General features: G+C 43.4%; 4 protein-coding genes across 8 annotated transcripts; 1 reads left to right on the top strand and 3 right to left on the bottom strand.

Annotated features, from left to right (window-relative positions):
* The first annotated feature begins 24,729 nt into the window (after nucleotides 1–24,729).
* zswim5 (zinc finger, SWIM-type containing 5) lies at nucleotides 24,730–80,539 on the top strand. The gene is made up of 16 exons (XM_030115863.1): nucleotides 24,730–25,270; nucleotides 66,396–66,583; nucleotides 66,742–66,910; nucleotides 68,200–68,348; nucleotides 68,953–69,103; nucleotides 70,301–70,477; nucleotides 70,571–70,747; nucleotides 71,417–71,563; nucleotides 71,718–71,855; nucleotides 73,811–73,962; nucleotides 74,759–74,861; nucleotides 75,212–75,347; nucleotides 75,566–75,723; nucleotides 75,799–75,962; nucleotides 76,540–76,621; nucleotides 76,886–80,539. Exons 1-16 carry the CDS (start codon nucleotides 24,730–24,732, stop codon nucleotides 77,746–77,748), a joined length of 3,495 nt encoding a protein of 1,164 aa, XP_029971723.1. The 3' UTR covers nucleotides 77,749–80,539.
* A 2,479-nt stretch (nucleotides 80,540–83,018) lies between these two features.
* On the bottom strand, nucleotides 83,019–109,803 carry lyn (LYN proto-oncogene, Src family tyrosine kinase). 4 transcript variants are annotated; one of them, XR_003933486.1, is made up of 15 exons: nucleotides 109,623–109,803; nucleotides 107,015–107,088; nucleotides 106,055–106,179; nucleotides 105,601–105,643; nucleotides 104,769–104,874; nucleotides 103,986–104,084; nucleotides 103,776–103,879; nucleotides 103,522–103,671; nucleotides 103,247–103,399; nucleotides 101,912–102,094; nucleotides 101,465–101,541; nucleotides 100,578–100,731; nucleotides 99,691–99,822; nucleotides 98,081–99,400; nucleotides 83,019–83,031 (listed from the first exon to the last, which is right to left on the bottom strand). XR_003933486.1 is itself a non-coding variant. In XM_030115865.1 (14 exons), the coding sequence occupies exons 3-14, from the start codon at nucleotides 106,172–106,174 to the stop codon at nucleotides 99,201–99,203; spliced, it is 1,521 nt and encodes a 506-aa protein (XP_029971725.1). In that variant the 5' UTR covers nucleotides 106,175–106,179; nucleotides 106,878–107,088; nucleotides 109,623–109,803; the 3' UTR covers nucleotides 97,829–99,200. The 4 variants fall into 4 exon arrangements, 3 of the variants coding, with proteins under 3 accessions (XP_029971725.1, XP_029971724.1, XP_029971726.1); XM_030115865.1 differs by lacking the exon at nucleotides 83,019–83,031 and having other exon boundaries at nucleotides 97,829–99,400; nucleotides 106,878–107,088; XM_030115864.1 differs by lacking the exon at nucleotides 83,019–83,031 and having other exon boundaries at nucleotides 97,829–99,400.
* On the bottom strand, nucleotides 90,456–97,092 carry urod (uroporphyrinogen decarboxylase). 2 transcript variants are annotated; one of them, XM_030115867.1, is made up of 10 exons: nucleotides 96,910–97,092; nucleotides 94,641–94,753; nucleotides 94,398–94,477; nucleotides 94,178–94,240; nucleotides 93,501–93,698; nucleotides 93,246–93,407; nucleotides 92,987–93,121; nucleotides 92,689–92,789; nucleotides 92,217–92,283; nucleotides 90,456–91,325 (listed from the first exon to the last, which is right to left on the bottom strand). In XM_030115867.1, the coding sequence occupies exons 1-10, from the start codon at nucleotides 96,930–96,932 to the stop codon at nucleotides 91,161–91,163; spliced, it is 1,107 nt and encodes a 368-aa protein (XP_029971727.1). In that variant the 5' UTR covers nucleotides 96,933–97,092; the 3' UTR covers nucleotides 90,456–91,160. The 2 variants fall into 2 exon arrangements, with proteins under 2 accessions (XP_029971727.1, XP_029971728.1); XM_030115868.1 differs by having other exon boundaries at nucleotides 92,987–93,125; nucleotides 93,250–93,407.
* A 2,119-nt stretch (nucleotides 109,804–111,922) lies between the features above and the next one.
* On the bottom strand, nucleotides 111,923–113,966 carry LOC115405480 (cAMP-dependent protein kinase inhibitor alpha). The gene is made up of 3 exons (XM_030115067.1): nucleotides 113,656–113,966; nucleotides 113,060–113,250; nucleotides 111,923–112,456 (listed from the first exon to the last, which is right to left on the bottom strand). Exons 2-3 carry the CDS (start codon nucleotides 113,220–113,222, stop codon nucleotides 112,386–112,388), a joined length of 234 nt encoding a protein of 77 aa, XP_029970927.1. The 5' UTR covers nucleotides 113,223–113,250; nucleotides 113,656–113,966; the 3' UTR covers nucleotides 111,923–112,385.
* Nucleotides 113,967–125,581: the final 11,615 nt, after the last annotated feature.

Genomic DNA, 125,581 nt, shown 5'->3' with positions numbered 1-125,581 from the left:
CATCGTCCGACAGTCACACTCGCATTAGCAGAAGTGCCTCTGTAATTGAAACGTGAAATAAAATGTCACAGCTCAAAGGCATTTTTTATATTTTTCAGCTTTTAGCGATCCATAAATGGCTTTTACGCCCTACAATATCTTGTTCTCCCTCGTGTGCACCCTTGAACTTGTCTTGGGAGCGTGCACATCGCTTTGAATATGCTTTAGAAATTAAGTGACAGAACTCGACTTGACTTCCAGTCACGTTACGGAAGACGGATGATCGCAGAGAGCGAGCCACCTCTCACACGGACGGAAAAGGCCCTTTTTCCCAGAATGTGTCTTTTCTCCACTCAAAGAAACCCATTTAGGAGTACAGCTGCACTATTTAAGATATATGTAGTCAAAACACTCTTAAAAGACGAGTGTTTGATTCCCGGTGTCAAAGTTCCTGCGCTGTTTATTACCGCTGTGCTCACACCGCTTTCTCTTCTCTGTGTGACGGATTGAATGAAGAAACTTAAAGCCTGAAGATGAATGTGAGGCGCATTGTATGAAAGAGTGAATGCAGGACCAGAGCCATCTTGACAGTACGGCCCTTTATTCTGAAGACAACTCCCACCTTTCACTCCTGATCCGTGCCGCTCGCAATGGCTGAAAAAGCCATTTGTTTTAAATACTCGATTCAAAATATTAAGATATTATGCAGCAGCAAAGAGGAAATATCCACGCAGAGTTAAAATAAAAGGAAATTGTCGGAGGGAATGTTTTAAAGAAACAAAGTCGGGGATGGAAAAAGCTGAAATGTCTGTAGTCACCATTCAAGCTTGTAAGAGCTGGTAAGGTCAGAATTTATGAATAGTGTAGTGTAATGCAACATGAATAAAGAATCTGAGATGAAATAGTGGATGGCATTAAAAAAAAAAAAAAAAGGAAAAGAAAAATATCCATCAGCAATGTTTTAGTCAGGAGAATCCAAAATGTGCCATTAATACTTTTTTAAATCCAATTATGCATCATCTGTTGAGAAAAACTGCTGCTAAGTAATTAATGGATTTAAAATTCGACTTATCAGTAGAGTTGTTGGTGTGTTTTGCATTTGATAATGCTGAAACAAAGTGCCATTCTTCTACAGACATAGATTCATCAGTGATTAATACTCGTTCCATATTTTCTTTGGAGTTTCAAAATGTTAAAGAGTTGTGGATGCAGTGTAGAAGCAGCAACGCAGCAGCATTTTATCACTTCAGGCAATCTTGGCAGCTTGTGTTTGATTTTAAGAACATCCAACCCTCTGCTAATTAAACTTTGATTGAAGATACTCATCCCGTTAAGAAGCAGATTATCATAAATCTCTGCAGTCACTCAGAAACACATGAGGGTGTTCATGGTATTAATGTCAGGCAGCGAATCGGGCGTCTATTCATCCGTTCCTCCAGCCGAGGCTGACTCCTTGTGCCCCGTAGCCCGGGACAGGGCCTCTCTCCGGGGGGACAGTGGCCGCCTTTGTTCCCGTATCGTGCTTCGCATTCCCCGGACCTGCCCTGGTTCCCTCGACATGCCGGCTCTGTGGGCAAGCGGGCCGGCCGGCCTGCCAGCCAGCATCCATCCATTCAGACGGCCGTCCCTCCATCCCTCTATTCATGCACTGAGTGGTTGACTTCTTGTACCCCCCCTGGCCCAGAACAAGGCCTCTCTCTGGGGGACAGTAGTCAGCTTTGTTCCCCTCCCTCCTCATGCCTCACATTCCCCAGACCTGCCCCGAGTCCCCCCTCAAGGCACAGGGCACTGGGAGGGGTCGGGGTCTCCGCACGCCCCCATTTCCCTTTCTCTTTCTGATATTATCGCTCTTCTGGACCCTGATGCCACATCACCACCACCATCATCACATCTTTTCCTTTTCCTGGAGGCTCTTCTCTCCGGCCCCAAGCTTTCACCGATGCCCTTTCTCTCTTCCGGCTGGTCATAAAACCGACACTTAACAACCTTCTCTGTCCTCTCGCAATCTCCAGCATCCATTTTCCGTATTCCTCTCCACTCCCACGCACACAAACTCGTAGTTTTTTCGCTCTGAAATACAGCTGGGTACATTTGCCAAAAGGAAAAAAAAAAAGTACATATGTGCACATAATACCTGCGTAATTATACATTCTCTCAACTATTCTTAATCCTTTGTCTTGCTTTAAAGTGCTCTGAAATCCAAGTTTCCAACCTGACATTAGTTATTCAAACCCTCAATGAGACCACTGCTGGTCCAGGATCAGCAGCATCCACCAGTTCACCTCTTTTTAGCTGCTCTGTCAACACAAAACGCTAAGACCTGATCCGGTGCCAGCGCCTGGCTGTACCTACAACCCACTCCTATTCAGCAAGGAGAAGGGTGGGGGCGTAGGCCATAATTAAAGATGGCTGCCTTGCTGTTGCACAATGGCTCTGCACAGAGCAGGCTTTTATTGCATGTATTTTTCTCAACAGGAGAGTGGGCAGTCTACCCTCTGTGAGCATTTAATTGGTTTAACAGCTGGAGAGGAGGGGGAGGAGGAGAAGGAGAGACGAGGCTGGGGGGGGGGGGGGGGGGGTATCCGACAGTGGAGCAGAAACAAAGGCATTGGAGAAAAAGTGTGAGTCACGGGGATTTTAAATTTGCTGTGTCTGATGTTGATAGATTTATCAGGGGCAGATTGACTTTAGATATTGGGCATCACACTAGAAATTGTTCATCTGTGAGCCTGTCACTTCACATCGGCGCACCGTGTGTTCATTAGGCTGCGTCCAAATCCTCATTAGGAGTGTGTGACTTCTGCTTTAGAATAGCGTGTCGTGTGTGGGCTTGTTGGCAGGTAACTATCTTCCCCGCAGCCTCGTGGATATTACTGTTATTTAAAATTAAAAGAATAAATGGAGATTAAAACGTGTGTGTGAGTGTGTGTGTGTGTGTGTGTCACATTGGGTGATGCGGATGCTGACAAGTGTCTTTGTCTGGCCTGTGCCAATAAATGAAAAGTGGAGCAGAGCCTTGGGGCGAGGTGAGGCCATGACGCTCCTCTGGAGGCCTCAGCTAATGGAGATCCACTGTTGGGTCCCTGGACCGGCCCTCGGGGGCGCAGTTGGGGATTAAAAATGTAATCCACTGCTCACATTATCACACAGTGGATGGAAATCGAGGTCTGCTGTGCAAATAGGGCACAGTTTTTGAAATATCTTCATGACCAATCCATATGTGGGTATTTGTAATTATAAATGTGAACAAAACACACATTCACACTCTTCTACATCCTGTTATTTGACACTTGGATCACAGGGGGCTGAAGCCAATTCCAAACAACACTATGTGGACGAAGTTAGATCCTGGAGAGGTCTGCGGCCTTCCAAGAGATCTAAGTTGGGGTTTTTTTTAAGAAAATTTATGATGAGAAATTGTTGGATCATTTCAAAACACTTCACTGACTAGAATGGTCATAATGAATGAGTGAAAACACATAAAATCCAACTTTGGTCAATGTTGCGTTTCTCACGTTCAGATTTTTTTGTTGTTTGTTTTTTGAGAACTGACTTTCAAAATGAACCAACCATCTATTCATGCATGTTTCTTATGACCTTTATTATTATTATTTTTTTCCTTTTTGGAGCCCGTCCCAAAGCATTGTTTCATCATGTTACTGTGTTTTTCTGCCTACTTCAGAAAGTTGTGGAGTTTGAGGGTCTTCATTCAAACTTCTCTCACTCATTTTTTTTCCATGATAATTTTCTCTTAATTGCTTTGAAAGCTTCTGAATAATGAAAAAAATATAAGTTTTTCATTTAAAAGCACAAGAAAATGAAACGCTGAAATGTTATGGATGGACAGATGGAACATTTCAGTGTGCAGGAGAGAACCACAGACTACGGCGCTCATGAGTTCTGCAGAACCCCACTCTCTTATCGGTGCACCTACGTGCGCTACATAAGTACTGTATCCATCATGCAATGCCCACTTTGTCACTATCAAACGCTAGCTTTAGTGGAGGCCTAATGGGTGAGGTGGGAGGGTGCATAGATGGAGAGATGGATGGTAAACATGTGTTATGAGCTGTGGAGGGGGATTTCCCACAGCTACACTCCAGAGACAAAGAAGCTTATTTCACACTTCATTTCATTCTAATATCTCCAACAACAGCAAGGGAAAACACACTTAGACGCCCGTACACACTACTGCTCGTACAAACAAACATATCCTTAATGTATTCTGAAACGTACACACGAGCACACGAGGCTGTACGCTCCATAAATTTCCACACGCAAACCTGGATCCTGGATATACACACATTTGTGAGTCGCCCACACGCATAACGGCGTCAGGGGATTTGAGAAGAAGGAATGATCGCATAAAGAAACATATGACCAGGCTCAAGCCAGCAGTGTGTGTGTGCGTTTTAGAGATTTACTGTTCAGCTAATCTCTAAATAAAAACACAAGGTGTGGGCAAACAAAAAATCAATACAGCTCAGCTCATAACCTGTAAATGGATTCTTTTGATATTCGATTAGAGTTCCTCTGAGGTATTGCAACTGTGTTAACCGACACAGTGAAATGACATTTTGATTTTACTAACTGGATGTGTCAGGGAACAGAAAACAATGTTTTATACATCATCTGTACTGGGGTACTGTTTGTACTGCTTTCAAGGTGAAGACAGGATGGCCGAAAATAACACCGATTTCAAAATATTTGCTTTTGATCATGTACTGTACCTACAATTGGAGCTGGTCAGGTTACAAATTGAAGATATTTGATATGATTGCTGTCAGTCAGTGCTTGATGAAGTGATTGTAAAGTGTTGAATGAGACAATAAACTTTGGAAGATTGTATATTATCATTCTTGCTATTGTGATTTGTTATGTTTTACTACATAACGTAATCTATGCCTGTGAAAATAACTGACAGAGGTGCATTCATGAAATGTAAAAAGACCAGTTATTGTCTGATCAGGGCCAGGAATGGACCGATGACTTGTCCAGTACATTTCCTGAGTTTTCAATCAAGACCCTCAGTGATTGCGGGAAAAGGCTCCGGTCCTTCTCACCCTGACTACATGGACAAAACCAACAATGGATAATCAAAAACCGCAATTTATTTGCTTTGACCCTTACTTACTTGCATTTGATTTTCTTGAGTTTGCTTATCAGTGTATTGTTTATGTAATGTAACTCTGCATTAATCTGTTACTGCTGGTATTGTTCCTATTATTGATGATGCTTTGACTCACCTTTGATCTGTACTATTCATGTCTACAGTTCGTCTTCTGTCCATGGTGCTGAAAACTCACAATGTTTTGTTAGATTACATACAGAAGTGTGGTATTCAGGGTTATCTATTGACATATATAAAATACTGGTGTTTCCTCCAGAGCACTGTGAAATCCTTCCATAATTTAAAGACATACAAGTGAGGCTGCAGGTGTGAACTTATGTGTAACAGTACTTATTGAAAGTGGTTCTGATGGGATTCGGTGCTGCTGAATCCACTGAGCTCAGTGTTTGGTGTTCGGCCCATCACAGCACCTCCTTCGGTTTATTTAGGGTCACGCGGATCGCGCGTCTTATGCAGTGCAAACCATCTGGTGCGACATCCAACACGGAGCGGGCTCACATGGCGTGTGAAGCATGTGGCCCCACCCGTGATACCTTCATGGCATGCAGTGATCTGTTATTTCTGGATCATTTCAACCACATAACTCTCCCACAGTCATGCACCCAATCACTGTTGTCCACACACACACACACACAAGCACATGCACATGCACATGCACATGCACATGCACATGCACATGCACATGCACATGCACATGCACACACATGGAAGTTAGTTGCATTAACGGGATGATGAGGGATGTGGGTGGTTGAGAGGACGATCGGTGATGATGGAGTGCAGCGGTGAGATGGATCAGGGAAAAGAGGGTAACTGAGGGTAAAATGATGGCTCAGGGCAATGAAGATGGAAGCAGGGGCTGAGCTGAGGACGGAGAAGCAGCCGGCCAATGAGGCTGAGTTTAAGGTTAGAGTTTCTCCTGTGCACATTTACGATGTGCGCCATAACATTTGAAACGTGCGCTGCATTTTACGAGGTAATGTCATTTTATTTTGCCGTGCTCGTACTGATTGGCTTGGTGAAAATAATCCCAGATGTGGGTCAGCAGGAAAAAAAAAAAACATATAGGAGTTCAGAATGCAGATATACATTTTCACTTTCTCATTTTATGCTGTAATATAGATTTAAACAGCAGAAAGTATTAAAGTAACTCATACAGCATTGATTTGATCTCTCTTAAAGTGTTTATGGCCACATTTTACAGAGTTATTTGGCTATTTCCTCAAAAAAAATTCAACACTAGAGTGCTTTTTTAATTACTACATGTCCGCACTTACACACACACACCATCACTGTCATGTTTTTTACAGGAGGAAGTTAAACGTCCTTCTGCTCATGTGGCGCAAGCAACGCGTGAGAGACTGATGGCAGAAGAATGGTAAAGTATTTATGGTTTGCTATGAATCGTGGAATTAAGGTTAAGCACACATCACGGAGCAACATTAACCTTCTGAAATGCCACTGAGCAGGCTGAATGAAAACAAGATAAGACAGTAGATGATTCGTGCAAATCCATTAAAACTGGCGATGTGGCGATGTGAATACATTTGGTGAGATGAGTGCGATCATGAATTTAGTACCGATGGCAGGGCTCATTGTCGATAAATCACCCTGCAAGGTGGACTGAAATAATAATAAAAAAGAAATCTCACTAATGTAAACACACAAACAGCAAGGCATTTGCATATGTGCACACGTCCTCTCATGCAAGCAGAGGTAACTACCCGTGTATATACAGTACACACACACACACACACATACACACACACGCACAATTTTACTGCCTGTCAGATTTCATTTACCAGATGACCAAACAGGGAAAATAAATTTCACAGCTCTGATTGGTAAATTAGTCTTTGTCTATATGTGTTCATTTATCCATCTTTAGAAACCCACATTGCCTTGTGGCTGTGTTTTTTTCCTTCTTCTTCTTCCTCTTTTTGCAGAGACTGGCCATGAAGTTTTCTTGCCAGTTCCGGCTGAAAGCAAATTAAAACTAAATGAGGGCGCTAAAGCGATTGTACACACAGGGCTGAGTTCACACGTGTCAATGAGTGCCTGTTAGCCTGTGAAAACTCTGGAGGAGCTCTGGGGCAGTTTAATACCCCCTCCACAACACCGTGAGGGCCTTTTTCACTCAGGGGACACTGGAAAGGGTGTAAACAACTACACATTTTCACTGTATGACCTCCAACACGCCAACAACACACAGAGAAGCTCCCAAGACCAAGAAACTCCAAATGATTCTGAGACACGGTCATAAAGCCAGAAGGAAGCGTTAACATGTAAAGTAGAGCTAATTTAGAATCACACACCCTAAAAAATGAATGGTAAAAAAAAAACAACCCAAATGGGTTTATTTTTTAACCCAACAGTTAATCAATATTGGACCAGCCCAACAGTAGTTATTTTTACCCAACAAAATGGGTTTGGTATTTTTAACCCAACAGATGGGTTCACAGATTTAATCCAATCATTGGGTCAAATCAGTGTTAGTCCGGGCCGATTCTACCATATGATTGGGTTGAATATTGTGCTCATTTTTAACCCAAATGTTGCATCAAATTAATTTCAGCCCCCCAGGGTCAATTTTACCATATATACTGGTTAAATGTGCCCAAATTCTGGGTCAAATGAGCTACAATTCTGTTAATTCAACTAAACACATTGGTTTAATCTTCCAATAAAATTTAGATTCATAGATAAATTAAATTAACATGCATATCTTGTAAACAGCTAATTTTCAAACCCTTTTTAAATTCAATCTATACTTGGCAAAGCATTTTTTTTAGCAGTCCATCGATATTTCAATGAGGATGAGCTCAGTCAATCTGGTGAGATCATGGACAAGCCCGGGGCGAAGTTTTTAATGGAGGAACTGATATGCCCAGTCAACAGATCCCAGGTGCCGCAGCTCCACTCCGGATATTTATGTGGGGGTGGGGGGGTCCCCCTTAGCTTTTGTCACTCCCACGACGACCACAAGGCATTGGGGCTACTTTACCCATAGCTCAGGGTTTCAACATGCAGACATTAGTCGAACCAACAACCTCCGGATTGTAAGGCGACTGCGCTCCCCACTAAACCACAGCCGCCCCGACAGCTAACAATCGTTATACTAGTGTAGCTAGCGAGCTATACGCGTTAGCTAGCTGTTTGGTTAACGCTAACTGCATGGAGGGCGCTCGCTCAAACAAAATTTTTCTGTAGACGACACTACATGATGACATGCTTATTTACATTACATCTCTAGTTCACATGACGTGACGCCGCACAGTCATGTGAACTAGATACGTAAAGTAACATAAGCACAAACCTGTACTGCATCAGAGAGCCAGAGGAACACTGCTATTCTTCTGTGTTGCAGAGAGAAAAGACGGAAGTGACACACGGACCCGCTGACAACCCAACAGTGGACAAAACAACCCATGTGCTGAGTTTAAAAATCTATGTTGGACTATGATGGACTCTAACCCAACACATGAGTTGCAACGAATAACTCCAAACAGATTATAATAGCCCAGATTGGGTTACCAACTTCATAACCCAGCGACTGGGTTAATAAAATAACCCAACATTTTTCAGTAAGCAGTGTTATAATTCTGAATGTGGAAATATTGCTATGAGTTTTAAAAGAACCTTGCGTGTAGGTGAGGCTTATTTCCTGCCCTCGCCATACACACATTTGACTTTATCCATCAGATCAAAGTACCTTGTGAATGTTAATGCTCATAAGTGATCTTGCACATGGTCATGCTTGTGGTAAGGATAAGCTATGACTGAAGTTAAGGTTTGATAGTGGAGTTGGATTGGTTATCAGTGCAGGCACAAAAAAGGAGAAGAAGAAGAAGAAGAAGAAGAAGAAGAAGAAGAAGAAGAAGAAGCAAGTTGCCAAATGATGCTGCACTGTAAAAAAAGTTTGTAAAAAATACAGTAAAAAACTATCAAACAGCAGCAGCAAAGCACCGTCAATTCCAAAATTGTGTATCACCGTAGTAAATACACTGAATTTCTGCAAATCAAGATACAGTGCATAACTGTAATTTTCCAATATATAAAAGACAGACAATTTTACTGTGATCTTTTCAAAGAATTGTAAAATTTATGAGGAAATATCATGAAGACAAAAGTGGATAATAAGTCTATAATCTGCAGTATTATTCAGGATAAATCATGGATTCCACAGATGTGTACTTTTAAATTTACAGGATAAAACCGTTAATCATTCAGCATGTTATGCACCACTGATAGTCAAATGGCAGCCCGTGGGCCGAACCGCCCAATCCGGCCCACGACTGGATTGCAACAGACACACACAAGAAGGCACGCCCGCACCCCCCGGGCCCGCGACCGTACACACACCCCGCACCCAGTCCAGTCCGCGTGCGTGCATAACCCCCCCCCCAGCCCACATTCCAAGTGCCCAAAAAACAGTGGCCCGAAGCCAAATCTCATTGACGACCACTGATATACACTGTCATTTCTACAGAAAAAACATGTTCAAAATGTGGCCCATATATTACTGATTCAAAGAAAAACAATATTTCACAATCACAAAATATCAGCTGTTGTTATTTAATGTTATCGATTGACTTGGAGCGCAAGTTGAGTGCATACAATTCATAAGCATATCCTAGTAAAGATTGCAGGTATGGGCTGCACGGTGGCGCTTGCTACTTAGCGCTCTTGCCTCACAGCCGGAAGATCACAGGTTCAAATACCAGTAGGGACTTGAGTCCTCTGTGGAGTTTGCATGTTCTCCCCGTGTGTGTGGGTTCCCTCTGGGTATTCTGGTTTCCTCCCGCAGTCCAAAATCATGCATGCCAGGTTAATTGTACTCCAGTGAATGTATGTCAGCCCTGTGACAAACTGGTGAACTGCCCAGTGACCCTGTCCTTGCCTGAAGTAGCTGGGATTGGCTCCAGCCCTCTGTGACCCTGAAAAGGACAAAGTGGCTTGGGAAATGAACAAATATTAATTTAATTATTTTTTTCTTGTGTTTATTACTGAGATAGACTGTAATTTTGACAGGAGATTATTGTAAACAAATAACAGTTTTATACTGCAAAATTTACAGTCACTATACCGTTAAGTCATCTACATGGTTACAGTAATTTTTACGGGGAATTTCTGGCAACTACAGCTGCCAGTATTTTACCGTAAATTCTGTGGAATTTTTTTACAGTGTGCAGCAGTTCATGCATTATGTGTAACTTTATAATGTAAGGTCCTTGAAGAAAGTCAATGCTGTCATGTTGATCCCGGCCGGCTTTTTTTAAAGACTGTAGACTGCCTTGTCCAGCCTGCAGAAATATTGAGCTAAAAAAGGAGAACTAATAGGCTTAATAACTCTTTAATTCCTGCTGCTGTTGGCCCTTTGAACAATGCAATGTGACCCTCTCTGTTTTTATTGTTTGTAATTCTTCTTTTTCTGATCATGCCTTTCTTGCTGTTGCTTATTTGTTGCTATAAAACATGTTGTCTTCTGGGTTTATGGCGGTATCCTTGATCCTGAAACAAAACATTAAATGATGAGAGTCCATTCGAATGCCACATTTTACAGGGTCACCACTGTAAATACTTGTTTAATGACCTTTCTGCTGTAACTATCAAACCTCAGGTCCTAACACTCAAGGTCAATATTTAACTCAGTGCGCCACTAGGTTGTGCCAAGACACATATAATTTTAATTGTCAAGCTGCAGGACGGTGTAGTGGTTTGCACTCCTGCCTCACAGTGATAACATTACCTGGTGTGTGTGGTTACACACACCTCTTTTAGACAGCTTTTTTTTTTGTATAATTTTGATTTTTTTTGCACACACACACACACACACACACACACACACACACACACACACACACACATACAAACACACACACACACACTTCAGCTTCTTTGAGTGTTGTCTGCCCTGCAATGCCAGTCTTCTTTACTTGTCTTCTGTCAAAGAACTGTTTGTTGTTGATTCTCTCAATACACTTAGTCCTGTTTGATCATCCAAATGAGGACACACACACGACACACTAAAAATCATTCACACGCAAACAGAAGGATGCATTCAAGCAAGCGTCATAACTACCAATGTGACTTTTTTGCACACACACACACACACACACACACAAAAAGGCACAGCACACTAGATGAACAATGTGCAACTCACATAAACCATTTGGGCAATATGGTGGCTGATGAGACCATAAGTCTGCTGGGTGTGAAATAATGTCCTCACACACACACACACACACACACACACACACACACACACACACACACACACACACACACACACACTTCAAGTCTTCAAGTCATCCCATATCACCATTAGAGACATCACAGAAACAGCCCCCCTCCCACACACACACACACACACACACACACACACACACACACACACACACACACACTCCAATCAGGGCCCAATGAGCCCGTACAGAGAGAGAAATGGGCAGAAAAGAGACTGTTGGGGGGTTGGAAGGAAAAAAAGGAGATGATAGGAGACAGACTGATTTCTGCAGCTTTGAAGTAATGTCTGCAATTTCAAATATATCTCTCTCATTTGGTGGGAGTCCATTTTGTTGGAGTGAAAGGAGCCGAGCGCACGGCTGAAACCGCACGTTTAAAAAAAAAAATAACACGCTTGGTGTTTTATGTTCTTATTTCAGCTTTTACCTTTCGCTTCCGTTCTCCCTTTTTCATCGCCACAAAGTGTTTCCCTCAATCAATTGACTTCCCATGACAATTTATTCAGTGTCGTAATTACAAGTTGTTTTCTTCCATCTCAGCCACTTCGGTCAATGACGGCATTCGTTAAAGTGCCGCCGTAAATGAATGAAACTACAGTTCTAAAACCAGCTTCCTGAGCACATTTTGAAAAGTTCAGAGTTTAGAGAAAAATAGAACACAGGGAACAAGACGGTCTGGCACAGATAAACGGGGGAAGGGGTTTACAGTTTTTCACAATTGCTAAAACACTAAACCCCATTGCCTGAACCAAACTCTCAGGGGCCTAAACTCATTTTTCGAATCAAACACTCTTTTGGCAAAAACTTAAACACTGTTCAGGTCCTATGCTCAATTTGCAAAACCCATCTGCTCTTTTTTGCAAAACCTTAGACACATTCTCAGTCACTAAACACATTTCACAACATTTTTGCAAAATTGTACTCACTGGCAGCAAAATGTGAACACAACTCCAACACAGCTGTCATCTTTTACACACAACAACTCAAAACTGAACACACATATTTCTAATGATGTGATCAGACCAAGTGTGCACAAAGACAAGATGCTGGAGACTGAATCTCCAGGACCGTGACCATGCAGTAGTGTGCTTTTGTTTTGTTTATTTTGTATTTATTTTTTGTTATGACGGTCAATTTAGATATCACTTTGACTTAGATGGGTTTTTTTTTGTAAATGCATTTCAAATACGTAAAATAAACATGTTCTGTGCACTACACACTCTGAAAACTGCTGGGTTACTGTAAAAATAACCCACATTGAGTGGAATTGCTGACCCAGCGCTGGGCCCAAAAGGGACCGAGCCATGCTGGGTTATTTCACCCAGCTGTTTGGGCTGAAGATTTGACCCTGATGCTGGGTCAAGATTTATCAGCAGGTCTGGGAAAGTTACTTTACAGTAAAAATGTAAACCCTCAGAATTCAGAAACACGTGCCCTCTGCCATGCAAGGCTGTCAAACCCTCCACTGGAAGCCAGCTGGGGCTCAGTGCAGTTCATTGACAGGGAGAGGAAAAGATTTGAACTGACAACCTCACAACTGCTAGACAACCACTCTACCAACTGAGCCACAGCCACACATGAGTATAAGGAGGGGGATGTCATATGTCTTTTCCTTCTTAGCCATTGCAGTCATCTTCTGTGAGAACACAGGACTCCAGTTTTCTGTTGCGTTTGTTGCCAGAAGTCTCCAGATGCAAGAAGGAGAAGGAGCTGCAGGAGTGTTCAAAATGGTGATTTTGTTCAAATCATCAACTCACTCTGCTGGGTCGACACAATTCATCTAATTTGGGGTAAAAGCGAACCAATCTGCACAAAATCTAGGGCTACCCAGGAAATGGGTTGGGAAAATAACCCAGCAGGTTTAAAAGTGTGGACTGCTTGCTGTGTCCTCAGTTATTTCATGTAGTGTCTAATGAATGAGCTGAGGTGAACATGTTTTTACTTGCTGTGTGTAAGATCTGAACGCATAGTGTGGTTTTAATCACAAGAGAACTGATTTTGAGGCGATAATTCAATTTTGACAGAAATGTCTGAGGTTTTTGTGAATGTAGTGTGGATTTTTGGATTTGTGTTTAAGGTTTTGAGAAAATGGATGGAGGTTTCAAGAAATGTGTTTTAGCAATTGTGAAAAACTGTAATATACACCGAGAAGGGGAGGACACAGGTGAAACCAATCATCTCAATCAACAGCAGAAAGACAGGAAGAACATGTGCACAGAGACCGGGGAGTCAAAATAAAACAGGAAGCAACAAAAGAGGTAAGAGACACGGACTTGAATGACTTGGACAAACGGGGATCCCTGACATTAGGATGGCAAAGAGGATTGTGAATTTAAGTTAAGAGTTTATTCTTCAGACGGCTGTCTGAATGAGCTTTATGGTCACTAAAGCGGGATGTGGTCTGCATGTTTGACATGGCACATTTGTTCGATTGGACGCTCTCCCTGATGCTACCCTTGGTGGAATTCAAACCCCAAACTTCAACCTTACTGTTTACCCACATTCCCATTTTTAAAACGTGTAATGGCATTGCTCTGTCAAATAAAACTCAGATTTGAGCTATTTTTGCACCCATTAACATTTGTAAATGTTCATTTTAATGTTTTATTTGTTTGTACTTTATACTTGAATCAGAGAGAAATTTGTAATAAATTGGGGGTCAAACGGAACAAACAGGAAAATGAAACTGTGATTAAAGCATAGTTACCGGTATGTATTCAACTCAATATTGATATAATACTTTATAATTGCCATTAAAATGTAAAGTATTTCAATGCACATTAATTTAGGGTTCAGTTCTTCTGCAAATATTAGGTTCAATATTTGTGTTTTCTCACCCCTATGTCAGTCCACACTCTTCAGAGATTTGACTTTCTTTCTACTGAACATTGTTCATGAGGGGATACTTTAGGACAGGTTGGCACATCACCAGATAAATGTGCTCATTTTTTTAAATTCTGGTTCATTGCATGCCTTCTGACTCTGCTTTTGACTACTCTGTAGTGCCATGAAATCATTCAGTATAATCCCAGGTGTTGCGATACAATTTAACAATTACAACAATTATTAATGTCCTTTTATTCACAAATGACTTAAATAGACCCTGCAGGTTGATCCGTGACTATTTATTGTTTATTTATTTAATTTTGGAAATGAGTTGTGTGTATATTTTCCAATGGTAAAATTACTTACAAGCTGTCAGCACTTGGCACAGTCACAGCTAAGAAGCTTTACATTTTGAGACGCACATAAGATCTGAAAATGAGGCGAAATTAAAGTGACTGTCTTTGGTTAAAGTCTTTTAAATCACAAATCATGAATTTGTTATTGAGGTGAACCAAAAATCTGAGACTCTTGTGGGTTTTTATGAGCACACAACAGAAAAAAAAAAAAAAAAAAATCAGTGATAGCATAATCTGTGGTTTAAAGGAACCTTTAGACGTACTAAATAACCAGAACCATCGATGAAGCGAAGCTGCAATCCCTTTCCCTGGATAATGCACAGAGGAACCGCGGCCACCATGTCTGCACGGACACGTGAGCTGTCTCCCATCCCCAGCCCATCCTTCTTTCTATCCTTTCCCCTCTATTCATTCCTCTGCCACTTCTGCCCCTCCCTCGCTGGTCCCACAGTTTGTTTTTGAGTTCTTTCTCCCCATGGATGTCCCACTGGGGCCGAGCCTCCACAAAGACCCAACACCCAGAGTGAAGGAGAAAAGGGCTGCGAAAAGAGAAAAGGGGAGAGAGAAGAGCAAGGAGAAAATAGAGGGTGAGAGGTCAAAGAGGAGAAGAGAAGAAGGAGAAGAGAGCAAGCGAGGAGGAGAGCTGTAAAGATGGCAGAGAATAGGGGGACAGAGAAAGAGCGAGGGGAAGACTTAAGAAGACTGGGGATATTGAGAAAAGGAGGCAAAAATAGGGGGGGGGAGAGAGAGAGATAGTTGGTGGTGAAAGAGATAGAACAAGAGGAGGAGAAAAGAGGCAGGAGAGAGGATAATGGAAAGGAGACAAAGATGCGAAGAAGAGCAGATAGAGAGAGGTAGAAGCTGGGAGAAAAGGAGGGATTGGATTTGACACAAAGGAGTTTCCAGCAGAGTAGAAAGGTGGAGATGAGAAAAGGAGAAGAGACAGACTTGATGAAAAGAAATCAAGCTTTGAATAAAACGGGAGGGAGAAGGCTTGGTTGCCTGGAGGCTGTGTGTGAGTGTGTATTGTAGGGGATGGAGGGTCATAAGTAGCTGCTAAAAGGCTTGTGCCACCTCTGCTGGAGGAGGAGCCCTTCAGAAAGCATCTCATCAGCGGTGTGTGTGTGCCGTTTGTAGAGGAAGTGTTTTGGGGCACAAACGGAGCGCTCGGGACTTCGCCATAGATTAGGCGATCACACACTTCCCTCTCCCCAGTGACGCACAAACCCACACGGTGTCTGGCCGGTTCGCAGTCTGTTAACACCTCGGTCGTAATCAGCACCTCCGTGTCGGGCTGACAGGATGCCCCGCTCTGATCCGGCTCGGGCTCCATCTCGCTGCGTTTACACACACTTAAGGAATGAGATTATTTTCGACTTTCAGCGGTAACTTAATTTCAAACGCGTTGCAAGAATGGGAAACACGGAGTCTTGATAACGTTAAATGGATAAAGAAAACCTTGATCAACAGGAGCTGATTTTGTCGTGAGAAATCTTATTTTCCAGGCTGTATTTTATATTGTTTTTTTTGTTTTCGTCACAGTTTGATAGTTCTCACATGTCTTTTTCATGCTTTTGAGGAGAAAGAGAGAAATTGCCTAAACTAGTGAAAACTTGCAACATGCGACTCCACTTGCTGCAGACGTGATTGGCGGTTGGAGGGAACTTCCACTGCCTGGCCTTCATGTCGACACTTCAATGTATCAAAAATGAGAAAGAACTGAAGCTCAGAGCAATAAATAACCTATAGCAGTTCAACAGAAAGAGTTTTTCTGACATTCTGTGACTGTGCATGCGCGCTACGGCCGTGGTCGATAGTTGTTCTGCACATGTGAGAGAAGGTGGACAAAAACAACAATGGCGGCATCTACAGAGTGGCATGATTCCCAGGAGAATATCGACTGGGACTTGGCAGTTTGATAATTGAGAATCTCCTGTAACAACAATACGACTTTCAGTCTGTCCATTTGAATGTGAGTACGACTGTCCGTGTTCTCGTCATTGTTAGTATCTGTATTGCTCTCTGCACTCGCGCATGTCTATGTTTGTGGTTTCACTACAAATGATAAAAAAACTGCACCCACTCCATTAGTGTTTGTTATGTTTCACTTTAAACAGATGTGGTTTTCAAAGCGTTGCTGTATGAAAGCTTAACATTTCTGAAACGAAAACCCAGCCTGGGGCTTTAACTGAAACTGGAAGCTGCTTCTGGAAACGCTTTGAGAAACTCTCCAGCAAACCAGAACTCTGAGAATGAAGCGTTCCTCTGGTACTAGTAGCTCTGTTAGATTTGATGAAGCCTGCCTAAAAAAAATTAAATAAGAATTTTGAATTCGACTGAAGATTTCACATGCCTTTTTCATTTCCTATAACTTTTGGACCAATCTAGTCTTCAACATATTAACACCATATGTATGGAATTTAAAATATTCATACGAACATGTGACGTGGCATATCTGTGACATCTATCCTGTGTTTAGCTGCTACCCCCTAACCCCCTAACAATGTGTGCTTTGGCAGTGAAGGCTGAAAATATCCCGTTTTTCCCAACATTGTCTTAAGACAATGCGTTTTTATCTGCAGCTTTGTTGTTTAAATTTTTTCCCACTAATCTTTATACAGGCTTTTATTCTCCAAATATATGATTTGTATTTGAACAAAATTAAATGTGCGACGGCTGCTCAAATGTACAAAAACACATCAAGTTTCCTGCAGCAAAAGCAACAGAAGCATTGAATACTATGGTTGCCAAGGACAGAGGCATGAAGGAGGAGAAATAGTTTTTGTAGCAACACTTAAAGGAAATGAACAAAGGTAATATTGACTTCAACGAGGATTGTAATACAGAAAAAAAAAAATCAATGCCAATATCACCAAAGGATGTACCAAACAATGTTGGCATAAAGAAAGACCTTGACGATAACAGTGATAAAGGCTCCCTGCAACGGTTTTCTGACCAGAGGAGATCCTCCGTGCTGATATTATGGATTACATCCCTCCCAAAACCACGTGGCATCAAAATGAACTGAAGAAACATCATTCCCATCAAACCATGACAACTTTTGTCAAGCTCCACAGAAGTTTGATATGAATTCATTCATTTGAAAGAGGTGTGTTGTAGTATGAAGCCTTTGCGAGCAGTAGCAAATCACAAACACTGGAGTCATTCAAACCCTCATTTTGAACTATATTGGATAATTTTTGCAATTGTTGAAAGTCCTTGGTGTTTGTTTTGAAGCATGTCTAAACCTCATGGAGCTTCACTTTGGAAACGGGCTCAGTGGTTCATGAGACCTTACATGATGTGACCGAAAACAAAACTCGCAAACACTGATCTGCGTGTCACTGCGTTCACATCTCATGTGCCTCCTGCCTCTTAATTTACAGCTTTTATATCAGTGTACGAGGAAGCGGTGAAGCTCAGAAGGACAAAACTGCTGTAGAAAATAAATTGAAATTATTACGGCCGTTGGTGCAGGGAGAGAGAGAAGGGGAGATAAGAGGGAAAGATGGAGAGGTGGGTATTTTTGCCCTATTGTCCCCCAGTGATGAACAGCTCAAGTGGAGTGTTTATGGTGAGGAAACATGTTCCCGAGCTGTCAGCCCTTTGGTAAGCAAGATTCAGGGAGACAAAAGGCGCGTGAGCATGTGTCAAGGCCAACGAAACACACACACATACACACACACACACACACAAACAATGTCAGTCTGTTGACTGTCTTCACACTGTGGTGAACCAACATTTTTCACACATCTATTTCTATGTTACCCCCCCACTCCCTTCAGATTCCCCCACTACCCTGGAGAGGATGCCTGTGCGGATAGAGCTCCAATGGCACTGCATGTCTGCTCTGTGTGTGTCGGTGTACGTGTGTGTGTGTGTGTGTGTGTGTGTGTGTGTGGGCGAGGCACATGTGTTTATGAATATTTAAAGATAAACATGCATTTTTAGGGACGTAGAGACTCTTTGGATGCTGTTGCTGTAGAGGTCACGTTTGGGAAAGGTGAGGAGCTCAGGAATTCACTACATGTGGAATATGTGCAAAATTGTGCCTCAATTTACAATAAATATTATCACAAACTTAAAAAAAAAATTTTTTTTCATCAAGTCCACCACTTTGAAAACTTTCTGTGTTCCAATCTGCGGAGTAAAACTTATGAAACAAACTGTGAGTGGCAAAAAACAAACAAATATTAAGAATAATTCAGTTTATAAAGCAATACAAACATTTGATTCTGGGTTTAATGATGACTGAGTGTTTGTCTGTTGTGGACAGTTTTGCATTGATTGATGGATGTGTTGCATCTATCGTAGAAAATTGTAGCTGTTGATGTTTGGCGTGTATGAATGCACTGACACTAATGTTCAATAATAATAAAGAAACAGGATCAGTACAGTGCGGCTGCTATTTAAATCAACACCCACAAAATTAGAAAAAACTTAAAAATTGACTTCAGAATTAAGTTAAGTTATTGTCCAAGATCATTCAGTCAAGTAATCACCTGTAATGCTTTACTTGACTCAGGAAGAATATTGGAAGGTAACGAGGAAGAAACTTACCTAGATTGGAAGAGAATGTCAAACAGAAAATACGTGACCATGTTGTCCCCATTTCTAATATGTTTCATGGATAATAAGAACCATTTTCAATGAGATGACTGAAAATTAGCTATATATTTCTTTATTTTAGAATGTTGTTCTTGAACTGTCTGCCTGCAGTGTTTGTTACATGTGCAACATTTTATCTGAACAGGTGGAATTTGTTTAAATGTCACATGGTTGCACAAGTCGTCAGAATTGAAGTGTCTTCCAGGCTCACATTTATCTGTTCGCTCCACAATACCTATTTGTTTGCCACAAACACAAACACAGTCTGTACTTTTCGGCCGCCGAATGAATCACTGCATCAAGTGGGAGTCCACTGCCTTGCTCAGGGGCAAGCTGGATGGCATATTTTCATCCTCCGCGCCTGTAATTTCTTATCTGGTTTCTGAATCCTCATCTGTGACCTTCTGTTCATGAACCAGCCGGCGTAACCTCAAGGCTCCGCCACAATAACTGAGGACACGTCATTACAGACGCTCGGCGTCTTCACGCTCCCCGGACGCCGCCTCCGTGGATGCGTCTGTACGTGCGCTCTGCACCGGGATGCCTCAAACCCTTTTATAGCTCTTCCCTGCACTGAGTGATATTGGAAGAGGAATTATACACAATGGATCCACTTTTCTCTTTGGAGTCTGGGGGGAGAAATAGCGAGGAGCGGAGACAGAGGGAAAAACAGGATATTGGGGGAGAAAAGAAGGGCTGATACAGGGAGGAAAAAGAGAGGAGAGGGAGTGACTGCAGAGCCAAGAAAGAGTGATTGCCTATTGACTTGATGAGAGAGGATGCATCATTATATAATTGTAAATCCCTGAAAGATAGGGTGTAATAGGACTTTCTCTCCTCCCACTGCTGCTTTGGTAATTTATCCCTCTCTCTTTCCATCCCTTTCTACCTCTCTCTTTCACCCTGTCACCCATCAATCTTTTTCCAATTACCTGCTCTGTCTATCCACAAATCCATCATAATCATTTCCATGGTAACGGGTTGCATCCTCCATTGGCTTTGGCCTATTGTTCAATATAATTGCACGCCAAAAAGCAGTCTTTAAAAGAGGGAAGGGGATACACAGAGAGGCACAGATCTGGATATTGTCTCCGTTCGCAGCGACTAATGTCTCTCTCACGTCTCCAAAGAGTCAACTTCAGAGCAAATAGTCTGCTTAATTTCAACCATGGCGTCCATTCATCACACATTTTATTAGCCATTATGCCTGGATTGGCTTTATCCCGGGCTGATGAAACATCTTCTTAGCCCGCGCAATTGTCAATTATTGTGCAAATGAGAAAGCATAACTACCCATACAAGGTCAGTGGAGAACAAAAATAATACATATTTGTTGGCAATGAATGAGAACCAAGGCTGTCTAAAATTCTATTAACTTGTTTTATTTTATTTAGGAAGTCATAATTCTAAGTTAATGGACACTGATATTTGAAGTGCCTCAGGTCGAGATGAATAAACCTCACCCAATCTTTGCAGTTATGACAGATCAACGGACAAAGTCTGTTCCAACTATGTGGGACGGCCGTGGCTCCATGGGTACAGCGTGTCGTCCCTCAATTGGAAAGTTGCATGTTTGATTCCCTACCAGTTGACAGGTTGAAGTGTCCCTGAAGCTGCGCTTGATCCTGACGGAGCCACTTCCATCGGTGTGCGTGAATGGGTGAATGTGATAAACAATGTAAAGCACTGTAAGGACTGTTTAAGCGGAGGAAAAGTGCCATATGATTAAAATCCATTTACAATTTCTCCATGAGTTTAGTGTAGCATTTATGTCACCCTGAGCGCCTCAAATTCCACCCATTCCATCCGGTGAATATATAATGAAGACCTATTCCTGCAAAAGTTAATGTCAAACCTCTGGTCAAACTTCTGTACCTTCACCTGAACTTTGATTAACTGATTATTTTCTAAAATACTTACATATTATTCTGGACCATTGTGCTTCTATTTCATCAAACTCAGCTACTCTGAAGAATCCATTTAATGCACATCAAAAAGCAATGTTTTTCTTTTTTGGACAACAGAACCCCTGCGTGTTTCAAACACACAGGAACACATGACACTGGAAAAACGTTTTCATCTTCTGAATTCTTGATTTCACTGTGTCTGGGGAAAGCCACTCCTGGGGAGGCGCTGAGCTACTGTCAAGACAAGAACCCCCTCCTCATGCTTGAGATGGAAGGAGAGAGTCAGAAAGCATCTCCTTCTGAGGATATACTGTATCCTGTGATCCAGTAATGACAGGTCGGCTAGAAACCTTCTGCTCACAGCGATTATTGATCTCTGACTCTGTTTCTCATGATTGCATTGAAATACTTTCATTTGTTGTTGTCAGAGCGAAAAGCAAGTTTTCCTTTGTTGGTTCTTTTGCTTTGTAACTTAAAATTAACAAGAGTGTAAAAATGTGTGAACGTAAATCCAAAAATCGATTTTCATCCTGTCTTTTACTCATTTTTCTTTTCTATTCTTTCGCTTCTTCATCCGATCCTCGGCACATTTTAGAGTTAGCAACCAATTAACCTCAAATGCATGTTGTTTTTATTTTGATTGCTGAAGGAAATCAGACTACCCAGAGAAAGTACATGAACACACAGTGGAACATGCAAACTCTGGAGAAAGGCTGCAAGCAAGGACTTGAACTTGTGATAAATCAGTGTGAGGTGAATGTACTAACCATAGAATAAACACTGATGCCTCGAAATTATGCGATTGATTGTAAAAATGTTGTTTCATAGCAAATATTACCAGCATATTATTTAAATATGGTCATGGACTCCTTGATGTTTTCATAATTTTGCCCGAAAAGAGCATGTTAGCTTTTCCCCCAGTTTTTTCAGGTAAAAATTACACGAGCCACGTGTTTCTTGAAAGAAATAGATTTTTTTTATCCTACCTCATGAATTGATTAAACTAATTTTGAAGTCTTTCACATGCATGTAAAATCACATAAATTAACAGGAACCTCCCTTGTGGAAACAGCTATAATATGAAATTAAACCATTTGTTTCTTGTCGTGGGAAACAGACTCATGTTGCACCCACATCAAGTGAAAGCGTATTTGCTGACCAGGGTTAATTGATATTTATAGGAAACAAAAGCGTGTGAATTTAATTAGCAAAACAAAAACTTTGTAATTCATGGAAAGAAGCTGGGATCATGATCTACTCGTGTTTTGAGATGCACACGTCAAGGACCTCGCCGTCTTTTCAAGAGTGAGAGAAATGTGAGTGTTGTTGATTTTTTTGTTCTGACTGGTGTGTGTTGTGATTGTGTTGACTCTGTGCAGCATGTTCCACCTCCCATCAATCTACTGACCTCCTCCTCCTCCTCCCTCTCTCTCTCTCTCTCTCTCTCTCTCTCTCTCTCTCTCTCTCTCTCTCTCTCTCTCTCTCTCTCTCTCTCTCCCTCTCTCTCATGTGTGCCTGCTCAGATTAATCAAGTCACAAAGACAGTCAAGAAGACAGGAAATCAAGGAATGTGACTTTTAAAATAAGAGACAAAAATATCAGTCAACATATGAAATATCCAGTTTACAGTCAAGTCTTTAGGAGGAAATGTTTGAAAACCTTTATCCATTGTTGGATGAACCTCAGTCGTGGGACAAACAGTAGGAGTGCTGTAGACGGGCTGACAGAACAGCATCCACCCAGCAGCACTGAATCGAGGTGAAAAGCAAAGTGAAAGAAACATGAGTGTGATGAAATTTAAATGACAAGAAATTACTGAAAGAGTGACAAATGTAAATTTTCTTCAGTGTCTTTTCAGTACCTTAAATTTTTGTTTTATCAATTTTGTATTCTGTTACAAACAAATACATAACCAATAAACCATTCAAAAGGGTTTTGTGTATTTTATAACGATTCAAGCAAAGAAAGGCTACAATTTCTCTTAACCAATAGTATCAAATGTATGACCCATGGTCTAAAACCGACCCTAAAGAAGCTCCAATCCGGGCTGCCAAAACAAGCAAATTGTGAAAATTTCAAAGAAAACAATGATTTTTTTGAGAGGGGGGCACATTTCTAAATATGAATTGTGAATTTCTCAACTAGGAGATGAATAAAGACTTATGCTATCTTATCCTAATCGTAGCAGACACAGCACAACGCTGAGGCTGTCAGGGTGCATTTGTGAAAACCTGCATAGCGGTTTAAAGGTTTCATACCATGTTAAATCTCTGTAGATGTGTTATCTAGTGGTCAAGAAGTTCGTGACTATAATACAATCAAGGAAGCACAGAGGTTAAAATTGACTGCTATCGATTTCATGAAAGGCTGAGTTACAGCACAAACAATCCAAAAGATTCTAAAATGAATACAGGGGCTGAGATTATCATCAGCCACCAATAAATAATGATTGTACAAAGTTTTATTGATTTCAACTGTACAGCCCCAGGTAAGAGGATAAAAGCTGCATAAACATTTGACATGATGAAGGAGTGTAATATTGACAGGAGGGTTAATTAGTGACACTAATTTGCCCCGAGGTCTGAATGTGGTTGTCTGTCTCTTTGTGTTTGCCCTGCAACAGACCGGTGACCTGCTCGGATCGGCTCCGGCGACCCTGACTGGGATTAACCAGTATCGAAGATGGATGGATGTAATACTGACAGGAAGTGTGTAAGACTGGGCCACTAGCAAAAACAGTCTTTGCCTGCTGCTTTTTTTTTTTTTTTTTTTTTAATTGACATGGTGAATTGTGACAGGACTGACCAGAGAGTCTAATATAATCATTTCACAAGACCCCAACTCCTCACAGCCTAGGTTTGGATGATATTTGAGATGGTTGAATGAATATCTGTAGCATCAAGGACGTTCGTGAAACCAGGTAAAGTGGAGGAGGGAGCCTTCATCCTCTTTACCTACTTGGTAATCTTTTAAAATCCCAATTAATCAGTTGTCACTCTGTCAAAATCAAAGCGATTCTTTTCCTGATTTTGAAAAAAATTATTGTACTAAAATGGAAATCTGCTAATCCATTGTCAGTTGGGCTTTGGCTTTCAGAGGTAAATCGCTGTTTGCCCTGGGAAAAGATCAGTCTGAATACTTTGTATAAAATTTGGCAGCCATTCATTGACTATATGCAAAACCTTCCTTCTTCCATGACGGACTCTGCCTCTTTTGTGATTGTCCTTCACCACTACGCAAACCAAGTTTCACTTGATCTCTCTCTGTTATTATGTATATGTAAGTGTATAGATGTGCATGCATGGATTTGAATATCTTATTTTCACTTTCCCATTTGTCTCTTGTCTGCAATTTGTGTATTATCTCATATTATGACCATATTTTCAGTTACTTGTAATTTTTTTTGTTACTTGTGTTCCTGTTCATGGATGAAAAATGGGAACTATAAATTAAATATTATTTTAAAAAATCATCTTCATGTGTATTGTGTTACTTTGAAGGCAGCGCTCGGAAGTCTTACAGCAGTAGCATGTGGGTATTGACGGTGGGAGCTCAGAGTGTGTGTGTGTGTGTGTGTTGAGCGTGTGAGCGTGTGTGAGTGTGTGTGTGTGTTGTCGGTTTCCTGCCGCTGCTCGCTGTCCGCACACACCGTCCGTCTCGTCAGTGTTGATCGGCTCGCCATGGCGGAAGGACGCAGAGAACAGCCGCCTCATCCCCTCCTCTCCCTCCCACCGGCCAGCAAGCGACCCTGCCTTCGCCCCGCACCCCGGGGTCCCGGTCCGGGGCCCGGCCACGGCAGCGGGCTGCCCGGATCCCGCTACCGCTCCCCGGAGTCCCTCCTGGACTGCGCCGCGAAGGCAGTAGCGGAGAAGTGGGCCTTCGAGAGAGTGGAGGAGCGCTTCGAGCGGATCCCGGAGCCCGTCCAGCGCCGCATCGTGTACTGGTCTTTCCCCCGCAACGAGAAGGAGATATGCATGTACTCTTCGTTTCAGTGCCGGGTGGCCGGCGAGGAGGGTCCGTCCGCGGCCACCGGCGGGACGGGGGCGCCCGGTTCCGGAGCCACAACAGCAGCAGCAGCCGGCGGTGGCGGAGGAGGTTCAGCCGCCGGTACGACGGCTGCCGTGGGGGCACCCGGAGCTGTGGGGACCGGGGACGGACTGCCCTTTCGCCGCGGCATCAGGCTGCTGGAGACCGGCTGTGTGGAAAACGTTTTGCAAGTCGGTAAGTTGGATATATTTTTACTGCTTTTGGCACAAACATCGTGGACGGCTGCTGTCGCCGCCGCCGCTGGATCTCTACCGGGGGATGATTGATGGAAGTTTTTCCTGCGATCGCGGAAAGTATGCGAAGCGTCTCCTTCGGGCGCATTCAGACCCGCACTTGGCCGTGCGTCTGTTTTCACTTTAGTGGACTCGGGGGGAGAGGTTTTCCGTCGAGTTTTTTGACTTTATTTCGGCTTCTGTGGGGGGAAAGGGGAAGCGGCGCTGAGAGGCTGCTTTGCTAGCTTTAGCCGACCAGCTGCTGTTTAAAAATTAAAGGGCTTCTTCCTATTGTGGCTCCTCATCAGCGCGCGCTGCCGCGTCTCTGCATTTTGTGCCTTTAACCTCCCCCAACTCGGGGTTTTTTTTATATATATATATATTTAGTCTTTTTCCACCAGTGGAAGCTGTGTCTCGGCTACAATCAGCACTTTTTCTGTCCCTCTCCGGGGCTCCGGAGCTGGCTGGAGCCGTAACCCCGGCAGTGAGGCAGGGGGAGGCGGAGGAGGAGGAGTAGGAGGAGGAGGAGGAGGGCGGCTGACAGACGCGGATACAAAAGGAACCAACGTTATCGCGTCGGGGCTTTATTTTGTTTGTGCTTATTTTTCTCTTCGCACAAGTCGCTTTTTTTCCCCCCTCAACTCTACAGCGGTTGAGAGTAGCTTAGGCAAGGAACAAAGGCATTTATTGGGTCTCTTACTGTGATTAATCCAACGTTAATCCGAAAAAGAAGAGAAAAAAAATCCCCCCACAGCTTTTTGTTTATTTGCGGCTGCTGCTGGTCCGAGCGGACAAAGAGCGCAGTCGCCACCAGCTTGGAAAATACACGCTGGGAGTATTTATGTTTGCGAAAAATTAAAGTTAACCCCTTATTAGCTGCGATATAACTCCGAATTTGCCTTCATCGGTGCGTTTGCCCGCAGCCTCTCAGTCAGCCTCGCAACACAAAAGGTTTCCAGTTGAAATGATCGATAAGCGTCTCGCATTTCCAGCGCTGCAGAGAGGCTGTTTCCAAACAAAGGGCCATTCCGCAAAGCTCCATCTCCACTCGCATTTTCTTGAGCTTCTCCCCCCCTCCGGCTGTGCACGGCCACAAAATGAGCTCAGACATCAGGGGAACTGGTGGGATGAAACCGATGGATAGTCTAAAAACCAGTCTTTTATGGTTACCGGGAGGATTTTTCTCCGGCCATATGGTGCGAGAGCCACTGGAGCCTGTCAGGGGTTTCATGTTTCTCCAAGGTATCAGGGGGGAAAGCTGCAAACTGTGGCTGTATTTTTTCTTTCCCCACTGTCTGCTGTATCTAATTGCATCTTATAAATGCTTTATTGATTCCACTCCATAACTAAAGGAAATCTGAGATTTCTCAATATGAAATTAAGATTTGTTGTCGTCTCGCTTGATAAGTTTTGAAAGTTTCAATCTTTTTCAGGGGAGGTGACTGAATTAGTGTCACATTATTTGACGCAATGAGGAAAGTTGGGAAAGTCTGCTCTGACTGCTTCCGGGCTTTATCATTGTGCAAGTTGCAAGGACTGTTTGTGAATCGCAATTTTAAGTTCAAGGTGCCTGAGGAAGTTCTGAGTGAAAAACGAGTTTACCACTTCCTGTCAAACACATGTCTTACTCCCACATATCTGACGCCACTCAAACTCTGGGCAGAATGTTGTAACGCTTGTGTTTAGCGGTAGAGACACATTGAAAGTACGTCTCGCTGACAGTGCCAGTTGTTTACGTGCCATCCGCGACGAACGAAGCTTCTCTCCACTGGTTAGAAATGAAACTTAAAACACAAAGACTTCACGTGTGAGCGTACTTTTCCAGTCTTACCTGCCTCACCTGCAAACGGTTTCCAGTCTTCCCCCAAGGTCAGTCAAAGCAGGCAGACACATGGTTTTGTCTCTTATGTCAACAAATAACAAGACAGGCTAAATAGCTGGGTGACATCAAGATAAGACATGGCTGCCTCTTCACTTTTTCTTTTTCCAGCCATGGGAACCAGTTACTGAGTGATTCAACAGCAGAGAACTTGTTTTGTTTTGTTTTGTTTTTTTTTGGTAAGGTTGGATTTAAATAGGCTGGGCAACGGGCAACCAGGCTCTCTCATGCACATCTCAAACAATGCTGCCATTACAGATTGTGTTTCAGAGCTGTAAATGACGGTCTTAAGGTTGCTTTCTCTTGACATGGCACAATGTAATCAGCACTTTAAGCGGTGGCAATACTTGTTTTCAGTAAAGTGAGACGGACACGTCTCTTGTGCACTGTAACAGGAACTTGCTGGGAAATGAATTGGTGATCCATGGTTGGAAATTCAGTATTGTGAGGCCCTACAGTCTGGTGAACTGCCACTGCACGTTATTACATGATATCCGTATTTATAGTTCAAATAGGAGTCCAAGCCACATTTAAACACCTAAATAAACTACCTCTGTTTACATCTTTATTCAGTATTTGCTGCCAAAGCTTTGGACTGCGTCTTTTATTGACATGTGGTTCATGTCTGCGTTCAGCTTTTAGGGGATCTGAATCAGCCATTCGTCTGGAATCTGAAAGGCCCCCAGCTTCTGGGCAAATCAGGCACCCCAGTTCCAGTCGCTTTGCATTTAATTCAGTGATAAGCATTAGGAAAGAGGAAACCCTGATGTGCCGATCCCACAAGCGGGCCTATCATGAGATATATTATGCATTTTTGCTATTCCTCAGAGCTATTACAAGCACAGCAGGAGCCCCTGTTTCTATAAACCCATGTTCATCTTTTGACTTGTTTTTATCCCGGTTTCTCGGAACTGGTGCCTAGAGCAAGGTTTGGTGTCGCTGTTGTTTTTTCAGGTAATTACGAGCAGGATCTGGCGCTGGGGGCATACATACTGGACATGATGTCTCACTGCTCACTTCCCTCGAGCCGATCTGTATTGCTTTGCTTTAGAAAGTCTGCTTAAAGAAACAGCCTCGTCCACAACAGAGGATGAACATGAAATGGAACAAGATTGCATTTGTCAGGCATTTAAAAAAAAAAAAAAAAAAAAAAAAAAAGACAGGCACATCCCTCAGCTGCCCTGCCCTGTGCCACATGTGCATTACGACTGAAGGCTTTGTACGGCCTCTTTTAACGGCAGCGCTGACAAATTGAAGGGACGTGAGCTCATCAACAACTCATCGGCCCATGTGCTCATAATAATCTACTCCTTGCTCCAAGTCATAATTAGAATAATCAAAGCAAAGCGTGCTTGTTTTTGTAACCCCCCCCCCTACCCTGACCCCTATCCCTCCTCCCTGTTCGTACACTATATGCGCGTGCGTGCACACACACACACACACACACACACACACACACATGCCTCCCCAGAAGCCCCCATGCCAGAGCCTTTATAAAGTCCTCAGAGAGCGGGAGGAAGGGATATAAGTGGAGGGAGGGAACGCTGGGTTTCTTTAGCTTTGAGTCAAGCTTTGGGATTATTGGGTCATGCTTTGTTACCCAGCTGTAGAAAAACCCCTTGTTCACAGAAAGAGGGGGGAGTCGGGGGGTGTCTATGGGTTTGTGCACGTCGCTGTCTGTGTGACGTTACGTGAAGCTGTGAAATGGTCTCTGACGCCTTTTGGAACACCGGTGACTCCTGTAAAGCAAAGCAGGGAAGTTCAACAAGATCACTCTGTTCGGGACACTGAGATGGGAGATCTGTCAGTCATACTTATTGATTGACAAACATTTTTAATGAAGATACTTTAAATGCAGCAGTTTGAGTCAGTTCATTTGTGTGTGTAGGTTGATATTGCCTGCATTCCTCGAGATGTCATTTCTTGGCAGAGTGGCCATGGGGGTTTGTTGTTGTGGAAAAGATTGGGAGCCTCTGGTGTAAATCCGCTCTTTGGTATCTGAAGAGCGCGTTATGATAAAAGCCAGAAAGAGGCGGCGAGCTCCTCGCCCCATTCTTCTTCCAGGACCGTGTCCACCGACAAGCTTTACTTTTCATCTTACTTGCTACGTCTCTATCTTCCCTGTCTCCACCTTTCTCTTCTCTTGCCTTTTTTTTTTTTTTTTTTTTTTCTTTTTCGGCGTCTTCTTTTCACTGATTCATCGGCCTTTATGTTCCTCCATATGTTTTCTATCTTTCCAGTTGGTTCATTTCCTCACTCCCCCTCTCTGTTTCTGTAACTCACATCAGTAAAAGATGACTCGCACTTTCATCATAGTCTGAACTCCCTCATCGTAAGCGGCTGTTCGCCGGCGCTTGCAAAACAAGATCCTGTTTTCTTTTTCGACTTCGTTTGTACCCCGTTGTGTCCGCTGCGGTTCTCGTGTGCGGAAGTCTTAGTGGCTTTGACAGGAGGACTGGGGGAAGCTGGAAAGAGTGGCTCATGACTCTGTTGTAAGAGGAGGTCAGACGGATGACTGCAACGGCGCTCTGGGTGTGCAGCCTCACCGTGTTTCCACACTGCCTGGATGCTCGCCATTAGTAACTTCACAGGGGTTAGAGGACTGCTCAAATGAGCTAACGGTTTGGCTTTTATTGTCAAGCTGGAAAAAAAGTTATTTCTTTTAATTTCATTATTAGCTTGCTCTTTCCATTGATACTGTTGATGAATATTTTACGGTGTTGCGTCCATCTTATTGGTTGTTTCTGTCTTAAATGTGAATTTAAATTTTACAGGCCATAATACCATTATGGCTGTAGCTGTCCCGTTAAATCCTCATTACTGTGGACTGTTTATTAGATTTCTTCATTTTGCACCTAAACAAACAAAACGTTAAAGCTTGATAAACAGGTGTTTTGTTTTCAGGATGTGTCTTCAGCCAACACATTAACTTTTAATTTAATAAAATGGCTTTTTCAGTTTTTTTTTCTTGATGTTTAATGTATTTTGACTTTTCATTTCAAACTTGTGGACTTGTTTTATCTTTTTACAGAAGTATTATTTCATTCTGGTGCTTTTCTGTCTTTGTTTCAAAAGGCGACTTGTGAAAAAGTCATTTATATTTAAATGCTCATCATCACTTTCAGTTAAGTAAGTGTTGCATTTTAAACATGTAAGTGCTTTAACCTTCGCTGCGCTGGTAATTGCAGTTCAATGTTTGAGCATTAAAGTGGAAAAAACACTTTTTTTCCCTCTAAAGTGGATTTGTTCTTGTATATCTATTTAACTATGTATATTCACTGTGTTCTGAGGTCTAACCTGAGGCACTCAGCCCTCTGACGGGTATTCACACACTCGGAGGGTCTTTCTTTGGCCCTTCCTCAGAGCACAAAACAGACGGACAATATTTAATCAGTGTAATTAATTCCGCGGCTGTCACACTCGAAAAGAGAAAATCGGTAAAACAAATCATCACCACACTCTGATTAGCTTTCGGAGTGGCGAGTGAAAGATGAGGCCATTAGGAAGATGCTCTGTTGTTGCACTCATCAAAGGGAGAGGCACCTGTGTGCATGTGAGGTGCAGCTCACCAGGCCCAGTCGCATAAAAACCTTAATCAGAGGCTTTCATTACCTCCAGTTTACATTTAAGACATTAAAAGCCAAACAGAAGAGAAATAGGGAAAGTGCTTATTCACCGTTTCTTGTGTCTCGGTGTTGCCGCTAAGTGCTCTACACCTGTCAGTTAAACAGTCGGTCCAGTGCCACAATCTTTTTTTTTTTTTTTCCCCTGAGTTTTTCTTTGTTAAACACCCACTTTTGATGTGTTTTGAGTCAAGCCTCTCATGCTGCTCGCACATGATTTATCGTCAATGCGCCACATCAAAACCAGCGAGCGAGAACTTAAAATTATCCAAGTTTGAGGGAGCTTTTTAAAAGGTCAGACATCTGCAGTTTTTTTTTTTTTTTCCATGCAATAACACTTCAGCAAAAATCCACAAACTGGAGCTTCGACAAAACCTTGATTTATCAGAATGCTTTACTGAGAGCTTTTTCCTTTAAAATGACTGCGAAAGGAATATTTGTCATGTATTTACGGCCTCGATGTGATTGTGCATTCGTTGTCAGTCACAGTTTATACAAACACACTCACACTTGAGGATGTGCATCTTGAAGGTGGACTGATGAAGACTGCTGGCCGACGAAGGTCTGCGTCAGACGTTTGATATCATCTCTGCACTCTTGATGTGGCTTTCTTCCACTTGCTTCCTGGTTCTCCTTGTGTCTGACAGTTTGGAGAAGTAAAGGCGGGCGGGCTTGTAGTCGCTGGTGTGTTTTCAGCAGAAACTGAAGTGTTTATTGGATTATTGAGGACTGTTTGAAACTCCTCTTCTGCTGAACTTTTCCACTGTCAGTCAGTTTTTGCGACTTCTTGAGCAGCCAACAAGGACGGTCGCTTTCTGCTGCAGTTTCCTAGGTGTGCAACGACGACGATGAAGGAAGTGCTGGAAAGACCGTTAGTCCCTGCTTACCGTACGCAGTTTTCTTGTGAACAACTTAAAGCAGGAATGTCTCTGAAGAGACATGATCAAAAACTGTGAAAATGAATTTAAACAGTATGTCCAATCTTATCTTGGCCTTCAGTTTAATCAATTTATCTTTCATATGATGGCCAATCCTCTGAGTTTTAACTGCGTGCACACACGAAAGTAGTCTCTCTTTGTTAATGTGCATTAAAGCCTCAGTCCTTATTGTTAGAAATAAGAATAAACATATGAACACGCTTTTTGCACATTACTAATGTTTTGTTCATTTATTGAACTCCAATCTGGCTAATTTATTTGATGAAAACTCTGCTTTAGTTGTTACTTCAAAGAGAGCAAACCTATAAAATGCCAGAGTGCAACATCTCTGCATGATTCATGTCCCCTTTCTTGGTTTGTATTTGAGTTTTTCTAGCACTGCTGCCTGCTTCTTCTTTGATGTGCTTTCTGTTTAAACCTGGCCTCAGGTGTTCCAGCCACATTGGTGTGTGATTTCCAGATTTCCCGTTTCCACTCAGGCTCTGTGTGCAGAAACAAGCAAAAAGAAAAAAAGAAGGCATTCTTTGCCTTTAGTATTGTTTGCTGAGCTTGGTCCCTCAACAACAGCTCCCTTTTTTTCACAGTTGTATAACAGTACAACATGTAGTATGAAGGCTATGTGTTTGTATGAAATAAAACACAAAGCAAACACGTTTTTTACTACCCCTGTCCTGTTCTCATACCTCCCTATCTTGTGTGCCATTGTGCGTTCCCCTCCTACCTGCCTTTAGTGCTTTTACCTTGGTTGGTGGGTGTGCAATTATCATCCGAGATCAATGGTGGCCTTGTCCTTTTAGCTCTCGAAGCTGACAGCATGCTGTAGTCGGTTATTGCACTGTTCCACACCTGTCTTTTATTGGCTTTCTGTATGTGCACAAGTGTGTGTTTGCTGTGGTCGTTGTACGCATTTGGCCCCCGTTCATGTCTCAGAGAGAAGCTGGACTTGAAAGGCGAAGGCCGAGTCCTGCTGACTAGACTGTTAAGTCTTCGTTTGGTTCTAATTGCCTAACAAATGTTGGGGAGAAAGGGCAGAATTGGGCTGACGGAGAGAGAGGAGGGTCATTTGAAATGCAAAGCAGACCCAAATCTAGCCTCGTCGTAGGATCGGGTTGTTACCCTCACGTGCGCCGCGAACGTCGTATTCTCTGTCATACTTCATGTAATGTAATCTCTTAACTCTTCCCACGTGAGATTGAATGACGGCATTTCCATAAAAATGAAAGCGGCGCCTGCGGCGCGAAACATGGCAGGAGGGGAAATCCAGGACGACTGGAGGGAAGCCTTTGGTATTGTTCAAAATAATGTCAAATATCTCAAGTTCATACTTGACTCTTTGAGGCTCGCGTTCTTTACATGAAGTAATTTTTACTGGAACGTGCACCAGCTCCAGCCGCTGTGGTCAACATGTGACAGAAGTTAAGACCCTCAGCTCAGTTGCTTTGTGATTAGAGAAATGTTACCCCACATTTCCTCGCATTGACCTGAAATCAGTCATCCCCGTTTTTTTTTTCTTTTTCTTTTTACATTGCGAGAGTGAAAGGCAGCTTTATTGTGTTCATATGTGCCCTGCTATTGATTACTTGATGGTTGGATAGCAGTCAGTGGAGTAGAACACTCATTCAAGGTTTGCATGTGTCTCTGCTCTCTCTCCCATTCTTATTGGGGCCTGGAACGATCTGGAGAAAGTCTTCCAGCTTGAAAGAATATCTGGGTGTTCTTGACATGCAAACTGAGGAAGTTTGGAGCTTTTCAGACAGAAGCGAACTAACCTCTCTTTGCAACAACCGCTCTTGGGGTTGGCAAGTAACATATGCAAACATCAGGCAGCATTTGAAAGACTTTTCACAAATAAGGATCGATGACGAGAACGTTTATGTAAGTTAATAAGAAGCTTCATATTTAGTGTCCAGATCTCATCTAGGTCTGAGCTCAGGAATGTACTATGTAATGAAAAAAAAGTGTTCATTACGGAGTGAGAATTATAGGTTCCCGTCTGTCTGCCTGCAAGTAGAGCAGGTATAGAGGCCGGACTGTAACATTGAAAATATCAGGGGCTTTCACATTCAATTAGATTAGATTTGACCTTTTCCATTGCGTCCGCAGCTGAGGACACCTCAAAGTTTGATTTGTGTAGCAGACCACTTTATTTGCACGGCATAAATATAAAATGCATGTCAACAGCTGGAAAGGAACTCTCTTCTGAGTAATGTGATTAGGGAATCGGCAGCCTTTTGAACACTGTGCTGCTAATCAAAATTCCTCTCTTTTTTTTTTTCCTGCTCACATAATGCCTCACTTTACATGAGTCGTCCTGACCGCTTCTTGATCTCTATGCTAATGCTTTCCATCTTTCCCTTTGAATGCAGTAAATTCGGTGCTTTATTGTGTTGCCCATCTCCACTTGGAATGGACAGTCATAGATCATAGATTTCAGTCGCTGATAGTTATTGGCCTTTTTCTCCACTCCCCCCCTCTTCTTTTGAATACACACATGGTTGTGTATTCCAGTGAGTGCCTGTATACTGTGCGCTTTTCCAATCTCGGCAGCACTCAAAGCCCTTCACAACAACAGCGCTATTACTGCCAGCAAGACAGACGAGGACCCATAGGAGCCTGTTGTGTGTGAGACATCCATTATAGTTGGATTAGAAACTATTTCCATACATTTGGCTGACTTTGATCTCGGGAAATAGGAGTCAACAGCCATGCTGAATATCTTTTTTTCTCTTTTTGTGCATGTGCTGCTTATTGTTGCTGTGCCCTGCACATGTGATCCTTCTCTCCATCGCTCCATTATGTTGCCGTCAGATGAAAACATTTTTTTTTTTTTTTTTCCCCCCTGCCTACTCTATTTAACAGTTAATCTGTAATTTAGCAGCCCTGACCTCTCTTAGCAGTTTTAGCTTTCCGATCAGGAAGGTTTGTCAGGCTCCAGTAATGCCCGGCCTTTCATCGTTCCCTCTTTCGCCACCATTCTCTCTCCCCAAATGTGTGGATAAGGTTTGAAATGAAGCACTTAGCACTGAAACTACGAATAATTATATCACTTGGAGACCAAGTTGCCTATTATGGTGATTCAGACTGTCAGTGTGCATTAGCAAATGGGCCCGGGCCTCCTGTGTGGCTGAATTATTCTGAGTCGCTCAATGTGTGAATCTGAAATGTGGCCTGCACACCGTTTTTTTTTTACACCCACCCACAAGGTCCAGAAGCCACTAAACCACTCCCAGTTTCCTTTGTGGACATCTTCAGAAACCTATGAAAAGCTTTGAGAAGAAATGTTATGATCTATGTTAAAATATTAATCTAATTATAATATGAACTGCAATTTTTTTTGGGATTAATTGCGTGCATGTATTTTCACTTGATATTATTTACATTTATACTAATGATAGCATGTTACTTGCCAGTTGGGGCAATATTCACATTACTATTTTCCCTTTTTTGCCACTTGAGGCAGAGAAAGGCCCTAAAAAGTTATTTGCACTCGTCTGGCTGAGCTGTTTTACCATCTATTTGCATCATTTTGTTTCTCGTGAACTGACATGTAATGTATCCTTCATTCATTTCTCTGCTTTTGGTCTCCACCAGCCACTACCTTCCCATCTTTAAACAGTCGATAGTTTTCGCTGAAACTTTACAAACTTCAAAAAGGTTTGTCGAAACTATTAGAGATAGACTTAAGAATACATGGTTGACTTAGTATTTTGCCTCCCTCCTGATGAAAAAAGATTTCATTTACTCCGAAGCGGCTGTCGGTACATGCAGGTGTACTCCACGTTAGTCCCTTCATCACACAGCATGCGAGGAGATGGTGATTTTGTATGTTCCTCTTCAGCTTCGCTCTTAATGCAGCTGACCCGTCTGCTCCGTGAGAGGCTGCTGGGTCATATTGCTTTATTGATGGCCTCTTACACCATCAACAAGCCACGCCGGCTCGCAGCAGAGCGAGCAGATACATAATCCTATCAGACTGGAGCGTGGAAGATAGAAGATGCGTTGTCAGCACTTGTTAAGTGAACGCAGCATTAAAATGAATCACCCCAATTTACCTTTTTCTCGACTTTGTTCTGTTGGATTTTTCACAGTGCACACTCTTTTCCTGCCTATCCACTCGTCTCTCCTCCTCTCTTCCTCTCCCTGCCTGCTAATAGCAGCACTCTGTGTGGGTTTCTTTCGTGGAAGGCATGCTATGGCCCATTAAGCCGTCGTCTCATCGACAAATGAATGGTAAGATGACTGCAGAGAGGAGGAGGAGGAGGAGGAGGAGGAGGAGGAGGAGGAGGAGGAGGAGGAGGAGGAGGAGGAGGAGGAGGAGTAAAAGATGTGGGCGGAGGCAGAGGAGGACAGGAGGTGAGGAAGAAAAAGGGCCTGGGCAGAGATGGGTGAGAAAACAGATGAAGGCTGGAGGGGAGGAAGGAAGGAGACGGAGAGGAGAGAATGAGGGTGTGAAGGAAGGAGAAACGGAGGGAAAGAGGGGAGGTGTGAGGCAAGGAAGAAGCGACAGGAGGGAGGAAGAGGAGAGCTGAAAGGCAAATGTAAGAAGTACACAACCAACCTGTCACCTCTGGCTGTCCCTTCCCCCTACACACACACACACACACACACACACGCACACACACACACAGAGTCACCAAAAGCCAACGGAGAGGGAGGGACCTCATTAGGCTCTCAGCAGTCCATCACACACAGGGAGAGAGAGAAAGAGCGAGAGAGGTAGAGAGACTACAGGGCTGTGGAGCAGGGGGATGGGGACGCCCTGAGAACAGGAGAGAGCACAGGGAGAAATGAAATTGAATTGATAGGGGCAGTCAAGTGCAACCACACACACACACACACACACACACACACACACACACACACACACACACACACACACACACACACACACACACACACACACACGTAGCCTCTCTCCATGCAACATGATTAATGTGGTCAACAGCCGTGAGGATCAGTCTGGTCGAGACCTCTCACCCTCTTTTTTTACACAGACACACACACACACACACACACACACACACACACACACACACACACGGCCTCCCTCCTTTCCTCATTCAGCCATCTCTCTCAGTTGACGCTCCATGCAGCGCGACTGTAAAGCTTGATCAGGTACAAACGAGGCTCAGGGTTCACAGTCAATCTCATCAGCATTCATGTTAAAGCTTCTAACAGTTGTCTGGGCTTGTTTTCTCTGTAATCGCAAATGATTTTGGTGGTGCATAGCATACTTCAAAAATGATAAAAACAAAGTTGCTGTCTTTATCTGCCTTTTATTTACAGTGTTTTTGTGTTTGTTGTAATGATAGCAGTATTTTCTCTCACAGTAGTCAAAAAAATTAAATCTTAGCATGTATTCAAGGCTTGCATCAATAGTTTAATATTGGCAAACATATTCAGGTAAAAGAACAGTTTATTTAGATTTTTATCCATCATTTACTTACTCTATAGATGCACACATGAGAAGCAAGACATTCTGAATCCATTTGTTTTTCACCTACTTTGATGGTGAGTGTCAGAAATTTTTTTTGACTCAGAATTCAGAATGATGAACTCAGCAATCACTTGTTGTGGTGTTCCAGTCTGCCTGCTCCTTTCCCCCTCTCTTACATCCTGACGCACACACACACACAGACAGACAACGTTGCAGCTTCTAACGGCTGTAAATATATTTTTTCAGATGACATAATGAGCAAATGGATCCCGGGTAAAAACCCCTTCTCTTGCTAATGCAGCTGCTTTGAGACATTACCTTTGTTAAGATGGCCTCAAGACGTTTGAACCCAGACCACTTAAACTGTCAGTGCCGACGAGCCCAGTAAACTGTCCATCATTCGGAGTGCGTAAAAGGTTACTAAACGTCCACTTTAAGGCTGTAAGTTATTTCCTTTTCCCCTCGCAGTGTGTCCGTGTGTCTGCATGTGTGTGTCCAAAGGTGGGTGTGTGTCAGTGAACACAGGGTGTCTGGTAGTGGTGTCATGGTGTAACAGGATTAGGTGCCTTCTCGACTGCCTTACACCACATCACTATTGTGTGTGGTGTGTGTTTGTGTGTGTGTGTGTGTGTGTGTGTACGTGCGCTGAGGTCCATTGGTAGAGTCTGTCTCTGGGGAACTCGCCTGTCTTGTAAAACTTAGTGGTTCAGCCGCGTATCTATTTAGTGTCTTTGTGCCTGTTAAGAGGCTGGAAATGTTTCAGAAAGTGCTCCTTTATTACCGTCGGCAGTTGATTAACATGCCACTTTTTTTTTTTTTTTCGCGGTATGTTCACTGTTAGGAAATGCAGATTTAAAGTTGTGTTTTTGCTTTGTACCTTCTGTGACTTCATTGGTTCATTCTTGGTTATTCTTTGTGTGTCGACCTTGATGGAAACACTGAATCCAAAAAAAAGGACCCGAGATCCAACGTGAAATCCTCCTCCCCTCTGCCTTCCCTTTCTTTGACTCTCTCTCACACACACAGAGCGTGATGTGTATATTACTGTCTTTTTTGATTTTAAAGTCTAATTTTCACCTAGTTAAATTTTGCCTCAAAAAAGGGAGCATGTGGCACGCTAAGCACTTTTTTCTGCAACAACAGCAGAATAGGTGTGTGTGCAGTGTGTGTGTGTGTGTGTGTGTGTGTGTGTGTACATCAGCGTTCAAAGTGTTGTGTGTTATCAGTGGGATGAAACACCAACGCATTAACAATGGGATTAAAGCTGCGTTTATGAAAGAAGCAATTAAATGGTATCTTATCTCATCTGCTTCTAACACCAAAAAGCACTTTCATAAGTTTTCCCCTCGTTCCTCTTCTCTGGAGGCATCTGCAGGTTTCCTCACACACATTTCTGATGAGTGAACAGTTCAGCTGCTCTTTCACTTGTTTGGCTGTTCAAGAATGTCAATATTTTCTCATGTGTTTTTCTTATTTGCTGGAATATTGTCAGGCCGCTTTTTTATTTAATATTTAATGTTCAAATATGCAGTTTTGTTGCCTATACTGTGCTTAAATGTCATAATAGCTCCGTGCTTTGCTGCCCTTAACACTTAATCCAAACTTCTTGTACAACAGTTTTCAGAATATTGTAGGAAAATAAGATTATCGGTTCACTGAAATTGCACTTTGATGTAAGTAAGTTGGGTATAACAAAACTTGAGTATTCTCTTCCATGTGATGAGTGTCAGATAATGTTGGCCTGAACCGTAGATCTCTTTGGATTGCATGAAAGGGGCAGCAACGAGGACATTTTTGTTTTTCTGTCTTTGGAGTTGTGTTTGTGGAACAAAAAATACTGGCATGATTAAAGTTTTCACTTTTGCTTTTCTGTTTCTCGTTTAATGGAGTGACCACTGCTGCTTTGGAGTTCAACATTTTAAGATTTCACATCTTAGATCAAGCCAATTCAATCTAGATGATTAGGATGGACTCATTATTCGGTCAAAAGAGAGAGACTGTATTTAAATGTTGGACTCTGACAAACACTGAACTTCTGATGTTCAGTTGAGGCTGTGCATAATATCAGAGGCAAAGATCCAAAGGTTTAAAATGCCGTTTACATCGATAACGCTGCTTTCTACCGCCTTGTCCCAGGGTCATATCTATTTTACGGCTGTGTGATTTTAAGGTAACAAAGGAGCTTTTACAACTGGCATTATGCATCTATTATCGCCTGCAATTAATGGACAATGCTACTGGCCCGGTCTTCTCTCACTTTGTCTCCTCCCCTCTGACGGGGGAAAAAAAGGTGCTAATAGGATGTATTCACAGCTATTACCTTTAATCATCTTTCATCTCTTCATCCTGAGCAGTGGGCTGGACAAGAAGATGGATGAGCGAAAAGCAAAGAGTTGTAGCGGCGGGGGGTGGATGGCAGCTTGATTGAAGAGCGTTTGTCAGGATAATTCTCTCTGATTGGAGTCTCGGCCTCCTCTCGTGGTCGTGGTGAGCAGCAGAGCTGCTAGTTAGCCCGGACTTGGCCTCTTTGTCCTCCGTTAGCCTGCTCTCATCACTCTGGCTGCCTCGGTACATTCGAGCCTGAGTGACATGTAAGAGGCAGGTTGAATGAAGATGATGTGCTGGTTGATTTTTGTGGAAGGGGCCTGCCATCTTGCAAGAACGGCGATATCCCGCATCGTGCTTCCAACACGCCGGGGATGGAGTTACAGCTTCGGAAGTGGATAACCTTCATGCAATTGGCCAATCTCCTAAAATATAAATTTAAACTGTATTTGAGAGAGGATTTTCCACCCTGATTGTGATGACTGAGCTCACAGATGGACAGCCTGCTTCCACTAGTTGATTGCAGGCTGTTTTCAGCACAAACGTTTCTGCAGCTGAGCGTCTCCCCGTGCCATCATGCAGATCGGATTTCACTGCCCTGACCTAGGAGGTTGGCAGCAGATGAGCTTTTGGTGAAAGAAATGTAGAAAAAAATAAACTAAATTTGAGTCCCACTGTTTTTACTATGTGAATTTCAACTTCAGTTTTAGTTTCTGGGTTTTTTGGATTGCATTGCGTTGTTATTCATCCTTTAAATACACAGAGCATGTCTCCTTTGTTGATTGTAATCTATTTTGGATTCAATATTCCTTTTTTCTTTTTTTTCTTGGTCATTTTGTTCTGAAAGCAGGCTGGACGCAAGAGCTCACACTGAACCACAACAGTAAATTTTTCATGCTTCAAAATCAAAACAGTAAAGTTTGCATGCCTCAAAACCAAAACAGTCATTCAAAAGAAATTCTCTGTCGGGCTGAAAAACTTGAGTGCAGAGTGATAACTCTCACTGTGCTCACTGCTGTAACTACCCGGCCCTTTAACACTGCATTCAACCAATCGGTCTGTTGTAAATACAGAAAGGTTTCTGAACTAAAAAGACAAAAAGAGAAACAGTTTTACTACACCAAGAGCTACACATGTGACCTCAATGTGAGAATGTCATACACACAAACACAACATGCGCAGTGGCGGCTCTGGGTACAGCAGGCAGGCGTTCCCTTGGTTTTCGGGGTCATGGGACAGATAACAGGAGAGGCCCCTGCAGTCACAGATGCCTGTTCACATTCATGACTATTAGCTGCTTCCCCTTGTGGCTGCCACGCAATCCACATATCATACGCCCAACTCACCACACATACACACACACACACACACACATAAATATACTACATTGTGGATTTTAAACGCTCTTCATTCTCAGCCTATTTGAAACTCAAGTGACAACCACACATACTCCCACGCTGTGTACACACTAAAAGTGACCCTGGCCTTACAGCCCTTGGGGGGGGGGTTCCCGTGCTATTTAACCACTGCTTTTGTTGCAAAGGTCTATAGCAAAGCTTGGCACACCTTGTAACTTACAAAGACCATTTCATTGGAAGCCAGTGGTTATTAAGTCCCCAGGCAGTTTGAGCGTGTCTTATAGTGGGAAAACCAAAAGAAAAAAAAACACTGATCAGAAAATCCTCAATTGTTCTGTTACCGCACTTTTCATTTTTTTCTCCCTCTCTCCTCACTTTACTTTGCAAAATAAATGAAAGTGAATCAGGTCAAAAGGTTCTTGGCTTGTGGCTGTTGCAGTGCCGAGCTCATCTCCCTCAAAGCTACGGTTTTACTTTTGCCTGCAGAATAATGTGAATCAACAAATAGAGATGAGAGTAGCCCACTGTGGCGGTTTGAAAAGAGGTTGCTATGTATGCTAGTTAGGAGGACCTGTGGTAGTCTGACTCGGTGTATTAAGTCTCTGGGGTGAAACCAAGCACTAGTTTTTGCTGTGTTGCCAGGTGACTGATTCAGCTGGCTCAATAGACAGTGGCACAAGGGTAGCTAACTGGCGAGCAGAAGGCTGTGGAATGCTTTTGATATAAAATACCACAAAGCCAGGGAAGAGTCATTTTCCCAAAAGCCGAGGAAGGCCACGCCGGGCCTGCCAGAACCAGCTATAAATGCTGCTGGCACTCAGAGAAAACCTGTTACTTTATTATTATCATTGGGAGCAAAGACGAATTTGAGAAACGACACAGTCTATTGAAATCCAGAAGCTTGAAAAATCCTGCCCCAAAACATCAGTTGAAATGTTTTTGGTCAAAATATGTGTTCGAGATGGAGTGCATAGTGTGCATGGTGTGCGCCAGCTAGCTGTTTTTTCTTGCCAAATTAAAGCTTGACTGTCATTCTCAACAGATTACTTCCAGGGTGCACCATGCAGCTGCACTGACCAACCAAACTTTGATAAAACTTACAGTATGCTCCCGGATCAGCACCAAGCTGAGACCAAACAGCTCACTGTGGAACATTTGTCCGCCGAAGAGCTTTTCTAATGGAGACCAAAACCGAGCAAGACAAAAGGTTTTTAGCTTTAGAGTGTTTCACACACTCAGGATAAGTAGTGTTCGAGTAGTTTAGACGCTACCATCATAGCGAGTGAACAATGCTTTGGAAACACTGTTGGTTGGCATCTGTGAAATCCGCCTGTAGAGAGTCTTGAGTTTCGTTGATATAAGTGATGAAAATCTAGTTACTGTTTGTGGATCTTAACAACTATTTATACTTGCAGTGTCGTGCTACACTAATTTTAATTTTTTTTTCATGATTCTCAACCCTTGATCCAACCTGTAACATGCAAGAAGACACCAGGCTGCTCATTGTAAGTTTAGCAGTAGAGCCATTCATTGCCTGTGGTTCACCTGGATTGTGTTTTTTGTGCTGAGACCACAATAATACCTTTTTGTAACTATTGAAATTGCAAACAAAGATATTTCAAAAAGTGAAAAACTGCAACCTTATATTTTGTCCCCAGTACTGAAACAGACACTCATACATTCTTTCCTCTCTTTGGCCCATTTCTGTCTTTGTAGTCACGTCGAACTCTGCTCCCTGCCGTATTGTGTCATCGCTGTCTGCTAACTTAAGGGGGTTTCCCCCATCCGTCTGTGTCTTATCCCTCAGGTCCTCACACTGAAAAGACCTCTTCTTTTGTCGCGCATTGTGTGTGTGCTTGTGTGTGTAAGGACAGGCTACTGTGACATTTCTTTCTGTCGAGTTCAAAGCCGCGAGAGGGAGTGTTTATGACACTGGAAAGCAGCTATAAGATCTCAATGTCTCAATCTGTCACTTTTTTCACACACACACACACACACACACACACACACACATGCACGGTGAACCAGCCTCACCCTGAAGCTTGAAAGTCTAGAGCTGGTCTTTGTCGTCCATTTTTGTGCCGCTGTACTGTATGGTATTTCATTCCCAGCTAGTGATCATCACATTGACTTCTTAATATGATCAAAAGATAATACAATACTTACTGATATTTGAGATGCAAACAGAGATTGGTGCACGCGCACACGCACGAGCACTCTCTGGTTCACATACACTCAGTAAAACAACACACACTGTGCCGTCTCAGCACTGATCAAACGCTTTTTTTCCCCCTGTGGGTTTAAAGTGAGACCAGGCTGGCTTTTGTGTCAAAGGAAAAGTATTTCCATTTACACTGAAGTAGATTTGGTGTGCTGTGTGTTCACGAGCTGCGCACGAACACACGCTGAAATCTGGTCAGTTGCTGTGTGTGTGTGTGTGCATCTGCTTTGATGCTGGTACAAGAAAGGGGGGAAAAAATCCTTTTAATATCTGCAGTGCTCGCCGAGGGCTTAGTCTCACTATCCTCATCATCTTTTTACCCGCTTTGATTCTTCTTGTTTAACAGTTAATGTGACTGATAGTCCTGGAGGGTATTTGCCGTAACCAGCATATCCCTTGTATATTTGAACGTTGAGCCACCGTCTTCGTCAGCCACTGTGCAAGTGTTCACATGTACTTTTTGTCTGTCTGCTGGTGATGGCGCCAAACGAAGCCACGCGGGCACCTTTGTTATGATTCAGGCGTTGATGGTGAACTTAGTCCTCCCCCTCCCACTTAAAAAAACAAAGCAGTCATTTGGGCCTCGAGTTGCCTACAAAAGGATGTTGAAAAGAGTGTGTCCAGTAAAACTCCACAGGGTTCTCCTCTGCACTGGATGTGTTAGAACCAAGACCAAAATTACATCAAGAACAAAGTCAAGAATGTACTCTTCTTCTTCTTCCTCTTTTTTGCTGATGACACCATATTTTCTTTCAAGATCGTGCCAAAAGTTGACCCTAAAGTTGGTTTGTGCACAGACAGAAATGAGCAAGAGATCGGTTGCATCAGGCTCTCTTTTTGCTTGATCTCACTTCTTTCATGTGAAGTCAGCGTGGCAACCTCTTCCTCGAACTAGCAGATTCACCCTAAATGAGCTGATGAAAGAATGAAACCAAAGCAGAATACTGAACTGAATACAAAAATACACACAAGGAACTCTTTGCTCTAAAACACTATTTCTCTGCGGAGTTTGCCGCTCTACAAGCTTTTCATAATATCCACTGGGAGTCTGAAAAGATGAAACTTTAATGGCCCCTGTGGGGAAAGCGAGTCTGATCACAGATTTACCCGACACATCACCCTACATTATTCTACATTTAGCACTTACTCGAGGCTTTTATCCAGAGAGACCCATAACACTGTGTCTAGTTTGTCACTGTCAAGCAAAGTATCATATTCAGCTTCTGTGGTATCTTAAATCCATTTGAAATATGCAGCGAAAACTACGTATTGTATGTTGAAGTGTTGTCTGATCATTGAAGTGAGAGCAGGAGGAGACCTGTGAGCTCACTGGCCTCCATGCTGGGCCGTCGCCGAGCGCCCTGCACTGTCTTTCCAAGCTCTATTCATTAATTCATTTCTTATTGGGACGGAGATAACAGGATTAGTCCTCCAGGCATCCAGGAGTCAGCAGGGAGGGAGGCTGGGGGGGGGGGGGGCCTTTAACCCTCCTCCCTCCTGCACACAATAGCTGTTGTGTATGGATGAGATTGTGTATGATTGTGTGACTTTTGTGATTCTATGTGGGTGTGTGTTTGTGTCCTTGCCAGATGGGACCGCTGCCGTCTTCCAACGAAGAAAATCAGCCCCACACACACACACACACACACACACACACACACACACACACACACACACACACACACACACACACACACACACACACACACACACTTCACATTCTCCAGCTATAAAATATAAAATCAGCTGACCAAGTAACACTTCTTCCTTATTAGTGCTATCTCGATATTGATTTAATTAGTGATGCAGATGCAGCTCAATACAAACTTGGGTGGAGACCAACCTGTAGTTCAGGGTTTATGCCGGTGAATTTTAAGCTATATTACAAAATTTAAATGTTGGCTTATAGTGACAATAGTTCTAAAGTGTTATAGCTTTTAAATCAAAGTGCCCCGGTGACGAACTTATGTCTGCAAAGTTTGTGCACTGTTGTTAAGTTGGTAATTCAAGTTGGTCCATGGAATGTGTCAAAAGATTTGTTAGCGTGTTGGAACTACACACCAGTGTGATTGCGTTACACATAACTGATTATGCAATGCTGGCATGCTATTCAGAAACATTTCATGGTTTTTCATTCTTGGTTTGCACTGTACTAACGACAATAGTGAGCCCGTCTTCACCCGTCTTCACCTTTGTGGGATCTGTTTCAATTGGATTTAACTTTTAGGTCATGCATCATAATCCAGAGTGGTTCTTTTTCAATGGCTGAGGTGAACAGTCATGTAAAATGGAATAATTCAGAAATCAGTTATTCCTTTTTATTTAAAGTTGCCATAGTTTGACACAGTAATAATAATAAAAAAAGGATTCATGCAATTACTAAATTATAATAATTGATGTTGATTTCATGTTGCTTGTTGGTTTCGGGTGTCTGTGGACATTAGAAAAATAAATTGCAAAGATCAGCAGAGTGAGGGTGAATTTGTGGAAAGAGTCAACGTCTGAGCATGCTGTCGATATTCAAGCATAAGTCGGCTAATTCTTGTTCCATATATATGTAGCTGTCTTTCATCGTGTGTGCTCGTCGAGTTTCCAAACACTTCTTGAGTTAATTAAGGTGTTCATCCAATCAGCAGCTGCAGAACACATAATTTAGCCAATCAGCTGAGGTTCAAGCAGGTAGCGATGAGAGTGTTGAAGTGCAGAGACTGCAAATCACTTTCCTGAAGCAGTATGGGAAATGTGCAAGATGTCACTCAGGAAAACAGCAGTGTCACAATGCAGTTGTGCGTTTTTATGTTTAAAAATAGATTGTACAGTAAAGGTTGATTTTAGTTTTTGATTTCATGTTTCTAACTCGCACAGTCCTTTCTATGTGTTCCATCCAATCCCGTTCTCAGTTGAGAGATTCTGTTGCCTCTCGTCAATGTTACTCCAGAGAAACTGGCAGCGTGCGTCCCAGGAATCCGAGCATACGCCACATTCCTACACACACACACACACACACACACACACACACACACACACACAACCACCCAGTGCCCTACCAGCTTTGCGGGTCATTGTATTTGGCACGTGGCCACTATCTCCCCTACGTTGTGTGTGCGCACCACACACACACACACACACACACACACACACACACACACACACACACACACACACACACACACACACACACACACACCCACCACACACACTCGCCCCCTGCCTGACTCCTGCCTTGGCAGACAGCTCCTGCTGAGTAAGGAGGCCCTTCTCTCCCTCTTCCCCTCCGCCCTCCTCCCTCTCTCTCTCTCTCTCCTGCTCTCGTATGTCTCTCTCCTCCGTCAGACCGCTCTTTACTTCTTTCCTTTAAGTAAACACGGACGACTCGTTTCGTCTCCTCTTGCACTTAGCACATCCTCAACCCTTAAGAGATTAGTAGACTGAAGGAACTCCCACTTTGCCAATTTTTTTTTTTGATCTAGCCATATTAACCCATATTAAAAAAAAAAAAAAAAAAAAGCATAAACTAGCTGAATAGGTTCCCCCCGTCAGCCTTATTGCAGCATCGCTAATCTCCACCACATGCTTTTGAATTGACACGTTGTAACTGGATGGGAAGATTTAACTTTGGCTATTAGTCATGTCTTTATTCTCCTGCTGGCAGTAATGTCTCAACAAATAAGAATTAGAGGTGGGGCACCTGGGATTCAGGCAGCTACATTTAGCCTTAAGCTATAGCCAATGTTTCACAATGGCAGGTAGTGTGCTGCCTGGCTTGCCCAATCCCCTCACAGTGACTCAACCATTAATTATCAATAGAAGTTTCCCCAAAACAAGGGTGGCTTTAGAAGGGAGAACTTAGTATGGAAAGACTCTTAGGATTTTGGGATATGTACACTGAATGACATGTGAGTCACTCGAGCAAGTGTTAAGCTGTTTTCTGTACAAATGTAGATGTAAGTCAGGGTAGTGTTCAGTAGAAACAGGCAATAGTATTTGTAGAGATTGAACCCATTCTGAGAGAGAGGTCCTGTGATCAAAACTACCTCCGTCTGAGTCTGATGAATTTGGAGTGAAGGAGGAGAATTCGTTTCATATTCTAGAGGATATGTAATGCTCTGATTAACTTGCTATCCCTCAGGAAACCTTTGTGGAGCATGAATATGCAATATCCCATGCTTTAAGGGACAGATGATGCTAACAAAGCAGACTAACAGCATCTGCTGACTACAGATGTTGGTGAACATTGGAATGCAGATCCTGTGAAAACTGACAATAACTGTATGGGTTCTTCCCCCGATCACAAGCATATGACCCAGTTTTTATTATTTTATTCCATTTTAGCATGTTTTATTTGCTGAAAAAACACACCTCTTGTTTTTTGGTTGAAGGCTTTGCGGTTTCTAGTGTAGCTGTTCATGTCTGGGATTAGGACAGATGTTTCAAAAAATGTCGCAAGAAGTTATTGGTGGTCAAATATGGTTGAAAAACATGATGTATTTCAGATTAGAAAATGGTTTTGGTTTTATCTCCTGCATTTGAAAATGTTATTAAACCGTCCAATGGGAATATTACAAGTTTGAATGAGAACTACAGTAGACATGACACACTTTGAAACAAAATTGTTGCTGCTAAACTGTTGCAAAGACCTTTTGAACTTCACTCTAGGCGATTATCTGAGCTTCCTCTGAACTGATCAGAATCTTGAGTCTGATCTGTAATCGGTTCCTGATCAGAGAGGATATTTTCTTTGCTTGAGATCATTGACCCATTGATTCATGTTGCAAATTCAAAATGTGCTGTGAATCATCTTTTAAGTGGTTGTAAGCAAAGTTTTCCTTTTCAAAGTTTCAGAACTTTCATCAGATAACGAGCAGTGATTCTAGAGGGTGTGTTTATTGGGTGGTGTTTGTCCTTTGTGAGACTGGAACTTTACAGACCTTGAATCACAAGTTCTGATCAGATTTCTGAGACCACATACACATTCCCCACTCAGCGCTACTCTTGGTATAAAGCCTGCCCCAAATATTGGTCCAGCTCTCCATAGCCGGCAGCTCTGTCTCATTCAAGTTCTTCTTAGTTACTTATCCCTCTCTTGTTTCCAAAATAAAAGTGGATCCCATTGTGTTTCTGTTTTGTAGCTCCATCCAGCCTCTATTCACTAGAAACTAATGAACACAACTCATTTAACTCTCCAGCTAAACTTTCTTTATACCTGAGAAGAGAGGGAAGGATTGTGGGTATCTGTGTGTCTTTACGTCTGCTTGTGTATGTGTGCATTTCATTGTCATGCCAAGGACAAGCGGGTCCGTCCCGTGCCAAGTGGTGCCAAGCCAGCTGGCTGTCGCTCATGCTTTTGTTTTGTGCTGTGCTCTGTATTCAAGCCCACGACACACATTGTTGTGAAGAGCCTTTCACTCGCTCTCCCTCCCTTGTCCCCTTTGTGTGTGTGTCTGTGTGTGTGTGTTCTTGTATGTGTGTGTCATTTATGGCAGTGACCTTGATGTGGCAAGGAAACTACAAACACGAGGGGGCCAGTAGTGACAATTACAAAGTAAAAGCTGCTGCGTGCAGCTATGTCTCAAACGGTCTCTGGTGTTGGACGCTGAATGTCCAGTAACACTGGGTTTCATCTGTTGCTACACCAAAGAGGTGAGGGGCCACTGCTGTGTCCGTATCCTGGCCAGGCATCTCTAATGTGCATTAGAAGTGCAGTAAGCCCCTGGAAAACTCTGGTGTCGGATTAATCAGGTACCAGATTCTATTCCCATTCCAAAATCTCCATCAAGACAGCTGCATTCAAAAAGATCTGATTACTCTTTTCTCCAGTGTGTTGCAGCACTCAGTCTGAAGTCAGACATGCACTAATGCAATTTTTTTTAATGTGATGGCAGAGATTGGGAATTCAAACTTATACAATACTTTTTTTTTTTTTTAATCGATCTTTCATTTGTAAGGGAGGTTGACAACAAAGTGGTTAGGCCGACTGCGTGCTGCTTCTGCATGACGCAGTCGATGTAAACATGGTATTTAATTGAGCATATTGGTTCTTCAAAAGCACAGTCTTGCCACTGTTGAGGCTGCCATTTGATTTTGGTATCAATGTATCCATGCTGAAGCTTTCTGTTTTGATCCTGAATGAAAGCCTTGAAAGAGAAACCCCAGTGTTTTTGACAATACAACCACTTTTAGCCTTTTAGAGCGAGTGACAATTAGACAGGAAGTTCACACAGTTTATTGAGTAGTTTGCTTGACTGAATTAAATTGAATGGAGGCCTAAATTAATAAGCAGCCATCCAGCCAATATTGAACTTGGCATGAACAATTGGTACTGATTATTCTTCACAAACATAACCCACTGATTGTGTGGCAGTTCCACTCAAAGTTGTTGGTTTACTGCCAGACTTCTAAACGTTGTGAACGTTCCGTCTTGAAAAAGTCGGAACAGTAGCTGTTCGGTCTGTGTTGTGCATGAAGGATGCAATTCTGAAAAGAAACTTGTTCACTGTAAACTTCCACTGATGGTAGAAAGGTAAATCTTTACTGTTTTTGCAGGAGTCACATTCATTCAGCAGTTCTCTTTTTATTACTGCTTTGGCATCAGTATATCGACGTTGATGCCAAGGAGACAGAGCAACTTGACAGACTTGAACTGCAGTGGCAGAAAAAGAATGTCTCCAAAGAAGTTGATTGGCTGGTTCTCCCCATGTGGTGACCCATGAGAGGATATGTTTAAAGTGTCTGTTCATCAATATTCATGAGTTGAGGGTAACCACCCTCCACCCTCCCGCCTCCTGTCGCCTCATGTGTCCAAAGCTGTTTTTAAATCTACATAATTTGGGTTGAAGTGCCTTTCAGATGGCCTTTCCTGTTCTAACACTTTCCGGAAACAAGGGAGAGACACACTTATTAATCAGGCTCTCATTGTGTGTGCAGGACACTGTGTGTGTATGTATGTGTGTGTGTGTGTGCGTGTTTGTGTGGGTTGTTGAGTGCAACAGACAAACAAGGATAGATAGCTGCAGAGGAAGGCCCGCAATAGAACAGAGACGGGAGATAAGAGTGCAAATTAGCGAGGAAGAGAGAGGGAGAGTCACACAGAGGTAGTGTGTGCGACAGTGAAACAGACAAAATGAGATGAGGAGTCACGCTGCATTCACATCCCGGCTTTAAAAAAAGCAAAAGCAGCTGGCATGATGAGATCTTGGTCGACCACAACGGCAAACTGTCGGAGCGGTTTTAGACAACAAGATGTTTAACTTTTTCATGCCTGTCCGTGCAAATAAAGGGATTGTCGATTGCATCTGTTTTAAGAGGAATTGCTTCATCTCGACTGGAGAATGAGACGAGCTGTGAGGGGTTGCGTTCGTCTGCCATCTATCAAGCGGACATTGGAGGTTCCGCCACATCATTTCTGGTGTCATTAGCTGATGAATATAGAAATATACAATTCTGACGATGTAGCTAGTGCATACTGGAGGTTTAAAACAGTCCTGGGACAAGAGGCGTGTCTTAAGGGAGTCGCGAAACTGCTCGCTCTTAGCAAAGCACAGGTAAGATTAGGCTCGGCCTCAGTCGTTCAAGGACTACTTACTCAAATTTTTCTGAAAGAGATCACCGAAGCGTGAAAGAATGCAGGTCCAGTTTGCTTTTCTTTAAGGAGTTTCACAATAGTTGTTTTCAGTGCCAGAGGGAACATACCAGGAAGTGAGGAATGACTGACAAGTACCGGTGCTCTATTCTGCTAACAACTGAACCTCCCCCAAAAAGGAAGCGGGTTTGGCGATAAATTGACAGATTGATGATTAAAGTTGTGTTTCAGTTTTCTTCCTCTCAGTTCCAAGCCCACTGTGTGTTTGTGTGGATCTAAGAACTTGCAGAATGATTTATTCTCTCAAATCACATATTTTTGATTTTGCGATTTCAAATATTGGACTATGAAACATGAGCCATGTTGGAAAGAAAACTCACGTCTACATAAATACAGTATACAGTACAGCCTCTCTCAGGCACAGGCACAACTTTAGCCTCGGGGTTGTTATTACGAGCCCTTCATTGTCCATACAGAGGGGATTGGGAGGCTTGCATCACTGTTGGTTCAATCTTAAGCCGTCGCTGCATCGAGTGAATCCAGGCTATTGTGATGGGAGGTGATTTGTGTGTGAGTTTGTCTGTGTGTGTGTGTGTGTGTGGTGCCATACTGAGCCGGGCCAACGGGTGCAGCCCGATTTTGTTGGTTCGCCTCCACCAACCCGATGAAAAATGAGTCGAGATCCTCATAATGAAGGAAGCAGAGAACCGAAAGAAAAAAATAATGCATTCAGGGCAATGGTTTATTTCAAAGTGTGCTGATGGAAAGGAGGCACAAGAGGAAAAAGAGCAATTGAATGACTGAATGGAGTAAGTGAGAGAACAGTTTGCCTGGCATTGTGTGTCCTCTCGCTCATGTCATAAAGGTCTCTCTCTCTCTCTCTCTCTCCTTCACTGTGTGTGTGTGTGTGTGTGTGTGTGTGTGAATGAATGAATGTCTTGCAATTGGAAACCTTTTTCTTTTGTGAAGTCAAGTCTTTGCCACAGAGCATTGTGGAGCATTGTTTACCAGCCTCCTCTCTTTTGTTCTGCCTCCATTTGTGCGCGCTTGCGTGCGCATGTGTGTTTGTGCGTGTGGGCATGTGTGTGAGTTGACATTATCAGATGATTGCTCTCACAACTTTTGGTCGTGTGTGTTCATGCATGTGTGTGCCTTTGCATGGCAGCTGACGTTACTGGATGGGCACGAGGTGTGTGTGTGTGTGTGTGTGTGTGTGCGTGCGCGTGATACTTGTTGATTTCTTGTCTTTGTCGATAATTGGACACGATCTGTAGTTTGACAATACGATGGTTTGGAGGTTGCTCGGCAGAGTTAACTTGTGTGGAAATGATTTTAGTCTTCATGTTATTGACTGTGGGAAACGAGGCCTTGTTAGCAGATTATCCTCCTGCAGGTCAGCGGGTTTGTGTTTGACAGACTGCTGTCAAGACCTCAGTGGTGGCTTTTTTTCGGTTGGAGTTAACTTGCTGTTATCGTGGTTCTTTCAGTTCGTGCAGTAGTTACATTATCGCTCATCTGTTTATGAGCTCGAGCAGTGTAGTTGAATTTAGTTTCAGTCTGCATAAAATCAGGAAAAGTTTCCAAATTTACCAAATCCATAAATCGCGCGTGGAGCAAATGAGTCTTACATTATTATTCAGAGAATACAACACAGAAAATTTGTATACTCTATATGATCATGAATTCTGTAAAAATAATATGGTTGTATTGAGGGCTGTATTTTTTTTTTTTTTTTTTTTTTTGCCTTAATGCTTATTACGTTGAACCAGTAATGTTGTAAATGCATTCTTTAGTTGTGACTAGGGCTGCACGATATTGGAAAAAACTGACATTGCGATTTTTTGGGGGCTTGCAATATATTGCAATATATATTGCAATATTAAAAATAGAAGAATTTTCACCAGATGACCTGAATAGCTGTATTTGGGGAGATGGCCACTTGAGAGAAATACGTGGTGTTTCATACCGCTTGTCGAGCGTGCGGATCATTTTTTTAAATCCCTCTTTAACGATCCACTGTGTTCAATGACACCATATCTTGCTAGGTAAAAAGTTATTGCATCCATGATTTGTCGATGCTGTTTGGAGTTCCTATCATACGGTGTTATGCCGGCAAAGGCTTCTGTAATTGTCCTGGAAATACAGGAGCTTGTGATGGCGTTTCAAATGGTCCAACAGGTTTGACGTATTACCTCGTGTTGAGGCAACCACGACGAGGCACTGTCGGCAGAGAACGTTTTTTTGTTCTGTATCATCTTTTTTTACAGTGGAAATACATCCAAATTTTGGATGTTGACCTTCTTTTGAGGACTAAATCCTTTGTCGCTTCCTCCTGCATGTCGCCTGTGTTCAGAGTGTACCTGAGAGTGGCCCCTCCCCTCTCCTCTCTGCTGTGGAGGAGGAAGGGGGGCGGTGAGTGCCGAGCAGGAGGGAGGAAGAGAGTGCAGCTGTGCAGAGCATGGAGCACCTTGCTGCTTTTACGAAGCAAAACAAAAGTTAATAATAATAATAATAATAAAAAAATATTGCACATCCTGCAATGTGACTATTGCACATGTGCACATTGCGATGGCGATGTTCAAACGATATATTGTGCAGGCCTAGTTGTGACATTAATCAGTTGAATTTCTTGTCACTTTAATTTTTAATTTTATTTGATTGTGCTGGATTTAATAAGTAACAAACAGAAACACCCATGGAAATGCTGATAGTAGCTATGGAGTGTGATGCTTTGCATATAATGTATGTCATAAATATGTGCTTTCTTGTTTGTTTGTTTTTTTTAATTTTTTGCTCTCAAATCAAAAGTTGGTTGAATGAGTGTGTACATGACTGAGAACTGTTCCTTTTATATATGATGCCATTTTTATAGCGTTACCTCTCAATTATTAAGAGTTGATCATTTGGGAGCGTGCTGTCAGAGTAGTGAGGTGCTGCACAAAGGCTACAGGACGATTCATATCTGCTGCATTCAAAACTCTTTGACGTGAGCTGATGCAATCATGGTGACACACAATCGAGCGACAGTTTGACTTGGTAGAGATGTATTTTTATTGTCAGTGAGAACTCTTGTTTCCTCACAGGTTGTGTTCATAAATGAATGACAAAATGCCTTTGGAGTGCGCACATTGGTCTGTGCATATCCTCACTGTAAAACTCTGATGTCCATGGCCACAGTGACAGATGCCTCTATTTGAAATTATTAAAAGAACCTTCACTGGAGAATAAAGCTGACTTTGTTAGGCTTGATCCCAGCTTTAGATGCCAATTTCAATGGCGTAGCAGCCTGTGTCCAGTATAAAAGCTGCTCTGGCTTTGTTGTAGTGCTTGCATCATCCACACAACTCTTTTCAGTTAGTTAAGCTGTTCCCTCTCTCCTCCATGTTTCCCCTGATACGGTGAATTCTGTTTATGGTGCTTCATTTCCTCTCTTTCTGTTATACTTTCATTCCATGATCATTTCAGTAATTACCTTTGTTGTCCATATTCGCTTGTGCGATGAAGAAAACCCTCCTTAGCTCGTCTTCCCCCCTCCAGTAGCTTCTCTTCACTCTCTCTCTCTCCCCTGGCTTTCTCCACAAGGCCTCCTGGCTGCTGCCTGCCAGCTACCTCTCGCCCATTGTGGGATAACAAAAGCAGGCGAGTCCCCAGCCTCGAGGCCTCCACCATGGGCCTTGGAGGGGGTGTCAGGGTGGGCGGAGCTTAAGATGAAGGGGTGTGATAGCCTGTGAAAGACTGACTGTGTGGGCAGCCAGTAGGGGAAAGAAGCCAAGGGAAAAAAAGCAGGTCACGCCCAGATTAAAATTCAATGTATGTGACTGTCTGCCTACGTCAGCGAGCTGGCCGTCCTGTGTGTGTGTCTGCGTGTGTGCGCAAGTAGGCAGAGAGTGGGGATTCTCGATGAGGATGCTGGCATACCGAAGAAACTTTAAGAAGACTGAAAACTAACCATTCAGCTGCAGCGTGTGCTGCTTGAATAAAGAGGAGTTAGTGGCAACCAGAGAGTCTGGGCCTCTTCCACGGCCTGCTTCAGCTGCCGTGGCTCAACACACCTTCGGGGTGTTTGTGTGTATATTGGGGGTCTTGTGAATGGGGCAGCGGTAGCGTCATAATGCATGCACGACAAAGCTGATTTGGTGATGCATGCTTCCTTTGTGTTGCTATTGCATTTGGGGATGGGGGGTGGTCTCTGTAATACACACACATGCACACACACACATACACACACCATCCAGTCCCCCTCTGTTTTGGGCCCCATCCCCATATGGTGGCTTGGCTTGATGAGAGCTTGATGAAGTCAACCAGAAGTCCCCCCCCACCCCTCTGCGAGTATGTCTGTGCAAATCTGTGATTGCTTTTCAGCTAATGGATAAATGAGAGTTTCACCCTTGCAGAGCCATTGTGTACCCGCGTGAGAGATTGAAAGAAGGGGCATGTGCGAGTCATCAGCTTGTATATTGGCTTGCAAGCTGTTTTCATTATATTTCATTATTCATGTTTCATGCATGATTGTGCAAGGCAAGCAGTGATCAGCTCCATAGGGGTGGAGGCTAATCAGGGGGTGGAAAGGTTTCTAAACTCAGACATGCAGACAGTCCGACAAAACCACAAATGTCATGACCTTTGGATGAGATCAAGCCTTTCTTAGAGAAAACTGCTGAAAGTATTTGCAAAAAAAAAAAAAAGCATTAAAACGCCACATAAAAAAACGACATTCACTATTTATTCCCACATTCACAGAGACCTGCAGTGCTAGCAGAGTCTCAGCTAAATTCATGTCTGAAGTGTCTTTTGTTTGGTTGGAACCTCAGTGGGACTAGCTGTTTCTATAGTAAACGGGCAACCAGATTAACCAGTAAACCGACAGCTTTCCTTCATATCCTGGAGCTTTCTGAGAATCCAAACATTGACACGCATTAAGTCAATCTTAATGTCCAAAGCTAACTTCAGGGGTTCTGTTTAAATTAATGTCAAATAAAAAAATTGTGCACCTTTGTTCTTATACTAAATCGATCTAAAACACCAGCTTCTGCCCTGAAATACTGCTACTTCAACCACAGTTGTTTAATTATGCTTACTGTCTGTATTTTGTTTATACTAATTTTGTGTGCCTGTGCCACACGCTCTGCTTGAGAAGCTCCTTGAGAGTGTGTCATGTGTTTGACAAGCCTGGGTCAGTTTTCACATCATCTAAAAGTTACTTTTGTTCAGTCTTCAGAGAGTGATCTGGCAGCTTTCATCAAATATTGGCTTTTAGCTGTACAGAAAAGAAATAAAAAAAAAAAAACTGATTAATAAAGCTGGATTTGTATTTGAAATGTTCAGCTTTGTGCTCAATTGTGTTTGTGCACAAACTACAAATGCTCGGCTTTGTGCCTCCTTCCTCTGCATGTGTACACAAACAGCCTCACAGTGAGCTTTTTCTTTCTTTTCTGTTTTTTGTTGCTACCTCGCCGTTCCTTGTGTTGTGTCCGCCAACTCAGAATGGAGCCATTTTGTCTCCTTCAGTTCCTGAAATGAAATATAAGCCTCTTAAATGCATACTTATCTTGCCCTGCAGACTGCGCTTGAAGAACAAACACATGCATGCACGCACACACACACACACACACACACACACACATACACACACACACACACTGACTAAAGAGGCATTGTGATGCCAGCCCTTGTTGTTCCGAAGACAGCGGCTGCATGCATATGGCAGATGGTTGTGCCTTTGCTCTGCATGCCGCCATATTAAACAAAAACCATGGCGAAGGCCACGGCTGGTTTAGGAAAAGGGCAAAGTGCGAAAGAGACGGAGAAAGACGAGACAAAAGAGCAACAGAGGGGGAGACATGAGACAACAGGCTTGGCATACGTAAACACAAGCAGGAAATCTGTGTAAATGTGCGTGTGTGTGTACGTAACAGCGTGAACGTCACATGTTGAGCTTGCACAAATGCATCGGGACAGACACCTTTTCTTAAATGAACACAAAACGATAACTGGGATACAGTTGCGCGGTGAGATGAAGTATGGATTTGTGCCTTTTGCAGATATCCTATGGTGTGTTTTGCCATGTATGGATGGTTACACTCACTGCAGCTGTGTAGGAAATGTGTTTGGTAAGATGATGCATTGGTAATTGGAGGGTAACTCCAGTGCAGTGACCTTTTCCAGCTGTCTGCTCAGTTTATCAACCTAAATGTTGGTGTGTCTTGTTGGCTTCCGCGTGTCCTTATCATCTTGTGGTTTTGTCTTCTGAAGCGAGGAAGAAACGGTTTGCAATGGTCTGACATTTAGGAGTTGCATTCAGTTTATTGTGCATAGTCGTCCACAACTTTTGGCTATTTTTTTTTATCCACAAATAATAAAAAAAAAGTGACAGCAAGTCATAATAGCAGTGAAAGCTGCTTATCCATCCATCTTGTGAACCACTTAGTCTAAACAGTGTTGTGTTGGCAACGACGCTCAAGCTTTTCACTTTACTGAAAAGTTCTCCTGCTTGTGCCAAAGAATCTCGGTGTGCTTGCACGCCAGCTCGGCTATCAACTAAAGCAGGCACCTTATCACACTTGGGGTATTGTCATTGGTTTTCCCGAGAGAACACACCCAAGCCACTTCATCTGGTCCCTTCAAAGGAGTTGCAGTTTTCAAGTCCTTGTTTATTGTTGAATGATTTAAAGTTGCATTATTAATATGCGTCCGAGCTTTTGTCTGGGGACAGAGTGATATAATAAGTGCGTGCCTTGGCCTTTCACCTTTTGGAGGAAGTGACGTAGAGGTTGAAATACAATTGCATGTAGCATTGTGGCTTCATTTGATGACAAACATCCTGTTACAGGCTGTTGCCATACTTTTGAAAGCTAGTGGCGTGGGTTGACATAAGAATTAATTTGACACACCTTCCTTTGGCTTTCTTTGTGATGACAAGACGCGCACACTGTGATCACTTTACTAATTAGGTAAATACACCTTACAGTTGGAACAATGCTAATGATTGTGATATAATGAGGTTTCAAACAGTTTACCGTTATAGACTGCTTCCTGTTCGCATTCAGGGTTTTGAGCACTTTGAATAGTTGCCTGGTAACAGAACAACAGTGTGATATAGATTATATATATTATATTTGTGACGCTGACAAGTAAAGATAAAACCACAATAGATGCAGAGCAGCAAGCTGTTTCACTGGTTCCTGTAGCCTTCAGGCATGCTTCCACTCTGGTTCCCATTGAGCCTCTTATTTACATATGCAGCTCTGATTGGGTGCTGACACTTCAGGGCATTCATTTTCTGTGGGAATTAAGATGAGTGGTATTGTTTTCTGTGTGGTGTCACCCCAGTGAACTGAGAAAGAACCTTTGTGCATAGTAAAAAAAAAATAAATAAATAATTCCTTAACTCACAAGTGTTGTTTCACTTGAGATTTCTTTACATCTTCGCACCTCTGATTCATTGCATATCAGGTTTTCACTTGAAGGAGCAGCGTTCCCCCGCAGCGTTGTTTGCAGCTTCCTTTGTGAACTCGCCATTACACTGCTAGCCTCAATCCGCACAGCACAAAGGAAGAGCCAAAACTGGAAGTCCAAGTTTTCTGCTAGACAATGAATGGAGACTTTATCACCTGTAGGGGAGTGACGTGAGTCTTTCTTTGACTGTTTACAACATGATAAATTGCTTTCGTTTGCCTCTTTGTCAGTATCTCCAGACATGGCTGCAACACAATAATGCCTCTACTCTGAAAACACCTGCAAACAATGGGGAGGAACAAAAAACACACATCTCTTATCTCTAATTTAGCCTTGAGTGAACAGGGCTCAACACACTGAAGAAAGAACAGCCTCTGTGTATGACACACATGTATCAAGGCCCTTTAACTTTGCCTCACCCCAGCCTTAGCTTTGTATTCAGCACAATGTATTTCTTGTATTTGTGCTGGAGCATTTCTGCTCTTGGCACTCTCAGGTTTCTGGTCCTGTATTCTGCTGCGGAGCTGAAAGCAGCTTTTATCGCTTTTCTCCTCTCCAAATAACCTTCAGTCTAGTATTGCTCACATTCACAATGGTATGAATCAACCAAGTGACTCTCCATTAACATCAGAATGTATGCAAGTCTTGAATTGGGCCACTTCACCTTGCGTTCAGATGAGAAAAATGAAGTCCTTGATTGAATTTCAGGCAAAGCATTCCATCCATCCATCCATCCATCCATCCATCCATCCATCCATCCATCTAGTTTTTATCTGAGCCAGGATCCCTGGATGTGTTTGAGTGTGTGTGTTTGTATCAAAAACCATGCATACATTTACTGTCTCGGGTGCCCATCTTCATTCTAATGAGTCTGAATTGTCTTCGTCTGTCTTCATCACCTTTTGACAAGTTGTTTTGCCAAATATTATTGCCCTTTCAGAACAATCCAGTTTATATCAGGGGCCACCTTCTCCGCCGCCAAATCGCCTCATCTCTTTTTCTCAGGCTTTTTACTCAATCAGTTTTGGGACTGTGGGCTGACACATCAGCTGATTTCCACCAGCGTCAGCTCTGTCAGAATTGCAGCCGTATCCCCCTCCCCATTTTGTTGTTTTCACAGTGACACATCAGCTGAAAAGAACTTGATTAAACCTTTCTCTCCCACCACTCACCTCTCTCCTCCGTTTTATTTATTTATTTATTTATTTTTTGCCCCCCCCACCAGCTCATCTCACCCCTTCTTTCCTCCCCCACTGGAAGAGAATGGAGCAAATCAGGGAATCAATTCAATGTAATCATGACAAATGAGTCCCGGTGGTTAGCAAGGATTTTTTTCCCCCCACATTTTTGCGTGTGTGTTTGGGACAGGGCTGCTGGGAAATCACAAATGAATCAATCAGTTGTTATCGCATCAGCAAACACAGTGGGAGGGAGGGATGGAAAGATGGATGGATGGATAGATGGATGGGAGGATAGGCAGCGGGGAGGAGAAGTTTTGGTGTACTCAGTGTGTGCGAGCGTGCGCACATATGAGCGTCTGCTGTGCAGAGATAGATGGCTGATTGAATGCAGAGCCAAGTGGATGTCTGTGTGTGTGTGTGAATGGGAGTGTGTGTGCGGGGACGGGGAGAGGGGGGGGTGTTAACCTTGGAGCTGTCAGAACAGATGGGAGATGGGAAGGGCCACAGGCTGCGAGGGATGTGTTGGCTGCCGGAGGAGGATGAATCCTCAGCTACTTTTAGAAAAAGGGGGAAGTGAGATTTGAGAGGGAAGACAGTGGCAGAGAGATTTTTTTTTTGTCCTTTCTACTGGGCATATTTTTGCTGCGATGCAGTGTTTTGGTAAAAGTTACAAATGACGACGTGTCATCGGAGGCTGAAGAAGGAAGCGTTTCCACAGCGGAGAGAAGTTTGAGTGAGGAGACACTTTGTCACTGGAAGAAGGACATTTGCATCTCTATTTTTCTATGATGATAATGTTTGAGTTTGTTTGCTAGTAAGCAAAACTCTAAAGACTGTCCAAAAAGTTACAACTAATTGGAAAGGCCTTCTCTGTGCAGTGATGCATTCAGGTCACTCATAAGGACTCTTCTCAGCATTTCAGCTTTACTCATTGTCAACTTTTTTCTTTTTTTCTGCACACTTCAGTTCTGTTTTCTGTCTACTTTGTTCTTTGTGGCCTCAGTCATACTGTTGAAACTGATGCATACTGGTTCTTTTCTCATTTACTGAATTTAGAAGGAGTTTGAAATTGTATGTTGGTGCAACAATTTTCCTTCATGAAATAAAAAAAAAATTGAAGATGTGATGACAAATCTTTGGTGGAGGGAGTGCAACTTAGAAAAAATGTTTCTTGTTTCTGTATTTCGACTGTTATACAAATTAGTTTCGGTGAAAGACTGATCTTCGCAGAGCGCCCTCACAATTTCCATGTTAGCCTTTTTTTTTTGTTCCATCCCATTCACCCCATTCAGACTCATAACGACCACTGACCGCGTTGTGATTTAATGCCACTCGCTGGATTTACGTTGAAGGTTTAATTTCCAAAGCATGCAGCTCTCTTCTCGCTTCAGGATTTATGTGTGTATTATCATATGAAGTAAGATCTACAATTCTTGATTCAAGGTAGTGGTCTCTCTCTCTCTCTCTCTCTCACACACGCACACACACACACACACCCTCTGTGCTGTGTGAGGCTGGAGATGGATGGCAATAATGCTAAAGTGAAGGGGTAGCCTGAATAATGGAGTGAGGAAACATAATGAATGCAGATATTCCTCTTGTGCCTGAAGGGGTCATCGAGTTCAGTCCGATGCTGCTCTTCATAAAGGACTTTCACAGATGCCAGATCTTAACATTTGAGTTCTATTATGATATCTTTGATGGTATTTTGACTTCAGTGACTGGCTTATAACTCAATAACTCAAGGAAAGCAAATTATTGCAGATTGATATCAAACTGAGCTGCACCATATTTCAACACATTTCTATGTCAACCAAACAAAATGTTGATGCAGCGATTTTGTGTAGGCGTCAAAATGAATGTTTTTTTTTTGGTGAAGTGCGTGAAGTGTAGGCACAACGCTTTGGGGAAAGTCGATGAATGAAATCAAAGATGGGCTCCTCCACAACTTAACGTCCATTGGGAGGGCTGAGCAGGGTTCGTCTGTCTGCCTGTGGTGACGCTTTGGATTAATAAGTCTACGTTGTATTTGTGTGTGAGCGTACGTGCACGCTTTGGCTCACTGCCCAGCTCCATCTCCCCAGCTGATTAGGGGTTAATGGCCTATGAGCGTGGGGTGCTCTCACCCTCCCGATTGGCTGGCCGGATTCGATGTGGGCGGGGCCGCCACCGAGTGACAGATGGTGTACAACAGGGAGGGAGGCGGGTGCAAGCGTGTATGTGTGCGTATATATACATGGCACAAGGGCTGGGGCGGAGGGGTGGGGGGGGGGGGTCTCTAATTACAATGGAACGATTTACAATGGTGGTCTCTTCAACCTTCATGGTTTTTGTGGTTTTCTCACACACACTGATAGACGAGTGCAGCAGGATTTCACCCAGTCGAACATCGTATAGTACACCCATATCGTTCAGGCACTGTAATACATTTTTATTGAAATGAAAATAATCCAGATTAAAAGCAAATCTGAAATTGTCGTTTTTTACCAAAATAGGTGGGGAAACGGTTGGTGTTCATTGTGCTTCTCACGTCACTGAACCGAGGATTATATCTGGGATGAACGCATGCAGCTCTCTATCGGTGTCTATGATGGTGTCGTCTGCACAAATAAAGTGGCAATAACCACAAATACCACACACGTGTTTGAGGATAAAAGACGTCGGCGTGTGTAGCCTTTGATTCAAGAGGCTCCACCTACATCACAAGGAAAAAGATAGACACACATGCACAGTGAACGCTCACTTACACACAAGACCGTGTGATATTCCCAAAGGATTACGCCAGATCGTTGTACTTGGCAACTCTCCCAGTTTACACACATCACACTCCTGATTCACCTTTGTTAGAAATTCATCTGTTTTGCACTGAACCAGACTCATAGCTGGGATACTGTGTGTGTGTGTGTGTGTGTGTGTGTGTGTGTGTGTGTGTGTGTGTGTGTGCGTGTGTGCGTGCGTGTGGAGAGAAAGATCAGCCATATCTACTGTGAGTATCACTGACTAGTTTGCATCGTTTCGTCTTTGCACCCGCGTTGGCATTAAGAACAAAAGCAGACAGGCTCTGAAAAGGTTGTTTTGTTCACTGTGTGTTTGTGTGTTCTTGCAGACTGTCTGATGCAGCGTCTTTTTTTTTTTTTTTTTTTTTTTTTTTTTATCAAGTGTCTTTGCGTCCCCATCTGCTGAAGACACACTGTCTCCCTCAGCCTTGACACACACATACACAGAAGCACTCTGTAAGTGAGAGTGCTGAAAAACAAGGGTTACACACCAAGTAACGTTTGATAAAAGACAGAAGTGGGTTCGGGTTTTGGGCGCACAAGTTTTGCTGTCATTTCCCTTGGAAGTATTTGTTGTTGGGAGAAAAAAAACAAGCTAAATTTACTGTTTTTCATGTCGGCCTTGGACTTGCATATTGTTCAGTGTCATATACATAAACAAGCAGCTTTATTGCTTTACCATGAATGTGCTGTGAATTTGCTGGGTACCTTAACAAGAAGACTATAGTCATCAAGAAAATATCAGTCTGATGGATTTCTTTTCCTTTTCCCAGTGTCCATGTTAAGGTAGGATGAGCCATCAATACTACTGTAGAGATACTAGTGGTATTGATCTTCCAGCATCATTCACAACCAGCCACTAACCAAAGACACCAATGTTTGGTGAGCCAAACATCAAGGCTCGCATGAGTGTCCAGTAATCTGCTAGAAATGGCCATGTGTTGTGGCAAATGACTGCGCTGTTGTATGGAGCCCAAAGTTAACCAGATAATTAAACCCCGCAATGCCACGGATCTCATGTAGAAAACTGGCAAAAGATCGAGGGGAGGGGTGCCAGACAGACGGACTGTGCGTTGTGTCTGAGCCGTTTTAGACTTGATTGAAAGTGAAAAGAGCAGCAGTGTCACCATCACATTCATCCCTGTGGCCCGAGCAACAATAGGCTTTAACTTAACAGACACAGACGGGGAGAGAAGGGGAGGGGATAGGTACAAAGCCAAAAGAGAAAGAGAGATCGCAGCACTCCCAGCTGTGGGAAAGACTTAATATCATCTGCCGTCAAAATTTCTACCCTCGTCCTGAAATGCAAGGCCGGGGTTTTGGAGACAAGTGCAGCAATGAGTGATGACTGACAAGACATTATTTAGACAGCTCAGAGGGAAGCTCGCTCTCAAATGTTCCCCCGATGCTTTTAAGAAATGCACTCCCCTGATTTTTGCCTGATCCTTGCCTCTCCGCTGCGATGATTTCAGTTCAGGAAGATCAAATTTGGACTCCCTCATGCTAAGCTGTGGTTTGTGCAAATTGCCTTTACAGGTATATCCATTATGGAGACGGGAGGGGAGGAACAGAAAGCGGTTTCTGACATTTACAATATTACTGCGCTGCAAGACACATAGATTGGTTGGGCAGGCGCACTCAGTGGGAGACAGACATTTCAACAATTTGGAGGACTCTTTATGTCTATCACTGGCAGATGCATTATCCTCTCCCTCTCCCCCTTTTGCAGTCTGTTCTGTCACAGTATCTCGCTCATCCTCCCTGTCATAGTCAGATGCCGCGTTTTACCCAGTGGACAGTTTGTCTTGTCCAGTCGTGTGCTTTCAATTATCAGTCAGATCATCAATCAGTTGGCACTATTAATTTTGTGATTGATGCGTGGGCATCGCCACTCGCTAGATGTGTTGGTTGGCACGCAGCCAGCTGGGTCAGTCCGTCAGAATTTCACCCAGATCAATCGGTGGTTGACGTGTGGTTGCGATAGCTGCAGGGCCTCTCTCTATATAGATATGTTTATCTGCCAGGTCATCAAGTTCAGGTGACTTGGCTGCATGCAGTGAAAAAAAAAAGATTTAACTTGGCATTGCAAATTTCCAGGGGGAGCTGCAGCTGCTACAAGTCCTGTTGAGAGAATGAAATACAATCCAGGAATTCTTTGGCATTGCATACCGCCTGGTACTTGAAAGTGATAAAAGACAAAGTCCATCAGTTTGGGCAAAAGCTGCCATAAGTGGAATAATTTTATGTAGGTATTCCCTCCAAATATGAGCAGTTTGCATTGGTGTTTCTGCGTGTGTGCTCATAGTTGAGATGTTGACCGGCATACAAGGCGATTAGCTTGTATGTTGGTGCGATGTGGCGTGCTGACAAATCTTCTTGTTTTGGTTCAGAATGTACTTTGGTCAGCTGGTGTGACTATTCGCATGCTCAGCAGCAATCGCGCGCGCGCGTGTGTGTGTGTGTGTGTGTGTGTGTGTGTGTGTGTGTGTGTGTGTGTGTGTGTGTTCCTCCTCCTTCACTCTCTCGTAGCTCTTTCTTTCTTTGTCTTTGTGAAAGCAGTTTGTTGTTGATCGTGTGTTTGTGCACGTGCGCGTGTGCATGCGTGATCGTAGCATTTGGTTTGGAAGAGTCTGTTGTGGGCTTTTGCCAAGGAGATGGCTTAAAACATGCTTATTAGGCAGCTCTAGCATGCTGGCCCATACCCCAGACTCTAAGTGTTGATGTCAGCGTGTGTGTGAGTGTGTGTGTGTGTGAGTGTGTGTATCCAGATACTTTTTTCCTGTCCAGGCCTAAAATAGCCATATCATTGCTTTCCAGTTAGCTTGCTCGTCCTCTCTTTATGTATCTGTCTGCCATCTTACTAGCTGTGAAAGAGGCATGGGGGTTGCTATGGTGCGGTGAGATACATTAATCCACCGTTCACACACACACACACACACACACACACACACACACTCCTCACCTCATAAATAATTGACCTGTCACAGTGAGACGACATGACAGACCAGATACACTCTCCCTTGTCTATTTTCTTCTCTCCGCTCACATCCCTCCTCCTATCAGGTCTCCTTTATCTTAGGTTATTTTTGTTGATTTAAGTAGGTAGATGATTCAGTCGGGCTACATGTGTACATTACAGTAAGTCACCTGGTCTAGCTGTAACTTGTTGCTGAAATGTAGAATCTGGAGGCGATATTTCAGAATTTGGACGAAGAAGTCAGTATGCGATAAGCGCCAACAGTGAGTTCTTAGTTTCTGACGCCACAAACCGGTAACATGTAGACGCATTTTGTGTAAGCAGAAAATGCCGTCAGGACAGATCCTTGCGGTTCTTCATTTTGTATTATCATGGATGTTGCCTCTCCAAAACATGATGTCAGGTTAATGATTCAAAAAGCCACCAACACTTTTAAGAAATTTTCCATGTGGAATTTCAAAATAAGTAATTTAAGATGGTTAATGGTTTGTATGAAGTTGCCTCTTAGAGTATTGGTTGTTCTTTAGTGGGCTCAGATTGGCTCAGCTTTGCATAGTTATGCGAATAGAGGCTAATTTATTCAGTTTTAACCTTTTCTAAAAGTTTTAGCCTAATACCACAAATGCTACAGCTGTTGAACTGCTGGCACCAGAGCTTCGGAGGCAGTGACAGCTCAGTAGTCTGTGCTCAGAATCCATCTAGCTTTTATAGTGTGTCAGAAATTGGCCAAATGGCTGCCGTGTAAGGACCAGCTTGAGCAAACTACGCCTGATGTACCACAAAAACTGCTGGAAATGTTGCCTACAGCACAACAATAGCCCAGAAGAGGCCGGTAGTAAATGTTCGCCCTGGTGTGCCAGGGCTATGAAGATTAACTATGCAGAGCAGAGTTAAAGTTTATTTATATAGCCAGCTATCCTTACCTGGGGGCTGTTATGTGTGTGTGGGCAGGAAATGATCCCACCCCAGTTACCCTTTTTTCACTACACACACACACACACACACACAAATTCATAGAGACATGACAGAAGAGTCAAAGAGAGCATCAGATGGCACAGGGTCGTGTCGGAGAAGTCTCATTAAGATGTGTGTGTTTTGTGCCGAAGGTTCTCTCTGTATGTTTGGAGAAGCTCAGATTACCACAGATGCTCCTGTTCTTTTCTCTTCCTCCTGTGCTTCCTCATTCCTAAGCATCCGACTGGAAAGGAGCTAAATGTCGAAGTTTAAACAATGAGGGGGCGAGGGGGGCTGGACAGAAGTGAAACAATTCAGAACTAGTCCTCTTCACAAAGATCTAACAGACTTTCAATATCTCTTTCCTCCTTGTGTCTTTCCAGGATTTCACCTCAGTGGCACAGTAACCGAACCTGCCACGTCGTCAGAGCCAGAGGTCACACACAAGGTGGCTATCAGCTTCGACCGCTGCAAGATCACCTCTGTCACCTGTGGCTGTGGGAACCGAGACATCTTCTACTGCGCGCACGTGGTGGCGCTCTCACTTTATCGCATTCGCAAGCCTGAACAGGTAACAGACCGCACAGCTTGTTGGACATCGAATTAAATAAGTGATACATTTGTTTTTTCTTCTTGTGTAATTTCGTCACCTCTAGACCAAATTTCAAATTCTAAAATGTAAATAGTTGAGATATCATACATTAGGTTGTTTGTGCTTGTCTGTTGCAGGTGAAGCTACGGTTGCCTATCTCAGAGACATTGTTCCAAATGAACAGAGATCAGCTGCAGAAGCTGGTCCAGTATTTAATCACAGCCCATCACACCGAGGTGCTTCCCACCGCCCAGAAACTGGCCGACGAAATCCTCTCCTCGAACTCCGAGATCAATCAGGTCCATGGTGAGACCGCAGCCTGTTTACTTTATATCCTGATCGATTTGTTTCAGACGTTTTCAGACCAACTTTGCGGCATTTCTTATCTTGCAAATCTGTTTACAGCTGATGTTTAATGCCACGAATTCTTGACAGTCAAATGAAAAGTGGAGCACTTTTCTTTCTTCTTGAAAAGTTCTTGGTCTGTGGAGGTGCCGTCCGTCCCCCTGCAGCGATATCTTCACAGCAACAGGCCAGACTTAAAAGCCTCCAGACTTAAAACAGGATGCATGCTAGCCTACAGGCTCGTCATACGTCAGAGCTCCTGATTACTCCACCAAAGCAGCAGGCCAGGCTTCAAATGGCCCGTTTGATTTCCTAGCTCTGACTCTCCAGTCACACTCTCCTCCCACTGGCGGGGGTTGGTTGAAGAAAGCAGAGAGTGAGGAGTTGAATGATGAAATGGATGTAGGAGAAGGCACGGCGAGAGATGTGCGGAGAGGAAAGGGACACTGAGAGGAAGAGGCATGTGAGAAATGGCACTCAGGGAAACGGGGTAGAGGAGGCAGGAGGGAGCTGCGAGATGAAAGGGCCGGAGAAAGTACTGCGATGTAAAAGAAGAGGGGAACCACAACGGCCCCGCATCAGGGAAACGACAAACTAGAAACATCCTTTCACCAGACAAAGCTCTTTATGTTTTTCTCTGTTTCATCCTCCTCGGCTAAGTGTTGACATTCTCCAGTTCTCCTGTCCAGGAAGCCCCGCACTGCGCTTCCTGTCTGTGTTTGACAAGGGGGATCATGGGGGTTGAAGTTCAGTCGATCCAGGAGCGCGGTGGTCTTTGATGGAGGAATGTTTTGCAGCGCGCTGCAGTGCCGTCCCTGACCGTTACAAATATATTTGCGGGCTTTCCTCCGCTCGCTTCCTGCTAGATCAAAGCAGCTTCCCCTTTTGGAGCGTATCTACATTTCCCCATGGTATTCAGCAGATGCGCAGACTCGGAGAGAGCCAATTTGAAAACATAAAATTGTTTGCATATTCGCTTCAAATGTGATGAACCCAAGTCGAGCATTTCTTTGGTGTCCTGTAGGTGCCCTTCATGTTAAATGTTGAACAAGGAGACTTAAAAAGAACAGTCAGAATTGCCCCGAGGACGTGTTTTCTCATGTAATTTGGAGTGTAAATACACACGCTTTATTCTATATGTACCGGCTTTGATGCAAATGAAACGTTATAAGAAGGCATTCTCTGGATGTTTGCCCCCGCGTGCCTGTCATTTATTATGCGCGTGTGTGTGTGTGTGTGTGTGCTCTCAGGTGCTCCAGACCCAACTGCAGGCGCCAGCATCGACGACGACAACTGCTGGCATCTGGATGAGGATCAAGTCAGGGAGCAAGTCAAACAGTTTCTGTCCCAGGGAGGGTACTACGGCTCTGGGAAGCAGCTCAACTCCATGTTTGCTAAGGTCGACTCCACCACTTGTTGCCCCTGCTTTTCTTCGACATTCGTTACGTCATTTGCTTTCTTGGAAATTCGTGACAGTCTCTGAGAAAGTGAGATTACCAGGAAAATGACCTGATGATGACGGCGACACCTTGGATGTTGATTATGTCCAATTTTCTCAAAAATTCCCGCGTCGTATGCAGAATTCTGTCTGAGCATACATTTAACTTGAATTTTACTCAAGGCAATAACAGGTCTGAAATTATGTTTAAATATAGGTTGGGAAATCTTTAAAGTCAGCGTCGAGAGTGTCTATGCTCTTCCTTAGTGCTCTTTGTCTGAGTGGAACAAACCCACTTAACATGGTCTGATAAGAAGAAGCTCTCACTAGCGTCTTTTTTTTTTTAATGCACTTAGCTTCAAGTGGCTTTTGTGCAAAATTAAATATCATGTTTGAACCGTATGTCCACTACAAAAAGTCTCCTCTCTGTCTTTTACATTATATTCCGATATCATACATTGAGATTAGAGTTTTGTTTGTTTTTTTTTTTCTTGTGTAATCTGCCGTTTATGAAAGCAAGTCAAACTGTCTGGGATTACTGACTTAAAATAGTACTTTGTTTCAGGTGCGGGAGATGCTTCGGATGCGAGACTCCAACGGCGCGCGAATGCTAACGCTCATTACTGAACAATTTATGGCTGATCCCCGGTTGTCGCTATGGAGACAGCAAGGCACGGGCATGACGGACAAGTGCCGGCAGCTCTGGGATGAGCTGGGTAAGGACCGTCAGAGAGACAGAGGAGTTCAGGACTGTTCCGGATTGTCAAGATCGGGCAGAATGACACAGAAGACAGTCTGACGAATATTTGGTCACCTTGTCCTACAAACGCTCCAGTCAGAATATTTTTCTTGGAGGATGTGGGTTTAGGGTGAAGGTGTTAATGGACATGGCGAGCAGAGCCAGCTGACCTGTCTACCTTCTAGGCTTCCAGGGCAAATGTGAATCATTTAGTTATAATATCATTATAATTATGCTGAACTGGCATGACGCACGGATGATTTATTCAAACAGTGATGCGTCACTCTGTGCTGCTTCAACAATCCGCTCAGTGGGTCATCATCGGCGTTAAATGGTATAAACTATCAGGTTATCCAGTCAGCGGCCGCTGATCCTCCTGCCTGGGCTTCTTCTCTCTCATTCCCTACTCAGAGTGAATGATAAAGGCTGCAGATCAATACAGCTGCTCAGCTTCTCTGCAATCAATCCCAGCATTTAGGAGGTCAATAAGAACACTTCCCGGGTGAGCAAGGGAGATCATGACACACACCCAGACAGAAATAACAGCCAGACGTCGAGAGGCTGTTGCTTGATATTTCTCTCTTGGAGACACAGACAGTCTGACAGTGGAGATCATTGGAGGTTTGCAGAACAGTTAGTGTGAAATTACTTTAGTAATGCTTCACAGTCAAGAGCGTCCAGATAGATGATGTCTGATGGGACGAGCCATCCAGGTTTATCTGTTCACGTCTGTCTTTGGCTAATTCAAAATACTTCAGACGCAACATTTCATCTGTTTAATGATGAACTGTCACAGGAATGGTGGAGCGGCTGAAAAAAATAAACTTGTAATCATGTGTAATCTCGCGAAACCTTCATTTGTCCTGACTTCTTTGTTGGTGGCGCTTCCTGTTTAAGCCTTGATGTGAGAAGTCGGGGACTGAAGGTCGAATCCCAATTGGAGGAAAAAAAGGGCATCTGCTGGAAAAACTAGTCGAGTCTGCAGTGCAAGTTACAATGACTCGCTGTTTCGCACTCTGTCAAAGGGTTCAGCTGAATATTCATGTTCTCATTTAGTTCTCAGGAAATGTCAGTTAGGGCGTTTGGTCCACTCTCAAAAGTGCAGTGTGAAGGCAAACCGAACCAAACGAAAGGCGCGAAAATCCCCGACGCCTGACCTCCGCCCTCTCTGCAGGAGCCCTCTGGGTGTGTGTGGTGTTGAACCCTCACTGCAAGAGTGAGGAGAAGAGCGGCTGGCTGAAGCAGCTGAAGAAGTGGGGAGACATGGACGTCTGCCCGCTGGAGGACGGCAACTACGGCAGCGAGCTTCCAAATATCACCAACGCTCTGCCGCAGAGCAACCTCGCACAGGGTCAGCACCACAACACACACGAACATGAAAACCGCGTAATAGTAGAAACAATGTGAATGTACAGGGATAATCATTTACTCTGTCTGTGGTTAGACTCTCTGTCGAGGCCGAGGAGGACGGTGTTCAGCCGGGCCGTGGAAGCCTGTGACCTCCACTGGCAGGACAGCCACCTCCAGAGGATCATCAGCAGCGACTTCTACATGTCTCCGTCCTACCAGCGAGAGGGGGAGAGCCTGCTGTTCAACCCACAGGGCCTGCCGCTCTGGCTAGGTACTAATCCATCACTTATTCCCAGGATAAATATTTGTATATATCTTCGGCACCATTTGCATTAGGATTTTTCAGTTTAGTGGCATTAAGTCTACAAACACCGGGATTTGTTTTTTTTTTTTTTTTTTTTCCCCCAGCACATTCGTGTTGGTTACAAACTTAATCTGAGAGAAAAAGCAATGCAGGAGAAGAAGAATAACAGTGTTGTGCCACAATTTAACACACACGCATACATGTTTCTAATTCCGCAGGAAGTCGAACACACACACACACACACACACACACACACACACACACACACACACACACACACACACACACACACACACACACACACACACAGTAAATCTGCTGATATTGAGGCCAGTATCTACAGTAAGCAGCTTCCAGCTAAGATCTGTCAGATTCTGCAACTTAAGCCAGCTATCAGACACACTCTGGCTTTCTGCTTAGATTGCAGTGTGTGTCTGTGTGTGCCTGCGTGTGTGTGTGTGTGTGTGTGTGTACATCTATATATTACATATGTCCCCATTTGTGTGTTTTTGTCTCACAGTGAAAGTGCACCAGTGTGAATGTAAAATGTAGACTTGTGGTCAACTCCAGAATATGTTTCACGTTACAAGTATGTCCTGATTCCATGCTGTCTCTCTCTCTCTGTCCGTCACTCAGACCATGTACCAACGGCGTGCGCTCGCGTCGACGCCTTGCGTTCCCATGGTTACTCGAGAGAAGCCCTCCGGTTGGCTGTTGCCATCATCAACACGCTCCGGCTCCAACAGCAGCGACAGATGGACATCTATAAACACCAAAAGAAAGGTAACACACTCGCACACCTACACACACGTTGTGTTTCTGAGCCTTCTGGGTAATTTGCCCCGACTTAGTTTCATTTCCAGCAAACATGCTGTAAACTTTGCCTGATTTTGATACTCACTTTAACCGAGCCATGCTGCCTCCTCTGCCTCTTCAGAGCTTCTCCAGAGGGGCGTTACCTCCACGACTAATCTGGAAGGCTGGGTCGGTCACCCCCTGGACCCCATCGGCTGTTTGTTCATCACGCTCACAGAAACGTGTCGTGTGGACGACGACACCACCATGGACACCGGAGGTACGACAGCTTTCGGACCGGGCGGGGGAACTTCATTGGTTAACACCAAAAGAAACCTGATAGCCAACATTTATCGTTACATAACATTATTTTGCTTTTTTTAGACAGAATGTATTCATAATATGCATTTACAGGCCAGACAGATCTTCTTTTTTTTTCTTTAGTGGTGTTGCTCTGTCAACATACAGTACAGTGCCACGTATTTCCGAGCTGTAGGAAGATGCTGAAAATAAAGAAATAGTTTTCAAGGTGAAAAAGGTTTGCATCAAATATTGCATCTAGAGACTGCAAAATAACAATTTCCAGGCTGTATTAAGCTTATCAGAATTAAAATCTGAATAAAAAAAGGCACCTTGAGCTGATGAAACTGTCTAGATTGTGCTTCATAATGAAAGTTTAGCTGTATTTTAAATGTGGCTGTTAACTCTCAAGTTTATCACCGACAGCGTTTCCGATGCTTTAGCGAAATCCGTACCCAACCATGAGTCCACTCACAGCCTTCTCACACAACAATACATTATTCAGAGAGCTTATTTGCTCTACATAAGGTATAATTCCTGGCACACTTCACCAGCTGAGGCAGAGTAATCTTGATCAGGCCCACCAGCAGTGACTCATCACACAGCAGACTCCATGTTCTGGTACGAAGGACCGGGCGCTATTGTGCTACAGACGGCCATAAACTAGCAGCGCATGAATGGATCTGGCTGGAACACCATGCCCATTTAGACCACACTCCTGTTGTGTGAGTGTGTGTGTGTGTGAGACTGTGTGTGTTGTATGCATTGAATCTATCAGCATTTGCATTTCTCACCCTACCCAGGGTTTTTTTTTTTTTTTTTTTTTTTTGCGCACCAATGGTCACTGCGGCAGAGCAGAATAGGGGCCGGGTTTTCTCATTGTTACAGGCTACAGGGAACTATTGTCACTTCAAACAATGCTGACCACTCGCTCACTCGTCAGTGCGTGTGTGTGTGAATGTGTGTGTGCATCGTGAAGTTAGAACGACAGAAAGAGTGATGGCCCTGTGTTGTTTTGGAAATTGGAGCAGAGCGGTATGATAATTCGCAGTGCTTCTGAACGCAGCCCGGCCACCGTGCTTTCACTCCCAGTGGAAGACAGCTGGGAACATCTGTTGCAAAGTGGGTGGACCTCAGCTCTGTGCCGCCCAATCGGAAAACTCTCCCGTCCCCTGTCTTTTCAAACCGGCCAATCCGCCTGGAGCCCATGGGCTAAAGTTTAGCTCTGTGGTTACGTCTGCAAGTGCAATTTCCACTTTCCTCCTAGATTTCCACACATATATACAAACATCCACTCAGTGACTGCACACACATCCCCGGAATAAAGGGGATTTAGGGGGGATCTGTTGCTCAGAGGGATTTAAGCAGAATGATGGGGCGGGGGAGCAAGAGAGGGAACAAATGGACACCAATCAACAGCTGAGGCTCTCGTGGCATCTGTTCTCAGTTATAGCTGTCAAGCGTTTGTGCTGAAGAAGCGGCCATCTTAGATTTAAGAACGCAGCTGACAGTATGTCCCACAGTGATGTGACACAATTTTCCACATGTGGAAAAAGACATTTCAGTTTTTAGTGTTTCTATAAAGTATCCATGTTTAATGTTTGCACACAGCTCACTGATTTTGTCCACTCCGATAAACTGTGAGACACGAAGGGGCACAAAGCATCCACAGCAGTCTCCCTGTCGAGTTCTTGTGTGAGTGGGCAGATACAAAGGTAGCTGTGACCATCCAGGATTCACTTTGTACTATTCAGTAGCTGCAGTGCTCCTGAATCACTGACTCGTCTCCTCCTCTCATCCAAGCAGTCGGATTGAGATTATCTCCGAGTTCACTGCACTCGGTGCAGGAGGATTAGAACGTAGTTTGGTTGCATCTAGAGGAAGTTAGTCCTCTGCACAGATCACAAAACAATTTCTTTCTCTCTTTCTTCTCAGAAGGCGACCCCAGGCCTCCGGTTTACGCCCATGTGCCGGTTTGGGGCAGTCCAGACAGCGGGGAGTCCTACCTCACTCTGGCCTTAGAGGTGGCTCTGATGGGCATGGGCCAGCAGAGAATCATGCCTGAGGGACTGTACGCCCAAGATAAGGTAACCGCAAATGCCCTTCACATCCAAATCTAATGACAGGGCTGTATGACAAAAACACAAACGATCGTCTCATATGTTGACTATATATGTTACAGTGTGCTTAATAAAAGGTGTTGTAACTTCACCAGATGCCGAAGATGCTGCAGTGATAGAAAATCACTGTAATTCCACATCTGTGAAGTAAATGCCACGCAAAAAAAAGGGAGAAAAGGTCGTGGCATTTTTGTTTCCTGAAAAACAGGCAGAAAGTCACAGTACTTAAGTTCACTGTGAATTAGAATGAATCCAAGGAACATTTCTTTGTGTAAATGGTAATCTGCTTTAGAGGGCTTAACACGGCTGCCACGGACCTTTCTTAATGTCAGTGGAATTAGCAGCAACATCAGTGTTTTAGACAAGGACTGCCTTTTAAAGCAGTCACGTGTGTGAAGGGACGTCGTACTACCGCGATGATTTTGACTGGAATGAAACCAGTTTCTGTCATGAGGGCCGTAGTTAAAGGTATACACTGATATGTAAGTGAGTAAGGTATTAAAGTTACCCTGCTGTTCTTTAATACCTCAAACCTAAAAACCCTTATTCAAATGGTAATTAAACTTCAAAGACATGAGATCTTTAATCCAGAATCATTAATTAAGATGAATGGATGTGTATCTTTGAAGAATGATATCTTGTTTCTTGTAATTATCATTTTATGTCTCATTAAGGTATTTCTTCTCCTGTTTTTTGTTGTGTTTGAAAGAAATTCGACCAAATAGTAACGCTCAGTGCCGTTTGTACTTTGGAAACGGTTTAGGTTTGCCGTAATGAGGAGCAGATCGTCGCAAAGCTGCAAGAGTTGGAGTTGGATGATCTGCTGGTTCAGACTCTGCGGAAACAGGCCGTCCAGCTGCTGGAAGGTACGACTTCCTCATCCTCTTCACAGCGTCAGCTTGTGTTTGGACCTCACACTTTCCTTTATTTTCCTGTAACAGTTAAAGAATCTTTAATATTTAAGCTTAATAAAGTGTTTTTTTTCTCAGTGCTGCTGCTTTTTCTTGAAACAGTTCACATTTGTAATTATGGATCTGATTTATATGCATCACACGTTTCCACAGAAGACCTTCGCATATAGTCTTAATTTAACAGTCAGTGTGTCCCTTCAAGGTTGCAGCAACACCAACATATTTCACACAAGACGGTTCTTCTGGCACCACAGTGGGAGGAAAAATAAACCAAAGATTTCTTTGTGTTTGTCTCTGGGCTCCAGCTGGCCCGTTCAGCGGTCTGGGCGAGGTCATCCACAGGGAGAGCGTCCCCATGCACACCTTCGCCAAGTACCTCTTCTCTGCCCTGCTGCCGCATGACGCAGATCTGGCTTACAAGGTGGCCCTCCGCGCCATGAGGTCAGATTCCCTGCAGAGTCCAGCAACTGTGGAGAAACTCAGTGGAAAATACATCTTAATGGAGCCGAATGAACCATATTCAGCCTTTTAGAGTTTATCTGAAACCACTTTCTTTTTGCAGATGTATATTTTTGGATAAATAATGTAAAGATACATTGTCTAATACAGATGATGTGTGTGTGTGTGTGTGTGTGTGTGTGTGTGTGTGTGTTGTTCAGGCTGCCGGTGCTGGAGTCGTCGGCCGGCTCCGGGGACGTCGGCCACCCCCATCACGGCATCTCCATCGTCCCGAGCCGATACCCGCGCTGGTTCACGCTGGGACACCTGGAGTCGCAGCAGTGCGAGCTGGCGTCCACCATGCTCACCGCCGCTAAAGGTGCCCCGCCGCTCAAAAGGAAGCGCCTCAGCGGAGGAGCGTCCGAGTCTTAGCTGGCTTTTCATTTTCTCGCAGGTGACATGCTGAGATTGCGGACGGTGCTGGAGGCCATCCAGAAAAACATCCACTCATCTTCCCTAATCTTCAAACTGGCTCAGGACGCCTTCAAAATAGCCACGCCGGCAGACAACCCGCCCGATATAACCCTGCTCAACGTGGCACTGGAGCTGGGGCTGCAGGTACTGACCGTGTGTGTGCGTTTGTGTGTGTGTGTGTGTGCGTAGGCCAAAAATGAGTTTGAGCCAGTAATTTTCACAAACCATTCCACCGCAGAAAAACAAAAAACAAACGAGCACCGGTCACCAGTCAAAACACGCATCAGATTCCCTCAACTGGTAGTTTTTGCGGGCCTCACTACAAATTAGCAGGGAAAACATCACACGGAGTCCAAATGTTGTTGATGTGAAGAAACCACATGAGCGAGGCTCAGACGCTCCACAATAAACACTGTAAAAAAAAAAAAAAAAAAAAAAAAAAGATTTTACTCCCAGCTCTTACATTCTGAGCAGCAGGGGCCACAGTCAGTCTTCTGTGCATTAATGAACGTATTCCGGATACATCTGTCATCAGAGGAGACATGCGGTGCCGCGCTAACTGCTAAATTATGTAAAACACACATAACACGACTACATTACGGCTTCCAACTGGCAATAAAACATCCAAACAGCGTATCGAAGCCTGAGGTGTGACCGCCCCTCCCCTTTCCCGCGGCGAGCCGCCCAGAGGTCGGAGCGTCACGCCTGTGGTGTTTTGCAGGTGATGAGGATGACGCTGTCCACGCTCAACTGGAGGAGGAGGGAGATGGTCCGCTGGCTGGTGACCTGCGCCACCGAAGTCGGTATGTGACGCCGCTCCGCACCGAGACCCAGGACTGTAATTACAGCCTCCGCGCCGTTATGGGATCCTCTTTGGTCTCCTGCCATGGATCTTAAATCAGCTTTAAGGCCGACTTTGACTCTAAATCAAAGCACCAAGAAGCTTCGCGCTGCTCCACGATAAATATCACTTTCCCAAAAGCCGTTAATTCATTTTACGCTCGCGTCAGCGCGGCGGCGGCGTGGTTAGCGGGAAGCGTTCTGATGTGCTCCGCTCCTCTCCTCAGGTCTGCGGGCCCTGGTGAGCATCTTGCAGAGCTGGTACACGCTCTTCACGCCCACCGAGGCCACCAGCATCGTGGCGGCCACCGTCATGTCCCACAACACCATCCTGCGCCTCAGCCTGGACTACCCGCAGCGGGAGGAGCTGGCCAGCTGCGCCCGGACCCTGGCCCTGCAGTGCGCCATGAAGGACCCCCAGAACTGCGCCCTGTCGGCGCTGACGCTCTGCGAGAAGGACCACATCGCCTTCGAGACGGCGTACCAGATCGTGATCGACGCGGCGTCGACGGGCATGACCTACTCGCAGCTGTTCACCATCGCCAGGTACATGGAGCACCGGGGTTACCCTCTGCGGTCGTTCAAGCTGGCGTCGCTCGCCATGACGCACCTCAACCTGGCGTACAACCAGGACACGCACCCGGCCATTAACGACGTGCTCTGGGCGTGCGCGCTCAGCCACTCCCTGGGCAAGAACGAGCTGGCGGCCATCATCCCCCTGGTGGTGAAGAGCGTGCACTGCGCCACGGTGCTGTCCGACATCCTGAGGCGGTGCACCATGACGGCGCCGGGGCTCGCCGGCATCCCCGGGCGGAGGAACTCCGGGAAGCTCATGTCGACGGACAAAGCGCCGCTGCGGCAGCTCCTGGACGCCACGATCTCGGCGTACATCAACACCACGCACTCTCGACTGACGCACATCAGTCCGCGGCACTACGGAGAGTTCATAGAGTTCCTGAGCAAGGCGCGGGTGACTTTCCTGCTGGCACAGGACGGCCACATCCAGTTCGACCAGTTCATAGACAACCTGAAACAGATTTACAAGGGCAAGAAGAAACTGATGATGCTGGTCAGGGAGCGCTTCGGCTGACCCGACCCCTCCTGACAGAGACCCTCTTCACGGGGCGTAGTTCAACATATTTGTTACTTATTTAAAGTTTTTCTTGTTTTTGCATTCTATGTATTTTCTTTTTTTTTTTTTTTTTTTAAGTTGAGCCATTTGTTGACTGAGTCTTAAGTTTTGTCCAGTTTTTTTTGCCGTTTTGTTTCTTGAATGTGAACCAGGAAGTGTTCGCAGCATATTGCTCTACTTCACTGAGACTGCAACAAGGGGGAACGACGAAACAAAGCAAAGCAAGTCCCCGTCCAGCTAATACTAAATCTAATATGACAAAGTCAAGAGAATGTGATGGCAAAAGCAAAAGAGACTTTTGTTTTCCAGCGGCACATGACCAGATGAAAACCAAATGATTTTGTTGGATGGGGGTTTGTACTTTGAGCCAGGAGAAGCTTTCAGCCGGGTTTAAGAAGAGGAAGGAGAGGTTTTCCAAGTGGAATCAACATGTCATTCCAAAAGCAAAAACCTAATGAGGTCAAAAACACGCGCAGTGTTACTGTCTTACCTCGACTGTATTATTTGTCAGCTTTAACTTCTCTAATCGGAAAAGGCCTCTTGTTTCATTCAGGGCATCTGAAAGGGGGCGGACTCTCTAAAGAGGAAGACCCAGAGTCTTTCAGAGTGCATGTTTTCAAATCCAGACCCAGCCTCTCTGCTTGTCGGCTTATTCCCAGTGGCAGAATGAAGCTGTGATGAACGGTGGGGGTCTCGGTGTTCTCGGGGTGTGCGACACGCCGCCGTTCAGAAACTTGCAAATGCAACTTAATGTCAAAAAATCGATGTTGAAAAGGAAGGGTGAAGCGATGTTTCCGCCGTGTCGCCCACCCCGACAGCGTTCCCATCTTCAGAGGAACCACTGCACTGCTCCTCAGCCGATCTGTGGCCAAAACCTTTGACTGACTCCAGCGTCCGTCTCTCGCTTGCTCGATCACAAGCAATACGAACCAAGCTTTTCTGTTTTTTTTTTTTTTTTGTTTTTTTTTGTGCGTACTGTCAGTTTGTGGCATTAAGTTCACCTTCACGCTTCCTGTTGGGAAGCCCTGAAATCTGTTGGGACCTTCTTCATTCCAGTGGCTTGTTCTTACAGCGCTGCCTGGTACGAAATGCCCTTTTCCATCATGAGAAATCCTCCCGCCGTGGATGGCGTTGGCTCACAGTTACACGAGGAGAAATGTTTGCTGCATAGAAAGCAAAAAAAAAAAAAAAAAAAAAAAAGAATAAATGGTGAAATATTTCACAGGCCCTGTTGTTTGTATATATGTTAAGCCCGGGTGAAGCGACCCCTAAAGCTGAACTGTTATTTTTATAATAAATTGAACACATTATAGTTAAAAAAAGTGACACTTAGAGTGACTTTGTTGATATTCTTAACTCACCGTGGCTTATTTAGTCGAAAAAAAAATCCACATTTCCTTCTTGAGGCAAAGTTCAGTAATGCTAACTTTAAAAAGAAGCATTTATCCAAGGTGTGTCAAAAAAAAAAAAATTCAGAGTCTGACTGTTCGGCGTTCGCCGATTCCCTCGTTCCCTCTCGTGATGGAAAAGGGTGTGAAGCTGCCGCGATCTCTCTGGACTGTAAAGACCAGCGGCCTGGTCAGTGCGAACACAACACACACGTGTGTGTGTGTGTCCCGTTCCGTGACGTGGGCGTACATGCGTGTCGGAGAGCACGCGCCTCGGTGCAGGAAGCGGTTCCTCCTCCCGGCTCGGATCTCTCCCCGGACTCAAGACGTCGGCGTACAACGAGCACTTCACACAAATACCTCTTCAGTACGTTCCTGCCTGCTTCAGCATTTATTTATTGATTGTTTAATGACTTTGTATGACTGAGTAGGAATCGCAGCAGACGGAAAAAAGGGAGTAATCGAGGATTTTTTTTTTTTTCTTTTTGTTTTCTTTGGAGGATCATTTTCTTGTCTGCTTTTACATTCCATGAGAGCTACCTTCACCCACTACCTGGGTAGTCAGTCACAACTCTGGGCCTTGTTTTTGATCCGAAAAAAAAAAAAAAAGAAATGCAGATAGTAGGATGGAGGGGGGTAAAAAAAAAAAAAAGGAAAACTGAGCAAAAGAAAGGAAACGAGAGGCTACACTCAGTTCTCAGGGACATCACTTAAAGAAACGAAACAAAAAGTAGTAGCATTAAGCATTTAAGATATTGTAAATATTAAAGTGTCAATTCAGAAAATTGTAAAGTTATAATTATTTATGATAAGTCTGTTCTGTGTTTGTTTTCTTTTCTGTTTTTCGGCGGGGTGTACTTGAATTGTTTTGGACGGGGGAATTTGACAGCGTTTTTTTTTTGTAAGAGCAAAGACTTCAAGGCATTTCTCAGGTGCTCCTGTGTACATTTCCTTCTGGTTTGGTTCCTTTTTTTGCTATAATAACTATTATTCTTTGTATTGTTTTTTTTAATGTTTGTTTCTTTTTTTTCTTTTTTTTACTTTTTAAAATTTGCAAAGAAAAAAAAAATCTGTTTTCCAAAAGGAAGCATGTTTGACGGAGTGGAGGGAAATGGGGGAAGGCATTGATTTGTGGAAAGATTCATGCTAAACCTGACTATGCAGAACCACTCCGATGGTCTTTTCGCCTCTTAGAGACGCCCCCCTCTTCGGAAACGTAGACGTGCTGAGGATGAGACGGAGTGGGCCAGATGTGTGTGTGTGTGTGACGGGGGGGGGGACAAAGACGAAACCCAGCATGCTTTGTGTTTGGACAATTTGCGCAGTTGCCAGCCTGCATCCGCTGCAACGTTTAGAGGAGTTTAAAAAAGAAGAAGAAAAAGATGGAAATTGCCTTTATTCTGACCGATCAATGTACAAAGGTTTTTTTTTTTTTTTCCTTCAATTGTTTGCCGGTTTTATTTAATCAGGACTCAAGCCTTCAGTGTCTTCTCAGAGGTGTCGTGTGGCGGCGAGGCCGAACGACACAAAACGTACGTCCGAGTCAGAAACCACGACGGCGTGAACAAAAGGAGACGGCCTGTGGATGTTTCTCTGTTCATTCCACATCAGAACTGTTTGTTTTTTTGTTTTGTTTTTTCCTTCCATTTCGATCATCTTCCCGGCTCTCGAAAACCGTCCCGGGTTCACCGTTCTGTCCCCGTCTCGGCCATTTTGGTTTCCTCGTTACTCAGTCTTTCGATTTGGATGCACGGCGCCATCAGTGCACTGCAGCAGGCTTTTATCTGCACCACTGCAAGCTTTTTCAGGGGAGGGGTTAAAAAACGAAAAAAAAAAAAAGAAAACCCAGGCTGATCGAATTCCTGGACTGACGAATGTTTCCTCTCCGCCATCTTGCCGTAGGAAGTCCGACCGGCTGCTCCCTCTGTGTTCACCGTATCAGGTTTTTCTTAGTTCTCCCTGTCTTTTCGGTTCGTAGGAAAGTACGATTTACTGGTAGAGATCTAGTTCACCTACTGTTTTCCAGTTATTTTCTTTGGGATTCTTTCTAACTTAAGGGAAAATTGAAAGTGTTTGTTGCCTCTTTGTGCTACTGATTATAAAAAAAAAGGTATTTCCAGTATTGTTTGCCACAGAAGTATCATAGCTTAACATCAACACTTTTTTTGTAATTTTTTTGTGCGACTTCTTGAGCTACTGTCTATAAAGCGAGAATTTATTACTATTTATGTAACGCTACTACCATTTTATATTGATTTGTGTTGGAATCTCAGTGCTTTTCTATGAATAAAGTGTGAAACACGTTACACGGTCTTCTTTTTTGATTTCGTTTTGTTTTTGTTTTAAAAATTGCACTCAACTATTTTTGGGGAAACACAGAAGGAAGATTCTCAGTTGAGAAACATTACCTCCCCACTTAAACTCGCCGTTTAGCAGAAAGTCTATTTTTGGAGTTTTGACCTCGTCTTCATTACATTTATTATTAATATCAATCAATTCCTGTCTTCTGTACAGCTTTATCAAACGGAGACAAACAACCACACACACTCTCACACTCACACCTACAGGAATTCCCCAGTTATCAAATGACCTTAAACACGTTTTGGCAAAAGGTTTCCTCTGTGTGTGTGTGTGTGTGTGTGTGTGTGTGTGTGTGTGTGTGTGTGTGTGTGTGTGTGTGTGTGTCAACATGACCCTGCTGTGCCTCCATCCATTCTTCACACGGTACACAGTCACACACAGTATGCTAATGTCTGTGCTCACACACACTTTCACACGCCGACTTGCTGCCTGCAGATGAGCTGCAGCTGTGACTCTGCAGCAGGCGGCTGCTGTCGCTGATGGACGACAGGCTCGCTGTTTGGCGGGAAAACATGTTTATTGTGGAATGTTTGAAAGCAAATATTGTATCGAAAACCAACACTGACCGTTATGCGAATGAAAAGTGAATGACAGAGTGATCAGTAAGACTCCTTCTACAATCGAAGTTTGAAATGAAATGAACGGATTGAGTAAATTGTTTAAGTCTTCCATTTTCACATTCAAAAAATCAAATTAAATTTGCGAATATGCAAATGAGCTTTTTACCTTTTCATCAGCGAGATAATCCTTATGTCTGCCTTCAAAGTAATCAATTTACTTGTTTTTACGAACAGTTTTTTTCTTTAAGTTCATCCTCTAAAACACCAGAGTGACACATGTCAAGTTTTTTGGAAGCATGGCAGAGTTGAAGTTTTCCACTTTTTAAGAACAATCGTTCTTCTATTCACAAGCAGGCCTGTTTGAATGTGTGATGATGGAAGATCACGAGTCTTCTGAACCTCCGGAAAGATCTCTGTCAGTCGAGGAAGTCACATGTTTAACCCCAGAGAACACACTCACCTGTAAGGAATGAATTACCGGGCGATTCCAGAATAAATAAAGCGGTGTGCCTTCATTTGCTTTGCATTATTCACACAGTGTTGGTACAGAAGGATAAACACTGGGTTTGGTGAGGGGTTAACCAGTTCAGTTGATGTTACTGGGCGCAGATGCTAAATAAAAGACAGACAAACTGGTGAGGGAGGGGGAATTGATTAAATGTAGCGGCATTTTCCTGGATCGTGGTTTCATTTGGTCCTCCTCCATGTCACGGGTTATTTTATGATTTAAAGAAACTGCTTAAAGTGACAGCTCACGTGTTGATTTTGATTAAAAGGTACTTTCCAACTCCCAATCTGGGAAACAGAGTCAAATAAATCAAACATGCAGTATATATGATCATTTCTGTTCTGTTTTTTTTATTTTCCTGAATCAGTTTTTGCATCCTTGGCTGTCCTGTCTCTGTTTGGTTGAACACAGTCTTCCTGATCTCCTGCATTGTGCTGCCCGCTCTTGTCTTTTCCACCCAGATGGGCCCCGTTGTTACTCTGTGTAATGATAATAATGTGTGCACAGTCATCGAAGCCAAGTGCTTGAAAGAGGCGATGAGGACAGCTGCCGGAGATTAGGACGCCGCTGCTCTGCGGTGAGTGACGCCACAGGTCAGCTAACATCATTTCCCTCTTTTTTTGTCAGTTTTTTTTTTTTTAAGGATTGAACGTCCATCGTGCAGCAGTAAGTGTTTTACAGATTTCAGTTTGACAAAAAGTTAATTTAGAGAAATGGAAATGAAAACCATGTGGCCTGCAGGCCTTCAAATAAAGCTATAAATAATCGGAACTATGGGTTGCAGATCAGGTGATTCATTGCTGAAGTTCACAAAATTCAAACGCTGTAAAAAGATGTGTGATGTTTTTGGAAATAAAGACTCATTTCGGGGGCCGAGATGATGAAGCCGTAACTCTTCTGTTTCGCACACAGAGGAGGAATAAGCGTGTCTGACGGGCCTCCCGCTGAGGTTAACACGAAGTTAAAGCTTTTCTGAGAACTGCACCACATGTGAAAGAAGATTTGATGGTAAGTCTGAGCCACTCTTCCTTAACTGCAGAAAAGTGCAGAGAGGACTGTGAAGAGCTGCTTCCTGTCGTCTGTTAACTGCTTCGTGCTCGGTTTTCAAGCAGACCGTTGAGTCCTGCAGCCGGTTCTGACACCGGCGCTCTCACATTCACTCACTCAGCTTCGGATTCTGACAGAAACACAAACGCACGCATGTTTTCATACTGTGCGAGGAAATCAGAGTACCAGAAGACGATCGGATCGGATATTAGATTAAACTTTGCTGTTGAGTACATGACACCGTATCGAATCGTATTGATAATCAGGGACAACTTGTACTTTAGAAGACCCTTCTGTGGTCTTTCATTCTGCTGCTCTGAACAGCGTTTTGACGCCTTTTCCTGTTTTCCAAATGCTTTCATTACTGGATCTAAGAATATTGCCTCTGTTAAAAGTCCTCACAAACCGAGGCTCTTCAAAGCTTCAGTGTTTCAGATGTGAGCAACTCTTCACACAACAACTTCTGCCTTCGGGGGCCGGAGCATTAGAGGAGACTGCCGAAAAGAACGCCTGTGTAGAAGTGAGCTCAGATCTCGACTGCAGCTCGGAGGGAACTGGATGAAAGGTCTTTCGTCTGACAAGACCAAAAATTGAGCTTTCAGACTATCAGACAGGCTGTTAAATTAAAAGTGCACCAAAATGCTGCACAGCGGGGGCAAACAGACCACCCAGACTGTGGAGCACGGAGGGGGCAGCATCATGCTGGAAGGATGCTTATAGGAAACCTGGACTTGTGGTGAAGACGGAGTCTTAACTAAACACAGGTAAATAAAAAAAAACAACAAAAAAACAAAGAATCAGAATCAACTGTTTTGAAACTGTTTGAAGAAGCATCAACATCCATGTGTGGGATAACTGGGATAACTCTAAAATTTATATTAAGTTTAAATATAAAAGCCTGTTCTGCTGGTACTGAATTTTTTTTCCACTTTTTTTTTAACCACTGTAACTTTGCAACCCCCAGCACTCCCTTGAACAAGAGTTTATATATATATATATATATATATATATATATATATATATATATATATATATATATATATATATATATATATATCACAATGGGACCTTCCTGGTTAAATAAAGGTTAAATAAAAAAAAATGATACACCAGTTGAGTCAGGATTTTCTCGGTGCTGCAGTCAGCAGTTTCTCTTCTCGGCTTACAGATACAAACGCAAACCATGTTGACAACATGACAGGATCTACAGGGATCAACTGTATTTTTTTTTTTACAGAAAAACACCAATCATGTGATCCATAATATGCATTAAAAACCAAGTAACAGACGCTCCATCACTGGATGAAAAAGCTCCTTCAGTTTAAATGTAAGCGGCACTGTAAGTCATGTTATGTTAGATTTCTGAAAAAAAAAATCAAACAAAATGAAACAAAAATGACGACAGTTTTCTGTAAAGCAGCAGCAAACAGAAGTCAAAAGAATCAATATCTGATCTATATGTTTGCACAACTTGTTGAGGTTTGATCAAAGTATTTTTGAAAATATAAAAAAAAAAAATGAATATATGTGACTGAATTGATATATAACTATGAATATATAAATGACCGCAAGTGAAAGATCAGTCTTTTTTTTTCAGATCTTTCCATGAGGGAGTCTAGTTTAAGGGTGATTACTTACGGCTGCACACTAACTTGAACTCTGGGGCATCATTAAAGAAAAAGCTGTAACTGCTCAGACCTCGGTTGCTCGTCTCGTTTCCTCCCTCATGTTGGTTTGTTTCTGCTGAAAGTTCAGATTCTTGTTTGTAGTCGTCTCTGGTCTCATGTTTCCTGGTTTGCCGGAGCGTCCAGCCTCTCCCCTCATCTCCCGTGTCTCTGATTGCTCTGATTACCCTTGATTGTTTTTGGCTGTGGCTCATTGTCTCCTCACTCTCAGAGTCTATATATGTCGGTCTGCACTGCGGCCTCTCATCAGTTTGTCTGTTGAACTCCACCTTTGTTCCCGGTCGGTTGATTTTTCCTTTCTCAAAATGTTTGGGCTTGTTTTTCATTTCCTTTTCAGACTCCCTGGTTTCAATCCCCTGCCAGTACCTCAGGTCCTTGTTCCTGGACTTTGTGCCTCCAGGTGGTAACCAGGCTCTGAGCACTGAGGGTCAGGTGGTAGAGAGGGTTTTGTTTACCGCGTTCGATGCTTGATCCCTTTCTTTGCCTGTCCGTGTGCTGAAGTGTCCTCGGGCAAGGCCTTGAACCGCAGGCGGCTCTCGGTGATGAACAGCCCGCATGACAGGGCTCCTGCATGTGTGGCTGAACGTGTCTGATCACGTTAGGCGCTCTGAAACGAGCGGAGCAGTAATGAAACGTATCAATAAGGTCGACCGCCACCTTTACTGATATCGCATCATCACGGCGGCCGAAAATCCATCCAGCGGCCCACGGTTTATAAAAAGAAGCGTTGAAAGCTGTGTTCCTTCCAGCTGGTGGGCCAATCTTTGCATTTAACCCGTCCAATCTGCGTTAGTGATAAATGAAGCGCATGCGGGCCGCTGTAGTTCCATCAATCTTTCACTCATTTGTTCCTAATCAGAATATTTTTCTTCTATCTCTCCGCCACTGCTTCCCTCTCATTCATTATGGATTTCTGCAGAGCCATATAGGCAGACAATCAGGCCGTCAGGAAGAGTGTGCGTGTGTGTGCGTGCGTGCGTGTGTGTGCGTGCGTGCGTGTGCTATAAATGTGGATTGATTGGCTGATGATAAATGAGCAGATTTATATTAATTATCCAGACAGATAGATGGAGAAGTGATTGCTGTACGCTCGATTGTTCCCCTCAGTGTGAGCCGTCTCTCTCTGTCTTGAGTGTGTGATTTCAATTCACACTCTCAGAAAGAGTGAAAACACACACATCGTCAACAAACACACACACAGCGGCCTCCACCCGCTCGGTCTCTGTGTTCGGCCGGCGCGTCGCTCTCCCTGGCGACCGAACCAGCTGATATTCTCCTGTGTCAGATCAATGTGCTGATTTATATGATCAGTAGTTTTATATATAGGCTAAGGCTCATCTTTAAGCTAATTGTCCCTCGACGAGCAGAGCAGAGAAACATGAGCTCTGCAACTGTTTTCCTGTCAGAAATCAGTCAGGAAACCGGAGCGACTGTAACTGCATGATGACTAATTCAGTTACAGCGGCTACCAAGGCATCGCTGCCACAGTGATGTATCACCCTCTTCATTCACAACACGGGAGTGAGCTTTTGTTCTTAAAGCATCGGCGACTCCGATAATATGCTGGCTTGATATGTTCGGTGTGTTTACTTGTTGTTTCATACTTCTAATGCACTGACGAAGACTCCCTGGATAAACCGAAGTGTGACGGCCTCCAGGAAGCACTCTCTTCTTACATTTGTCATCAGCTGATGCTCCAAGTGAGCTCCTGATTTCCCCGAGTGGTGAATTCAGGACGGCGTCGTCAGCAGAGGGGGGGGGGGGGGGGGGGGGGGGGGGGTTGGGGGGTCTCAGCTGTCAAGTGTCGGCGTGAAGCGTCTCAAGGTTCTCAGACTAAAGTTTTACTTTCTGCCTCCCGTCTCCCTCCACACCAGCACTATGGTAATAATGCCTATCAGTCTCTGTCACGCTGGGCTGTGTGTGCTCACTCATGCATGTGGCCGCTGCAGTGTGTGTGTGTGTGTGTGTGTGTGTGAGGTGTGTGTGTGTGTGTGTGTGTGTGTGTGTGTTTGCGTGGGGGTGGGGGTGGGGGTAGTGATCACTGATAAAGCGCTGATAGTGTCCATCCATGGCAGATGATGTACAGCCTGCTGTCTCTCCAGGCAGATTGGATTTTCAGGCCTGCTGATTTGCTGAGAGATGGAGCCTGGACCTCCTTCAAAGGCTCACACACACACACACACACACACACACACACACACACACACACACACACACACACACTCGCATACACAGGCAAACACACATCCACCTGTTCATTCTCTGTACAAAAAAAAAATAAAAAAATTACGCACATAAAAGCCCCCCCCACACACACACACACACACACACACACAAAGACACAAATACAGCCATTGAAATGTTTGACACATACACACAAACACAAAAACATGCACAATTACATATTATTCTCCTGCCAAAGCCTTTAAAGGCGGCCATGTGGAAATTGATCTCCATTTCTAAAGAGCGCAGATTCATTGTTACCTCCATTCTCTCTCTCCCTCTCTTTCACACACACACTCACACACACAAACACACACACACACACACAGCCTGTCACTTTATTCCCAGATGGCCCACTGACACACAGCCTCTTCAGTCTTACCTGCCGACAATCAGCAGCGATTTTTGTTTATTTGTCTTCACTATTTACACACAATATGGGGGCCACAACAAAGACCTGTGTGTGTGTGTGTGTGTGTGTGTGTGTGTGTGTGTGTGTGTGTGTGTGTGTGTGTGTGTGTGTGTGTGTGTGCGCGCACTGCAGCAGCACAAAGGAGGAAGATGAATGAAGCCCACCGCTCTCCTCCCCTCATTTAGTCTTTGTGTGTTTTTGTATATATTAATAACACTCCTGACTGTCAGACAGGCTTCATTACTCAGCCGCTTGATTTCTACATTTCATTTATCTTCCCTCCACTTTTTTTTATTATTATTATTATTTTTTTTTTTTCAAAGTCAAGTGTCTCCAGCAGGTAATCAACAAAAGACCTGCAACATCCGTAGTGCAGCCGCGCCGCTGCACTGAGTGATGTTTCCCCCTCAACACACACTTTAATAGATTTAGCCTCAGGTTCACAGTTAGCGCTCAAAAGTCTTTCATTTGGCAGCGTGAGACAGAAAGCTTTCATCACCGATGTTACGAGATCTTCTTCATGTGTCTCCATCATTCTAATTGGGTTATATTAATATCTTCACAGTGAATTTCATCGCTGATGAGTACAAGCGACGGCGGCAGGGCTGTTGAAAAACAGTCTCTTTAAAAAAGAAAAACCTTCTTAAGCCATCGAAACTGTTCTTTTAGTCATTAACTTGTGAAAATAGGAACTAAACCTAAAGCTCATATTCATTTTGATAAAACACAATGCCTGTATTGATTGTTACACTGAAGAAATCTGTGGTTTTAATAGAAACAGATAACTTTATTTTACTTAAATAAATTCAAATTAATTTCCGTCTTTTCATCAAATTGGCTCTGCAGCGGTTCGAAAACTGAAAACAAATACATGGCCGATGTTCTTGGTGATTTTGCCTCGGTGTTGTGGAAAAGCGCGAACACTCGGGGTTTCAGGTTGTCACCAAGTCGTCTGGTCACATGATGTTTGCTCGAAAACTGTACAACAACAGCGACATCAGCAGCAGCGGCAACAACAACAACAAGCGGATTTAGCAGAATCTGCTTATCCGCCGTTCTGAGCTGCCTCCCAGAGAAAAACACAAATTTTGGATTAACTGATCTCTTTTTTTGAGCCCCTGTAATGATTACATGAATTCTGCTGTAATAAAATGCAGCTTTGTATTTGTCGACCCATTTACTAAATTGACAAATTTTCCATGAAGAGAAAAGACTGTGATCAGATTTAAACTGCCTGCTTCAATTTCTTTGCCTTAAAGGGATTTCTTTTTTGTTTTTTTGTTTTTTTTGAATCTCATACATTCCCTGAGCAGGAATCGTCGTAGGTCAAGTGGTCGATACGCTCAAGCTCCAAAAAATGGTTTGAAAACAAGCTGAGAATTAAAGGAAAACATTACAACATGCTTCATTCACCTGTGACACTTCAGGGCCGAATTGCTGAAAAGGTCAAAAAAACCTTCCCGAAAAATAAAAACAACAGTAAAACACGGCACTCAGTCCAAACTTTGAGTCTAAAGTTTTCTAGTTTCGACCTGAAATTCACACCTTGACGTTTTCGAATCAATAAAGCAATTTATTTCACATATTTCTGATTAAAGAAGTGAAACATGAGGCTCCCTTTATACATACAAATCAAGACAGCATCTCACGTTTTGTTTTGTTTTTTTTCATTTTCTAATTCATCTGCTGAATGTTAGGAGGCCGCTCAGTCCTGGACCGTTTCAGGTGTTTATTTTTACAGGCCCACATTACGACGCTTCCCTCAGAGGACATCAGGCTGACTGATAAAAGTGCCGGCACACCTTCAGGCAGGACGGCGCTTCACTTCTGTCCCAGTTACAGCTGTCTCGTCTCTGCGCCGCTATCTGGGGCAGTCTGCAGGACTCTGAAGCCAAACTTTATTTTCTTATTAAGTAGTTTTGGCTTCTTTACATTGACACTGTGAAACTTTTCAATTCTCACATGTTTAACTTATCAGGAAAAGTGAGGCAGACTCAATCAAATTAATGTGTCTGTACTGCAATAATTCAATTTAGTTTTCAGTTTATTCATTGGTTTGTATTTAAGATAATGTTGGACTTTCTCTCCTCATGCCATGAAAAATAGAAAGCAATATATACTCGATTAAAAGAATGATGAAGACTGACACATGAAGACGTTAATGTTTCACAGTTATCTGCCTTTTGCTCCACTTTTCCTGCTATTGTGAGTCATGAAATATCTTATTTAGGTAGGAAGGGGGAAAAAAAAAAATCCCAGACAAAGCAGCATCTTCTTTCTGAAATGCGCATTTGTTAAAAGATTTTCTATCAGCGGGAATAAAAATGAAATTGTTCATGCTGAGATCCAGCGGGGGATTTGTTCACAGTTGAGATGTTAGACGGTGGAATGATCAACTGCTGCGTGCTGACATTTTTCCACTAAAAAATTGATTTTATAACTGGAGCTGCGTCCCTTGATGAAACCCTTTTTGCCAAACCACCAGTTTTGTTTTTTTTTTCTTTGTTAGTTTTGTTTTTACAGCAGTTTGAATGTTTTTTTTTTTTAACTTTGACAGCCTTTGAGGCAGAAACTTCTCGTACGGACGAAGCGCTTCACTCAGACTGAAGATGTTTACATCTTTTTAGAGATTTGCGGCTTTTGTGTTTTGCTTTACTCTATTATGAATGATTGTCACTGTCGGGGCTTCTGATCGGAAAGGGAAAAAAAGAAAAGAAAAGAAAAACTACTTCACATACTCACGAAAGCTGCTTCATATACATGGGATATTATTAGAAATACAATCCCATACTACTTAAAACTAATGTGCACGGACTCGCAAAAACAATGTCATCCCTCTTCATCCATACGCATAATCCACTGCCGCGCAGATAAACACATTATAGATGAAGAGAAAATCTTGTCTCGGAAAAATCGGCATGTTGTTTATCCTGAAAAGCTGCAGCAGACAAGAAAACACTAAACTTCTGTTCATTGCTTGAAGATTTTTCTATTTTTCATGTTATAATACTGCAATGATGTCAGATTTATCAGGGTCCTCTTCAGAAAATCACAAGAAATTCTTTTTTTTTTTTTCCTGCCTATTTGCTTTCAAAGCATAAACACTCCGACTTTCCAGTGTTTTTTATTACAATAATGTAGCGTCATACATTCATTTTCCCCTCGTGATCAAAAGGCCTGCTCTGTTCACATCTGCTTGATCATCAGCTTCGAGTGTTGGTGCACCGCTTCCACGAAGGCGCCCACGTTCTCCGGCTCCATGTCGGGGTACAGGCCGTGGCCCAGGTTGGCGATGTATCCCCTCGTGCCGAAGCCCTCCAGCATCTTCTTCACGATGTCGGAAATGCGCTCCTGATGGAGAAAAGTGGATGTGGGACTAAAGCTGAGGGAAGAACATGCAAACTCCAGACAGAGAGGACCCCAAATGGACTTGAACGGGGGGGATATTCTCACACGGCATAAAACACTGTCTCCGTTTCATTAACGGCCGGTTTGCTTCCTTCGGTGAGAAAGCGCTTGCAGCTTTGTGTGAACCAAGAGAAGGAAAAGAGGAGGGAGAAAATAAGAGCCGAGCACACTCGAGGTAAAAGCAGCAACAGCTTGATGTTTCTGTGACCACAGCTGCTATTATTATCAGAAAAGTTGAAGGTGCATTGGACCACAGCCAAGCTCACTGCGAACCAGATGGAGAGTTCAAACGGTGGAGAAAGAGCCAAGAATACCTTCGACAAACGCTGAACTTTGAAAAGAGATGCGCGTCTGTGTGCATCTGTGTGTTCTGCCCGAAACGGGTGACTTGCACAACAAGGGTTTAACGCCGCCGTGTGTAACATACGGACTGAAAAAGTATATCGGAGAGAGCGACAAGCTGCTCTGCAGGATTCTACCTCTCAGTTAGTGGATGTGCGTTCCCTGAACGGCACGGCGTGATGTTCAGATTAAGGTCTGGTGTGTCACGGTGGCTGCAGTGCATGTGGAGCTTTCTGCTCTGCACTGTGTCTGAGGACCAGCAGCACAGCTGCAACACATCTCTGCCTCATGCCGAGGCTGCTTACAATTTGGTGTCTCTTTGTCCAAGAATGATCTTCTCTTACAAAACTTTCTGAGGAGGGTTTTTTCTTTTTTTAGTAAATGTTTAGAGTGACCTTCACTCTGCCGGAGTGAGTCAACAGGCTCAGGAAGGTAAAGAAAACAACAGAAGTATGTGCCTATGAGCAAGGCGAGAGTGGGAGTGGATGTTACCTTTGGAGCGTACAGAGCACAAGGGTCCATGTTTCCCTGCAGGCTGACCTTCCCTCCTGTGCGCTCCCTGAATACACACAAAACACACACATCACAGGACGCACCAGTTAATCCTTCAACCAGCGAGTTAAGTATTTGATGAGCAGAGCAGGAAGCGGGCATGTTGGTTGGCTTAACGCCCGAGTCGCCGGGTGAGACGGAGGTCAGCGGTGGTTAACCTGCTGCAGCATCGCCGCCACAAGTGGCCGCAGCAGCAGACAGGAAGATTCTCTCTTTAGATTTTTTTTTTTAGGAAACTAGAAAAGGGTGAGCCAGCACGGGTTGAAATTTAACAGTCGATTGTGGCTGATGTGGCATGTTTTTTTTTTTTTTTTTTTTAATATATACACAGAGCTTGGTGAGCAGAAATGCACCAAAAGCACTTGAGTAAGCACTCAAAACTGTGTGTGAGTGTGCGTGTGTGTGTGTGTACCGTGCAGAGCGAGGGTCGATCGTCCAGTCCAGCCCTACCACTTCGTAGTGAGACTGAGACAGGTCCTCCAGGCCGTAGTGAGCATCTTTTGCAAACACGATCTGAAACACAAACAGGAAAGTCAAACAACCTCATCGTGGAGCATTTTTTGTGAAATGCTGCCCCCTGGAGGTGGGATTGGGAAATGGTAATAACGCTGGTCAAAACTGAAATAAGTAGATGCGAGCACCTTCTGCAGATGGTCCTCTCAATTAAATGTTATTCTAAAGACAGATGTGGGAGAATTTCTTCCGCTCACCATGGGAACGTCCTGCCCCGCCTCCTTCAGTTTATCCTTGACTCGGCGAGCGATGTCTCGCAGGTAAGGCAGCGAGAAATCTTTAAACTCTGCTGGTCCCAAAATGCCGGCGTGGGACTCAAACACCTGCAGAGCCTGAACGACACAGTGTGTGTTTTTCTTTCCAGTTTTTTGAATCATAATTTGAAACTTAAGAGACAAATCTGAAACGTGCATCTCGGCGTAAATCCTGTTGCTACGTTCTGCGGTGAGATCTGACCTGGGCCCCAGCAGCCACTTGTCCCAGCAGATACTCCACGATGACGTCCGTCAGCATCCGCAGCAGGATGTGGCTGGCCTCAGGGTGGCGGTACAGCCAGCGCTTCGCCTTCGAGTGCGTGTTGGAGCCGCCGCCTTCGATCATGTAGGACATGAGCGTCCACTGTGGAGGCGGGAGAACAGACAACATGGAACCTCAATTCATTCTGAAAATGTGCGTGTGTGTGTGTGTGTGTGTGCGCGCGTCGGGTCTAACCGGAGCTCCAGTGAATCCTATGAGAGGCACTTTGCCCTCTATTTTGTGTCTGGTCAGCGTGATGGCTCTGAAGACGTAGCCCAGCTCCTTGTCTACGTCCACTTTGACCCGCAGCCGCTGCAGGTCCTCCGGCTCCTTCAGGGGCTCCGGGAAGGTGGGACCTTTACCCGGCACCATCTGGACGTCCATTCCCATGGCCTGCAGGACAGACAGAGACTTGAATGACAAATTATGATCCTTTTGCATGAAATTAAGTCAAAGTTAAGCTCTCTCTGGTGGAGCAAAGTGCTTTAAAGGTGAAATAAGATGAAATAAAAATGAATAGAAAGAAGACAGAAAGTCGCAAAAAGAAAAGATTTGTGTTCATGGTGAGGAGAACAAACCACAGAGGCTTCCAGTAGAATGTAACAAGCATTTTACTTGCTGTACATGGACAATTTGCTAGTTATACTTGTGATTCATATATAAAAGCCCTATTTTCATGTCTATGTCGGCGGCACCAAATTTCAAACAGCATGCTGACCAGAAACATGCAACAGCGACCGACCAGTACCTGGTTGATTCAAGCATTAAAAATACACATTATCGTGAGTTCAATTTGCATTGATGGCACTTCAGCTAGGAGGGCTGCATAAAAACATGTCAAGCGGTATGTTAATGTAACAGTGACGGCCTACCTGTGGGACGACCAGGATGTCAGAGAAGATGATGGCTGCGTCGAAGGGGAAACGTCTCAGAGGCTGTGAAAGAGGTCAAGCAAAAGGAGAGAAGATGAATTCAGTTTTTTTTTTTTTTTTTTGCTGACTGATGTTGTTCTGGAGGTCAGTGTATTCGTTATTCTATCAGCTCGCAACCATTGAGGTGAACACACTGAAATCAGAGGTTTGTGCCGTCTACCTGCAGGGTGAGCTCGCAGCAGGCCTCAGGTGACCGACATGTTTCGAAGAAGTCCTTCCCCGCTCTCGACTCACGGAACTCTGGGGCACGAGATTCAACAGGTTAAAGAGCAGCGAGAGGATCAAGACCCAGAGTGAAGCAAACCTCACACGTCTTGTCAGAAGAAGTTATGTTGTAAATATATATGACAAAAACAAAACAATCAATCAGGATGAAACAGAAGGAACATCCAGAAGTTGGTACCTGGTAGGTATCGTCCAGCCTGTCGCATACACCAGACGGGCACGTGTTGGGTTTCTTCTCCTCGCGCTGCTCGCAGGAATGTGTCGTTCTTTAACTGAGGAAAGTCTTTGGGGCTGGTGGAAAAATACTTGGTGTTAATGTCAGCATGAAGCGGCTCTGCATCAGAGTATAACCATACACTGCTGAAAGGTCGAACGTGATTTTCTGCTGAACTATGTCTCAGTGTTTGGTGCTGATGTTTTTTATTTCAGCTGAAATGCAGACGCTTGTGCCAAAAGGACTTTGATAAAAGTAAATGTACTGATTAAATGTACCAGATTAAGAGAAAACAACTTGCATAAAATAAATAAAAAATTGGCTGGACTTCATATAAAACACCATTCACTCCCTTGTAAAACTTTTATTTTGAAACAGGAACATTAAGTTCTCGCGTTCAACCGTCACTGATGTAACTTGTCAACTCTTAAATTCACCAGCTTGTGCAACTTCTGCTCCTTTAAAGTCAGATGTCAGGAATGAGGATGCAGTTTAGCTGTTGATGTTCTCAACATTACACAATGCAATAGAATGCTGTTGTTATCTTAAATAAAATATGCACTCCTCCCTTTTCCCTGCAATCATGTCAGGCACCCAGCAGGGGAGCCGTCCAGACCAGAGTGATGAAGCGAGATAACACTCCTCTGTCCTCTTATCACCTCCCAGCAGTGCTGAAAACGGTTGAATGAGAGGCTGCTTTGAATAGGCACCACAATCTGGAACAGAAAATCTACTTTGGTATTTTCTGTGTTAACTTCAAAAGATGGAAAGAAAGTTGAAATGGGGCTTTGAACAAGAAATGAGAGCATGTTGGTTTTGAAAACTTTTACGCACTATTATTGAGTCATATTTTGGACAATTGAACAAACATGAGTAAGGCTTTTGTTAAATATTCAGTAGAGTTGGGTTGTATATTTTTTCTAAATGTTGAGGATTTACTCTGCTTTTGATGGGATACCCAATCTAACAATGACATGAACAAAGATTGTAAAAGATGGATGGAATACCACTAGATATGCACGTCCAGAACTGAGCGAGAGACTTGGAAATTGAGAGACACACCTCAAAATGAAACAACAGTGACTACTACACAACATGACTTACTGTAATATGTATGTTTATCTTTTCCTGATTATTAGTCATAATCACAAGAAATAATTTCCATATTGCAAATATACAGAGAAATTCCTATCAGATAGCATACTGCTGACAAACCAGCAATCTTCTTGGGAGTAAATGAAAGACTGAAATGTTTCTTGTTTCCACTAAATATTCACAATGGATATTTTCGAAAATCTGAGAAGGAACAACTGAGTCCTGGATGAATGGAATGTTTAATTTGTCTCCCTGTCCAGAGCAGAATTCATGTCATTACTATGAGGGTAAAACTAAAACAATTCATGCTTAATTGACCTTGAGTGTGTCAGAAGCAGGTTTAAATCCCTGTTGCACCAGCAGTAAAAACTGAGCAAATCTATATTGCAAGCTGCAATAATGCCATATTTTTTACTCCATGTCTTCATAATCCGTCTCAAGATCCTTAAACAGAAAATCAAGTCCCAAGTTTGTCCCGCAAATATTTCAGATGTTAAGCAATATCCCTAAATCTCAGAGCAGTTTGGAGTGTAATTTTAAGAGTAGCTGTTTTTTTTTTCTTTCTGAAAACGCGTCCATTTTGCAATATGTACATCCTTCACAACAGAAAGGAAGGAAACTTAAAGCAATCTTTGATTTGAAATCTTCTTGAGAAGAAGGAAACCTGAAACTGGCGAAATATGGAAAAAAAATGTTTTCCAGGAAATTAAACTTTAACGATTTATTTACAGCCTGGGTCACTTTGACATTTCTGAGCAGTTTCATCATATAGTCACAGAAATAAACATCAAAACTAAAAAAAGAAAAAATAATAAACAAGTGAATATGTCTTGTAATAGACATTATTTAATTATAACACAGTCAATAGAGGTACCTGATGATAGATGGCCCTAAACATGAGAACAAGTTGGACAATCTGTAAGGTTTCAGTAATGATTCGTTACGGAATCGGATGAAGTGTAAATGCAAAGCATTTAAACAGTGTTGGTGCTATTTATTTGATATTGTGAAGAGATTTTAAACAGCTTTAAACGGACTCATTCATTGCGTTTCATAAGAATGACAGGCGATTAAAACAGCGAGCAGCCAACAGCGTTGTGTCGCATTGTGTCGCACGCATAACAACTGGCGTACTTACAGGATTAAGTCGTTTTTGCTCATGTCGGAAGGTCTGAGGAGATACGAGGAGGCGCTGAGCTGTCTCTGGAGATGTCAGTTCCAACCTGCAGCAGTAACTGTCATGTGAAATCCTCCCCGACCACCTCGACACTCCTCCGTCAGCAGCTGCTCCCCCCACTGCAGGGCGCGGCCATCTTGGACGATCACGTGATCATAGCAGGAAACAGTCACAGGCCGATATAAAAGACTACAAATTAGGATTTTAAAGAAAGAAAAAAAAAAACTCCATAAATTCTGATTATGTCTATGTGAGGGTATTCATGTTTTTGTAATTGATTTTAGGCTCTGAAAACCCCCCGAAAAAAAAAAAAGATTATCATAAAGCAAATGCAAACAAACTGAAAAAAGTCTGAGCTCAGTTAAATACAACCGAACTGGTGAAATTTAGAATCTAAAAATGGTTAGATTTGATTTCATTTGTACGAAGCCCCTAATGTCCCTAAGTTGTTTTTTTTTTTTTTTTTTTTTTTTTGTTGCTTTTTTGTTAATCTTGTGGGCATAAGATACCAGTTAACTAAATAACAATCCCTTGTTCTATTCTTCTTTGTCATGTTCATAACCAATTTAATTTGATATTTAATAAAATTCTACAGGGGCAAAATGTAAAGATTTGCTGCACTTTTAACCGCCATGTTTACTATGTGGGACAGCTGTAGCTCGGCTGGCAGAGAGTGCCACTTCTTAATCAGAAGGCTGCAGGTTTTATTCCCTATCTGTCACGTGTTCTTGAACTCCAGACTGCTCCTGGATGGACTTAAAACCATTCCACAACAGTTGCCTTCATTGGTGTGTGAATGAGATTGACAATGTACAGTGCTTTAGGGACCACTCAAGAGGTGGAAAAGCATGAGACAATACATTTCATTTATTATTCTGTTCATGTTCTTGTATGACATTGGCTGTACATACTGCGTGTGAAAAATTGTGCCTCTCCAAATAAAAATACAATTTCCCCCAAAAAATAATAGTTTGGTTACCAAAAAATGGTAACCATATATGGCCTTATTTCATTTTTCACATAGCAAAATAGAAAAGGAACAACTTGGATGAGGATTTACTGCTTTTCAAACCCTTTTCAACACAGTACTGAGGCTATGTTGGTTAAATTGTAAATGCTATATGGACTACACTAGTACTTTGTTTTTTGGGCAAAGCCCAAAATGCTTTACACCTCATATCACATTCACATTCACACATCAAAGAAATTCTCTATAGAGGCACCCTGGAGACTTTTTTTTACATAGAAACTAATGAGCTTTTGGTTTTTTAAATGCAAAATAGGTTACCTACAAAAAAAAAAAAAAAAAAAAAAAAAAAGAGGAGGGGGCGGGGGAGATAAAAAGAAACAGAAAAGACAGTGTGTAAATGAAAATTGGATGTCTGGTTCCACCAGTTGCTTCCAGGACATTTAAAGACTTAAGTTGCAGTTTTATTAATATTTCAAGCAACTAAAAGTGACGGCGGGACTAACCCTGTCACCATGATCTCAACAGAGTGCTCGATGAAGAAGATGAAGTTTGCATTGCCAAACTACAAACGCCTCAACTTCATAGAAATGGGTTGGATTACATTGCATGACAACAGTGCAAGTTCAGTCTCTGTTAAATGTTTATCCAGCTGCTAAATTCACCTTCACTCATATTTTGTTGTGGCAGCCTTGTACAGCAGATGATCGGCCTAACCATGATGAATGGATATACTGTAGAAACAGAACCACCGGTTGTTCGCGTACACATTTGACACCACCAACACATCACTTTACTGGAAATTATATCACATAAAAAGTATATAAATGTCACAGAAATGCCAAAAAATGCTATGTCCACTCCTCCTCTGACCAGCTCTTTCTATAGTGTCTGATAGTTGCTCAGTCACTCTAACAAATGAAATGAAATGAAGCAGAGGTAAAAAAAAAAAAAAAAAAAAAAAGTAAATTACTCTGTAGACTCTTTTCTTCTTTGTACACAATTGTCATCAGTTTTTAGCATAATTCTACAAAATACTTCCTTTTTTGATTGTCAAGATATGCTTGAGACCAAGAATGATCCAGACAACATGTCGTATTTACACTCTGACATTATTTGAAGTAGTCAAGCTTAATATCAAGCAAATTGTATGAATCCACCAGCAGATAAATGAAAAAAATACAGTATGCTGTAGAATGTATCATACACAAATAATATCAACATTTCATTTCCACTATAGGGTCAAATTCGATCTGAAATGTCTTCATTCATCAGAGTTTTCTTGCTACGGCTGCTGGTACTGTGCCTCTGTGGCCGTGTAGAAATCGTTGAGGACGCTCTGCAGGTAGTCGAAGGTGGGCCTGTCTTCAGGCTTGTCCTTCCAGCAGGACATCATGATATCATACAGCTCTGAGGGACAGTTGTCCGGCTGAGGCATCCTGTAGCCGCGCTGCACCGAGGACATCACCTCTCCTTTAGTCATGCCTGCAGACACACACAGGTTCAGACCAGTTCAAATCCACTGGAGTGAGACAGAATTCGCTATTAAAATGTCTTTAGATGAGGGGAAGGTACAGTTTTCACCAGAAAAAAAAAATATCAGCAGTAGAGGGCAGCAAACTTCACTGCAACGAGTAATGACTGGCTCATGATATTTCAGAGGCAAAAGGCTCTGGAGATTTTCACTTTGAGTAAGCAGAGCGAACAGCAGGGGGTAGATCAGAAGGACAGCTGATGCTGGACAGTCTGATATAGTTGATGGTGACCCAGTTTACCTGGATAAGGGATTTTTCCATAAGTGAGGATCTCATACAGCAAAACCCCAAAGGACCACATGTCTGACTTGATGGTGAAGATGCCGTAGTTAATGGCCTCTGGAGCGGTCCATTTAATGGGGAACTTTGCTCCTGCGGAGACAAACGCAGACATGAAAACTCAAAAGCGGTTCTAAAAGAACTTCAGTGCCTGTTTGGGCAGGCTTGACCTCTATGTGTGTTTTTATGCTTATTTTTCTGCTTCCTGTTATTGCTCTTGCGGAGTTTCCTGGTCACAGTTGGGTGATCAGACCAGTTTCACCTCGTCCCTTCAGAAATAGTTCTGTGCCTATCATCTACAGTAATGTGAACTTTAACTCGAAACAGCTCAATTTTATTTTCTAATACGATGTATTACTTCATGATTAAGTAGTAAGTTCTCAGGGCTCTTGCTAAACACCGCATATCTCATGTTGCTCAGTGTGTGTGTTTGTCCCTGTGTGTTATGAGCCTGTGATCTGCTCAGGGTTTATTCTACTTTCCATTCGGTGGGAGCTGAAGCAGAAAATGACGCTCAGTCAGATAACGTGGGTTTATAGAAGATGGATTCAATACATTCTCTTCTACTTATCTCGGCACAATAGTTACCAGATAAAGAATGAATGGAACTGAAATTATGATGACTTGAAGGCCATCAGACATTGCCTGAAAATTAAATCAAAAGGTCTGACTTCTCATGCAAAGCAGACATTTTTTTTCCACAAGAAAATGGGGGATTTTTTTTTTTTTTTTTTTTTAAATCATGGTGTGTCACAAATCTCAGATCATAGCTGTGAGGAAAAAAAATAGCTTTCATGAGACAAAACTGGAGGCACACTCATGTTTTCATGGTCGTACGCATCGCTCACCTTCCCTGGCAGAGTACTCGTCATCCTCGATGACTCGAGCCAAACCGAAATCGGCTATTTTACAGAGCAGGCTCTCGGACACCAGGACATTGGCTGCCCTCAGGTCCCGATGAATGTATTTCTTATTCTCTATGTACGCCATGCCCTCTGCTATCTGTAACACACAGAAAGAAAACACTGATCAAAAAGGATGACCTTGATAGAAAACAGTTCCATTCCCGTGTTCATACAGTACACAATTACACCATACCGCTCTTTAAAAAACTGCCAAAAAAAGTTGGATTATTGAGTTTTATTCCTGTGAACTTGAAGTGAACAACCATGAGTTAAGGTAAGCAGCTTTAGTTTGTGCAGGATTGCTGAAATTAGTTTGAATGAGGAAATGAAACACACATTTGATTCACACTTCTTATAATAGCGTGAACGATGTCATTTCATTGGAGATCTGATACCATGATATGCACTGCAGATAGCACCAGTATGAGCTACTGTCTGATCATGTTAATCACATGTTTAAGGCCTCAAAAACTCTTTTTCAAAATACTTTTTAAGCAAAAAAAAACACATTTTAGGATTGGACACAAGAACACAGAAGTGTAAAATATGGAAACGGGAGCATATAAACGTTTGCAGAGAATATATAGAACATATGTTCTGACTTTAAAAATCCACTTAAGTTATTGAAAAATCATGGGAAGTTTCACCTTGTTATCGGATAATATTTCAAGTATTTCAATGACTAAGATTTCAATTCCCCAGTGTTTTTGTTGGGGTTAAAAAAGTGTCCATATTTTATAGCTTAGAACAGGGACAGTGTTGTTACTGTGTTCTTTATAGTAATGATATGAGTCAACAGCAAAGTCACATTAAAGCACCGTGAGACTCACCTGGGCTGAGAAATCAATGAGCTTTGGTAGCTGCAGCTTCCATCCTGCGTCGCTCTTTAAAAAGTCTAGAAGACTCCCTGAAAACAACAGACACAAACATATCCTGTAAGTTTGTGTAGCTGCACATTGTCATCTATCTTCATCCAGGGGTCATGGGATTTTCCGGTTTTGTGTTTCATGTGTGTTGTGCTGCTTTTCTTGTTTTATTTTGAGTTTTTTTTTCATCCTGTGGTGACAATAAGTATGTAAGTTCTTGTCAGGATTCCTGTTGATCATTACAAACAGGGACTTAATTGTCTCAGTGTGTTTTCCAGCAGTTTTGTTAATATTTAATTGGCTCAGTGGCCTTGTCTGTAGACCTTCCCCCCTAGCTCGTATTCAGGTTTTAAATCCACACATCATGGAAACAGTCCCTTCAGGAAAGCGTTCTCGGCAGAGCTCGGTCACCGTTCGCCATGTATTCCGTGATGATGTAGATGGGCTCGGTCTTGGTGACGACGGCGTAGAGCCGAACCAGCCGGTCGTGCTGGAGCGTCTTCATGACGTTGGCCTCCTCCATGAAGGCCTCGACCGTCATGGTGCCCGGCTTCAGCGTCTTCACCGCCACTTTGGTCGTGTTGTTGTAGTACGCTGAATGGGCAGAAACAGAAGGTGAAAGACGATCAGAGAAGAAGCTTTGTACATTTCTAATCTGACTCAGCGGTGGTCTGTGTTTGACTGACTTCCTTCCCATCCTTCAGTTACTGGCAGCTAAAGCAGGCAAACAAATATCTTCATTATCAGTCATACATTAGAAACAATATTCAGTTTCATAAAGCTAATAAGATAGTTTTCTATTGGTATTATTACTAAATAAACAATGCACATGCAACACTACACTCCCCCACACACCACAGATAACATCTACAAAAGAGGTTTCAGAGTTGTAATGTGTCCCTAATTGAAATACGGGGTTTTATTTAGACATGTGCTATATGCTTTTATTCAATTCATTTCATTTGCAATTATTTCTTTAAAGTTCAAGTATCCTTTGCAAAACTATGAATCTCGATTATTTTCAAAGCCGCTTGTCCTCATGTGCGGTTTTCTGTAACGCCTCCTGTACTTATGACCACTCCTCCTCAGCCTCCAATGCAAAGCATCCTCTGAGGTTCAGCATTTCCTCTTTAGATGATAACAGATTCTCCGAGCCAAGAGCAAGGCATTGATACAGTTTCAAATATTTTCTGAGAAAGTAGCTGAAAAAAAACAAAACAACACAAAAGCATGGCACCATAACAACAGAAGGAAATCAGGCTTGTTTTGATTATAGGGAAATGCTACTTCCCCTCAACTGTTCGCTTCCACATCGACCCAGTGACAATGGAGGAGAGCAAGGAAGTAGAAATCCTCCACCTGCGTCAAACTGCCACATTATTTGAAGGTGGGATCTTTAAATGTGTACAAGCCTCTGCATCACATTGACTTTCCAGTTCTGCTTAGAAAACATACAGGTTCGTCCGTCTCCCAATCCCCCCTCACAAAGCTCAAAGTATCTTCTTCTCTGTCTTTCACTTTAGAAATCTGTGTAACATCTGATATAAAACAGGATATAATCAATAACTAAATCCAGTTGTCATACCAATGAGGTCATTATTTACAGAAAAGTGGGGAAAACCCTCTGTGGCCGAGATTTTTTCCTCTTTGATGCAACCAGACAAACACTCCCTCTGTCAATGATAAATGTTGCGCCCTCTTCCTTCTCCAGAGTTATTGATTAGCGACGTTTTTGTTGCGACTCACCCATCCAGACTTCTCCAAACTGCCCCGCTCCCAGCTTCTTCACCATCTTGATGGAATCTTTGGAGATCTCCCAGGCGTCTTTGTCCCACGGCTTCTGAGCCTTCGGTTTGGCGCACGGACGATCCAGCCGCCGACACAGGCCGTCCGCTTTGTCTGAAAGAAATATTCCCGCCATGGGGGTCGTGTTTTCAGTGGCTCGGGACTTCTTGGTGGATTTTTGCCTGCTCCACCCGTCCAGCTGTGTTGGATTTGAGTACTTTGGAGGTCATACTCACTGTGGTAGTGTTTGATCATGCTGCCAATGTCTGCAAATGAAATTTTTGGGGAGATGTAGAAGCCACCATTGTCCAGCGACCGAATCTTATAATGTTTGACCGAATCCGTCCCCTGAGGATCCACATCTCTGACGGACAGCGAGTAGCTCCCTGTGGGACAGGGTGAAGGAAGCTGGAGTGACGGCCGATCTCCATGGAGAGGGACTGTGAGTGTGTGTCCGCGCCGTGGTGCTCTGATGCTCTGATTTCCATACCTTTTTGTGTTTCACTTTCCCTGATAAGATAAGCGCCTGGTTTGTTTGCTGGGGCCAGCAGCTGCCTCTCCGCGCCCTTCCTCGTGATGTCCTTGAAAAACCATCTGCAATGAGGAGGAAACACACTGACTGCAAAGTGCAAAACGAAAGGATGATGGTTAGGAAAGTGGCGAGGAAAATAAGATGAGAGAGAGCAGGGCGGTTACACACTCTTCTGTTTCCATGGTGTCGGCTTGAGCGACGTAGTTGGACGGGATGAAGCCTTCCTTGTTGGTGGTGAAGGACTTTGCTTTCCACCACTCGCCATGTCTGCAACAATCCGAGAGAGATGTTCAGCACCGGAACCAACTTCAACAATAAAAAAAAATTACTGCTGTCAGTTTTAATCGCATTGATCGCAATTTAATCGCATTGATCGCAATTAATCGTGATTAATTCATGGAGAACTGTCAACAATTAACTTTTTTAAAGTTGAGATTAATTGCAATGAAGAATCTAATCCTCATAAATCAGTCCCAATGTCAGGAAAAAACACCATTATCCTCTAGTTCTTTTCTTTGACCCAATTGGCAGACCTCAATGGATTAATCGCGATTAAAATTGACAGCACTAAAAAAAATACAACATAACTCAACAAGACTTGTGTGTGGGTGCGTCTTTTGTTTTTGCGAGTTAAATGGCGTTCCTCTGGATGTTGAAAGCGTCAGAAATCAGTCTGTGGTGGTTTGGACTCAGGGCAGAACAAACACTTTTCTCATCCACTTTCAAATCTCTTTCTCACATCCTTAAGTGTAATTATTCTTTCAGATGTTGAAAAGACATACTCATAACTGCAAGTTACGACACTTTTCTCCATTTCCTCATAATCAGAAATTTGCACACAGCAGCATTTTCAAGCTCAACCCAGATTTCGTCACTTTATTTCCCCACATGATGTAATGCATGAGCGATAAATCAGTTGGAAGAGTCTGCCAGAAAGTACCCAACACTTACTCCTCTAAGATCTTCATCTTTTCCCCCTTCTTGAATCCTAAGTCGTCTCCGTGCATGGCTTCGTACGGGTACAGGCCGATTACTATTTTACCAATTCTGTTTTCCTCTGAGGGAGAGATCATAGTGAGTTAAAGGTTGCACAGCACAATAAACAAATACAGAAGAAAAGCAATTAAATGTGTATCTGGCATCACAATATCTTGAACAAAAAAAAAAAAAAAAATTAATTCCTGAGATTAAGATTAGATATATGGACCGTATAAAACACCACTGACGTTACAATTAACCAAACTCCAAAATCACAAACATCACAAAATAAAGTTTGAGTCAAAATAAATTCAATAACAACAAGAATGCAGTTAACAAGTTTGTTAACCTCCACATTGCTTCCAGTCTAATCTGTCCAGGCTGATGATGGGAAATGGATGACCGTTACAGAACACTTCCGGCAGTGGTTGTTATTGAGAAAGATGCTGCTTGCGTAATTTGTTTTTAGTTTGAAATGTTTTCATGATAAAATCAAATGTAATTGGGTTTTCTTATTTATTACTTTCACAAGCAATGTTTTGTTAAATTCTAGTAAGAAATCAGCAAAATTATATATTTTTACAGCTAGGAATTGTAAAAAATGTGGTATTTTAGAAAATTTCGCAACAGATTAGATCATGTACAGTATGAATGGTTTATAATTGTTTACTTCATATGACTTTAAAAAGTTCCTGAAATAAAAGATACGACTCAAATATCCCGCAATAAGGTTGGCATTTTCAGTTTGGTCCTAATAATGTATTTCCACATAAAAGAAAAGCGAAATAAGCATAAAGTGAAATACCCTCCATCTTTTGAAATTCCTGACCAGGCAACAGGGAGTTATTCTGCAACAAGAAAATATTAAAAAAATTGTAAAATTGCATTTGTTTTTCAGTTTCATCTCTTCCATTCCGTACTCCAGTTGCTATGTCAAGACATTGACGGTTAGTTTCATTCATTAGCCAACAAAAACCTACATTAAGAGGAAAACAACTCAGGGATGGAAGATTCTCATTGGAAACTAACATCGTTTTCCATTTTTTCTAAATCAGTAAGATCAAAACACGATCATCACAAATGTTTCCACATCTTCAGTCATGTCCAACAGTTTCATCTTCACTTCTCTTTTTTTTTTTTTTCTCGCTTCATTTTGGGTTTTGACGAAAAGCACCAACATGTTCAGCAGTTATAATCCTCTAACAGAGTACAGCAGAAATCCTGAATATCAGACTTTGCTCGGACGTCTGACTACTTACTATGTTGTGTTTTGTTTGGGAGGTGGGGTCTCTGACATAATGCGTTTGCTCGGTACGTACAGTCTGCTGGCTGGGCTTCCTCTCCAGACCGCCACTCAGCGAGGACTTAATACAGCCCATCCTGCCTGCAGGGGGAGGGAGAAAAGAGAAGAGTGGGGCAAGAAAAACTCACATATTTACCATTCAGTGCATGTGGAACAAACCCGAAGTCAAGAAAAAAATAAAGCACAGATCAACAGAGGGTAATAAAGTGCTGTATGAACTGTACAAATCAAACAGAACACATAGTACAGACATTTGTGTTTGGTGCAGTATTCATTGTAACGGTTCCTCTTGGATATAAACTGTTCACGATGGAAAGACCGTATTTCCCTCTTGGATGGTGACTCACTGGTCACATACGCAGCAGGGTACAGTTTGTGGGTTAAGTCATTCAAACATAGTCAAAAGTTGTGAGTTTTATCCTCAGAATTCTGCCTTTAAAAAATAAAATTCTGCGTTTAAAGTTCTGAGATAAAAGTCTGAACTGAGCTCCGCCCCTCCAGTGAAATGAAATGGAGGTGAAATTAAAGATCCATTAAGGTTCTGCTGAATTCTTGAAATATACATAAGAAAAGCAGTATGACACACACACATACACACACACACACACACACACACACACACACACACACACACACACACACACAAATCATCAAAAATCTTACATTTCTATTGTTATTTCAATTTTCTCGTAATAAGAACGACTCATAAAATGTCAAAAAGTAAACTGCTTTTAAATATTCCACCCGAATGTTTCCATTTGAATCATTTCAGGCCTTACAGTGGTTTGATGGTTTCGCACGGTCTTTTCATAGTGAGAGTGTCGACGGTCACGTCTGAGCTGGGGAGCCTTTCTGTGTGAAGTTTGCATGTTCTGCATCCGGTTTGCGAGTGTGTGGCTGTCTGCCTGTTTCTGACCTGTGATGAACCGATGGCTTGTTCAGGGCGTATCCAGCCTATCCCTCACTCCAGCACTGCCTTTATTCATAAAACTGTGTAAAAGATAGACAGATGGATCATTTTAAAACAAGGCAAATGGAAAAAGAGAAACACTTAACCCAATGCAAAAAATCTTTTTTTTTTTTTTTTTTTTATTAAATAATCTAGTCATGTATGCAGCAAGATCATTGTTAATTGAACCACAGCGTGAAAGCGTTTTTTTGTGTTGTGGTTTCTTCCGGTCTGTACAGACTCCACAGGCTTGTTGGTTCAGCGCCACAGTTGTATTTTTAACTTGACAGTCAGCAAACAGCCGGAAACCGAGGGTCTGATGGGACTGGGAGCGCACAAACGCTCTGTATTCCACACGATGACCAACTCAGAAACTTCCTCTTTAGCAGAAATGCTGGAAGGCAAACACTGACGAAACACATTCAGCAGTTTAAATACTCTACCATCTAGAAACTTAAAAAAAAAAAGAATGTGAAACAACTCAAAACTTTTTTTTTTTGTTTTTAACTCATGCACACTGAAGATCTGTTCTCCATGGGAGACCCAGAGATGAGGACTGGTTGCTAAACTTGAGGTTAGAAAGAATCCTGCTCCTCCAAAACATACTGTAATGAGAAACCGTCGCACCATTTTCTGTCCTGTTGATTAGGTAAGTTTTTTTTTAAAATCTTGGATGAGTTTTCCAAATTGAGAGTTACCCTTTAAAGGAAATGTGGTCAGCTTTAGTGTTTACAATGTGAAGTGTGACTCTTTTGGTAACCACTTTGAATTTGTCTGAGGCGATCATCTATGACCATATAGAGCTATTTTTATTGAAATGTCGTGGGATTCATTTGAAGCTGTAAATTTTTCACTGAGAACCAGAGCTGTGGGCTATATGTGGTTGTTTGACACCATTAGATTTTAGATTATTTATTCCTGTTGAGGCCTTTGGTTTTAGTCTCCTGTCTTTTTCTGAGTGTAGGAAGATCCTCTGCTCCTCCCCTCTTGACTTGTGGCCAAATGGCTGAATTTCTTTTAGATTTTTCTTTACTGTATAGATGCTTTTCTCATCAACATTCCTATTTTGATTTTAACATTCCTTGATTTGTTTTGAAGTCTCTGAACAGACTGACTCCAGAATATTTATCTGACCTTGTTAAGGTCCATCAGCCTTCCAGAGCCCTGAGGTCAGCTGACCAGATGACCCTGGATGTTCCTGCTTCCAGTCACTCGCAGTGGGAGCTCTGTTCTGTGAAACTTGATTTCACGCTTCCAGATGATTTCCAGAAGCCTGCGCTGATGGCCAATCTCCTAAATCGCATTAGTAAAAATGCATTTTCATTTGAAGGCAATGGCTTCATTATTTCACTCATAAACAAAATTAATCATCAGTCGTTCAAACTGCCTTTTAGTTTTCATCCTCAAGACTGTTCATTTTATGTCGGAGTCAAATAATGCAGCCATAACCTTCGATTGAAAAAAACATTTCAGCGAATGCATTTTAATTTGATTTTGGATCCATATTTGCTTCCATTGACAACACAAACATGTTGTGCTTTACTTTTTCTTCTACTTTAGACGTATTGGGGACGTTACCACCCCCTTCTGTTCTGGAGTGTGAGCCAAAGTCATCTCCCTCTTTCTGTCCTTACATTTTAAATGGTCTTGACCAGATCATCACTTTCATTAGTTAATATGTATTTCGGCTTCATTTCTTCACCATTCTGGAACACACTCCTCTTTAATCTTTCCCTTTTAAGAGTGTGTTTATTACAGTTGAGGATATCATGTTCCACAATCTCTTCTTCTTGTGACCCAGCATTTTGTTTTGCTGTTTGTTTTGCTGTTTGTTTTACAAGTAATGAAAAATAATAGAAAAAATCATTCTGTAATGTTTAATCTGAGACAAGCCTGGCTTGAACTACCAAAAGGGAAAAGTAAAAAAAACAAAATAAATAAATAAATAAATATATATATATATATATATATATATATATATATATATATATATATATATATATATATATATATATATATATATATATATATATATATATATATATATATAACATACATACATATGTTGAGAAAAACTTTACCGATGGAAATTAATTTGATTCGTTGTAGTTAATAATTTTTTCAAAATCAAAATTGAAATTTTGTGATTCTTCATGCATTATATAATATTACCATAAGAAGTTTGATTTTGGAGTCAGCTACTTTAACCATTTCTATAGAAACAGGTAAACATTAGCTTAATTTCTTTTTCTTCCGTATTTTTGAACATTCCGTCAAAACAATTCAAATGTAAGCAAAGGACAGAAAATTCCGTATTTTCAGATATATATCCAAATATTACTTCAAATAAATGCTTAGTGATGGTTTCCACTATCAGTGAGATCTAAATCAATCTAACCCAGTGATTGAAGTTCCACTTGTGTTTCAACACTACAACTAAACAACATGCAGAAAGAACAAAAATCTTCTTTTTTGTCAGTGAACGGGGGTCTGATGAGAAGGAAACAGCTGCAGCTAAAACCAGCAGGTCTTATTTGTGGGTTATTTGCTTTTAGTGTGTGGGTTTTGTACTCACCTCGGCCGCTGTGAATCCCTCTGACCAGAAACTGTTAATCCAAATTGTAGAAATTCTTTATGTTCTCTGTGTCTCATTAGAGAAGCTGACACATGCACACACACATACAAACACAAACGCACACACAAATGCACACTCTTTGGCAGGAGTTGACTTAAGAAGTGGGTCATGGACTGCCGGCATGGACTGTCACACCAGAATGAGGAACTTAGAGGAACTGGCAGGGGAGTTTTTCTTCTTGCTACAACTTCCTGGTACAATTGTCTAATGATTATTTGCATAGCCAGCACACACTCCATTGTTTGTGCGCACAGAGACCCACACGGGCACGGGAGAGTCAAGGTCTTTCAGCCACACTAACAGAGAATGGGATTTGTGAAAAGCAGAGCGGTGTGACGTACGAGTCGCTTTCTGAGACCAATAAACAACGCAGCAGTGTTTCTTTTCATGATATGTGCTGAATAGATGATCGGAAACCTCTCATGAGGTTTGAGATGATATTTCTGGAAGCCTTTGCTCGGCCTCGTCAGGCCTTTCTGCGAAGAGTGTGGTTCACTCTTCTTCTGTGGTCTTTGACTTTAAAGACAGACCACCAAATTCATATGTTATCCATTGTCAATCTGTTCAGCATCACCAATGAAAACAAAGAAATACTGAAACGTCTCCGATGCAGAGCATCAAAAGCTGATCAAGTCCATTAGATATACTCCTCTTTTATTTGTTTATATTGAATAGAACTGAATGAAATGGCACCTAGTTTTAACACGAGGAGAAGAAAGAATAGTAAAGTTGGTAAACCTTGTGAAGAAATTCATTTTTGTTTCCCTAAAGGTTAAAAAACAATAATAAAAAAAATCCACCCCTCTTCCCTCTCACATTGATTCAAACCTCTCTGCCCGGTGTGCGCTGGGATCAGCTCTGGCAGCCTGTATTTCTGCAAAGCAGGTCTGTAAAGATGCATGTTTTCAGTAAGATCTGATAAACTCTCACACAGTGCTGCCTGTTGGTCGGTCAGCGGAGGTACAACACCACAGCACAGACTCCATTTTCACCGAGTCATCATTTATTTGACCTTGATTTACACCAGCAGTAAAAAATATGTTCATAGACAGTCACACAAAAGAAACAACTACACATCTGGCAGAAGCATGCACCTGCCGTATTTCTACATGCTGAATAATGAACTAAACGCTCACATGGCAGTTTATTACTCCAACACCTGACTGATTGAAGATCACAAAACAGGAGTTTGAGCTCCTATTTTATTATGAACATGAATGATGAACAGCTAAACTGCAGGGCTACGGGGCGTTGAGTAAACACAGGGAAGATCAAAATGACTGGAGTTTGGAAAGTGCATGCTTTAAGACTGTACAGATGTTTAAAATGTACTTTTACACCAATTAACAGGAATGTACCTCAGTGCCAGATACGGGAGGTTTGACACAAACGGATGTTACAGGTACTGGAAGCTCCACTGAGTATTGCATATATACACTGAAAGAACAGTTGGGGGAATTCACTCAGATGAGAAGACACTAATGTACAGTCATGACATGGGGAGCGGAAAGGATTTCCATAAAAGAGGAGCTACCCAGCACTCCAAAGCATCAGGGACACAGAAAATATCTCCTTTTATGTTTTTTTTTTCTGTAAACCACAGTCAGAAACGGGTGTCCCATCAGCTGATCACACTCATTAAAAGTCACGACTTCATTGTGGGTGAATTTATATCTACTTTTTGTTGTATAAAACAAAAAGCATGGCAATGTTAGTTGAGTTTTGAATATGTTTGTAGCAGGAATTCCTACTTTAGGACCGAACGCAGCCAGGTGTTTTTCTTCTTTTTCTAATTTTTGGTGAGATGCTAAGCTAGACTGTTGCTACCTCCCACATTATCCACAACACACCAACATCTTCTCATGAAACTCTCACCGAAAAAAGGTGAATGACCATATTTACAAAAACCAAACTACAACAGGGTTGTGATTACAATGGCATTGTTATAAAAGTTTAAAAAGAATTATAAATATTCTCAAAGATAGTATGCATTGTTTTCTTTTACCACTGAAACATCTATGACTGTAAATGTATCACTAATAGTGTTGACCATCTACCATCACCCCCCCGCCCCCCTTCAGTCTACTGCTCTGCTACCACCTGCTGCAATCTGCACAGTATAGAACGATACCAGTGTTGGTGAAAACATCATTTACTATATACACACACGTAATCAGACTCCAGTGTTTTTGTTCCAGTTTCACTACAGGTGAGTCCATTTCCATCTCAACAACTGTTTCTTGAAAGGAAGCACGAGCCATTATCTGGCAATACAATCTCTATCAGCATCACTACCTCTACAAACATGCCACTCCCACTGTGATCAGAAAAGCTTGAACTACTAGAAAACTCAAAGTCGCCCTGCGCGTTCCCTCGCTTGATTCCCGTCACCCAACAAAGACTGGTAACGGAGACTGAAAGTAAAATCAGCTTTACATGAGCTACAAATGTGTCTGTCTGTTTACCCCAACTCTGAAAAGTACCCTGCAATCACTCTAGTGCACAGCAGAGCCACACGGAGCACTGGCTCATCACTTCGCAGCACCTCTACAGTGGATTTTTGGGAGTCAGTGCCCTGCTTGAAGGCATATCAAATATGTTGGCAACTACCCTCCGGCTACCAATCGGCTTTGGACAAACGGACTCATCACGGCCGGGAACCGTCCCGTGAGCCTCGGTCTGCTGGCAGGACTGTGGAGGAAGTTAGCTGTTCCTCTGCTCGGCCTCCCTCTGGGCTGAGGACGAGCTCTGGCTGTCCTCGGTGTCGTCTCCATCTGCACAAAAAACAGGAACCCAAACGACGTTCGTGCTTACGATTATTTTCACTTTTGTGAAACCGTTCATCCTGACACAGTTCTGCAGAAGCCACTGCAATCAGCTAATCAGTAATCTGTGCAATTTATTGCACAGAAAAACAATGGCAGTTAGTGTTGATTTGCATTTGTTCCTTTAAATGTAGACCACACGCTGATTATTGCATCTGCAAACAGTTCTCCTGAATTAAATACACAGTTAACTGCATTCAGACGAAAAAGACAGTCTCTGTATCAAAACCATGTCGCTCCGGATAAAAAGACTACACTTTACATGAGCTGGGATTTTCATGGCAACGCAGGAGTTACTTCTCTAATGCTACTGGGGAGCAGTGTAAAAAGTGAACATGTGAACACACAAATAATATAAGATGAATGCTACAGCTGACATGAAGTGTTCATATTCTATGAGAGGTGGCTTTTCCTGTGTGCTGTTTCCCAGTCCAGCACTGAAATATTGATCCCAGCACATGGTTTTTGCTCTCTCCAGAATGACAGAATTTAACGTAATCCCACTATGATCAACCTAGAGTACAAACCGGTACAGTATCATAGAGTTCCTACCTCCACCTCCTGCGTTGATGTGCAGCTGAGAGAGAGACAGGGTGAGGGGCATCTCCCGTCCCTCGGGGTCGGTGGGGCTCTGCAGGATGTCGTGCAGGGCGTTCCTGCGACCCGTCCTGCCGGAGGCGATGAAGTCTGCGTACGTGGCCTCAACATCAGACATCGCTCGTGCATTGTTCACACAGCAAAATCTGCAAGAGAGATTTATGCAGTGTTACCTCCAGAGGTCCTGCCACAAATATCACATTGTTTAGAACTGGAGGTGATAATAAACAGGAAAGTTGGGTTAGGGTGGTTAAAACAGCCTGTCTTCATATGTGGCTATCACTGCAAATGCCTCCTTAGATTTATTGTAAAATTTGATTATATATTTTAAAGTCCCTTCGAAGGAATGATGTCCTGTTAGCAAAATGTCACAGTTCAGCTTTAATTTGATCAATTCAGAGTCAACCAACCGGACAGCTCGGCCACACACACACACAGGCCCGAAAGTCCAGGAACGATTATAAAAGCAGTCTCGCAGGTCAAAATCCAGTGTCAGAGATCATGATGGGAATTCAGCAGATCTGAATCCAGTTTTAAAAACATCTCCTTACCTCCTGTAACGTCTGTTGTGGTGTTATAACCCGAAGCTACATTTTCTTGGGAGTGACTTCATCTCAAACAGCGCAGCGGGCCGACATCACATCAAACGATCCAACAGAGCAAAGAGCAGAAAACTGAAGATATTTCTCAAATTAAACACCCCCGAGCTCGTCAAACGAGTGGTAGTTATTAATCCAGGGAAATTACGCTACGCACCACGACCTGAGAAGACGAGAAATTTGCTTAAATCAATCACATCGTTTTGAAAAGTCCTCAATCTGTTCTCCATGGTCGTCGCATCTTCCTCCTTCTTGACCAATCAGCGGGCAGCAGCCCGCATCTGAGTGCTGATTGGACGGTGGACACAAAAGGATGAGAGGAGAGAGGGCCGACAAGCACCGAGCAACACCGAACAGTGCCGAGAGACACCGAGCGGTGCCGAATAGTACCGAGTGATAACGAATACCTCCGAACACTACCGAGCGGCACCGAGTAGCACCGAGCAGCATTGAGCAACTCGAAGAACTGTACTGTAAAGCTGCAATTCAAGTGAAAATTATCCAGTATGTCACTATGTATTCACAGATGGACTGCCTGAAATGTGTCGAAATGGACGTGAAAACAGACAACAGTACAGTTCTGGAATTATTGTTTTAATGTATTTTATTAACTTTGACAATTCATCCATTGATATACAAACAAATTCATTATAACCCTAATCATTGGCTATGCTATAAACTGGCAAATATAATACATATCTGCCTACATTTTATAAAAGGATTTTCTCATCATCGAATTTTTCAAAATAATCTGGTCGAAACTGTCGCTCTTGAGAGCATTGTGTGCAATATCTTCCCATTCCACAAGATGACGCTCTTATCACAATGAATAAAGTCAAATCTGTTCTTGCTACAGGTATTCAAGATCGTTAATGGGTGTGTCACACAGTGAGAGACTGGTGACAGAATTCAACAATTGCCCTTATGAGATTGTGAAAACATTAATTAATTATTCAAGCGCTATAATCATTTCAATCAGCTTTCAGCAATTGACTTGTAATTTGTAGCTCTCATTTTGCTTGAGTTTATCTATCACCATTGATATCCACCCATCTTATACACTGCTTCATCCATTTTAGGGCCACAGGGGAAAACAGAGCAAGACAGTCGATTTAAGTTCACCAATCAGCTTGAAATTCACGTTTATAGACTGTGGGAGGAAAGGAAACCCTGAGAAAGCCCACTCACACATGGAGAACATGCAAATTCAACCACCCCTGACCTTAACCTGAGTCAAGAGCACTCACCGCTAAAGCTCCACCATCACTGCACAGTTTGATTATATTTTATTAGGCACCATCCATGTATTGCTTTTTTTTGTCCTGACAAACAGTGGCATGAAAGCTTAATGGTGTTCACCTTTGAAGTGCATGTTTTTTTCACTGCTTCAACACTCTCAAAGCACTTAACACTGCTAGTCAGTGGCTGGGACTGTTTGTATTAGTATTGCATCTATGTTATCCTAAAATACTGACAAAGTGATGCAATATCTTAAGTTTGAGGGATTAGGTATGTTCACTGTGAGATCTGCCACACAAATATTGTTACTGATGAAACGTTGCAACTGATAATGATATTTGATACAATTGATTCACCCAGACTATTTTATAATTACTATTTACAGTTACCTCCCCCGAGAACTGCCACCTTAACGTGGTGGGGGAGTTTGAGAGCCCGCATGATCCCAGGAGCTATGTTGCCGGGGGGCTTTATGCCCCCTAGTAGGGTCTCCCATGGCAAACAGGTCCTGGGTGACGGGCCAGACTGAGAGCAGTTCAAAACCCCCTATGAGAAGAAAAAGAACAAAGGTCGTTACGTCGCCCGGTATGGCGCAGCCGGGGCCCCACCCTGGAGCCAGGCCTGGGGTTGGGGCTCGTAAGCGAGCGCCTGGTGGCCGGGTCTTTGCCCACGGGGCCCGGCCGGGCTCAGCCCGAAGGGACGACGTGGGCCTGACCTCCGGTGGGCTCACCACCCACCGAGGGAACCGTAGGGGCCGGGTGCAGTGTGGATTGGGTGGCAGCCGACGGCAGGGTGCCCGGCGACCCGATCCCCGGACACAGAGACTGGCTCTAGGGACATGGAATGTCACCTCGTTGGCGGGGAAGGAGCCCGAGCTTGTGAGGGAGGTTGAGAGGTACCGGCTAGATATAGTCGGGCTCACCTCCACACATAGCCTGGGCTCTGGAACCCAACCTCTCGAGAAGGGCTGGACTCTCCACTTCTCTGGCGTTGCCCGCAGTGAGAGGCGGCGGGCTGGTGTGGGTTTGCTTGTAGCCCCACAGCTCAGCCGCCATGTGTTGGAGTTCACCCCAGTGAACGAGAGGGTTGCATCCCTGCGCCTTCGGGTCGGGGATAGGTGCCTCACTGTTGTCTCGGCTTACGGGCCGAACAGCAGTGCAGAGTACCCGGCCTTCTTGGAGTCCCTGGGAGGGGTGCTGGACAGTGCTCCGACTGGGGACTCCATTGTTCTACTGGGGGACTTCAACGCCCACGTGGGCAGCGACAGTGAGACCTGGAAGGGGGTGATTGGATCGCACGGCCTCCCCGATCTGAACCCGAGTGGTGTTCTGTTATTGGACTTCTGTGCTAGTCACAGTTTGTCCATAACGAACACCATGTTCGAGCACAGGGGTGTCCATAAGTGCACTTGGCACCAGGACACCCTAGGTCGGAGGTCGATGATCGACTTTGTTGTCGTGTCATCTGACCTCCGGCCGCGTGTTTTGGACACTCGGGTGAAGAGAGGGGCAGAGCTGTCGACCGATCACCACCTGGTGGTGAGTTGGATTCGCTGGCGGAGGAGGAAACCGGACAGACTTGGCAGACCCAAACGTGTTGTGAGGGTCTGCTGGGAACGTCTGGCGGAACCCTCTGTCAGCATGGCTTTCAACTCCCACCTCCGGGAGAGCTTCTCTCATGTCCCGAGGGAGGCTGGGGACATTGAGTCCGAGTGGACCATGTTCTCCACCTCCATTGTCGAAGCAGCTGCTCGGAGCTGTGGTCGTAAGGTCTCCGGTGCCTGTCGTGGCGGCAACCCCCGAACCCGGTGGTGGACACCGGAAGTAAGGGCTGCCGTCAAGCTGAAGAAGGAGTCCTATCGAGCCTTGCTGGCTCATGGGACTCCCGAAGCAGCTGACGGGTACCGGCAGGCCAAGCGAACTGCAGCCCGAGCAGTTGTGGAGGCAAAAACTCGGGTCTGGGAGGAGTTCGGGGAGGCCATGGAGGAGGACTATCGGTCGGCCTCGAAGAAATTCTGGCAAACCGTCCGGCGCCTCAGGAGGGGAAAGCAGGTCTCCGCCAACACTGTTTACAGTGGAGGTGGGGAGCTGCTGACCTCAACTGGGGATATTGTTGGACGGTGGAAGGAATACTTCGAGGACCTCCTCAATCCCGTCGCCACGCCTTCCGTGGAGGAAGCAGAGGCTGAGGTCTCAGAGGTGGACTCGTCCATCACCCAAGCTGAAGTCACTGAGGTGGTTGGCAAGCTCCTCGGTGGCAAGGCACCGGGGGTGGACGAGATTCGGCCTGAGTACCTTAAGTCTCTGGATGTGCAGGGACTGTCTTGGTTGACACGTCTCTGCAACATCGCGTGGCTGTCGGGGACGGTGCCTCTGGATTGGCAGACCGGGGTGGTGGTCCCCCTGTTTAAAAAGGGGGACCGGAGGGTGTGCTCCAACTATAGGGGGATTACACTCCTCAGCCTCCCCGGGAAAGTCTATTCCAGGGTACTGGAGAGGAGGATCCGACCGATAGTCGAACCTCGGATCCAGGAGGAACAATGCGGTTTTCGTCCTGGCCGTGGAACAGTGGACCAGCTCTATACCCTCCATAGGGTGCTCGAGGGTTCGTGGGAGTTTGCCCAACCAGTCCACATGTGTTTTGTGGATTTGGAGAAGGCATTCGACCGTGTCCCTCGTGGTGTCTTGTGGGGGGTGCTCCGGGAATACGGAGTCCGGGGCCCCTTGTTAAGGGCCGTCCGGTCTTTGTATGACCGGAGTAGGAGTCTGGTCCGCATTGCCGGCAGTAAGTCGGACCTGTTCCCGGTGCATGTTGGACTCCGGCAGGGCTGCCCTTTGTCACCGGTTCTGTTCATAATCTTCATGGACAGAATTTCTAGGTGCAGCCAGGGGCCGGAGGGGTTCCGGTTCGGGAACCACAGGATTTCATCTCTGCTTTTTGCAGATGATGTTGTCCTGTTGGCTTCATCGAACCCGGACCTACAGCATGCACTGGGGCGGTTCGCAGCCGAGTGTGAAGCGGCAGGGATGAGGATTAGCACCTCCAAATCCGAGGCCATGGTCCTCGACCGGAGGAAGGTGGCTTGCCCCCTCCAGGTTGGTGGAGAGACCCTAGCCCAAGTGGAGGAGTTCAAGTATCTTGGGGTCTTGTTCACGAGTGGGGGACGGATGGAGCGTGAGATTGACAGGCGGATCGGTGCAGCGGCTGCAGTGATGCGGTCGTTGTATCGGTCCGTCGTGGTGAAGAAGGAGCTGAGCCGAAAGGCGAAGCTCTCGATTTACCGGTCAATCTACGTTCCCACCCTCACCTATGGTCATGAGCTTTGGGTCATGACCGAAAGGACAAGATCCCGGATACAAGCGGCCGAAATGAGCTTCCTCCGTAGGGTGGCTGGGCGCTCCCTTAGAGATAGGGTGAGGAGCTCAGTCACCAGGGAGGAGCTCGGAGTAGAGCCGCTACTCCTCCACATCGAGAGGAACCAGCTGAGGTGGCTCGGACATCTGTTTAGGATGCCTCCTGGACGCCTCCCTAGGGAGGTGTTCCGGGCATGTCCCACTGGGAGGAGACCCCGGGGAAGACCCAGGACACGCTGGAGAGACTATGTCTCTCGGCTGGCCTGGGAACGCCTCGGGATCCTCCCAGAGGAGCTGGAGGAAGTGTCTGGGGACAGGGAAGTCTGGGCATCCCTGCTGAGACTGCTGCCCCCGCGACCCGGCCCCGGATAAGCGGTAGAAAATGGATGGATGGATGGATGGATATTTACAGTTACTAATACCACTATTACATTTTGTATATACAATGAGAGATTTGTCAAAGCAAGCGCCTACTCACAACATAAGAGTGACACAAATTCGATTAATTTCAGTTTAATTCAATTTTATTTATAAAGCACCAAATACAACACAGACATTTAAAAGTACCTTTAGCCCACATGGCCCACAGGTGAAGGTGTAAAGGAAAAACTCCCTTTTATCAGGAACAGCCTTTGCATAAACAACTGTTGCAAAGCACAGAAATGGTGTGGTGTGCTGGTGAGTTTGACTCCGGCTCTTTCGGCGGGATTAGTACCAGCATCTCGGACTACGTTGCTGTGGAAACATCGCCCCTCTGCTCTTTGTACTTGCGGCTGTGGGTTGCAGCAGGACACATTTGGGAAGTTTCAAAAAGGAATCTGATTAGTGGCAGAGAGCTGAGATCTGATCCCTCCCACAAGCTTGGCAGGCTGTGCAGCTCTGCCTTTCTGTTAGATGTGTGCCGGTGACAGGAGCCGCAGAGGCTCGGCTCGCTTGTTCACAGACGCCGTGTGCTGCACCTCACTCCAGTCTCACTTCAGGTGTTTCCAGCTTGAGAGAAGCAGCACTCAGTCGACTCCACCGAGTGGAGCGTGTCCCAATGCCACCTCATCTGCAGTCCATGTGTATTATTGAATAGAGCAACGTGTTCACCTACACTAAATGTATGTTTTTAGGGATAATTCAGAGCCTTCTTATGAAAAGCATTTTCAAGTTATTATATTTTAAAAGATACAAATTTAAAAAAAATCATGTGTGTAATTGTATTTATTAGATTTTGTTTTGTCTGCATCATGGAGCTGTGCAATATAACTAGTTCAAACAGATCATATCAGCCACTTATATATGACCGAGGTAGAAAATAATTGCCTCCCTATTCAGCTGAACAGTATGTCTCGGCTGCAGGAAGATGGGTGTAATGCAGTGAAAACAAAGCATGATGCAAAGAAATGTTGAACCTCAAATGTTCTTTTTGCAGGAATGGAATCAGTCCAAGAAGTTCCAGCAAATAGGAGTTGGTGATTTCAAATCCAGAGATGCCAGTGATTGTTTTTGTTTCCATTAGCATGAGTACCAACAAAATCACAACAGCTTTCTATGTCAGGATCGGGTACAGGTTGGGACTCGCTGGTTGGGCTTGATGAATAAATACAGCTACAGATTTGTTTTTTGTCCCATTTGCTTTCAGCCTCAGTGATTTGTTACTCTGACACACATTTTATATGATGTGTATTTACTCTCAACCTGCATCAGTCAACACATACGTACCAACATGTTGATGAGACTGTGTGGCTGCTCTGTAGTACTTTAACTTCCAGTGGTCAAATAACTAGTTCTGTCATTCAGCTGTAAGTGTGTATCAGTCTAGCAGAGACACTGAAACCACTGAAAGCGACTGGAAATCCAGCTTCTGTGTTGTTTAGGTGTGATGATGTGTTTTCTGGGAAAGAGGCTGATTTATAATTCCCGTGCTCGCTCTGCAGTACATCTCATCGTATAGTTTGTGGCAGTTTAGAGTGGATCAATACAACCTGCAGTGTCTTCCGACAATATCTTCAATAAACATTACGCTCTTCACTCCGTGCCTGACAAAGCCTCTCTCTCCAGTCAGAGCTTCTTCCTGTCTCTTTGATTTTTACATGAAGGTTAACCTTCACAGGGTGGAATTTCTTTACAGGCTGCTTCCACTGAAATGGACCTCAGTGAAGGCGGCGGTGTCATGTTTTATTCTCCACACAGGAGGCGGTTAGCTGTTATCCAAGCAGACCTGGACCTGCATGGGAATTTATCAAAAGAGGAGCCGATGAAAAAGAAACAACCTAAACATCAATCTATGTCCATTAAGTTTTAATTAAGACCTCGAGCAGCGCAGCTGAAACGGGTTAAATATAACCGAGTGCAAAGATAACAGGCTTTTATGAAAAGCTGCATTTGACTTCAGTATTTATAGTCGGTGCTGGAGATTCCCGTATATATTTTTGATATTGATGCACTCTACAATAAAGAGTGCATCTTCCTGTCAGCTCAGATTATAGACACTATTTGTCTTCTTTATTGTATGGAGGGATGCTTTTGTGTTATGGAGTTGCTGCTGTTTAAGGAAGCAGCATGAGAGGAAATTAAAGGTGTCTGATGTAAAGAAGTCTGTCAATGTTCATCAGATATCTCTGAAATTTCGATGAAGGCAGTGAGCACACCGGGGGGAAAGTGGTGTTATGAGTTTAATAACACACAGATGTACCTGAAAATAAGATGGAAACCCCTCTGTGCACAGTTCACCCCTGAATGAATTCACCCCCTAAATGTCAATTTACAGGTTTTATATACGACAGAACTAACTTTAACAGGTAATCTGTGACAAATTAATAAAAATTCAATTGCTATTATGAAAGTTAAACATTGATCCAGAAATCAAGAATCAATAAATGATCAACTTGTAGCAATCTAATGGGAGCATAATCTTCACTCAGCTTGTCTTTCTTTTGAACTTAAGCGCTGCACCAATGGAAATAGTTAACGTCCAGCCAAGTCAAGTTCAGATGGTTGTGCCTTCTTACGTCTTCTGCCCAAACACGCTCGGCGCCAGCTGGCAGTGTCGCCGGAGACTTTGAGGCACGTTCAAAGTTCCTGGCTCAGTGACATTTTGGTGGCTGGAGGACAGTCTCATCTTGATAAGTCTTCAGTATTTTACCATATTTGTGAAGTTTCTGCTTGTTTGTTTGTTTGTATGGGGTTTTTTTTTGTGCATGATGAAATTTCTTCTAGAGGGGGCCCATGCCAAGTCAGGTTTACTGTATGTTACATGGTAAAGTGAACTCCTGACAAACTAGCATAGCATGTTTCACATATGTTTGTGTGAGTGCGTGCACACGTGTGCATGCATGCGTGTTTCCCCCTGCAGCTGCGGCATCATGCGTCACTCGCACACATGCACTTGTCTCTGCGAGCAGCTTCTCAGTGCAATCACATCCTCGCATGCTGACGGACACTGAGCAGCTCCACTGGAGCAGACAAGTGCCTTGCTTAAGGGGACCTCAATTTTTAGATTAGGTCAGATGAAACTTTAATGATCCCCGTGGAGATGTCAGGTCATTAGAGCAGCAGAGGGGAGGCGATAGATAAGAATAGCTCAAATGGAGTATCCTGCAAGAAATAGTGCAGGAAGCTTACTGTGGGTGACACAGCAAAGAAATAGGAAGTGAATTCACAGATTTACACATTTTTAACATAGATGCATGCGCTTTTATAGATTCAGATTTTACAGTTTGGTAAAAGAAATAAGATTTGAGCTTCTTCAGGCATCGCCGTGTGACATTTTGGCTGTGACGTGTAGGTAATATGAACATCCACAGCCGCTTCTTGCTCATTGAAGCAGATGGAGCGAACCAGAGAACAATGTGTTCAAGGTTTAGTTTGCCACTGATGCCTCCGACTGTGGCATTTGGATAAAGCTTGCAGTTGAGTGAACAAAGAAACGTTACATAAAAAGGGACAGAGAGGGAGGGAATGAGAGGAAGATGAATGAAGTTAGAAAGAGAGACGAGTCAGTGGAGATGCAGCGCTTTAGTTCAGCTGCATTACAAACTCTCTCCTTTTGTGCTCCAACTCTCTCTATAGTATCGGCTTCATTTGGCACAGGTTTTTATCCATCTGTCATTTTGAATATCTAGGGATTGGCTTTGTTTCGAAAGATGTGAAATATGTTAAAGAAGCATCAATCGGAGGATTTTCTTTTAAATGTGAGTGAGATTTTTCTGCTGCTGGGTGTCATGTCACCAGGGTTTGGTTCTCTTGTTTGCTGCTGTATGGCAGTCTAAAGAGGTTGATATTTCTCACAGGATTGCTGAGATGAAGGTAAAAACCTTTCTGCTTAACATCAGGATTTGAACCAACAACAAAAATGGCAAAAAAATAAATGCAGTTTTCATCCATGCCAATTTCCAAAAAAAGATTACAAATAATGTTTGAATGTACGTTGAGACAGGCTCATGCCATCATGAACTTAACACAATATATATGTTTTCCAGGCAGAAGTTATTAGCTTTAGTAATATTTCGGTTTACGTGCAAAGAGCTTTTTAGAAGAAACAGAAAGATGACGTCTGGTGGGTTTATAGGATTTAGTCGCTGTGTTTACATCGCTGCAGATAATTGGAACAAAAGTCTGATCAGAATGAAACCGCTTTATGTAAACAAGTCTGATCCCACTGAGGACTATTCAGAAAGAAATTTCATTCCAAATGAGAGGGCTGGTTTGTGCCGATCCTCCTTGTGAGTGGAGTCCATGCATGTATTTGTTCTAAATGGACTTGGAACGATGTAAATTTCTTCCTGCTGTCTCCTCCCGATGACCAAACACTGTGTGTTAAATTAAACTACTCTGCCCTTATCAAAAAGTTTTATTTGATTGAAAGCTTGACATGGCTTTATTTAGTGGCCATGTGAAGTGAGGTAGTGGTTTATATAGATGACAAAGGTTTTGTGAATGTAAACATAAAAAGTAAGTGTATTGGGTGGCAACATTTCCATGGCTTTTTGACGACACAGTGATACAAAAGAGTATAAAGTTACTATTTATCCGAAAAAAAAATACATCTATACAACTAAATGCAATGTTAAAATCATGAGCATAAATTGAAATGATCAGTCATGGCCAATATCCATACATATAACAGTAGTTGGAGTTGAAATCCTCCATATATCCATCCATCCTCCAGCCTTCCACAGTCAGAGTGAAAGCTCCTAACTTGCATGTCTCCAATCGTGCTGTTAATTGTATGCCTTAATTATTCTTTCATAGCTGTCACCGACAAACCCCTTTGATGTAAAATGGCTTGGGGAGTCAGACATCAAATAGCATGACTTTCATTTTTGATGCATGGGAGTTTAGAGGATATTATTAGAATAGAAATATGTGATTTGTATTTCATTTACTTGTGAAAAAGCTTTTTTGCTGGGATATAGTTGCTCATACTGCTTTGATAGAAATACCACCATTTTAAAGACATCAATTATATTTATATACATATTTTTTGGACTGGAGTAGGAAACTTGAGTACCAGTCAGAACAAGAACATGCAAACTCTTCTGGGTTGTTGATATCGAACTGGAGCGAGTTCAACAAGTTTCCTCTGAATATGTTTACTCACACAGAGTATGGCTGACATCTGGCTTGAACTCACAACTTTCTTATGATGAGGCGAGGGTGCTGAGTGAGATTCGTGCCCACTTTACTGTGTGATCAAATTTGAAATAATCGCTCAATGATAGTCTTATCTCACTAATTCTTCTTTTTAACTTTGGTGTCCTTCAGAGTGATTTTTTTTCTTCAGATATGTGGTTGTCATTCAATCCCAATGTTACCTGCGTGATTCAGGTTCAATTAAGGTCTATTTACCTGTCAAAGTGTCCTTGAGCAAACCCCAAATAGTGACTGTTGTTATTATTGAAGCAGTGGAGAAGTGCATGTATAAATTAAACCCATTTATCATTTAATTTTTCAAAAATGAACCTAATCCCTTTCAAAAGATAAGGTAATTTTTCTTCTAATATCAAAATTAAGCCAGATATCAGCCACGTGCTGTTGTTCCTCAGTCCAGCTGTTGCCGCCTTGTGGCACCGAGCGGCCCTCACGCTGCAGTACCTCTCATCACCAGCGAGTGTCGCTGCTGACACTGGTACCCAGCAGCCCGTCTGTCAGTCTGTCTGGCGCGGATGGGGGGATGTGAGAGAGAGAGAGAGAGAGAGAGAGAGAGAGAGAGAGAGAGAGAGAGAGAGAGAGAGAGAGAGAGAGAGCGAGAGAGAGGGAGAGAGAGAGAGAGAGAGAGAGAGAGAGAGAGAGAGAGAGAGAGAGAGAGAGAGAGCGAGAGAGCGAGCGCCTCTGCCGCTCTCCTCGCCTCCTCTCCTGTGCGCAGTGCTCCGGCCCGGCCGCTCCTTCCTTCCTCCTTCATTTCCTCCCCACAGCTGGCTCTCCTCTCCTCTCCTCTCCTCCACTCCGGCTCTCTCTCTCTCTCTCCGGCTCTCTCGGATGCTGCTGGCTCGTCTCCTCCTTCCTCGCAGCCGAGCTGGACCAGATACTTCGCGGGGCTGGAAGGACTGACTACCTGTTCTGCATGGTCTGAATTTCGGGAAATTCGCACGTCGGAAAGGAGGAGAGTCGAGAGGGAGAACGGAGGCTCTCCATCCCCCGAGGGAATTTATTTTACAGTAAGCAGGCGCAATGTCATTCCAGTTTCCTCATTCCGCTCGTCTCACACCTCCCATCTGTGCAAATGCTCGAGAGGGGAAAAACACTAGAATATGACAACCTGCGGGGAATATGTTTGGATCTTTTCTTCGAAGTGTGCGCCAGATGTTTTTGATCATTTGTGTCAGTTTATTCCGAGGCGTGGTGTTTATTCTTGCGTGTTTTTTTCCCCCCTTTTTCTTTCTTTTTTTTTTTTTTTTTTTTAAATGCGTGTGTATTATTATGATGGTGTGCGTGCATTGATCGCGCACTGCAAATGGACCCCCTCCTCCTCCTCCTCCTCCTCCATCCCCATTTCATCTCCTCCGTCCGTCCATCCCTGCGAGGCCGGGGTGTGTGGGGGTCGCGGCAGGCTGGGAGGGATGTAGCGGGAGGGGGGAGGGGGGGGGGGGGTTGGCTGACGCGAAAACGGTATTACTTTCAGATTGACCTAAATTTCAGCGATATTCGCAAGATTATGACGGGTGACAGCGGCTCGTCGCGCGGAGCCTTTGTTGCTGCCTTTGCAGGGAGACGCATGCGGGGCTGCGAGTGTTTCTGTTTCCCTCCCAGTCACCAGCACGCATGCATGCGAGTGGATTGAAGAGCACCTTGCTGCCTGC

The sequence above is a fragment of the Salarias fasciatus genome, chromosome 18 (assembly GCF_902148845.1).
Source record: "Salarias fasciatus chromosome 18, fSalaFa1.1, whole genome shotgun sequence".
Taxonomy (NCBI): Eukaryota; Metazoa; Chordata; class Actinopteri; order Blenniiformes; family Blenniidae; genus Salarias; species Salarias fasciatus.
Note: the sequence above shows the minus strand (reverse complement) of the source record. Positions and strands in the feature narration are given on the sequence as shown.

What these genes read in the sequence shown, in the direction of transcription:
- urod (XM_030115867.1), bottom strand. Translation starts at nt 96,932, where the DNA reads ATGAGCAAAAACGACTTAATCCT. An exon ending in TAGGATTCACTGGAGCTCCG is followed by an intron (nt 93,408 to 93,500) that starts GTTAGACCCGAC and finishes CCGCCTCCACAG; the next exon opens with TGGACGCTCATGTCCTACAT. An exon ending in AAGTGGCTGCTGGGGCCCAG is followed by an intron (nt 93,122 to 93,245) that starts GTCAGATCTCAC and finishes TGTGTCGTTCAG; the next exon opens with GCTCTGCAGGTGTTTGAGTC.
- lyn (XM_030115865.1), bottom strand. Translation starts at nt 106,174, where the DNA reads ATGGGCTGTATTAAGTCCTCGCTGAGTGGCGGTCTGGAGAGGAAGCCC. An exon ending in GGAAAGTGAAACACAAAAAG is followed by an intron (nt 103,672 to 103,775) that starts GTATGGAAATCA and finishes CCTGTCCCACAG; the next exon opens with GGAGCTACTCGCTGTCCGTC. An exon ending in GTTTGGAGAAGTCTGGATGG is followed by an intron (nt 102,095 to 103,246) that starts GTGAGTCGCAAC and finishes CTGCCCATTCAG; the next exon opens with CGTACTACAACAACACGACC.
- LOC115405480 (XM_030115067.1), bottom strand. Translation starts at nt 113,222, where the DNA reads ATGTCTGATGTTGAGGCCACGTACGCAGACTTCATCGCCTCCGGCAGG. An exon ending in CATCAACGCAGGAGGTGGAG is followed by an intron (nt 112,457 to 113,059) that starts GTAGGAACTCTA and finishes TTTTTTGTGCAG; the next exon opens with ATGGAGACGACACCGAGGAC.
- zswim5 (XM_030115863.1), top strand. Translation starts at nt 24,730, where the DNA reads ATGGCGGAAGGACGCAGAGAACAGCCGCCTCATCCCCTCCTCTCCCTC. An exon ending in GGGCCTGCCGCTCTGGCTAG is followed by an intron (nt 70,748 to 71,416) that starts GTACTAATCCAT and finishes TCCGTCACTCAG; the next exon opens with ACCATGTACCAACGGCGTGC. An exon ending in GGCCGTCCAGCTGCTGGAAG is followed by an intron (nt 74,862 to 75,211) that starts GTACGACTTCCT and finishes TCTGGGCTCCAG; the next exon opens with CTGGCCCGTTCAGCGGTCTG.